The 121,896-nt window shown below is 33.6% G+C and overlaps 4 protein-coding genes and 1 pseudogene across 4 annotated transcripts; 3 read left to right on the top strand and 2 right to left on the bottom strand.

Moving 5' to 3' along the window:
• The first annotated feature begins 202 nt into the window (after positions 1-202).
• On the top strand, positions 203-22,889 carry LOC124359959 (isoleucine--tRNA ligase, mitochondrial). Its single transcript, XM_046813153.1, has 17 exons — positions 203-795; positions 3,846-3,968; positions 4,176-4,329; positions 4,605-4,756; positions 5,243-5,292; positions 5,485-5,783; positions 7,366-7,535; positions 9,095-9,337; positions 10,148-10,305; positions 10,923-11,061; positions 13,985-14,142; positions 14,878-15,021; positions 16,023-16,233; positions 18,904-19,010; positions 20,057-20,199; positions 20,765-20,955; positions 22,647-22,889. The coding sequence occupies exons 1-17, from the start codon at positions 595-597 to the stop codon at positions 22,860-22,862; spliced, it is 2,859 nt and encodes a 952-aa protein (XP_046669109.1). The 5' UTR covers positions 203-594; the 3' UTR covers positions 22,863-22,889.
• Positions 20,241-20,364, top strand: LOC124361636 (annotated as a pseudogene).
• Positions 22,890-24,367: 1,478 nt separating the features above from the next.
• LOC124359958 lies at positions 24,368-36,860 on the bottom strand. The gene is made up of 6 exons (XM_046813152.1): positions 36,403-36,860; positions 34,571-34,701; positions 32,799-32,948; positions 30,729-30,858; positions 29,596-29,824; positions 24,368-28,089 (listed from the first exon to the last, which is right to left on the bottom strand). The coding sequence occupies exons 1-6, from the start codon at positions 36,504-36,506 to the stop codon at positions 27,871-27,873; spliced, it is 963 nt and encodes a 320-aa protein (XP_046669108.1). The 5' UTR covers positions 36,507-36,860; the 3' UTR covers positions 24,368-27,870.
• Positions 36,861-36,876: 16 nt separating this feature from the next.
• Positions 36,877-57,935, bottom strand: LOC124361158. Its single transcript, XM_046815197.1, is given in 12 exon segments — positions 36,877-37,114; positions 37,928-38,627; positions 38,758-39,309; positions 40,403-40,461; positions 42,901-43,048; positions 46,090-46,281; positions 48,152-48,184; positions 48,186-48,396; positions 49,068-49,291; positions 51,218-51,484; positions 53,103-53,369; positions 57,729-57,935. Coding segments are annotated over 12 exon segments (2,766 nt in total). The 5' UTR covers positions 57,807-57,935; the 3' UTR covers positions 36,877-37,079.
• Positions 57,936-59,765: 1,830 nt separating this feature from the next.
• LOC124359957 (exonuclease 1) lies at positions 59,766-76,750 on the top strand. The gene is made up of 10 exons (XM_046813151.1): positions 59,766-59,939; positions 61,805-61,976; positions 63,534-63,653; positions 64,661-64,922; positions 66,344-66,559; positions 69,594-69,875; positions 70,858-71,056; positions 72,979-73,264; positions 74,843-75,434; positions 76,637-76,750. The coding sequence occupies exons 2-10, from the start codon at positions 61,816-61,818 to the stop codon at positions 76,748-76,750; spliced, it is 2,232 nt and encodes a 743-aa protein (XP_046669107.1). The 5' UTR covers positions 59,766-59,939; positions 61,805-61,815.
• Positions 76,751-121,896: the final 45,146 nt, after the last annotated feature.

Here is a 121,896-nt window from a genome sequence, read left to right as displayed (position 1 = left end):
TTCAAATCTATCACAATTTTAATTTTGTCTTTCACGGGATAGTAAGATTTTAGGACTTGAAATCTGGAGTTTCTTTGACTGATAATATTGTTCGAAGAGCCGCTACAACTTTGACTATACCTCACCAACAGAACCTCATTTTGTCCAGTCTATTGTAATGTAACTAATACAAGAGGCTGTGAAATTAAAATTAACAGTTTTGTTACCTTTTTAGTTGTGGGAGGTTATATTGATGTTTTGTAGTTAGGTTAAGTATTGCTAAGTGTGTATTATTGATAAAAAAAAAATCACATATTACTGGAAAGGGTATAATTTTTCACTGCATTTTACTGTAAATATGTGTGTCTTCTCAGTCAAATGCAGAAATGTCAGGGCACAACTTCAAAAATATGTTAGCAGTTTTTAACCATTTTCACATTTCAAAATTAGGTAGAAATAGTGGCTGAAGTTTTATTCCATATCGCTCTAAGTACAATATCAAAACTCGTATTTATTAATAAATATAATATTACTATTCATGTTTGTATAGTATCTACTAAATAAATCTAGCATTAGATAATATAATAAAAAGGAAAATTAAACCATTATTTAAACATGTATTATTCCTCAAAACCAACACCACTATTCAAGATATTGTCTGAGTCATGTAATAAGTGTTTTAAACATACAGCAGCAAAAAAAGTAATCAACAATGAAAAAAAGAAGTACTCGCATACAGTTTTGCTCCCAAAAACAGAATTTCCACTATGGTTAAGCGGTTTCAAAAGAGTAGAACAAGATGAGAAGATTATAAAAGTAAGAAGTGAAATTATGTAAATTATTTGATTACTATACAATAGGATAACAAGTTAACCATGCAAGTGATACTTAATAAATAGCCTACACTCGTTATTCAATTGTTAATATTGAATGATTCAATGTATTATCCAACTTCGACACTATATAATAATTATACAAAAAATAACTATGCTACAATAACAACAAAAATAGCATATTACAATACAAAAATAATTTTAAAATCAAACCAACAAGACCTACATATCAGTGACACTTTACAGTACTCACAGCTTTTCCGAGAGTAGTGAGCAACCGCTTTTATGAAACAGAGGAAAGGAATGTCCCAAGACAGGTTCACTTCGCTGCGTTACCAAATATTACATAGATGGTCTGCTAGAAAGTCTGTCAGTATTCTACTCCTCAACTTCTCAATGACGACGGCTTGCTAATAACTTTCACTCTATTATTAATCACGGTAATTCTGAGCAATTACTTGGTCAACCCCAAACTTTTTCATATTTTACTACGGCCATAAGGATGTTCTCAGAAAGCAAGAAACATATAATTGAAGCCCCACAAGGCCGTCCTATAGGTTGCCGAGTGATAAGAAGGTTCAAAGTCCACGCGATAACAGTGGCTTGCGGGAGATGTGCGGAAGGCCAGTTGTGACAGTACCGTTATGTCTAGTAGTTCCTCCGATAATCCTTTTTTATGTGATGGGTGTGAGAACACGTTACTTAGTTTCACGGTTTCAAGTGAAGGTCAGGAAAAGTTAAAACGTTTTTTGTATGAATACGGCATTTTGCAATGCATCAAAGTTTGCCCTCTAGAATTTGATATTATACTGATAGGTACTAACTCGAGGGATGTTTTTCTTTTGTTGACATCAGCGGGGGGCAGTGCTGCCAAAGCCCGAACTGATGGCCGGAGGCACTCGTCTCAACTCGATAACAACTAATTAATTTGTAGCTCGAAATTAAAGAAAAACATTGTTCATTTGGATAAAAATTCTGCTCATTTCAGTATTATTTTTCGTTTACGTTAACTTTCCGGGGCCTAAATTATGTTTTTTTAATTTCACATACACCTCTAGATTATTGTAGTAAAATATGAAAAAGTTTGGGGTTGACCAAGTAATTGCTCAGAATTACCTTAATCACCATTTTCAAATTTTCCAAAAAGTATTTACTTTGTGCTATTTATTGTTTACATTAAACATTAATATGTTTATTAATAAGTTGAAGTCATGTTAAGTTAAATAAATTGTAGTGGTATCGAATATTTCATTTGATAAAAGCAATTCAAACATTAAAAAAAAAACAACTAACGAGTGTAGGCAACTTATTAAAGTTTATATCTGTCATTATGAAATAACGAACAAGGCTGTGACCATAATACACAAACTTAGCACTTGCAGCGTTATTTTCGTAGGTACTAGATATTTTGTTAGCATGGATTGCAGAATTTCTTATTTAACGAAATGAGTTATCTTAATAAATTTAATTTTTAAGCCTAGTCGTTTTTAATACTTTAAACACTTCGAGTCCATGCCCATAGTGCCATTGAAGCACCAAGTATAGTTGCATGGTATCCAGCACCAAGTACTTTTCCTGTTTTCAGTAGGTTTTAACAAATATATAAATGCATTATTTAAAGCAAATAGTTATCAATTATATGGATAAACATCTTAAACGTAAATTAATGGTTGTTAATATAACAGTTTATTTATGAAACTATTGGGGGAAGCATATATAAAGGAAATATAAAAACTATTTTTTATGCTGAAACTGTGTCTCTATATTTTCTTGCCAGGAGTTGGCGTATGACCTCAAGATGGTTGTTTGCCAATTTTACACATAAATAATGCATGAGCATTGAGCACTACCAAATCCAGAATATGAAAGAATAGTTTTTTGTACCACTTTTGCGTACCTCTAGCTAATTATATTTGACCATCATGTCCATTCTGTTAACAGCGCCCATGGTGTTATTGTACTTATGGTTTTTGTACTTTTCTTTAGTTAGATCATTTAATTTGCCAGTAAATTATAACTCTAATTAACACAACATAATAGCTGATAGCTGTAACAGTGGTTAAAGATTTAAAAATACAGATCAAACAGATTAAAAAGTAATTAGAAAGACTTGGAGGCCCGAGAATTTACAGGATAGAGCATGCTTGGTTTGATATGTATATAATAAATTAGGAACCAGTAGTTTGAAATAGGGGCTTTCAAGTAGATATGTAAAAAGGTTTTGTTAAAAACTGCAGCCAGTACTTTATGGTGTCCCCCAGTGATTCATATTGGATCCTCGTGTTGGTTACCTGGGATGTTATGGGAGCGATGCTGTGTGTACGTGTATGCTGATGAAATAAACACTAATAATGAAAGAAATTCAGGAAAGCATTAAAATGTCATCTTATGGCTTAGCAATGGTTAAACAATGCTATAATAAAAACTGTCTTTATATATTTATAAATTGACATGTAATTTATCACAGCTTTTAAACCAACAAATATAAACTAAATGAGCTCCCTTTTTTAAGAACAAATAATTTTTATCTCCATATGAAACTCGTAACTTTTTAATTCTAAATCCTGAATGATACATTCTCTTTTAAATCATCATGTATGAAATTACAATGTCGATTTTGTGTTTAATGTACGAGTACATATTGTAAATGACAAGTACAATGTTTTTATTGAATATCTCAATTTATTTTTGATACTATTCTTCATACATCAATACAATTATTAGGTACAACTTGACTTATGCTTACAGATAAACTTTTCCATTGTCACCTCCCGGAAAATAGGCTAAATTAATTTTCTATTAATGTTTTGTATACACATTTATAGTTATAAAGATAGGTTGAAATTATTATAATCAATAGGTCTAGAAAAAGGGATAGAAATGTAACAATTAGATATGTTTATATGTTTTTAAACGAATAATTTAGACAGTTACTGTATTATACTTATTACAAAATATTGTGAACAACCATGTTCTCAAAACAACTTGGAAGCATTTATCTTTTTTATTCTCAAAATAAGATTTTTCCAACAGGAATGTGGCTTTGCTGAATTGTACGAGTGGCAGCGTAAACATGTGAGTGGGCCTGAGTTTGTGCTACACGATGGCCCTCCATACGCCAACGGTGTGCCTCATATGGGTCATGCTATAAACAAGGTTTGTCTACTTCAGTCAACTATAATTGACAGATAATATTTTGTAGGCCTTTCCTTAGCGTTTATGATATGAGTATTAGACAATATTAGATACTGTTTATGATTTCCGCTTTTTGATTTTTAAATTTTTACTTGACTTCTAATATACCTACATATAAGTAAACAAAAAATAAGAATTGAACAATGAACTGTTTCCTTTGCTCCTCAGGTCCTGAAGGATATAACTACCAGACACAAACTGCTTCAAGGTCATAAGATACACTACAAGCCTGGGTGGGACTGTCATGGATTGCCGATAGAGTTGAAGGCTATGGCAGGACAAGATGTAATGTCTCTGTCACCTCTCGCTGTACGAGCACAAGGTCAGTTTTTTTATATAAACATCCAGGAAATAAAGAAATTTTGAGAATTTAAGTATAAAAATAATAAAAAGCTTTGGAAGTAATAGACATTAAAACACACAAGTCTCATAAATTTACCATAGTAGTTTTTATAACATTTTTGAAGGAAAATTTCTGAAATAATTATTTAACTATTTAACGTATAAAATTTACAATAATTGTTGGTGGCCATGAATTGTCTTTATTTGTATGACATTTAAATTCTTCAACATAATATCTTTGGCATAATTTCATAGCTCGAAAGTTTGCCAAAGAAGCGATAAGAGACCAGAAAGCTGTGTTCCGCTCTTGGGGCGTGATGGCCGACTGGGAGGATGGCTGCTATTTCACATTTGACAAGGCATATGTGAAAAATCAGCTACAACAGTTTTACAAACTTTATGAACAGGTGAGAATATTAGAGTGTTGAAATCCATCCTAACTTGTTTGTTATGGCTGGGTCCGGGTAAATCATAGCATTATTATTGCATTCATAATGATAAAAAATTTGATTTTTAGATCCTATTAGAGCTACGATAATACTAATATATTTTTGTTCTTACAGAGCTTAGATGACGTCGTTAAAAGTAGTTTGATTATTAACTGTAGTTTATAGAAAATAATGCTGTGTGAATAGTCTCTGGGCAGTGATGTCAATTATACGTGCGTACATCATATGATAATATGATACTTTCTTTGGATAAGGAACAAAAATAATACTGTTGCAATTATTAAACTTATGAGTATAAATTTTGCCCACACTGAATACACCATTGGCTGTTTTTACAACAGTGAATATGTTAATTGCATGCATGGAATTATTTCTTATAATTAGACAAACAATGTAACAACGAAGCATAACATTTGAAGTTTAAGTAATATTTGTTCTTTTCAGGGGCTAATCTACAGAGATGTGAAGCCGGTGTACTGGTCCCCATCTTCCAGGTAAAAATCTTATGACTTATAGTTTTGTTTTGGTCATACTCATAATCAGAAATGAGTTTATTCGAAATAATCTACACATAACGTAGCTATCATAGGAGGGGTTGATTCAATTTGAATGTTCAATTTAGCTGCAGTTCACCTTCCTTCTGTTGTTATTGTTCTACCTACTTCATCTGTAATTTGGGTTGGCAGGACGGCTCTGGCCGAGTCAGAACTAGAGTACAAAGAAGACCACGAGAGTACTTCAGCACATGTCCGCATGCGCGTGGTGGGAGGCCCTGCCACTTGGAGGGATGAGGTGTATGCTCTAGTGTGGACCACCACCCCCTGGACGCTGCCTGCCAACCAGGCTATAGCCTACAGCCCTAACCTAGCCTACTGTCTAGTCACGATGGAAGGGGAGTCGAGCCGCTACATCGTGGCGAGTACCCTGGCTGATCGACTGGCAACCATACTCGGCAAACGCCTCACCACGGTCAGAGAGATCACCGGTAGGTACCTGTTAGATGCAAGTGTAGATATTCAAGTATAGTAGAATTCTGATTTACTACACAATGGAACAATTAGAAATTAAATTAATCAACCTCCATGTGAATTGTCCTCTGCAAATCTTTTGGCACATAGATGTTTGAAAAAGTGTTTGCGACATTTATTTATTTATAAACGATTAACCATTTACAATAGTATCAATAAATAATGTATGTTGGGAACATATGAGTACTTTGTCAAAAAATATACTGAGTTGATTGAAGCAGAATAACAACACTAAACTATGTAATCTAAAACAGTAAATATAACATAACATTAACAAAGACAGCAATAACAAAGTAAGGGATCTTGTTAGATGCATTAGATGTTAGATTACCAGCGTCTTTTCAGTAAAATATGTAGACTGTATGTTCTCTTAAACAATTTTAATTATAACGCACAAGCATCAACACAAAATTGCCATATTTAAAAATGTTAATCAAAGCATGAAGGTTAATTCACCATATAAATTTAGGTCTCATATTAACTGCTAGAGCATACAACATTAATTTAACTCCAAATACTCCTTTTATTCTTCAACTATTTGCTAACAATATGTAGGTGCATTTTTAATGCTTTCTAGTTATCTTTGTTTGTTTTATTTAACATTTTATTACTACACTTTATTGTTAAATATTGTAAATATTGTAACTAAAAAATTCTTGTCTTTTTCCTATCATGAAATAAATAAGTAGATAAGTTTATAGTGACTCCGGAAATTTCCTAACAGGGTATGGTACAGCATAGTAAAGTGAAAACACAAGAAATTTTCTAGGCAGATTTAAGCATATATTGTTTTAATGCATGTCCTTGAATTACAAAATAAGTACAGTTGTCCTCCCACATTTCTTCTTGTACACTATAGTATATACTATCTGTAGTAAACAACATTATATATTTAAGTAAATGAGAACATTTGTTTACTACTTTCAAACAAATGATGGAAACATACATTTTAAGAATGCAATTAGGAAGAATTCTTTAAGAGAGGTAAAATATCTGCTAATCAACTGTCTTAACCTTGATTTTAAACATTCTCAATCAGCTGTAACTCTGTAATCAGCTAAGATTTTCAGAATAAGTGTTCCCTAAACTGGGAATTGAAATGTAATCAAACTAGGAAAATTCAAATTACTATATTTTAAATGACAGAGTGGATTTTGTCCTGAGACAAACCTAAGGTTTGTACCTAAATAAAACATCATCACTTTCAATTAGAGGTGATAGGTTATTATCCTTTCTTCATCATTACCCTCAACAGTTTCCATAATACAGGTATATAGAGTTTTTTGACAGAAAATTCTGCCAATTCCTGTCTTTTCATCTTCTTTCTTCAAGTGTCCTCAGCTAGCCCTTCTTTCTCCACAATTTCTTTCACTTCTTTCATCTAAGTGTCCCTAGATGTCTTCTCATTCTTCTTTCTTCCATTCTCATCTTGTATATCTTCTTTGATAACCCACATTTCTCCAACCTCATCTTCTAGTAACTAGGCCATACCTAAACATAAACAGTAAATACTGTAGCAGTGATGTGAGACTGATGTAGCCAGTGAGCTGTCATCTTTGCGGTATGAACACCCTCTGCGAGATGATGAAACTCTGCCATTCCTGCCTAGTGAGCATGTGACGGCGGACAAGGGCACGGGGTTGGTCCACACAGCTCCAGCCCATGGTCCTGATGACTTCAAACTTGGCAAGATAAACAACTTGCCTGTTGTAAGTTTACTTTTTTAAATATAGTTTTTAATATAGTATACCACTATAGTTTTATTATATTGGCAAAGTTAGGACGTAAAACTCCTTTATGCCACTTAACTTCTAAACACAAGTGTAGAAAATCAAATGTAATCATTCTTATTACAAAATTTATCGGGCATGTAGAACTAAAATTACATCCTAATAATATTATAAATATTATTCATTTGTTTTGCTGTCACGGTTAAATTATTGAACTGATTGTTTTGACATTTTAAATTGACATTCTTAGGGTCCCTGGTACAAATATAGATCTATTATTATTTCAATATCCTGTTTCTTAAATTCTTTGTTTATACAGACTACAATGTTGTGATTAAAGGGGTAACATTAAAGCTAATTGTGAATGTATTTATGTACAAAGGCCAAAACTTTATAAAGAATAAAAATATTGCAAATTCTGTTGAAATATTAAAGTGATTTAGTTTTATAGATAATTTGTTTTCATCAAATAAAAATATTACACATAAAATTAAACCAAAATGCCTTTTTAGGTTTCTAAATTAATTAGAAGTATTCAAAAGAACAATAATTCATATGCACTATAAATTAAAGCTGAATAGTTTACATAGATCAGTAGTATAATACACAGGCATTGTTTGAAAAGTAGTAATAGGCAGCAAATTGTGTTCCTGTTTTTTTACGATTCTTAAGTTATAGTTATTACTATCACATAGCGAAATATGAAGTTAAATCTTATTAAATGGAAAGCAATTAACAACAAAGCAATCTCAACAGGTGTATTCAAACCTAAACCATATGACTGTGTTTTCCAATCCATTTTAGTAATTTTTATTTGGGGAATATTTCTACACTTATTATAAGATAACATTGTAGGTAACTTTTTCAATACCAATGTCTGGATAACTGGACATTTTTGAACATGCATAAAGTGTTAACATCCAGGTGACCAGATAATAATTTACGGTTTTTCGGGCATTCAAAAAATATTGTAAAACGTAATATTTTGAAATGTAGTATTTTTACATATATTTTATATTAGTTTGCATGAAAAATAAATATTTATTGTGTAAAACATTTTACGTAAAGAAAGCTGATCAATCATTAGCAACAATAAAAGTTAATAATCGAAATAGGTGGTTGTCAATTCCTTAAAATTTTGGAAAATTAAAAAAATAAAATTAGATTTGTATTTTTTAATATTTTGTGTCTAAGCTGGTTTTGAGTATAAAAGGTGTTAAACTCACTTGTTTTTTGATAAAATAAAAATAGTTATAAAAATGTACTAATATATAACAAGGTTATGACTTTCGAGTAACCTTGCAGAATTTATAAAAATTGCATGGCATTTTTGGAAATAATACATTTAAAAAATAATTGAAACTTTGGACTATTACTAAACAAAAAATCATTCTAGTTTAATAAAACTATTAAGGTTGCTATACATTTGCAACTAAAACAGTAATCTAGAATAGTTTTTGAATTATTAAATTTAAATTGTTTGCTTATTTTGGAACTGACACAAAGAGGAACAGTGTGGGATTGCTCTGTTCACTTAGACGTGCCTGGTGGACGAGGGAGGAATGTACACGGAGGAAGCAGGACCGAAACTGGCCGGGTTAGCAGTGTTAACGACAGGCTGTGAGCGAGTGTTGCAACTCTGTCGGAACCGCCGTGCGTTGGTACACGTGGACACTCTTAGACACTCATATCCGTACGACTGGCGCAGCGGACTCCCCGTCATCCTGCGAGCCAGCCATCAGTGGTTCCTGGACACTTCCCGCCTCAAGGGACAAGTGCTCGTAAGTCACTGATAGAGTCTCATTTGTCATGCCCCAAGTTTGCAAACTTTTTGTCAGTCATAACAAAATTTGGGTGTAAATAATCTTTCTTCATTTTATTTTACTACCTACAATCGTAATATTGCATCTGAACGAATAAAATCTTAGTATTTTGCGTGATAAAAACTTATATTTCAGTTGTCATTGAAATAAAAGCTTAGTTTCTATTAAAAAATTGATAATATTACAATAAATATTCATAATCACTTGACATATTTATGCAATAGATCTGGGGCTAAACATTAATCAAGTGATAAACATTGAATGCAAAATACTTAATGAATCAAGATTCATATTATGTACTGACATTTTTTCTTGTACAGTATTGTGTGCAAATACAAAATAAAGATAATTATTTTAAGCTTGATAAACTTTTGATTTATCCAAAAACTAATGCTTTTTGTGCCATTTCAAACAATGTATCAAAGGAAACATTAAAAAGTTTGATTTATTGGAACCTTTATATATCTTTTTGAGGAGGAGAAAAATATCCAAAATACTGAATGTACAAAAAAATACATCCCATTGGCGTGAAACTATACCCCAAGTTTAATTTTTCGATCTCTTTTCAAATCTTATCTTGGGAAGTGAACTTTCTCCTATAAATGTGTATGATTTGTTTGATCTTACTTAAAGTCATTTAATAGAGATATGTTCTTACAGTACCAACTTGATTAATACCTTAGTTTTGTTAAATCTTATACCATAAACTATATTTTTTATATTCAATTTTTGTACAAATATTTGTGTTTTACTATACACTCACAACAGGAAGCGCTAAAAGGTGTCAGTATCGTGCCGGATCGTGGAGAGGCCGGTCTCGTGGCCCAGATACAGACAAGACCATTCTGGTGCATCTCCCGACAGCGAGTGTGGGGTGTCCCTGTACCTGTACTATACACTTCCTCCGGCCAGCCTATCATCTCCCAGTGAGTAATCAACCATAGCATAGTCATCAATTGACTCAGATACAGACAAGACCATTCTGGTGCATCTCCCGACAGCGAGTGTGGGGTGTTCCTGTACCTGTACTATACACTTCCTCCGGCCAGCCTATCATCTCCCAAAGAGTAATTTACCATAGAATAGTCATCATTTGAATTTCATGTGAAAAACAATTTTTTTAACTGGAATTTCTGTCAAATCCATTTCCGTTCATTGGATTTAGCCAGTTAACGAACTTATCCAAGATCTAACTTATCCATTTGTGGAACAAGGGAGGTTTGTGCTAAATTTGAACAGAATCAGTCCAAAACTGTGTTATGTAGAGTACGTGCCCATACACATTTATTTATGTATCACACACGCACACATATATTTTTTACATGCAGTCAAAATATTGCAAAATATAAATCTAGTAGCTCCAATTTCTCATATTGTTTTTCCACTGTAACCTTCACTTACAAAATAAAGAGTTTTGAAGTAAAATAGAGTTCTATATTATTCAGACTTTGAGCTATTTTCAGAATTGATAACTTTTTCAAATAGTAAATACTATAATTTATAATTGTTGCAAAAGTCTAATGCCTTGTTATCTGTTGGCCAGAGACCTAATTAACCACTACTGCCAACTGTTGGACTCAGAAGGTGACGATTTCTGGTGGAGCAGTTCTCTTTCGAAGTTAGCTCCAACACATCTTCTTGACAAACAGAATGTTGAGACTACTGGCGTTGAAAGGGGTCAGGTATACATCAATACTTTGATATCATCATAATATTTATATCTATATTCGTGTATTTAAAAATCGTTATGAGTCCATTTACATGTTTTAATGCTTGATATTGTAATAACATGCATTATTTAATCAATGTAATCAGTGCACTTTCAAACAATTAATTACAGAAGTAGTGTGTTACTGATTATGGCTCCTTCCAATAAGTCATTTTGGTTTGACAGAGACAATATTAATTGTACTTAAAACTAGACTGTATTGAATAATATTTAATGATTAACATCACAGCAATTAAATGTTTAGGCAAGTATTTAGAGGATAAGATCTGATATTTCTAATTTGAAATGTGAGTTCTTGCAGTATTAAATTTGATGTAACAAGTTTAGTTATCCTCATGTTTAATAAGGTTTGGTGAGTCAGCAGTTCTGATGGGACTTGTTGAGGAAATACTTTACATGGATGGTTTTTTCAGAGAAGTAATTTTGGAATAGATTCATGTAATACCATTTTGTTCTTTTCCATTCTCTTAAAATAAGAAGCTGAAAAACCACTCATTGAACTTAGTCTTAAAAGGACTTTGTACTGCTTATGGACAGGATATTCAGAATAGGTAAGATTGGAGGTAGAGGCCACTTCCTGTTAAAAGCCATGCATGCCCTTATGTCTAGGCTGGAAACTTGCTTTATCACTTAAGAAGCCCCATTAACTCGAACAGTCCGCAGTAGACAAGATCTATCAATTACCCTTGCACTCCAATATCTGGAGATTTGCAGTTAGTTACATTTCGCTCCAGGACATCCATATGGTTGCCCATAGCGATACATCGGTTTTACATTACCCAGTGTAGGTTCTGGTTCTGGTACTTGAAGGTATAACCCTCCTGGGAATAAGTATTTTACTGTATTGTATATTTGTTATTTTTTAATTGTTAAAACTTTGACAACCCCGTGTGGAGCACTTTTAACTCTTTTTTTTACCAATTATGACGTAACGATCGTTCCGAATTATATAGTGAAAATCACAACAATCGGAACTGTTCTGACATACCCAGCAGGGATCACTTCTGGCTGGTTTATACCTACCAGTTGAACCCACCACTGGGCACAGCAAAAACCGAAGTGCCACTTCAATCTGGGCAACCTTATGGATGTCCAGTAGCGGCTTATCACTAACCGCAAATATTGAGATTCTGGGGTTCATGGGCAATTCAATAGGTCTAGTCTACTGTGGAATATGGCTGTTGGAGTTGGTGGGGTTTGTTCCCTTACCTCAGAGGCTCTTGTTAACCTCAACAAGGGTGTGCCCCCCCTGCCTACTTTGACTGGAGAGGCTGGTTCACAGCTGGCCTCCCTTCTTCCGGGATGACTTTGAGATGTAGTGCCCTAATTCTTCCTCATGGATCTCGATAGGAGGCGGCCCCTACTCCCTAACCTTACCCATCCTGAATATCCTATCACTCCCGGAAGCAGCGCAAAGGTCCTTACAGGACTAAGTGCAATTTATAAGCTTCTTGTCCTAAGAGAGCAAAAAAAAAAAAAAAAAAAAAAAAAAAAAAAAAAAAAAAAAAAAAAAAAAAAAAAAAAAAAAAAAAAAAAAACTGTTCTGACAAGTTATAGTACCATATTTTCATTAATTATACAGTTCCGGGGCTATAGACCAGAATTTTGATTGAGATTATGTTTCAGAATAAGGTATTTTTAGACAACAGTTATAAGGTTGTTCTTGTAGAATAAGGTCGGGTAAAACAAGATTTGTGATGTGGCTGTGTGTAAAGGATTTCCTGGACATCTGGTTGGATAGTCGATTCTCAGTTTTGGATTCCTGAATAGTTGATCGCAACTAAAAGATTAGTTCTGGTAAGATCTGAGCTCTAATGTAACTTGTCTATGCAATATATCTTGGATATCTGATTGGATAGTCGATTCTGTTTTGGATTTCTGAACAGTTGATTGCTACTAAAAGATTAGTTCTGGTAGGATCTGAGCTCTAATGTAACTGTCTATGCAGGATATCTTGGACATCTGGTTGGATAGTCGATTCTCAGTTTTGGATTTCTGAAAAGTTGATCGCTACTAAAAGGTTAGTTCTGGTGGGATCTGAGCTCTAATGTGACTATGCAATATATCTTGGACATCTGGTTGGATAGTCGATTCTCAGATTTGGATTTCTGACCAGTTGATCGCTACTAAAATATTAGTTCTGGTAAGATCTGAGCTCTAATGTGACTTTCTATGTAGGATATTTTGGACATGTGGTTGGATAGTCGATTCTCAGATTTGGATTTCTGAATAGTTGATCGCAACTAAAAGATTAGTTCTGGTAAGATCTGAGCTCTAATGTAACTTGTCTATGCAATATATCTTGGACATCTGATTGGATAGTCGATTCTGTTTTGGATTTCTGAACAGTTGATTGCTACTAAAAGATTAGTTCTGGTAGGATCTGAGCTCTAATGTAACTGTCTATGCAGGATATCTTGGACATCTGGTTGGATAGTCGATTCTCAGTTTTGGATTTCTGAAAAGTTGATCGCTACTAAAAGGTTAGTTCTGGTGGGATCTGAGCTCTAATGTGACTGTCTATGCAATATATTGGACATCTGGTTGGATAGTCGATTCTCAGATTTGGATTTCTGACCAGTTGATCGCTACTAAAATATTAGTTCTGGTAAGATCTGAGCTCTAATGTGACTTTCTATGTAGGATATTTTGGACATGTGGTTGGATAGTCGATTCTCAGATTTGGATTTCTGACCAGTTGATCGCTACTAAAAGATTAGTTCTGGTAAGATCTGAGCTCTAATGTGACTGTCTATGGAATATATCTTGGACATCTGGCTGGATAGTCGATTCTCAGATTTGGATTTCTGACCAGTTGATCGCTACTAAAGTATTAGTTCTGGTAAGATCTGAGCTCTAAATGACTGTCTGTACAGGATATCTTGGACATCTGGCTGGACAGTGGGCTCTCGTGGTCTGGTGTGTTGGACTCCCCTACAGCTGATCTCTACTTGGAGGGAGTTGACCAGTTCAATGGTTGGTTCCAATCTTCCCTCATCACCTCTGTGGCTCTGCAGGGCACATCACCTTACAAGTGAGCAACTTGTTAATAATTGGCTGTGCGACTTATGAGAAATGAAACATGTTTTTATGTGATAAGAAGAACGTTTGCATGATTGATTTAATCAGTACCTTACTGGGTTTAAATTTTCATTATTTATTTACATATTGAACACTTTACACACCACTAATAAATCAATTAACTTTCCAATAACACCATTACAATTAAAACAATTTTATTTTTTTAAGTTTAAAGCTAGTTTTTATTTTAACTAAACTATATAAGGTAAAAGCATAAAAGTATAAACCCTCAGGATTGCAACATTACCGTGAATATCAATCCCGAGTGTGCTCCCTGAACTCACCAACTGAGTAAAAGGCTCAAGACACCAGGTAGTGTTTTAAATTTTTTTTTATTGGTTTCTAAAGTGAAATTAGTTAAAAAAAAACGTAATTAGTAAACAAGACCGAAAGTGAACCTTGAAATATTTACTTATAATAAGTTAGCATTTTGAACCATGTGTACTTGTTTTTAAACCATTTTTTTTTTTAACTTACTCAAAATTATGTATATTATTAATCAAAATTTAAGGTATTAATGGTATGATTTTGCCAAATCTCTGGGCAGTGATAGTATAATAAAGATGAAACAAAGTACGAGGTACCAGAAAAACTTTACCTATGGAGAAGTTTGATTGCCAGTTTGATAATTGTAAATTTGTTACGATTCCGAAAAGATTGAATTGAGATTCGACCCTTGTTTGACCAGGACAGTATTTGTACACGGGTTTGCTGTTGATGGGGATGGAGTGAAGATGTCCAAGTCCCTTGGGAACGTTGTGAACCCCCAGACTATCGTGCGTGGGGGCGCAGACAACAAACAGCAGCCAGCTTACGGAGTCGATACATTAAGGTAGGGAATGGTTTGTCTAGATTTCGACTGGATGCTAGATTTTGGATCTCAAGAGTTCTGTCAGAAAAATGTTTAGGTCTGAGGACTACACTTGTTTTATTTGTTCGTATTACCCCGCTGAATATGTTAATAATTTCTGAATGAACTATATGTTTTAATGTTATGTTCTGTTCAAGTTTTGTAATAATACAAGTGCATTTTAAATTTACATTTGCCTAGAACTGATATATCTTGTTTAAAAATTATTTGTTATGTGTGTGTGTGATTTCCGTATTTGTACTATTAAATAGTCTGCATTATTTTATGAAAACATCCACAAAACTTGATATTTCATGTTTTTATTTTTAATTAATTAATTTTTTTTTTGCTGGTTCAGAACTGTATTATGTTTTTATGTATCAATGGATTTTATGAAGAAAATATAGGAGTGAATCAAATATTCGGAGATACAAAGCCAAATAAAAGATTTCAAATAAAAAAATGTAAAGATATGTTTTTTTTTTACTTTTTGAGTTATATTGTAGTACGTTTTAGTACTATTTCTAATACTGATTTCTTAAAAAAAAATTAAATCTAGTGTCCCTGTGAGTACAACCACACTTGCAGACAGCAAGGCCTCAGTGCAGCGCCTGCGCTCTGTCCTCAGGTTCCTTCTAGGCGGTGCGGAAGGCTGTAATCTTTCCTTCTAGGCTGTAATCTATATTTTATTACACTCACTGTCTGCACAACTTGGAGTCTCAGTTTTTATATGTGATATGTAGGTGGTGGGTGGCTGCTCATGCCACTCAGCAGTCTAGTGTCCCTGTGAGTACAACCACACTTGCAGACAGCAAGGCCTCAGTGCAGCGCCTGCGCTCTGTCCTCAGGTTCCTTCTAGGCGGTGCGGAAGGCTGTAATCTTTCCTTCTAGGCTGTAATCTTTCCTTCTAGGCTGTAATCTATATTTTATTACACTCACTGCCTGCACAACTTGGAGTCTCAGTTTTTATATGTGATATGTAGGTGGTGGGTGGCTGCTCATGCCACTCAGCAGTCTAGTGTCCCTGTGAGTACAACCACACTTGCAGACAGCAAGGCCTCAGTGCAACGCCTGCGCTCTGTCCTCAGGTTCCTTCTAGGGGGTGTACACTCACTGCCCTCTACTGTAGAACCTCCTGTACTATGTCATCTGGACCGATACATGCTACACTGTCTGTACCACTTGGAGTCTCAAGTAAGTCACGTTGTAGAATTTCTTTAGATACATAAATTTAAATTCTGAATTTGATTTTAAAGTTTTAAATTTTTTAGTGGTGTTTTAATTCTGATTTTGTACTATTCTTTTGTGAGTTTGATAGGATTACCTTTGAAGATTGAGTATAAAAATAAAATAAACCCATTTTGTACACTGATTTTATACATTCACCACTCCATGCACTGTGTATTGTTCAGCAACAATGTCTAATTTTGACTTGGATGACTTTGAGAGGAAAGGAGATGACTAATCAAATGTCAACTTTTCTCTGAGAGTTCTAACACTATAAACAACTATACTTGAGTCACCAGTGTTGAGTGACACTTCCTTGATGTGGTGACAGTCCATTTCACAATCAGTAAACAGCAGTGTTGACTCATCTGCTTGAGGCTTTATACTGTTAGTAAACATTTCATCACTGGTATGATGAGTGGATCATTTTAATAAACCCCTGAATAATCGTCAACTTTTACCATCATGCCACAAGTTACTATTTTTTAGAGAGAAGGAGCAAGGTGAAATTGACTGGCTGTAGGCTTGGCACTTCATAATTCTGAGAATTCTAGGAATTTGCATAGTCTAAATAAACTGAATAAACTTTATTCAATAAGTCGTACGTAACAATGTATTTGAATAGAGTTGAGACAAATAAAAATAGGTATGTTAAATTATAGAATTAAAAGCACCAATAATACATGTGATAACAAAACAGTAATTTTGAAATAACTTGTATAGATTCTAACCATTTATCTTTCATAATTTCTTTTGTTGTATTTTTAACATAGAGCATCTTGGGAAATTCTGAAAATGAGTATAGTGCTTTCTTTGTTAAATATTTCTTTAGTTTGTATTTAAATATGTTGTAATTTTTCTCCTTCTTCATTTCATTTTCCAACTGTGTAAAGACATTTTTTACCCATGTAACTAGTTTTATTTTTTGTAAAACTCCAAATTATTTTTATCCAAAATCACATGGTTCTGAGTGTTCTAGCAGTGGTTTGTTTCAAACAGAACTTCATTGTGGTATACTTTGGAATACTTTATTGTTTGAAAGACGTATAAACCGTAAGGTGTTTAAGCTTTGGAAATAAGTGTTTTACAGTAACTAAATTTATTAAACCCAGCATAATTCTTATGGTCTTTTTTTAGTAAGAATTTTATATGTTATACGAGGGTCATCCGGAAAGTAAGGTCTGATTTCATATAAAAAAGATATAACAACATATTTAAAAATACTTTTTTTATTTGATTCCCGACGTCTTTCTTTATTTCAACGTAGTTTCCATTTTAGTTTAAACATTTGTCTTAACGTTCTACAAGCTTTGAATTCCGATGTCGTAGGAGTCTACCGTCTGTGAGGATAACCAATCTTTAACTGCTTCTTTCACCTCATCATCAGAGTGAGGCGTTTACCGCAGAGAAATTCCTTTAGGTAGTGTGAAAGTTAAAGTTGCTCGGTGCCAACTCAGGGCTGTACAGCGGATGGTCAGTCTTCATGAATCTTTTATCAATGACATAGACAAAATCTTCTGTGATCACTGATGGCTGACCAGATCGCGGTTCATCATGGACATTTTCCCTTCCATCTTTGAAAGCTTTCACCTTCTTCCTCACTTTGCTGTCACTCATCGCATTAAGGCCATATACTTCATTTACCTGTCTATGAATATCCGCTGCTAGAACGTACCGGGCTATTAAAAACCGGATAACTGATTTATTTTGCAGTTGGCAGATTGATTAATTTTTAGAACATCTTAAATTCGCACAATAAACAGCACTTTACAATGGTTTCACTGCAAATGGCATCACTTTGTACGCACAGCATGGTGGGAGTCGGCTTGCATGCGCATTGCACTGTATGCTCGCCGCTCGAATAGATACAGCAAAACAAACCTTACTTTCCGGATTACCTCTGTATTTAGAAGTGACTCCATATATACATATTCTGTATGATAAATATGAATGTTTTAAAGAATGAAAATGGATTTTAAAGTGGCCAATTTACATGTATTTGTTTTAGCCCTCTGTACCAGTCAACTTTATAGCTCTTAGATATGTTTGAACATTTTCTTAAATGTAAATTAAACTGATATTATTTACATATATTGTTAGTTCTAATGTTAGATATTAACCGTTATTATTTAATGTTATAGTAATTAATTTATAAAACAGTCACTGCAACTGCAATTAATAAAAAAATAGAAGCAAGTTTTGGAGTAACAATATTATAGAGAATATGTTTCATTGAGTCATTTTGAATTCACATGAATGAAAGTCTTCAGTGAGGATTAAGAACATAGTAAACGAACCTATGGAAATAGTAACAAAATACATCTGGACACTATATTGTTCACCCACTCTCTTTTTGAAGTTGGTGGTGACAATGTGCTGTTTACTCGTTCTTTTTTTGTTTACAAATTATTTACTCGAGTTCAAAGGTTTACCAAAGTTTTACCACGGTACTAAAAACATTATATTACTATTAGAGTACTCTGAGAAGTTTCATTAAAAATGTAAAATAATGCTTGTTGGAAGAAGCTATAAAATAACAAAGCTGTGTTTTGTTAGTGTTGTATGTAATGATTGAACATTGTTGTTGCATGTTATTATGATGTCAGAAGGATTTTAACAAAGCATAACTGTACGCAGGTGAAAGAGCTGTACAACACTTTCCTGTATAACAAGGTCTGCTTCACGCTTAACACATTTGTTGCCAACGAGGTGTCGTCCTTCTACTGCCATCTCACCAAGGATCGGTCAGTACATCATACCAGATGTCAAATAATAGAAATTTCAGTTTCTTAAGATCATATGATGGTATTTTTTACAACAGTATGTGTACAGTAGAGTCTCAACATAACAAATGTCAAGTCTCACAAAAATTCAAGAAATAATGTGTTATATAAGGAAACTCTTAAAAACTATTGTTCTATAGTTTGTTTTATTGAGGTTAAATGTAGGTCAGTATTCATTAAAATAGGATATTGAAGTGAACGAGAACTTCTAATTAATGAGTGCCTGTGTGCCACAACTTTAATTTTTTATATTTGATTTATTATGTTAATTTATTATATCTGGCTATTGTTAAGATTTTATTTGAGTTTGTTACTGATTGGTCTGGGATAATTATTGTTAAAGAGTAGTGTTGTAATGTGTATTTTTATGTATTTATGTTTTTCTATACCTGTATGCAATGGCTTCGATTTATTTTTTGGACAATTAAGGTTTATAATTTTTTTAATGTGTATGTATATTTAACGATTTTATGTGATTTATATTTATTTGATGTGTTTTTGTAAGCGTTTTAATTTTGGTGCATCTCTAAAATTATTCTAGTCGGTCATAGTTGTAATATGAAATGAAGCAATTATGTTGAGAGCCTAATCCTAGTAACCAATTAGAAAACATGAACATTAGTTGAATTAAAATAATTCACATATAATAAAATTTACTTATAAGTAAATAATAATTTAAATTATAATTTAATTATAATTTAAATTATAATTTAATTATAATTTAAATTGTGTACTATATGTTGGAAATTAGATCATCGTTGGATTGGACATCACAGAATGTACTGAGAATGTCAAAACACCTACGATGCGGAACTAAAATGCATTAAAGGTCTAAAATAATAAAAACCTGATCATAAGAATGACTATAGAAATAACTATTATTTAGCAGAGATTCCTTTCAGGACAACCAGTTGCAAAATTATAGATTTCTTAATAATTACATCAACACGATTGATAACATGTCTCAAGTCGTATTTATAACTGTGTTATGGTCTGACTGTGTGCAGACTGTACTGCGATGCTGAGGACTCCAACAACCGCAGAGCTGTCCAGTGGACTCTATACCACACATTGATTACCCTGACCAGGTTGGTGGCGCCTGTTGCACCTGTCTTAGCCGAGGAGGTCTACAGCTATCTTCCTCTTAAAGGTAAATCCTGTTTGTTGTCCAAAGCACTATATTTCAAGTATATCTTTGCGCAGTGGCAATATTGTAACCAATGAAGTTCATTTAAGGTGCAATTATGGATTATTGAATACTTTTCAATTGCAATATTTCTTTAATAAACTGTTATTGTCTAGAGTACCTCTAGTTATTTTTCTGAAGTGTACTGTGGAGGGATGTATTTACTGTAATTTTTAAAGTTAGATCAAACCGGTAATAATACGAAATCTGGTTAAAAAATAAACGCATTAGGTGCACAACTTTTAACATTATCCCCTTTAATATCTCCCCTCCACCATCCTTACACCACTTCTGATGCGTTTTTCACTGGTCAAAGTAGTGTTGAAGTCCTCCTCTGAGATCATAATCATGGCCTCTGTTGTTTTTTCATTCATGGTTTTTTAACTGTCTCTTGATCCTTTCAGAGTTGATTTCACTTTCGGGAAAATAAATAGTCTTACGGATCTAGAACTGGTAAGTAGGATGGATATTTTAATGAATAGTGATGTAATATAAGATGTATATATTAATATTTAACTTTTTGTTCCAGAAAGTGATTATTTGTTCCATAAGACTGGTCCCTGGGCTCGCCCACAGTGGGACAATCCTCCAGTGGCTGCCCTGATACAGCAGGTGCTGGACATCAAGCAACAGGTGGGGAGACTCTCCCCTCTCAACTGTAACAACTGGGAGCTGGCCGCAGTGGTGTCTGCTGCCTCCCCACATTGGGAGCAACTCAAGGTCACTTTGTCAAACATTTCATTAAAGTTACTTAGTGTCAGGTTTACAAAAGATCGAGCTAGGTATTTTAAATACTGTTTGATAATAACTCAGTAGATTATATATATTTTAGAAATTTTTATTTTGTGCTCCTGATACTAAAAATTAATTTTCATACGAAAAGTACATTACGTTTTGCTCTGTAGCCGCTAGGGGCGGACTATCGCGGAGATTTATCACCAGCTCTGTGAAGTTTATGGGAACGATGTGATTACTGAAGGTGGTGCTTCAATGGTATTAGGTTTAAAATGGCTGAACTAAAGTGCATGATGACAAACAAAGTGAACGGCCAAGCATTGTGACCAATAAAATGTCTCTAAAGTTGATGAGAAGATTAAAGAAGACCGCCGATTCACAATAAAATAACTTTCACTTAGTTTTCCTTAAATTTCAAGAAGTTTCTTATACAAAATTGTTATGTAGAAGTTAGGTTACCATAAATTTTGTGCAAGATGGGTACCGAAAATCTTAAAACCATAACTCATAAAAATCAGCATATGGCACTTCATTGACATTTACGAAAAAGATGGTGACTCACTGCTTCATCGCATCATTATAGGACATGAGACTTGAATAAACACGTGAATTGTGACACAGCATTTTCATGACGATATAGAACTGCAGGCGGCACAATTTGATAACGCTGGAATTTCAAAACTAGTTCACCGCTATAATTGCCTGAATTTGTATGGTGACTGTTGAAAATAGTATTTTAGTTTCACTTTCAAATGTATATAATACAATTTTTTCTTGAACATTGTTTATATCAAAACATAATGTGTACTTTCTGGATAGCCCTCGTAAATTCATTATATCTGTCCTAAAAGTACCTAGTTTGTGGTTTTTTGTATACTTTTAGTTAGCTAGTTCAGGGATAGTTTCAAGTGTTGAAATAAAATTGTAGAAAGTATTAAAAAAATATGCATGGTGAGAGATATATTTAAAATTTAGTAACTTAAAAAAATGTCACATGTTCTAAATTATTTTCCACTGTAAAACTAATTTTCCTATTTAAAAGTATAAATATATAATTCAGTTTGGTGTGCCTTTATACAAAAGAAAACAAATTGATAGATTAAATTTTTTAACGTTTGCGGCCTACAGCTTGTGAACCAGAGGCACACATTGGCGTCAATGGTGAGTTTGTGGATTCCCGCAGTCATGTTTTTTATGCAAATGGCTCACACCAATTGACAGCAGTGATGGTTTGCTTGTGCGCTGCAAGTGCGTAGAAACGTACACTTATTGGTTGCGTTAAAATTCTGTCACTAGTTAACATTTGTTGCTTCAAATATAGATGAAAAATGTTATATGCAATGTTTTGTTGGAGTTATCCTGATTTCGTTTGAACTCGCCACTAAAAAAACTGCAATTCATATTACTTTTTATGGCACATGTCTTATTTAGTGTCATTGCTCTTACAAAAATTTTGAGTGCAAAGTAATTTCATCAATTTTTGTCCCTGATATTTGAAATTCTTTTCCCGTACATGTAAAAGAATTAAAATAAAATTACAATTTGTGTTATTAAATATTCAAAAATCAAAAGAAATATTATGATTGGTCTACTACAATTATTCCCATATAGAGTATATATTTTGCACAAACCACATTTAATTAGCAGTTAATTGTAAGTGGTCTTGTTTTGTACAGGTATTGCAGGAACAGGAGGAGAGCTGTGACTCAGAGTTAGCTGAGATACTGCAGGTATCACATGTGACGCTGCACCATGTGGATAGTGGCGAGGGGGTGGAAGTGAAGGTGGGGCTGGCAGGACCCTCACTGTGTGAGCGCTGCCGCAGACACACTGCCCCCGCCCCCGACCAGCCGTGTCCTCGCTGTACTCAAGTGTTGGCCAATCTCCAGTAATTTGTACATATAAACATTTTCAGTTTATTCTGTTTTATTATTTACATCTCTTACCAAAACAGGGTAGAATTCCAAAATTGATATGATTTTTAACTTTAACAGGGTTATCCCTTAATTGATAGGCTAAAATTAGCTTTTTTGTAGTGTTTTACTAGATAATTTGTAGCTTTATTATGTAATATAATAGAAACTTGAAAGTAGTTTTGTTCTTTAGACATTTAAATGGCATATTAGGAAAAAATATAAAAAAGCAAAAAAATTACTTAAAATTTTTTTTTTTGTTTTTATTTATAACAAAATTTTTTTTTTTCTTACTTTGTCAGTAGTAAACTAAAATAATTTTTTGAAATTTCTTATTGACAGTAATTTATTCTAAAAGTACGTATTATTGTCAACAAATCCAGAAAATTTGAAGCATATAAGTTAAAAAATGCATGACTTATTGGTAAAATAATAAAAATTTACTTACGTGAATTTGAGGCAATCTGTTTGGAAATCTGGAGTCAAACACATTGAATGTTGTATATTAATTAAATTTGTTTGTGAATCCTGTCTTAAAAATACACTTTATTGTCAAAACACAACACTAATAAAAAAGTTATTATTTACAATATTTACAGTTTTTTTAGTTTTTATAATTTCAGTGGCAAACATGCTTGCCGAGGCATTCAGCATGTACACCAAGACCACACCTTACACACACTGTCCGAGACCTCCGCTTCTTTCCTTCAGGATGATTGTCACCTGAACAGGTTCGGCACAGTTTTTCCTTCTTCTCAGGTAATTTCCTGAGTCCGAAACCAACTGATGGACCATCACCACCACCCCGGAGATTTTGCGGGATTTGCTTACTTGCAAGCCATTCCGAAGAAAGATCTCCTATCACTTCTTTCATGAAGAATTGCAATTTCGTTAAAGTTTGATGTCGAAACCTAGTATATAATAGGATGATTGTTATTTTTTAAATTAATTAGATATATTTCTCTATCAATTGAAATATAGTAAGATTTATTTGGCAAAGTAATAACGCTGAAATAAATTTATGATGCAACAACGATATATCGTTGTGTATCACTTTTCGGTAAATTCACTCACAACGATATATTGTTGCGTATCAGTCAAAGGGTTAATGTAACATACAACTACAAAATAAGTTATGATATATTTATTTTATCCTAGATTGAACATTCACCTGAAGAGGAGAGTAGATTGCAGAACTCGAAACGTAGTGTCTGATTTTTGTATCACTGAATATTGGCAAATGTCCGATAAAAGTCTGTTTCCTTGATAATTTTAACAAAAATTATAATATAATTATATATGCTTGTTCATAAATTGCCATGCCCTAACACGGATTTCAATTGAGATGATATGATTCTAACCGTGCAGCTTTTAAAATTATTGTAAGGAGTAATGTTGTCAACACTGGACTGCTCCAATCGGTTTACAACCAAACCAAGCCCAACATTGTCAATAAAAGGTGACATGGTAATAAACAACTCTAATTATTTACATCTGTTTATTTATTTAACCTCATGCACTGAACACAAGTGACAAATAGGAACACATTTCACATCACATCCAAAAGTATTAAAATATAATTTCAATAAATAATATAAAAATATTTTATAAAAATGTTTTTGAAAAGCCAGTACATTTTTGGTACAGACTGGTCTTGGTTCGTTTCGATTACAAAAGCTAGACTAGACCTTTGACACTTACGAGGTATAAACCTCGGGCCACTTCCGTTACCCGACCTCAGCTCATACAATACAATCTTAGTTAACTCAAATAATCTAATTGCATTGCTGATTCAATAAATGCATGATAATTAACTATAGCTAACTATTAGAAATAAATAAGCGGTTTTGAGAAATTTATTATGTACGGTACATTTTTTTACAATTTTTGGTAGGTTAAATCTTTTAAAATTTACGGTTAGTTCATTAATTACTTAAGTTCTATAAATATTAATTTTCAAGGAGAAATAATACATTTATAGTGGAATTTGAAAGTAAAATATACTTACACCACATTATATGAACATGACTAAAATTATGAAACAGAAACGTAAGTAACATATTACAGGACTTTATATTTTTACGTACTACAACTGAAAATGGGAAATTATGTTATGACAATGAACTGCAATATCCTATCACCAAGTAGAAAAAGCACCGATCCCCGTTAAGGCTAGCCTCCGACCTTAGATCCATTACAAACAGCAGAAACAAGAAACTTAATCTAAAACTAGTTTATAATTTTCTTAAGTGATTCAGTAGTTAATCAATTTCCGTACAATTTTATACATTTCCAAACTTGAGCTGATTTTGTTATATATAAAATCGTTATGGCATATTTTTCTTAAATGCCTAATATACAAAACGTTAATCCACATGGTGTTTTTCCTTAATCTAACATTTATAAGAAAATTTAGAATTTCACATTAATACATATTTAACTTAATCAATGGTTTAGATTTCTCTTATGCCTAATTTATTTTAAAAGCTTATAAAACAAATTAATGTTAATTTCTACACAAAATGTCACTCAAATATATCTACAAATCGATTATATTTGACTCTGCGTTAAAGTTAAATTTATACTAAGCGAACCAATAATTATTACATGCTCTACTACTGAACACAAATCTATGTAATACTAATAATCTAGTTGGGAAATACACAGATATAACACTGTATAAGAATTTAACATTATTAAATGCACACAAATAGTACGAGCAGGCACAATATTGTGTAAAAAACATTAAAAGAGCACAAAAACAAGTTATACAATAGTTTAATATACAATTTATGTTCACAATATTTTTTTTCCATTTTTCAATTTGCAACAATGTTTTGCTGTAACAATCTTCCACTTAGTAACAATAATTATTTAAAAAATTACTATAAATGTCTTATAAAAATCCTTACGGTATTTTCAGTGCAGGCTTGTGTACTATGAATTTTAAAATGTGCATAAATTTTATAAATTAAACAAAAGTGACTTTTTCATTTAGTTTTGCATCAGACAATCTTATATATAGTCGATGAGCTTACATCAATACAGGCACACTTTCCTATGGGTCTTACTAAAATATAATAATAATAATAATATCAGAAACGTTATAAATTATGTCTGGCTACAGAGTAAATTAGGTTTTTGCGTTATAAATCTTATATACAAAAATAATATCTACACAATATGTACACTGTTATAAAAGAAATGCAACATTTCACACAGATCACAAAATGAAAAGAGAGCGTAATATAGAAAACAATGTAAGTACTTACAGCCCAAACAATATTAACGTACTAGTAGGTAGGTAGGTAGGAGTAAAGCTTACATATTAAATATATTAATAGGAATTATAACTTTCACATAAACTAATAAGACGTATAAATATAAAAAATAAAAATTACATGCAAATACAATTTAATTATTAAGACTTGTAAACGACCACCTATTAATATTTATGCTTAATTTAATACTATTATTTGATAATAAAAATTTAAGAACTATTATGATTTCAACTTGACATTACAAATAAATTATTTAAAATACAGTACAGTCACAGTTTCCAAACTTGCCGAATTTGACAGACATTCCATTTTATTCTGCATGGAACAGTGATACCACTATCTTACGTTAAAGGCCGAAAAAAAACTAAGTTTAAATATATATATTTATAGAAATGTAATTAAAAATACAATGCAATAATTTACCATGTATATTTTACAGTAAAATGTGCATTAATAAAACAAAAATGAGGTAGAAAATGCTCTGTGTGATTCGATGATTCTCTCCATACGCTTGAATTTTAGAAGCTATTTCGATCATGCTAAAACTAACATTTTCATCCTTCTGTCTCTACAAAAGTTCAGATACTTAAGTAATTAGTCAAGTCGCTTGCATCACAAAATGGTGATGAGGTAGATTTCAACCGTATGTGCCGTATTATTATGAGGTAGGTTTAAAGTTACTTCAAAGTACAAAGTTTCACAATGAGAAAGTCACCGTTTCGTATTTCTAAATCATGACCAAAAATAACAAAGACAAAGATAAAGAACAACAACAAACAACAAAGATTTTAGATCCAAAAATGTAAAACAATGTGTGTACTACTGTATAGCCTTTATCTATATTTTTCATAAAACAAAATTTTATATTTACATTAAGATTTTAATTATTACCATCTCACATTTACTTATCTTAAGACTATCCACTCAGTTCGGATACATGCGGCTGTACTGTAATGATACTGATGCAATAATGCACATAGAAGATAAAAGAGGTAAATTACAAATATTTGCTGTATCAGAATATATTTCATGGTATTAAAAGTATAATTTCAATTTACAGCCACTAAACCTCACAACCCTGTCTTATTTTTGAGCACAACCTCAGCAACAGCCGCACTAGCGGGGTCTCTTATTCTTCCTTACCTGAGCATGGTCTCTAGTGCAACTCTACTACAAGAGGTTTGGTTGGAAACTGTCTTACGACACTTTCTGAAAAAATTTAAAAGTTTTGTTCAAACTTTTATAAATATTGTGATGCAAAAAGACGGATTTTTGATTATTTGTAATATCTAAGCACATGTTTTCTTGAAAACAGTAGTTAAACATATAATCACTGTAGTTTTGTTAATTAAAAACAATTTTTTAGTTTAAAAAATAATTGTCTTTAGTACTTTACTCAACACATTTTTCTAATTACCTAAACAGTTTGAATCCCTATTTTTTTCTCTAAAACAGATCAAAACTGAAATTATACTTTTTACATAACAGAGTATTTGTGTGAAAGACGTTTTGTTCTGCACATGAAAGTCAAGTAAAAATTATCCATTATATTCGGTACAAAATTTGCAATTATAAAAGGTTACAATGTAGAATTCTAACGTAATCATCAAACTCTGAAACAATAATCTTATTTTCTCAGCAAACAACGTGTTCTCACTCATAATTTTCAATCTAGATCCGTACAGTAACAAGTGTGTACGCTGGAGTCAGACCTGCGTGACGTCGTCCTGTGGCGCAAGGGTAGCCAGCAACATTCCTGCGGCGCGCGCTACTTCCCACCCTGAGTCGTACAGAGCCGTCAGCTTGGCTACACTGTCAGCACACAGTTCGGGGGGCAGTAGCGCGTCCAGACGACACAGTTTGATGGCACGATGTACGTCCCAGTCCGTGGCGTTGAGTGCAGCCAGCCTGCTCTCCTCCGATACCTGTGGACACATTTAGACCTCTATGTAAGAGATAAACTGCGAAATGCACCATTGCTGTTGCAGTTCGATAGAAGTATCCTAAATGATGAAGTTGTGGGATATACTAGCGGTATTCAATCTTCTGTACATCTTCCGTTCATAGCAAGCAATTGTTCATGAGATGTACTTGCAGTAAAGGTTAGTTACAGTGTCACTGTTTTCCTAAGTATGGATATACTAGAAATATATTTCACTAAAACAAAAAAGGTTCCAAAAATTAAATATGGCAACATTTTAGTGAAGAGTTGTTGCTGTTCTTGCAACACTGTAACAACCAAAAATCCCAAAATCGTTAAATTACAATTTTTGTGAGTATCAACAAAAACTGTAATTGTTTAGTTACAACACTGAAATGTTAGAAACTTTCTTTGTAAAATACTGCACAAAAACTTTGAAACGAGTTAAGTGGATTTCCAAAATATATTCTTTGACTGCTATTAGTAGTTGAAATTGTACAGAATAGTCTGTTTGGCAATTTACAACAAGAAATAAATTGCTTTTACATAAAATTTTATACAAATATAAAATCTGATACAAAAACTACATGATTGTAGTTATATCCTTATACAATATCCTTATCTTTTAACGATTTGATAAATGTTAAAATATTGTTACTAAACCCCCTTGATCATTATTTACTGAAATGCGATCATTATTTACTGATATGCGCAGTTATAATAAATATAAAAATTTAAAAATCTTGTAAAAAATAACATAGATATTTAAACAACCAGGATGTGATGATACAGCCAGTCAACAAAGATGAATAGGTTGACCTATTTTCTGTTCATAATTAAATTTGCATTCAGCTTTAGTTTTATATATATACAACTCCACTTGAATATTTGAAACTGATGTGTACTTTCTATTTTTAACTAAATCAAATACTGGGTTTTTAAATCAATCCAAAACTTTAGTACCTATTCTCCTATAATTATTTGTCACTGTTGCACTATTTCAAATAAACTTTATTTTGTTAATATATTTTTCTAAATCTGAATAATTACTGTGTATTAAATAAAGAAGTGTTTAGAAAAATTTCAGCAATACACATTCATTCATTTGTTGTATTATATTTGACAGCAACGAAACAAGAAAGCAAAAAAAATTAAACAAACAGCACAAAAAATCAAACAATCATGGTATAAAACTTAATCAATCCTGGACCAAAAACAGCAGTGCTCAAAGCAATAATGAATCTTGACTCGTAATGAATGATCAAGGCACAAAAAGAACAATGTCCAAAGCAAAACAACTTTGACTTAAAATGAACTGCTGCATAAAGACACAGCATTAATTATTATGGCACAACCAACAATGCAACTTTTCAATGTTATAGATGATAGCAAAACCAGTAACCGAAGCACAAAATCCTTTGATTTTCAGTTTGTATTTCTTGCTGAAAATAATGAAGAACCAACAAATCATTATAAAAAATACATCGTCAAAGCAGCATTTGTAACTCACTTTACTGCCGAGCACCTTGCCCATAATGCGTACTTCATCACTGTTCACCCCACTGCTCTTGCCTCGGGTACGCCGCGTATTGGGGCCATCACATGCAAACTCCAGCAGGTCCTCGCAGCTAACATGTTCACGGAGGCCACGCCCTTCACCCTCTCCCTCCATCGCGTCCAGGGCCTCCAGCTCGCACGCGATTCTATCCTCGAAACTATCCGGTTCCTGCTTAGAACCCCTGCAGAACACATGCACATCAGTCAGTTAACTTTTACGGACAAAAAGTGATAGTTTCGGTTAATAATAAAGCTGACTCATAAAACCTCTTTCAAAAACATACAATGCAGTTTACATGTGTTTCATAGAGTGCACTTCTGTATACAAGATCAGGGAAATAATATAAAATACTAATAATGAAAAAATTAAAGTTAAAGGCAGGACAAACGTAGCCAGGAAATGCAAGTAAAGACATAATGATTCAGAACATGTAAGAACAAGGAGAATGAGATGGGTTGGAAACATCATTAAGAGGAGAGCAATGTTCACTTTTAAAAGAAAATATGACTTTTGAAAGATGTACAGTTCTTTTTTAGTGGATAACAATACCAGCAAACACATAAAAACACTTCCAAGCAAGCGTTGGGAGACTACGGATATTTCATCTAATTGCGTAAAAGTCTGTACTGAATAGAACACACACGTTGGTAAGTGTTTTTTCCCTCTCCTCCAATAATGCAAACAAACGAGGTTAGAATATTCTTCTGGGCTATGTAGGACTTTTCGTAAACTACATGTTTAATTATTCTGAAACACAAAAATAGTGTGGAAATGGTCAAATAACTAATTCAGCATTTAAACACGCTATTTACTTGCATCTCATTTCATCTCAATCAACTTACAATTCAATCAGTAACTCGTCACACAAATTTTCCCTTTATAATTGTATTACTTTGTAAACTACATTTTATAGTGTCCACAATCAACTATAATTTTACAAAATGACTACTGTATAAATTGTTCCACTGATTTGCACCAGCAGTTTGTTAACATTTGGGAACAATCAGCTCATGTACCGTACATAGTTTGAGCTTGTAAACTAAAACTGTAGAGACAAATTTAAATAGGGCAGTTTGCCAACTCACATGTCCGGGAGTGTCCTGGGCAGTGGGAGGGGTGTGGGGGTAGGTCTCCCCTCCCCCTCACTGTCAGCCTCCTCCTCTCCTGCCATATGGTCCGATGACGGCTCATCCTCCAACCCAAGGTATGTGGGCTCTACAGGGTACATCATACTATCACAACTACAGCACTAGATTAGAGACTACCAAAAAATGAATTTGAAAGACAGGAGTCTATTCTGCATAAACATGTCATGTTCTGCATTCTGCACGTGATGTCAAAACCAGTATCCCTAAGTAAACTCTAGCCGTAGGCTTTAAAATACTTCAAAAATTTCAAAATGTTGTTATTCTTAAACAAATTTTTAGACCTGAAATATTATTTTATGTAAATTAAAGAAATACATCCTTATTACATATTGAGATAAAACAGTTAAAGGATTATTTTATATTTTTAAAATGATACAAATATAGTTCTTAGTATGAAATAGAAAATACAAATCACTTCAATAATATATTGCTTTTTCACGTTAAATTAATGTCTTATTGAACCCTCTCTCGAACTATTACTATAAATCACAATTCTGTGTAGCCAGAAGTCCAATCATCAAGAGTTCCCATGATGTGCTTTACCATCTCTCTAGTTTGTGCTGTCATCATGTACCAGTATTTTGAACTTCTAATGCAAATAATATATAAGTTGTGATTTTGTCCGAGTTTACTCAACGTTCTGCCTTGTGTTGCCAACTATGAGTAATATATAACATTAAATATATCACATTAAGTGTAACAATGTAATTACTGAAATTATTTACAACTTCCTACGACTAACGTTTATTAAAGACGTTATTTTCATAGTTTTACCACTATATTGCTTGTTGCGTTTGCGTACTATGAAGAAGGCAAGTAAAAATTAAAGTTTGCATGATAGTGTAGTGAGATTAAGTATCTAAGTAGTGCTATGATTTGTACATAATAGAGTTAAACAACATTCATACTCCTCCGGTCTCAGTTCTGTTATCTAGGCAAACTTTGAGCCAAGGGTTAACTTATTATACACGGTTTTCACCAAATACAAAAAGGCAGTAAATCCTCTGTTATCAGGTAATGTGGAAATATTCAACTCTTCCGAAACTTGGAGATACACTGCACAGCAAATCAATTGAAATCGTACATTATTATCTGTCATTTGTCATGTGTCTTTAGAAAAGCAATAAGTTCTTCTTTTTAATGCATTTTGTTCTCCAATTCTGAAAACTGTGGTCTGGAATATTTGTATTATTTGTCAACGCTATTATAATAGTTTAAAAAATTATAATTTAAAAAACAAAATGTGACTATTCATTTTTAAAATAAAATTGTAAATTTAACAATCATAAAACAGAATGTTGGTAATTAATATACTGGACCAATGATTAATAGGTTATTTATTTTCTTTGAATATGTTTTCACTGATGGACTGAACATGCTCACCAAACGTCAACCTGCCCAGCGGCCATCACACTATTTTTATAGTTGTATGCAACATATTTATACTGATTTGGAATAACAACTTATCAGTCCATTCTTTGTTTGAAGTTTGTTTTTGACGATGGAAGGATTGTGACGGAAACAGGATTTATTTATTTGTTTATTTTAACCTAGATTTTAATTATGTGTTAGGTTAGTTATTTGCCTGAAGAAGAATGAGATTGCAGCTCTTAAAATGTAACATAACTGATTTTTTTGTATCACTGAACAACCCTGTTTTTTCACTATCATTGTAATGGCAAAGATTATGCTCTAAGGGGATTGAATCACTGAAAATAAAATAAAACGTTAAAAAAAACTCTTTAATAAACTTCGAAGAATTAAATTTTATTTTTATTGTGGGGTTCAAGAACTAGCTGAGCCTAACGCAACCTTGTTTTAATTAAAACCTAAGTTCTTATTTATTTAATCATAGTAATTATTTAAAAGCATAATACTGAAAACTAAAGTTCAACTAATGCTGGTAGTTTTCATCTGATTTCAGTACACTTAAAATTACTCAGCAGGGAATAAGCTGATCAGTTTTGACTAACTTATCCTAAGCTAACTACAACTTGTAATAAGTACCTTGCGTGTGCGTGTTGAGACGTGCCAGGGTGCGAGTGGCGTGGCCAGGGATGATGAGAGGGTGTTTGCGCTGATGTCTGGGCTTGGCGGTGGCAGGAGGCCTGTTCCTGTCTCTAGGTGGCAGTGGCACTGGGTTACCTGATCCAGAGCCTACACACACATGGAGAAGGTTTATCAGAGAAAAATATTAAAAAGAACCATAGTCTGAATCATAACCCAAGAATAGAATTAGTTTCATTGATAAGATATAACTTTGTAGTCACACATTTTCTGTATATATTATATGAAAATATTAAAAATAAATAGGTTATATTTCTTTACTCTCTCTTTTTTATTTGCAAGAAAACCAATATATGCCGGCATTAAAGTTCTCATCACCTAACTCAAGATCTCAGGGAAGAAACTGGTGCTACGTTAAAGAAGAAACTGAAGAATCTCCTAATGGACAATCCAATTTACTCTATGGATGATTTTTTTCAAATCACCTGGACTTAATGTTATACATTTTATTGTGAATTTTATACAACATAATTTTGTACATATGACACTATTCCATTTCTTGAAGACATTGTTAATAAAGAATATTCTGATATAGAAAGTTTTTTAGAACTAATATTTTCTTAATTTAAACAAAAATGTATTTGCACAGACCAATTTTACACATAGGTCCATTTTCATGTGACTGTAAATGAGCACCTGAACACCATGTAAAACTTATAGCAGTGATATCACATGATATTTGTCAAAGGATCTGAATTTTTTTATAGTGTAATGTGACTAAGAAGTGATAAAACTATTTAGCCCAAACCAAAATAAAGATTTTCAAAAGTGAAAGTTTTAATTGTCCTACAACAGTGTTAATTCTATTTCGGGTGAAATAAGCATGGCTGAGTGATAAAATCATGCTCTGTTTAAAAAAAATTCTAAACCAGATGTGACGAATTAAGAGACTTGTTAGAGTAAGAATTTTCTGGTTTCAATCCCCCTCTAGAATTATTTAGCGATCCTAGGCTCCTGATATTGGCAGTGTTCCTTTTGTAGTGAGAAAATTCTGTAAAAAAATTGAAAGTACTACAAAACCCCATTGGTTCCAAAGAAGTAAATCTAGCAAAACACTTCAAAGCAAATATTGCTGAATTGATCTGTTCAAAGAAATTTACCCCCTTGGTTTGTCAAGTCCCTCGAGGTGCTTTGAGGGAACGCCTGGCTCATGCACTGAAACTCATGTGGAACCATTGAGTTCCAAACCAAAACTCTTGAGGAGGCAAATATTTTTCACCTTGCATAAACAGATTACAATACTCAGACTAAAGCTGACACTACGTTGCTTTATGTTCACTTAGGACAAGAAGCTTGAGAAGTAATTGAACCTTTGGACAGAATGGGTAAGGGTAAGTTTGACTGAAGGAACTACTTCTTGTCAAGGTCGTTTGAGTGGTGATAGCGGGCACTACTCAATCATGACATCTTGAAAAAAAGGGAAGGCCAGGTCAGTTCCAACTTATTTCAGTAGAGAACAGTACTCCCTCATATTTAGGCTACCATCAGCCTTTGACACTAAGGGAGTTCGCTCACTCCAACAGTCATCCTCCGCAGTAAACTAGACTTATTGATAAACTCTTTTACCCCAATATCTTGATACTTTTAGTAATGTGCTGCTCCTGAACATCCATGCGGTCAATCTTGCTGTACCCACGGTATTTCAACGGAAGATATAAACCATCCAAAACTGAATCCTCCTGAGGACTGACAGTAAGTCATCTGTTACCTACCTTCTCTTTTGACAGAGCTACAATCATCATCAGTATCGGTGTCAGGTCTGGCACTGCTGGCAGCAGCTGAGACCGGAACTGTGCTATTCTCTGCTAGAGCCTGGTGCTGGTGCGGCAGAGTGTTGCTGTTCCTGCACCACATACACTCGTACAATAATACAATAACACATTTCTTTAAACAAACAATTAATTTCTAAGTTACATGGTTTTCAAATATGGTTTACAAACCAATGCTACGGTTAAATAGATGAATTTATTACACATTTACAATGATGATTACTCAATCAAAAATGTAAAGTGCTGAATGTCACTGCAGTTCAGATTAAATTCTAAAGCAATTTCTCAATTGAATAATTTTTTCTAGCGTTCTATTTTATAACACTGAAAAAAAAAAACTGCTAGAGTGGCATGAAATTTCTAAAATCTCCTAAATTATACTAGGTTATTAACATTATAGTTTAAATGGAAGTTTATTAAGAAAATTAATATTATCAATTAGTAAAAATTAACTGTACATATATGTGGATGGGATGATTTGGCATTCTGTTCTGTACTTGTTTTTGGTATGTCCCTTATTAGTTTACATCTGATTCCTACATTTAAAAAATTTCAAAAATACATGAGAGGAAATATTTTAAACTTGAAATCTTTTGAAACCAAATTTCTGATTGATTTTGTCTATCTGATTGTACTGGATTCAAATGAAAACTTATTCTTAAAATTCATTTCTGACAATTTAATAATATTTAAGTATGAATTAAGCTTCCTTAAAATAATATCACCTCACACGAGAAAAAGAATAATACACAATTGACACATTTTGCTGTACTAGTATTATAGTAATGATTGTTTCCAACTCGACAAACTAAGAATTTAAGTTATTTGAAATTATAAAAGCTACTTCTACCACTTTAAAGTACTATACAGTCAAAGTACTGAAAATGGAGTACACTGTACATTTAGGAGCATTAAATAAATTGCAGTTGACACTAATATTTGACTTTGTAGATGATTTGTTCGATTTGTACAGTTCATTAGCTGTAAATCATTTTCCTCAGTCAGTAACTGTATCACATTAAAATTTAACATTGCTGCTCTCACTAATTAAGCAGTGTTATTTTAATGATTTAATAAAACCAACAATATAAATATTGTCTTAGACAAATATGTGCACCTGAAAGGCAGTATGAAAAGTAGGTACAGAATAAGAAATTGCAAAAAGCCAAGAGCTGAGCCCTGAGCAACCCCCTTATTTGACAGAAATAGAATTAGAGATAAAACTACCATGGCTGAGTGTAACCTTTTGCACTTGATTCAAAATATTGGACAACAGCCACTCACATATGTGATTATTTCATTCACATGAGTTATAACTTGTCATAAAGTTTTGCAAACTGAATACAAGAAAATGTTTTTGAAATACCAACAAATACTGAAACTAAATTTTGTTTGAACTGATTAACAAAAATAGATTAAATTGTTAAAGCCAGTTTGATGAACCCACATTCGGTTGGAACAAAGAATGTGTTGCTTGTCAACAAGTTTTAAGACAATATGTTAGGTTTATTATTTTTTTAAATTTGGGTAAACTATTACGAACAAGTTTATTGTTTGAAATTTAAATTTTAGGACTTTTATTTGTTGTTATATACTTGTTTGACACATGATACACAGTAAAATGTGTCAAGCAGGCTGTATGGAATGCTATTTTATGTACCAGTGATGTTTAACAGATAAAATAAATCTAGTATCTTTCTACCACAGATGTGCACAACAGTATTAAACAATCAGAGAACATGCTTGGCTAATAGTGCTAATCTTAATATAGCTACCTTGCAGCTAAGTCAGAAGACTGTCGTTGTGCAGGGTTGGGCAGCGTGGCAAAATTCTTGTTACCGCGCACCCTGGGGCGAACGAATGGCACGGAACGCAGCATACGCAGAGGGTTGGTGTCCTGTGCGGGCTGCTCAACCAGCACATTGTACGCAGCTTGAGCCTCGGGCGTAACACACTCCTGTATGGAGGGGGATGAAAGGGAGGGGAGGGGGGACAACTCAACATAAAATCACTACATCACACAAACTAACACTAGCAACTAAAAATAAGGAAAAGTGTTAACATGCGGCAAATAGGATACCTATAGTAGAAATCTTGCATGCAACGATATTATAGAAAATCATGCAAAATAGAAATACCAATAAAGTACAGATGTATAGTAAAAAATATTCCTAAATTCTCACACAGGCATCGCGTAATAAAAGTAGAAACATACCAACTCTACAAACTAACTAGCCGAAACTATCAAGAATAGACTAGATCGTAATACTTGACATTGGTCTCCTGTATGTGTGTGCTTAAATCCCCGAGTATGTACACCTAACCTAACCTAAGTGTTGTGTCTGTACCATTCCCAGAGACAAGAGGTGCCTGATATATAGGTTGCCGTTAGTAGAAGATAACACAAGAGTGGAACACGGCAAAAGGCGAGAACGGAAGCAAAAAAAAGCGATCAACAACGGGTTTGGCGAAGACTGGTTAGTGGGACTGTGCAAAGGAGGACAGAGAAATACAAGTTATTGTCAATTAACTGCATAATACATAATCGTAAAGCTAAGCTGTGCTAAAAATACCTTATACTATAATGCTGATGTAGTTTTATATAAGAAAATTATTTCAACTTTTATTCTCAAAGAAAATATTTAATTTATAAAAGTTTAAAATTTTAACATGGTCATTTTGCAGTCATTAGTTTAAAAATATACTAATATTACTTATGCTTAGTTTAAGTATAAAACTATATTTATAGTTTTGTTTTACTGAGTAAATATGCAATATAAAAATAAATTTTAATATTATTATAAAGATTTAAGGCATGACATTTTGACATAAAAATACATCTCATGTAGTATGTACCAGTTCGTAATCCATGTAGATTAAATTTTCACAGGCTTATCTGAGGCCAATATGGATTTATTTAGTTATAAAAAGTTTGAAAATGTTTCCAGTCTTAGTGAATTTTCGGAAGTAAAGTTTACGAAGTATTCTTTAGACTACTGTAGTTACTGTTTGCAAGTATTTACTTTACAGCAATGTTAAATCTACAATATCAATTTCTGAGCTCAATTACACTGACAATAAGTGCAACAATAACACAAAGCACGATGCAAATACGGATTCGATTGTGAAATACTCTAGCCAAGATTGACTGCTAGAATTTTGTTCTGACTTGATGCGAAGAAGACAGAGAGTGGAAGTCTTCGGAGAACTCGGGATAATCAGAGCAGGAAGAGGAGGAGGACGAGGAGGGCCAGTTGCGGGACAGTTTGACACGAGAGGGAGTCCTGGGGCACTTCTGACCTTGGCAGAGGGAAGGAGGGCGGTCAAACTCTGAGTCAGAAGAGCTGGAGTCGTAGTGAGCGGAATAGTTGTATGACTGTCGTCGACTGGGAGGAGGTCGTACTTTTTCCTCAGAGAGAGAATTTGTGCGAGGCCGGAAATAGACCTTAGGTGACGTTATGCTTGGAGAGTTAGGGGAAGATTTTGTGCTCCTTCTTGACGATTCTCCCATCTTAGGCTGTGAGAGTTTTCGCCTGAATACAGGTGTCTGCGGAACAAATTGCTTCCGACCAGAAAAAAGTTCTGTTCTCCTTAATTCTTCCTTTCTACCAATAGGCGAGACTTCATCAAAGGTTGAAATATTCTCAGAACTCCTCCTGTTCAAGTCTAACGAGTCCAAGTGCCTCTCAAGTTGCTTGAAACTGAGCCTAACCACCTGATTGTTTTCTCTAGGGTACTTCTCTGTATATTTCGAGAGTCGCTCAGGAGAATGAGACACTTCCCTCAGACTGGGATAATCACTCCCACCCCGAGAAGAATATCCAAGACTGGTTTTGTCCAATGGTCTAAAACTTTGACCCGGGGAATCGTCCAATTCTGGAAACTTATCGAGAAACCTTGACAAGGGCTTTAGTTCTGCAGAGCATTCTGTTCCATTCTTTAAATTTGGCTCCGAAACTGGGTCCGTAATTCTAAACTCAGCTTCTAGTTTTTTCCAACTCTTCAAAACCATTAGTCGGAAAACTATTTTCTACTTTCTCCAACCCATTCTGCCGGCTTGATTTCAAATTATCATAGCTCTTCGTTAAAGTGTACATATTTTCATAGCTGCTCTTATTCAGATCCGTAACTGTATAGCCACTGATGTTACTACACTCGTTCAGCGAGGAGAGAGACAAGCCTTTCAGCGAGGCCGAGTGTTCATAGCCATTGCAATCTTTCAAGGTTGAGCTCTCGTTGAGGTCGGTTATTGAGGGACAAGCATCCAGTGTCGAGGCAGAATCAGTAGATTGTGACTTAGTTACAGTACCTTCGTTGGACAATGTGCAAGAGTTGGACAACCCGTCATGATTTTTGTACTTCCTCCCAAAATCTTGCAACGGTCTCCTCATTTTCCAATAGTCACTGTTGTTTTTATCGCTGCTTAAACACTTTCTCAAAGGTTCGCTGTGTTTCTGGTGCAAATCCAGTGAAGCGGAGACAGTCTCCTCGGCCTCAGAACTCTCCAGGACCTCGACGGAGGAGTCCAACCGGGGAGGACATCGAGTGAGCAGGTCTCTGGAGCGGGCAAAACAGAACTCCGCACTGGCACGGTCCCACAGAGGCAGACGGAAGGGGGCTCCTCCCCTCAAGGACTCTAAACTAGTGCAGGATGACAGAGAACGCAAACTACTGCACAATGACTGTTCATACCCAGGAATTACCAAAATCAAAATTGAACATCAATATCGACAAAAACGTTATCCGATAAATAAAAATCATGCAGTTTAATTTTAAAAGGGTTGAAAATGGAATGGTGGGGAAGGAGGGAGGAAAAATTAGAGAGCAGATGTTAGTTGTGGGGGGGGGGGGGGGTGGGGGGGGGGGGGGGTGGGGGGGGGGGGGGGTGGGGGGGGGGGGGGGTGGGGGGGGGGGGGGGTGGGGGGGGGGGGGGGTGGGGAATGAGCGGTGGACTGCACTTTTCCTTACTTTCAATCCACTATTAGAAAATATCAACCATATTGATCCCCCCAAAAAAATTTTCCTGGCTATGTTATTGCTCCATATCCTTAAAATTCCCATCTTTCAAGGTCACTTAGAGAACGTTTTTAGTTTGCAAAAGAATGTAAAGTCTCATGTTGGTAGATAAGTCTACTACGGACGGTTTTTTGTAAGTTTTATACAATAAACTTTGCGTTAATGAGATTAATGAGTTTAATACAGTGTTTCTTTTATGTAAAGCCACTCTTTGTTCTACCTTGTTTTCATATGCAATGACTAAAGTTAACCAAACAAGTTCTTCAATATTTTCTAGAATACTTAAAAGACTGTTGAGGTACAGGTACGAATTCTCAGAAGATAATCACTCAAAACCACACAATCCTACCTACATCAAAATGATTCCTTCATTTGAAAGCATAAATCATACTTCAACCCTACTGATTGTATTCCTGTCAGTTTTGTGAATAGGTGGGAAAACGCCATTAAACAAACAAAACCAAAATCCATTGCCACTGCAAAATTTGTTGTTAAAGCTGCTGTTCTTGTTATAGCCACAAAAATGAAGTAATTTTTAAATGTAAATTTCAAAAACTTTATATGTGAATCAAATAGTTCCTTAATTTCAATGTAAATATTAAGTTTAACAGCATTTGTTTTCCTCTAGAACATTTTTCAATGACAGCTAGTCAGTGGAACAAAGGTATAGTGAAGGAATTCTATCAATAAACTAGCCCAGAAGAGGTGCCCACTTTCAGGGAAATGTTGTTACTCCTACATAGAAGAGAGTCAGTGAACCAAGGGGGGCAGGCGGGGCAGGGTGGGGCTGGCGGCTCCGTGTGTCACTCGGCGGGGGGCTAAACACAGGCTTGCTGCCATCAACACAGGCCCTCTAAATCACCCCTCCCCTTCACCACACCTCACATTTGGGCTAATTAAAACACATCCTTCTTCCTTGTAGCCTAACACAATGTCTCTGCTCTGTTCCGCTCCTTTGCATTTGAAATCGTCTGAGGAATTTGATTTTTCAAACATTTTAATTAGAGTCTTAAATTTATAAAAATTTGTTTTTTTAAAATGTCCTCAAGATTATAATGCATAACTGTTAGACTAAAATAAAGTATAACTGGAATTTTTAAGCTTAAAATGAAATATAAATGTGAAATTAATCAAACTTAAAAATAAATAAACTATACCAAGTGCCACTAAAGAAGTTCCTTTGAGTAACAGCCACTTGCAGGGTAGCGCATGGTTGCCACATTTAACAGCTGGTAACTGCTGTCAAAATATGTTATAAACAATTAATTTGAACACAACACACCTCTCACAATAAAAGGCCTCAGTGTTCAACTTAGCTAAGCTCAAACGTTGTTTTGACTGCACATTGAGATCAGTGTGTTCCAATCCTTATATTTTGATCTTGCTAGATAATAAAGGAGTTCAGATATTTATAAACTCAATGAAACATGTAACACTAACAGCTAAGACATACGTTTTCTGGTTTACAAAGCATTAAAGCAACTCAGTTCAAATCTTGACATATTTTAATTGTGTTGGCTATTTCTAAAATTACATGATACTCGTAGTTCTGAGAACGGGTTGTGTACGCCTGAAGTCTTCAATGCTACACTAAACATTAGTGAAGGTTGATTGATAATATCCCTAGTTACAGTTTCATAGTTATTACGCTTTTATATCATACAAAAAATAGGCTATTTTGTTAAAACCACGAGTAATATATAATTCAATTATAACCATAAAATGTATGCAATTATTTATTATTTGAGCATATACTTTAATGGTAAACATTAACTTTATCTACTACTTCTGAACAGATTAAATGAAAAATTATGAGACATGTGTTTTTTTTTCTTTTTAGCCAAAACATATTTCAAACTACTTCATAAGTGCTTTTGTTTATTTTGCTTTCAAGCATAAACTATTTAACCGATTGTAATGAAATTTTACATGGACATTCTAAGAGTCCCTGGGATGAATATAGGCCAATTCTTATTTTGAAAATCCTTCCGTGATACGCCCCCACTAAAGCAATTAAAAATCCCATCTTGTTCTCTAAAGCTGCATAATTTAATTGAGAGACCCTGTTACATGTAATCAACTATTCAATGTAAACATTGTATTATGACAAACAAAAGCATATGTGTAATTAATTTAACCACTATTCTCAATTTGTTTATATTTCTTGAGCGAAAACATCACAAAAGTTACAACACTTCTTACTTCAAGATCGTGGCAACAAGGCAAACCAATCAATTTATTGTAGATTTTATTTAATTAACTCAATTGTGTTCACGTAAGTTATTGAATTTGGTTTCCTTAGACATTGTGGGACGGCATATTTACAGTAGCTGAAGAAACTAAAATACTGGACTTGCACCGTCATCAAAGTTCCTCATACAGAAATGAAGTTTCATGCCCAATTAAAGTCTATAGATCAGTTCGTTTTTGCGATATCGCTTTATGAGAAATTTTTCTACCCCTCTAGTGATAGGCATGTCACCAGTTTTTGTATGGAATATTCTAAACCCTGACAGAGAAATCTAATTAAATTAACTGAGAGAGTAGATCATCTTATATTTTAAACTTCTTGTTGCTTTTATCTTAACATTTATTAAATTGTAATTAAATTAATAGTACTAAGTATTATTAAGTATTAAATTAGTACTAAGATTTGAAGATAAAATATACATATATAGGCCTATATATTCCTTTTAAATTGTAACATAAAATATTCAAGGTTATTTTGAATATGGCGAATCATATGTGTAGATAGTCAATGAATAAATTTCTAAAATTTTGATGAACAATTTCAAACCAATGGTTAGTAATTCTTATTCTTATATATACTGTATATATGCAATACTATATATCTAAAATATTATATAAAAACTTGTGAAACCGCATTTTGTTTTGGAATCAAAAGACCACAAGGGGTGCAGATTTTAACAGGCACATTCATATAAAACTGCCTAAAAGAGCAATTAAAACAAATTGCACTAATTTAAATTTTTGGCGAATTTGTTGAATGTTATAGTATTTTATAAATCAATTATAAAAAGTTTCATGTAATAACAAAAATTACTCAAGAATAAAAATATCGAGTGTAACTCTGAACAGCTAAAGCGTTACACAAGAAAAGTACTCAATTTGTTCGGAATATAAATATTGGAAAGCAGATCAAGTGCAAAAAAATAATTAAAACCTCTAAATAAATTAATACCGTCTTGTTGATTCTTACAGATGTTATCAATTATATTAGCGGACTCATTACTAACCAAGGTCAAACTGTTGCAAATGAATGAGTGAGTGAGAGACATGAATGAATGAATGAGCGGGCAGCAAGCAGGCTGCTGATGTGGGCAGGGGGTGGGGGCGGGGGGTCACCCCCAGCTGGTCCCCCCAGGGGGTCACCTCCTGCCAAATCTATAACCAATAAAACAACCTACAGCCATAAACAACACTGTCAACGCTGTGGCCAGCCCTCACCACTCATGTTTGTTTGCTTTATTTATCACCGCAGCAGCCAAGACGAATGGCCTCCTGAGGAAACCTTGCAAATGAGTGGTTATCGGATGATATTAGGTTGTTAATGCCTCCGTAATCGGATTTGATCAAATGTGTCAATATGTTTTTGCTGACTGCTGAATTAAATTACTACAAAGTGGGAATGATAATAACATCAAAATATATGAATATATAAAAAAATAATTGTATATACTTAATTGAAATAATTTCTCTATTGTAATCAATTTGAGGATTACCTTATTTTTTTTACTCAAGAAGAGTGGCAAATTATGTGTTTCAATTGGTATATTTTTTAATTTAATCAAGTCTCTCAACCAATTAAAAAATTCATAATGCCGATGTTTGTACCTATCTCAAAAAAGTTTTTGTCTTGAATATTTCACTACATACTCCTACAATAAAAATGGTTTCCTTTTTTTTGCAAACGTTGTGCAAGTCTTTTATTTTTAATTTATTTTGTAATAACTTTTAACATAAAAAACTGTCACTGTTCAAATTTTCCTTACAAGTAATACTTAATGCTTTGGATAAGTTTTTTTGGTTAATATTAATCAATAAGATCAAAAACATTTCCACTCCTATTTACACGTACTTTTTATTTCAGCTATGGTTTAACATAGGTGAAAAAAGGAACTGTTGTTACAAACAATAATAAATTTAAAATAACTTTAGTACTTGCAAACTTCTCTTATATCTTTCATGGTTTCAAGATGGTGGCCACTCAAAACATTATTTTAATAATGGCTCTATCTTAGTTATTTGGCATCATTGGCTTTTAGAATTCTTAATAAATTTACAAAAAAAATTTATTCCTACAAGATATACAATATTTCATAAGCCTTTCAAATTACTGCTGTATTTAAATAAAAAGTGTATAATAATATAGATCAATACAAATGAAAACATAAATTCTAACTGATTATAAACCCACCTAAATCCATGTATTTTAAAACCATTTATATACCTATAAATATTTAAATGTTGGTTTAATTTTTTTTTATGATGGAAGTTTCTAAATTTTTAAAAGGTTTTCAAGTATAACATGCACTATCAGTACTACACAGATTAACTAAATAATTAATAACGCATCTCTAGTATGATATTTCAAGAGTTTCACTACATAGTTGTACTGTTGTCTGCTAGATAGCAGCACTAATATGCTGTGAACTCTTCCTAATCTTATCCATCATGTACTTAATTTTTCTGGTTGACATATTGTATAAAATATTATTTTTTTCTTTTATTGCAGCCAGCTCAGGCTTGTTGTTGTCTTGATGATCCCAAAGAGGAAACACACCAATTTTAGTCGGTGCAGTACAAAATCGCATGTTTCCATAGCAGTGAAAGTTAAATATTGTTCGACGATGTCTCTACATAATGAAAATTATACTGTATCTAAAAATATTTATATGAGGTGACACACTATATTTATATATTTTATATGGGACGATACAGTATGTATATACACATATGTATGTTACAGTACACATAATTGCCTCTCTTTTAATTAAAGTATAATTGATGAAGTTTCATAACTGTAACTCCTAAGCAACTTGTAAAACCAGACAAACTAATTTTTATAATTAGATATAAATAGCATATATTTCCTACTTGTAGTATAGAAGGCCTCGAATTTAAAATAAAGACGTGTTGACTTATTGCGTCTTTGTCCAAGAGTTGGCAAGAATGTCTTAGCTGGCACCAGTTCAATTTTATAGGTGGAACGGTTCACCAATGAGAAGTACTGGTTTTAATCACTGATTAATTTTGATATAAATATATATTTAATTTTTAGTTTTTGTTTTTTTTTCAGTAAATAGGTGTTTTTATAATCAATCATTACAAATTAGAATTACTTCTAATAGATATATCTGTTTTGGAACCATTCAATTTTAAAAATAGGTTTTTCTAGAAATTTCTATCCATATGTCTGTATACGTTCTGTACATTCTGTGTGTGAGCATTGGTATAGGCTGAACAATAAATCGATTATTAACAAAATGATTAAACAAGTAAAGCTGGTAAATACCAACAAACTTTCAACGTTTTTTCATTCAGATGTTAAAAATATTTAATCTTAATAATGGATAAATTGAAATTGAAACAAAGACAAAGATCTTTCAGATGATTTGAACTCAGCATATAAATCTGTTATGAATATCTCTAAAGAACTTCTTAATTTTTTTAAAAATTTTAGTTTAATTTTTTGTAATTTGGTAGAAAATTTATGTGAGAGTACTTTACCTATAAGTATTACTATGATTTTATATTGTAAATTTTTTATGAATGTTTTCTAAGCTTTAAAAAGTAGTGTTTAAAAAGTCGATTTCCTCAAAAATAAGATGCTAATCAATAAGGAATAATCAATAGTTGAAAAAAAGAGAGATAAGCTTGAACTTGCTGAAGAATTGTGGAAATATAATACAAGAAGAAGTCGACTAGTTATTAAACAGGAGGATTAAGAGGACATTGATTTAGGTAATGCACAAGAAGAAGATTATTCTAAATCCAAACAAAAAACAAAGCAGGTTGAGGAACTATTTACTAAAGACAGTTCATCAACTGGTAGATTAGTAAACTATCTAAACTAGTTGGTAAACTAAATTATGAATCTTTGTTGTTATGCTGATTTAATATTACATGGTCAATGATTTTAGGTCAGTATCGGGGTTTTCAATTATTTTATAAAGTGTTGGAATGATAGATATTGGTCTGTAATTTGATTTGATTTGGTCTGTTTGATCAACAGGTAAACTTTTTTTTCATTTTTATATCAAATGGACAAAAAAAAGGATGTTACTGACAGAAACGATTGGTATACTAAATCTACACTAGCGAGACAATCATTTACCCATTAATATTTCCTAATTAATAACCTTGGAGCCAATGTGACATTTTGCATTCAATAGGAAACTTTTGTTGACCTTTGATACACTTACCGTACAGAGCAATACGCCCGAGTCGGCAGCCTTGAAGGTCTGAAAGACCTGCGTGCGCTCATGCTGAGTCATGGAGCCATGCAGACGCAGGAACTCAGCAGTGTCAGTCAGCACAGTACTCAGCAGCTCGGTGTGATAGTCCACCATGTCCTGAGTTGCCATGAATACCAGCATCTTGCCTTCTCTTACCACCTAGACATACAGACACAAACCACTTTAGTGACAGCCAAAAGGTTGAAAATTTAAGCCTGGGTTGAAAATAAAGCATCATATCTCACCAACTGCAAAGATTACTTTAACCCTCTTACCTGACAAATAGAAAAAAATTGTTAAAATTAGATAATATCGGTTAAGTAAAACTCTTAACAGCCATGTTGTGGTATCTTTGAAGGTCCATAAATGTTTTGAAAGACAAATTAGATCATATCCCTTTGACAGATTTAAAAATAATTTCTATTACTAGCTGTTGGAGAATCCATTTTATAGCTTCAATGAATTTTAAAATTATGGAATTTTTATGATTATTGCGTTATTTTATTCTGATACAATCACTATTGTGCTGTATAGGATTCATTATTGTTAGTTTTAAGATTTTGACGTGGCTGTAATAATGAGCTGTATTTATGACTTTGTCAATGATGAGCATTTTTGTGGCAAATAAAAGTGATGAAAATGAAATGAAATGACAAATAAAGGATTTCTATCAAGTGAATTATAGCAATTGAAGGATTTCTGCCAAGTGAAAATGTCTTATCTTGTATTTCTTTTACTGTAGTGTAAAATATTAATGTATCTGCATAATTAATATGAGTTAGGAAACATGATAGTGGTTTAAACAGGAAAATGGAAATGAAACTGAAATGAGTTGATTATTTTAGTCAATATAGGTGTCTGTACAGATGAGTAGTAAAATGTCTACTTAATCGGTCAAGCTATTCTGGAGATATAAATTATTTAGTACAATATGGTGGATACCTGTATAAATAAGCAGAAATATTCTTGTAGGATTATGTTTTTATTTTAGGCATTATTTAGTTTCATTAATATTTAACCTTCATTATTTGCTCGGCAATAGTTGGCTCTGTCAACCACTTGCATTCGCAGAGTAAAACCAATCTGCAATGCTGATTCATACATCCCTCATAATTTGAGAGCCTCCCCACCTACAGCACCCTTATATGATGCTATGTGGCACAAAAGTCCTTTGTGGGGTGTACAACAACTAACAGAATCATCAAAATAATGAACACGTGCATTCTTCTAAAGGTATCATGATATGTAACCATGTTATGTATTTTTTCACTTAAAAAAATGTCAGGTTAAATTTATAAATTGGATTATGCAATGTTCAACTAAAGATTTTACCTCTTCCTTTTAAAAGAAGTATGAGTGTTAACTAAATGAATGAAGAGTCTGAACGAGATATTTGTTAAAACATGATGATTAAAAATGATTTGCCCTATAATTATCACAATAACAATATATAATAAAATCATATACAGGGTGTCCGACGAGTAACCCGACAAACTACTCAGGTGGTTTCCTATCATCAAAATAATGAAGAAACTTCATATAAATATAAGTCAGGAAACGCTTTGTTAGCGAGCTATGGCTAGTGAAAGATTTCACCAGATTTTCTAGGAAAGGACGGAAATAAAGCTACACTGATGTTATCATGACATAAAGATAATTGTTAAATGTACTGGATTTTATGTTAAATAAACTGAAAATTTAATATGTCCCAGACCTGTAATACCACCCAATACAGAGATTTCAGACAAAATATGCAAAATTCGGTCTTGAAAAAACATGCTTTGTTTAGATTTGAAGTATCTACATTAACTTCATTAAATAAGTAATAAACACACAAACATTTTAACCGTAACTTTTAGAGAAGAAAGCGTTTCCGGACATATGTTTATATGAACTTTTATTTTGTTTTATTTTGATGAGAGGAAACCACCTGATAAGTTTGTCTGGTTACTCATGGGACATTCTGCATAATAAAAATGGAGGGTGGCCAATGCGTAATCCAGATAGTACAATACATCATCTTCCATACCTGACATTTCCAGTGTATGAAGGCAGCCAAGGAGGACCAGTCGCAGCTTGGCCGGTGTAACAATGTAGTGTTGAGACAACGACTGTGGGATCACCAGCTCCGAGTCGCGGGCCTGTGACGCATCCAGTCGCACAGGAGCGGTCAGAGCCAGACCGGCCAACTGCTCCACTCGTGCTGTCAACGTCGCGGAGAGTAGCACAGTCTGGCGCCTCTCCTGTGACTGCTCGTCAAGCTGCTTTACAAGACTGCCAACAAAACAACAATCACTCATGTTTCTTTCCATAAAGTTTATTATTGAAGGCAGTTAATTTGAAAGAAAATCATAATTTCAGAAATTTGCCATTGTTACGTGTTTGCCATTGCTACTCTCTCTTCTTTCGAAGCAAAGACTTAGTACGGTTAAGTAAGTAGAAATCAATACCTGAAAAAGAGGGTAGATTTTCAATCTTCGAAATGTAGTGTTCTAGCCTTGTAAGAAATAACAATGACAAATCACTCGGCTACAGACCACATAATATATTTTCCTGCCATTTCAAAACATCATAACAACTTATTACTTACTATACTTTTATTTATAGTAAATCTTCACTCTCTAAGCCTTTAGAATAATGTTATAAAAGCATTTTGATCCAGGAATTAAACATGAACTGATTATGTAGATTGAGCTTAACATGTACAACAATATCACATAATATTAAGTATTTTATCAATATTATTCTCCTTTTGGTATTTTAATTTATGTACATGTAAAAAAATACAATGATAGATTGGAAGACCCATATAAACGTTCTATAAATTAGAAGTTAAAATATCTGGTAGCTTGTCACAAACAGAATTCATTCAATCCTGAACACAAGTTACGGTATTTCATTTCTTTGTCTGACCTACTTTTAATGGATTTTCCCGTTTTACCGACCTGGTGATCTCTCGCTCATAGCCCAGATCCAGCAGTCTGTCCGCTTCATCCAGAACCAACCACTGCACACAATCCAGCTTTAGGGCTTGTGTGTGGCTCACGTGGTCGTTGATGCGCCCAGGAGTCCCCACTAGAATGTTGATACCCTTCCGCAACCTGGCCTTCTCTGACTTGCGCTTCTCTCCTCCCCCCACCACCAGCCCCGGCACCAACCACTTGAATGACTACAACATAACATACTTTCTCTGAGAACGATCACACAAAAATGTTATAATAATGGTAATAATAAATACCTTAAATGCCTTTTTTTATAAATTTGACAAAGTTAGAAGTCAGATTTCTACAAGGTAACAATTAATTTTAGTCTATATTTAACTTATGCTAACGATTATTACAGTAATAAATCATATAAAATGTAATAAACAAATGAATTTTTAAGACTAGACAATTTTAAAAATTATCAATAGAATTAAAAATATACTGTGTATGTGTAGCTTTATAATATATGCATATTAATCAAATATCTGAGAATATTAATTTTAATATCACAATTAATCAACCAATTGAAATTGAGAGAATATATTTTGATGTGTTCATAGTTTGCTTAACTCGTAATAACGCAATTTATAGAAACTGTGCTACTATTCTATTTCTTGAAATGCAAGAGAAAAATTTTAGCTACATTTGTCTGTCTAGCAACAAACACTGAGTGAGTATATAGCCACAAAGGTAGGCTGAACAGCTTTTGAAAATGAATAATGTGCATCCTCATCCTCTATTTCCCCCCCCCCCACTTTTTCTTTTCGATTGCATAAGCATACTTATAATTTTTTTGTTTCAAAATTGTAGTTTTTGTTAGCATTTATTCTCTAATGAGTAACTTTTCTTTAGATAAGATGTACAGCTGAGCGACTTCTTACGGTGGACCCTGACTCTCCCACTCAGCTGTGACCAATACATCGGCGAAAACCTTGTTCACTGTAATCAATAAGTCAATATGATTTATACTACATGAATTAGTTATGTTATAGACCCAATTATATTTGCTATAGTAATAGCAAACTATATAACTACAGCTATACTTTAACCCATTGCGGATCACTGACGAGCTGGGCTCGTCACGCAGCGACCGGACCTAAGCTCAGGTCGCAAAAGCGGTCTGCTTTTAAATTTCCCTCCAAATAGTTCTGTTAATGTCTGATAGATCGGGCGACCGTCTTCACTTGTCTACTAAGAGTGTTTAACAACGGTCTACGTTTAGAGTTTTCAAAAGTTTTATAAATATCCTACAGATCGCAGTTGTATGACGAAGTTGAAAAATCATTCATATGAGTTTACTCTCTCTGCTTTTTAGCACTTCTGATTGGGTGTTTTCCTCAGTTGTTATTATAATACTTTTGAGGATAGTGACACAACTAAACGACGCAGACGTTCATGTTGGTGGGTTTAGTCTAGACAATGGCCCAGATGGCAATCGATTCGCCCAAGCCGCTTTATTTAGACTATGATTCAGACATCATCCGTGCCACGCCGTAACCTTGCTCGCGTGTTATCGTTCCTACATCACGGATACACCAGCAGGCCCATGTTTCCATCTGAACGAATACCTTCGCAGCTGAATTAATTATCTAGTATACAATAGCGAGCGAAACGATGTGGCGCACCATTGCTGTTCGTGAATTAATTCGCGCCCGCTGGTGCCCGCGCGCCAAAACAATACGATCCGCAATGGGTTAATGTCGGCTTTGAAACACTTAGGTATTGCACATTGATACTTTTCAATCCTCATATTATCAGACAATTATAGTTTATTATAATCACCAAGGCCCACTTCAACCTGTATGTTGTTATGTATATAATAAAGACATTTATGTAAACTGCCACAACTGCATGTTTGAAAAATGCCTAAATGATAGATAGTGTATTTAGTTTCTTAACATCACACAGATTTGACAAATACTGTGGATGAGAGCCAAAGATACTTAAAAAAACGCATCCAAACATTTGACTCCTATTGATTTGTGCATCATGAGCAAACAAATGCCATTTTCTAACACTACGTCTTCAACTTTACTACCATTCTCCCCACTGTTTCCAAATTCCATATCTATTTGGGATCTGGCTAAGAGGCACCCCTGGTTGGTCCTTACCTTGACCAGCAGCTCAAAGCACTGATAAGTCTGCAGTGCAAGCTCTCTGGTGGGCAGCACCACCACAGCTTTGATGCCATCAGTTCTGGTCAGCTTGGGTCGCACACGATGTAGGGCCTCTACGATTGGTACAGCATACGCCAGAGTCTTTCCGCTGCCAGTCTGGGAGCGTACTAGCGCGTCCTTCCCAGACATCAGCACGGGTAACGCCAGCTGCTGTACCACTGTCGCCTTCGTCACTCCAAAACTTTCCTCCAATGTTTTAATCTTCAAATTACAAACAAAGCATTTTTTTTAAACACTTACAATTTTTTTGAAATACAGATGGTTTAATAAAACTACTTAATCTTTTAAAGATGAACTTATAAAAAGGATACTATACACAACTTTGATTTATAACTAACATTTAAATATTGTAGTAAGACTACTAGTCTTCTGTGATGAGCCAGATAAGACCGACATAGATAACATACTGAGATGGTTTCCCTGCAGTAATTGATTTTCACATACTCACATAGCCCACTTGTAATATTCAACTGTGCTATTAATGGATTCACGAATTGAGTTTTTTCTGTTTTGAGTAGTTTCTATACTTCTATACAATGGCAAACTGTGGTGTGTGTGCATGAAAGCAATTAGTCCTGTGTGTGCCAAACAGGTTAAGATGGATTGCACCAATTGTAAGCAATCATTTCATGCAACTGACTTTAAAAATAATAAAAACAGATGTGGATTACATAATGGTGGATGGTATGCCATTGCGACACGTGGCTATGAAGAGAAAAGCTTAATTTTGATGTCCAGGAAGGTAAATTTACCGTTGAAGATATAATGGTAAAACTTTTAGAAATAGCAGAAATTCAGAAAACCCATTAAGGCAACTTAAATAAATCACATGAAGCTATCTATATGTGAGTTTGGATGAAAATATTAAGGTTATCAAGGAGCAGAGTGATTCTTTGGATAAGTGTCTAAAAATAATTGAAAGTTTGGTAAAAGAAAGCAACGTTCTCACCAAAAGAATGTCAGAGTTGGAGCAATGGCTGCAAAACAAGAAGGAGAATTCTAGAGTCAATTCTTGGAATTCTTGGAGATCCATGGAATTCCAGAGGAAAAGAATAAGGATGTGGTCAGTATGATAAAAGAGGTGGGGCAAGACTCTGGACACACTTACAGAACTTAACAGAATCGACAATATATGCTCGTCAACGGTTGTTCTTATTCTATTTACCTGATTTTTTTCCATGAACATTTACTATATTTTAAAAGAACTGCTATTTGGGGCAGAGACAAATCCAACAAATCAGATGATTATAATTGGTACAGTCATTATTTAGTTATAAACAGTGTAACTACCCCTGTTTTGTTTTATCTATATAGCACATCTAAGAATATAAAAATAAATAAGGCTCATATTAGCTTAATTTAAGTTTTTTTTTATTGGTTTTATATATTATTATAATGTTAACCATTGTTAAAATTCAGTCAAAATATCTTTGCATTTTATTCTTATTTTTTTTCAATGCACTATATTTGTACTTTTATCTGAAACCAATTTTTAAAAATGAATTAGCTTTACCTGATTGCTGTAAGCAGTTACATGCTAACCCAGCTATACCATAGCCCTAAATTCTTTTTTTTCTTTAGTTAAAAATGTGTCTAGAAGTACCCAAATTTAGATGTAATTAAAAAAAATTGGTTAAAAGTGACGGGTTACTAGTGGCTTTTTATTTCTGTAAAAATGTATAAGCTTTGAAATGTAAATATATTCTATTCTGTTCTATTCTTAAAATTACATTTAAAAAGAAAGAAGAGAAGTAATTAAGAAAATAAATATCCTGAATCAATGAAGACTTATTCTAAATAAAACCAAAGCCTTACTTACTGTAAACGCATGCACATTGCTGAACTCCTTGAAAGTATCATTTGAGAAAACCTCTTCGCAGACTGGGCTTACATCTTTTGACTCCAGAGAAGGTATTTCTGGATTGTGTCCGAACAGGGATGACACGTACTGAGTTTGTTTTGATTTATCATTGCTTATTTTCAATTTCTTATATGTCTCGTAATCACTTTCAGAATCTTCATCATTTGTAATTTTTCTTTTGGCTTTTGACTGGCCCTTCTTCTTTGGAAGTTTTCTTTTGTTTTTCTTAAAAATAAAAAATATATATTAATATAACTAAACCTATTCTATACTATTAAAGTCAGCTCATTGTAAAACTTAGAAAATGTATTTTTAAATAAGCTTCTTGTTGGTTTTCTAGTACAATCCCTAAGAACAAAGATCAGTCTAGAACTAGAATTTTGTAACTCATTCTTGAAATTGGTGCAACTACTGCTGTGTTTCACATTAAAAGAAATCCTTCCATCAGAATACTACACTACCAATTGATGATTTAAGATTGCCCTATGCCTCTGAAACAAATATAGAGTTGCAAACCATTAACGGTCTTATAATTGACAGATATTGTCGACTACCATTACTATGGTCACACTTTTTGTGACAGGCCTACTCATTAATTTTATGAAAAGCTATAATTTTTCCATCTAATTTAATTTTCATGTGGACTTACAAAAAAAGACCTACTGAAGACATAACGAACTCTTGAATTGGCAACTACCTGTTTTCATGTGGCCACATTGTCAAACATATTACATCCTGTTCGAAAACAGTCAGCAAGTAAATTGTCTGAAAAATGCTCTAAACACAAATTATACACTTATACGCAGCAGATAGCTTACTGAAGATACTTAGGTACTAAGAAGAGAAATGTACTAACAATTAAGGTTTTAAGATAAACGATTGCCATATTATGATCAGTCGCTGATAATGTTGGCATATCAATTGGCTCATTTCACGAACATTTTTCAAATGTTTTAGATATGAATAGGCAATATTAGATGTGTAATAGCAAAATTAGCTCCAAAATTGTTGAATTTTGAAAAAAATAGCAGCAAATGGATGCTGTCCAAAAGTAAAAAAATTATGTCAATGACAGTTCAAAACTATTGAAACTTGTTATAAAAGGTAACGAAATATAGGTTTATGGATATGACTTATTAACTAAGACTCAATCATCCCAGTGAAGACATTCTGGTTCGCACAGTTCGAAAAAGGTTAACAAGGTTTGAACGTGAGGGTTATACTCACTGTGTTCTTTGATTTTCATAGCATAGTGCATCATGAATTCTTGCCACAAGGTCAAACGGTCAGTAAGAAATACTGGTACTTTGGGATTATACCGACCACACCCAGACATGAATCGTTATTTGACATTTTGCTTCTACTGATTACTAGATTAGCGTAGAACAATATTTCGTCAATATAAAACAGGAATTGTCTTATCGCAAACCCCTCCCCACCCTCAGACAGAGGTCAAAGTCGAGCGGTCTAGTAGATAACGTGATTGCAGAGTCTCGCCGCCCGTTCAGCTGGTGCGTCGCTTTGTTGTACTTCCGTGTTTTACCTCTTCATTTCTCCAAACACAAAAATTCAACAAAAACAAACATCACCAAACTAAAACTAAACTCTTTATTGAAAAAACACTCAAAACTTGTTTTTATTCTTGATCACACTCCGCCACCCAAAATGCGAGTGCCTCCGGCCATCAGCAGCACCTTTGGTGCTGCCCCGCGCTGATGTCGACAAAAGAAAAACATCCCTCGAGATAGTACCTATCAGTAAAATATCAAATTCTAGAGGGGCTGATCAGAAATATAAATTGAATTGTAATGGAAAGGCAATTATGTACCGTGCAAATCATGTGATGCCGCGCCCTGCCCTAATCGGGATTATCGAGAAAGATAAGATAACAGCGACAACAATACCGATCACAATACCTGGAAATGCTTGTAATTATGTAATTAAACAGTTGTTTTTTCATTCCATCATGTTTGTTTCTATAAATTTATATTTTTGTGTTCTTCATACTGGTGTGGTCGGTATAATCCCAAAGTACCGAAATACTACCTACAAAGTCAACACAGTTTGCATGAACCAATCCAAAACAAAACACCTGGTTTTGTGGCAAAACAATACATGGCTTTTGCATCATGTTCACACTCACGCTTCATTGCTTGTTTATGAATTTTTTGTCAAAAACAGTACTGTAACGATGCCTCAGCCTTAGTACTCTCCAGACATGGCTCTGTGTGGCTCTTTAATTTTATACTTTTTTATGCTGTCATTTTACAAGCATAGATGACATTACCAAAGATTGAGTTTGAGAAGTATTTGAGCATTGGAAGAAGCACTGGCACAAGTGTATAATATATAATGGGAACTATTTTTAAGATGGCAACATTAATGTAGATGAATACATTTTCTTTAAAAAAAATGAAAATTCCCTTTAGTTTTTGAACATAGCCTACCTTGTATTTACGAGTGTTTATTATATACAGTATACACTTTATATTATAGAATTATTTCCCAGTTCTGAGCTACCCAGTTCCTACTTTCACTATTGTAATTGTTACAGAGTCTCATGGAATTTGTTCTGTTCATTCTCATTGACTTAAAATATAAATATCAAGTTGTGTACAACTTCTAAATGTATTATTGAAAACACCTACTAAGAATAAGGTACAGGAAAATTTCACGTGATTAACTTTCACAATATGTAGGCCTACTCTATTTACTAATTTGTTTCTTCTACGTTTTTCTCATTGCCATCATGGTTAACTGTATGATCAATGTAACCAGAGTAACTTCTTGACTGACATATATTAAGATTTCAATGGACTGATGTCCAAGTTAGAGAAATTAGAGGTAGAGTTTCACCCTGAATTTCAACCCTTTAGGTAACCTCATTGGACTGCTATAATGCATAAAGAAAGATAGAAATTGGATTTCACTCACAAGCAACTGGTGTGAGAGGCTTCACCAAACCCTCAACTTAAAAGTCAATTTGGACGTATTTGAACGATCTTACTTCTATTTAGACAACAAAACCCAGTAAAATATGAGTTCCCGCAAAAATCTCGTAACACACATTTATATGAGTTTGTTTTAGCAACCTATATTAAATTGAGCTACAATGCACTTTTATTGATTGATTAATAATAATTTGGAGGAGACTTTGATTAGGGAGAATTGAATAAGTGGCCTACACTCGTTATTCAATTGTTTTTATCGGACATCTTGATATGTAAAAATCGAATACAGTAAGAGTTATAATAAATTACTATAACAAAAAGAATCTCGTACATTACAATTTTAAAAACGTAAATTTAACACTAACATTACAAAACAACAAAACCAACTTTGGTTTAGAGTTAGATATAAAAGAAACTTGGGCAGAGTACGATAAGCGGACCCGGTTAGTATCTCGCTTTTAATACAATCATTGATAGTTTATATATTGAATAACAGAACTATCAATCGATATCAATGTATCTATAATACTAAATTAAAGTCACATGTTTCAAATTAATGAAATAGTTTAAACAATTACGTGATGTTATAAATACTAAAGGAACTATAACCATTAATCAAATGATAAAATCAAGACAGGTGACAGGTGACAGGAAAAATGTCATTATAAAAATAAACAAAATATGACAACAAAACAAACATCTTGAAACCGAGAAAGACGTAAATCATATTTAAGTGTTATTTTGTTTTGTTTTCTAAAGTTAACTATCTTATTTTATTTTATAAAGTTACTTATAGATAAAAATTGTGTTTAGAATATGAAAATGTGTAGGTATACAGTTGGTACCCATTTTTTATTTATTGTTCAGATTAATTACTATTGTCTGATTATATCAATGTGTATAATAATTCAATATCATTTGATAATTTCTATATAAAAACCGGGTCCGCTTATCGTACTTTACCCAGAAACTTTACAATATTTATAATTTGCCCAGCTTTATACCAATGAGTAACCACTTTTGTGAAATGGAGGAAAGAATTCTCCCTATGGGTTACCAGGAGCCAAACGCACATGTTGAAGCCACAAATCTCGTCACTTGTGAGAAACATTTCACATATTTTCCTCATATTTATCGCAATTTTAAAAGTCTAAAACTGCTACTTCTAGCTATTTATTGTTTACAATAAAATTAATAACTAATAAGTTGAAATCATATGCTAAGTTAAATAAAGTGTAATATCAAATTATTCCTTCGAAAACTAGAACCATTCAATAAAAAAAACCGAACGAGTGTTAGGCCGCTTATTAAAGTCTACCCATAATTTTTTATTTCATGTTTATAATACGCTATCAAAATGGAGTAAGCTTATCCTACTCTGCCTGCTCACATGAAAGCTTAGTCATCTTTTACACTAATTTAACATAATCTTGAATGCTGGAAGGACCAAAAAGTGTTCCTTAATAATTGAGCTGGGTACAAATAGTAAAGATTGGCCTTATAATTTGTGTCAGTGTTTATCACAACTTAGAACAGTTGAACTACAATAATTTTTGTAGAAAACGTTTTAGAGAGCAATAGGCTTGCCTCATGTGGATAGAAAAACACATTTTTGTGAGGAAACAACTCTTACCTCCGACTGCTCACGTCTAATATTACTTGATGTATCAACACCTATATTTAATGTAAAGGAGTCTTTTTCCTGTGCCATATTTTTATGACTTTTTAAAGATATTGTAATCTAAAAACATCAGCATATTACTAAACAAATGACGTAAACATAACCTACAACCAAAACAAAACGAGACACGCACGACACCATCAGAGTCCATGCGCTTAAATGACATATTCCAAGGACGGTAGAAGTAGATTGAAGCATAGAGTATTGGAACAAGGTAGAATCGTAGACAACAGATCGGTGTATACGTTATGTTTATAACGGTCGATGCTGTCTGGATTCTGTGGATTTTAGCCTTCTTCAAAATGGTTCTTTGCAAGCTGATCACGTACTATTTGGAATGTTCAAATGTACCTCAAGCACCTTTCAATAAAGAGAAGATATGTGATAATTTGACACTCCATTGAGAGTCGTTGAATGGAGTTTATGTTCGGGTTAGAGAATCTTAATGTAAGAAAATGTTGTATGAATCTTCTTGTATAAATTTATGAGTAACTCGTTGTGTTATTCTTAGAGCAGCACATACCAAAATAGTCCTGCGGTGGCTGTTGCATTTGAATACTCACTTTACACACTCCGCGCCTAACACTATTATCAGTGTTACATTACTGTTACAGTATTACATTAGGAAACAACTGGTGGTCAACTGTGATATGGCAATACCAGCTCAAACGTTACCGGACCACTTTGGTGCGGGCTGCTCTGATTGCTGGACTGTAATGGTGTCACTGCATTAAAATGCACTACTTTAAAGGCAATTTGAAAAGAAAATTGCTTGAGAGTTTTTCTTTAACTTTGATAAGGATAAATACTAGGAAATGCTCAAGAGTACTCTTTAACCGCTCTTCGAGAACAACCATTTTTATTGTGCTCTCTAAGGTTCCACGTTGGTTCGCATTTGTACGGATCGTTATTTGGCAATCATCCTTTCATCTAATCTCTGTTCTGAAGAACATATAAACGCTAAGGGTATTCAATTTCTAGGATTCCTGGTCAGTACGGCCAGACGTGGCCTAATGCATCATGCCTAGAAACTACGGGGCTTCCTTCCTTCCCCAAGTCGGAGATGTGGATTGTCCAAATCTGCTTGGCCTATTGACCTCAAGGTAACTGGCCAAACGCGATTGACTGACCTTTTCTGTCTACCAATCTACGTCCAATTTCACGCCTTCACATCAGGGTCTGCTTATTAGAAGCTCTTCTACATAACTTTTTTGTGACAGCAGTCAACATTTAACAATAATCTTGTTTGTTACTGACTAATACAGATAGTTAATATATTATGATCCACGGATGTATTGTTTCATATTATAATATATTTAATTATTTACTTTCCTTTATAATATGACATTTTTACCTCATTATTATGTTTATTTTCGCTAACTGTTAAATAATTAACTGTCGTACTATCATATTGTGTATGTTGTTACGTTAATGCTCGATTTATGTTTTTTGTTCAAAAATTATCTGAATTCATTCTTGTTTTAATTCTCAAATATTGTTGTTATATTGAAAAGTTGTAACAAGTAAATTAGCGTGTGCAATAAAGATTAAATTTCATCATTAAAACACTGTAAGCCACTTAAATCGCCAAAAACATGACAAGTATAATAGGTCGCTGTAAACAAAAAGTAATAACATGTCCAACAACTTAATAACGGGAATCTATAAATACTTAATGTGAAAGACAATGTTAATATCAAAACAACAACTGTAAAAAATGATCTGTTTAATCAAAAGAACATGACTCACATCAAATTGTAAATGATAAAAAAGAAAACAAATCTCACACCATATTAGCATGTTTGAAACTGGAACCATTTGATTTTAAAGGAAACGGCAATAGACTAAAATACAAATATCCAGTACTCATGATTATTTCTTGTATAATTTAAATCTCTTTGTATACAATTCTGGTACACAACTTGCAAAGTTTTAGTTACCGAATTGACCGGTTGTTTGCTATTATTCATTGATCCCTGTCTCTTGAAGTTCAGCTAGCGCGGGTTAGCGGGAAAAGTGTTACGTCTACGGATTTGTTGTGTAGTTTGTTTTTGGTTTTTTGATTGTGAATTGTTACCTTTAGAAAAATGCCTTCAATACAGTTAAGGCACTGTGTTATACTTTTATTAATATGAACTATTGTGACTATTCATAAGTAACAAGGTAAGTTTTTACTTGACTATTCCATAATGTCTTTGTTTACACAAAGGACTTAGTCTAGGTTAGTCCACTATACAATCTCACTTCAAACATTTTATTCATAATTTTATAGCGACCAAGTATAGTAATAATTCGCGTTTTTATTTTTACGGTGATGCCTTTAAAACATACCTCTTACAGTAACTTATTCACCAGTTTTATGGCCATTCTATTGAATTCTAGGCTAGCAGTCAATATGATTATTAATTATTGATTTAGATTCGAGATTTCTCCCTTTGTTGGTTAATATACAACACCTTTATTAAGTAATTAAGTAAATGCATGCTGGTGAAAAACTCTCCCATTTGCTCAAAATTATTAAGTTCTAATAATTTCTTGTATCTCATTATTGAATGCATGACTGCAGTCTAGTATGGTCACACTGGATCTAGGGAGTGAAAAGGACCCCACACCACTATTGAATAGTCTCTAACCAGAACTAGGTTTAAAATCAAAGTATACACACCAATACAAATTATATAAGTACATTGTATACTTGTTTGTTGTATGATAGGTATGACATGAATAATTAAAGCTGTACAAAATATGGTTCCAAAACTTTTAGTTCTTTAAACTAGTTTAGTACATTTTATTAGGTGCGGTAAGCTTTGAATCTTAAAGAAAAAAATCGTGTATAACATGTTGATTTTGGGTGAGAGAAAACAGGAAACTAGATCCAGCTTTCTGTTTCATTATGGATCAAGTATCACATGGATCCACTTACAGGCTACAGGGTATTCAATTAATTTGAAACAGATCATTGTTTAGCATCGGGAAGTTGTGTAGTGTATCGAATTGATATATTATTTGCAAGACAGTTATTGATAGCCTGCCTTTTTCTATACATCAACACAAGAACTATTGTGTTACTCCTCATTCCTCTCCCATCTCTAACCAACTGATGATAAAGTGATCTGTTTAAATTAGCACAAGTTAGCACTTCTCCATCCTGTGATCAGTTCGATACAGCATGCCTTTCCTCCGAGAATATCTACTGTGACAAACCTTGTATGCTATTAAAGCTTTCATTATTGAAGCTTTAGCTGAGAGAGCACAAGTTGATGCAATTGATTTGGATTACTCTAAAGCCTTTGACAAAGTAGGTTATGCCCAAGTTTTGAAGAAATTGTAGGGATATGGAATTAAGGGCATTCTACTGTAGAGATTAGCAAGTTACTTTACCGTGATGATTGAATTGAACACTCTCCAAAACAGGCAGAGTGTTCAGGCCCGGGTTTTCCAGTACAAGCTACTGAATACTTCACTGATTGTCCTGTTCTTATTGCAGTGATCAATCTCAGAATCCCTAGTGGTGGTACACCGAGGTTGATAATTGCAATAAGAGCAGGACAATCCTATATGTAAGCATTTTCAACTTCAAGCTGAGCAGCTTTAAGATGGCTGTATGCCTTCAATTCAACCGGTAGTGGCATATTTATTAATTTTATATAAATTATAAATTTTAACACTTTCCGGCACTTAATTTTTGTGATGATAATTAAGTTATATCCCAAATGTTATTACTCTGATATATGTGCGGTCTATCATTTAAATTTGCAGATGTCGCTGACTGAAAGTTAAGAATTGGGTTAAAACAAAAACTGCTTCCTTTTATCTTTGTTCTATCTTGTTCATTATTACATTTCCATTCATCTGACAATCAATTTATTGTAACTATAGGTCGTCTCAAACAATAAGCATTGTTTTTTTTTCCAAAATTATAAAAATGCTGTTTGAAGAAAAATTATGAATATTTGCAAACATAGCATAAATAACACTTCTATTTATGGGGATGAAGAAAATTCACCTAGACCAATTTGTTGTTACAGACAAACAAGCCATGGGTATTCAAGGTCTTATCCCATTCTTAGAGAAAGCTTCAAGGAAAGTAAATGTTGGCCAGTACTCAGGCTGTACGGTTGCCTTAGATGCCTACTGCTGGCTGCACAAGGGTACCTTCAGCTGTGCAGACAAGCTTGCCCGGGGAGACAAAACTGATGCGTAAGTATACCAGAATATATAACAATGTTGCTTCCCAATATTGGAAATAGTTGTGTGGATATATGGCGAATTTGTTTATGCACGAAATGCAAGTGCACAAAAAAACTTCTCAATATTATAGAAAGGGTTTCGTAACATCCATTCATAAAGTTTATTTTTATAAATTATAAGAGGGTATTTTTCAATCAGATGTTTCAATTTGTTATGCACTTTTAAGGCAATTACAACATGACTATTCAAAGATTTGGTCAGTTGACAATAGTCAATTAAAATGTTATCTCTGTTTCTTGTGTTGTAATTATGTGTTTATGTAGTCCTTATTATTTAAAATGTAAACAGATAAGTCAAACAAATATAAATTAACTATTGTAAGAATTCCTTGGTTAATGAAAACAGGTTTACAATGATCGAGATATTCAGCTTTACCAATAATTCTAACAGCTTTCTTTTGAAGTACCAGTATTTCCTGAACTCTAGCAAAGTTCCCCACAGTATTAATCCATATCTCAAAATTGACTGAAAGTGGCCAAAATATGCAGTTCGAATATAATTTTCACTTATGCAGCAAGATAAATGTCTCAATAAAAAAATAATTCTAGATAATTTAGTAGACAGAAAATCAATTTGAGGTCCCCATGAAAGATTATTATCAATATGAATTCCTAAAATTTTGATTACACTACTTGATTCAAGGTTAAAACTATTTTCAGGAGTTGATTTTAAAGTAAACAAAATGTTTTGAGTTTTAGTTTCATTCATTAAAAAACCATTTTCTTTAAGCCATATTGATGCTTTGTTTATTGTGGTGCCGGTTAGTTTCTTTAGTTCATTCAGGTTATTACAACTATTGAAAAAGTTGTGTCATCAGCATAGAGAAGCGTATTAGCATTAACAGCCAATGTTATGTCACTGATATATATGATAAAAAGTAAGGGTCCAAGTACTGATCCCTGAGAGATACTGTACTCTACTTTGACTTCCTGTGACCATTTTCCTTTGATATTATAATTTTTGTGTTCCATTGATGAGGTATGATTTTATAAAATCAAGGGCACATCCATGAATTCCATAATGCTTCAATTTGGCTAAAAGAGTATTGTGTTCTACACAATCAAAGGCCTTACTCATGTCACATAAAGTGGCCTGAGCAAAGGCCTTATTTTCAAAAGTTGACAGTATATTTCGTGTTAGCTTGTCAATGGCATCAATAGTGGATTTACCTCTTCTGAAAACAAATTGTGATGGACTTAAAATTTTATTTTCTTCTAAATGATTACTTATTAGAAAATCACTTAGTAGAACAAGATATGACACAACAAGAGTCTGTCTTTTATAACCATGTTGTTGTTTCAAAAAAAAAAAAAAAAAAAAAAAAAAAAAAAAAAAAAAAAAAAAAAAAAAAAAAAACAGGACACAAAATAGTCTCACAATACAGGACATGCCTAAAGATAGAATATTCATAAACATTTAAATGTCTTAGTTTCCCCAATTCATGTGTTAAAGCAACAATTAATAAAGTAATGTTAATGATCTTTACAATTTGCATTATGTTTGCAGGTATGTAACTTATTGTATGAAGTATGTAAACATGTTGCTTTCCCACAACATCAAACCAATCTTGGTCTTCGACGGACGTCACCTCCCAGCAAAAGCAGACACAGAGAAAAAAAGAAGACAGTGAGTATTTGACTTTACTTAAGTAGAAAGTTAAATATTACTTGTGCTCTATACATAAATTAATATAAAAGAAAATAGGTTTTCTTTTCATCAACTTATGTTAAAAATCAATAATGTTTTCTGTGTTTAAATCTACAATACCAATAAAGTGACTTAAAATGTATATGATTAATGAATCTCTGGGATAATACTACTTGAATTTGGCATGGATAAGTACTAGTCATATAAAACCTCTAAACCATTTCTTTAGTTTTGGATTTTTTTAAACTGTTCAAACTTTTTATCTAAAAGCCATTTAATTCTGTGTAAAATGAAAATGTTTTCACTATTTACGGTTACAATTACCTGATGAAATTTCCATTAATCTTTACAAAATGTCACAAAATCCAAATTACTGTGGGTTCTTGTTTCAAAGCTGTAAAAGGTTGTATTTTAATTTTAGAATGGAACATAATAAAAATATACAAGTCAATTTTAATGTTATTGAATACATTGTATATGCTCTGGTATTATTTAAGTATTAAAAAAAATTATTACACCCAGCAAAATGTGATAAGAATTGGCTTATAGAAATGACACATTTAACCCAAACATTTTATTTCCTGTTACTTTTGTTTTATAATGCAAATATTTTATAAAGAGAACATTCCAACTTTGATTTTACTATATCCATTACACTGTAGATCCAAGACATGGCAAAAATAGAAACTCCATCAACTTGTCATTTACAACAACTTTAATAGATTAATTTGATATTGCATTATAATTTAATTGAAACATTAACTGTTAGTGGGAACTGTGAAATACAATGTGCACTACAAAATAGAAAAATGGTTTTGCAACATTTTGATAGTATAAATGTTTTATAGTATGGAAATTTACCAACTAGCCAATATAGTTCTGTAGACTATATAAGTATGTCTTAGCTGCAATATCATTAGTAACCTATCACTTCAATAGTTTAGTTATAATTTCATAAAAAACAAATTTAAATGAATGCTTTTCAGGAACCGTGAGATGAACAAGCGGCGAGCAGCCGAGCTGCTACGTCAGGACAAGCCTAACGAGGCCCGCACATTCCTCCAGCGCTGTGTCGATGTAACTCACACAATGGCCGTAGAACTGATGCGAGAATGTCGCGCACGTAATGTGGACTGCATCACTGCACCATACGAGGCTGATGCGCAGCTCGCTTACCTCAACCTTGCAGGGATCGCTCACATCATTATCACTGAGGACTCGGACCTGCTGCTCTTCGGCTGTACTAAGGTGTCAAATTTAGAACTTGTACATAATGTACTTGTAGAAAAGCATATTTAATTTAAAATAAGACTTTTACCATACAACCTGAAACGTTTTGAATTGTAACTAAAATTGAAATATTTCATAGATGCGCATTAGTTCTGAATTTCGAAAAAATTCCTAGTATTATTAATTTCTTTAAAGGTAGTTTTTGACAGTTAAAGTATTATGAAGGTAACAGGTTTTTTTCAGACATTTGTCATTGTTTAGTGATGACAAGAAATCAGTAACTTTATAACAGGATTTCGGACATTGTCGATCGTTATATGTTAAAAAAGGTAAAAAACAATGTTTTGATGATTGGAATGCATCGTCTTCATCAGGTGGGGGGGAGGTATTAATGCAATAAAAAATAAAGAACAGAAAGAAGAAAAAAAGGAAATAAAAGGGTTCAAACCAAACAGTTGCTTGGAGTCTAGTCCAGGCATTATCACTGCACAAAATGCAAGTCCCAAATCCTCAAAACGTTGTGTTATACCGTTTGCAACATATAACGATGGCAAATGTCCGAAATCCTGTTATCCTTTCAAACCTTCCATGGTCAATAACAAACATTAAACAAAGAAGAGTAACACTATGTTTTGAGATATGGAATCTGATGTCTTTCTCAGGTAGATAACTAACCTAACACATAAGTTCAAATAAACAAATAATTTCAGGAGCATTGTGACTCACGTCAGGAATAGATCGTATAACCAACCACAAAACTTTTTATATTTGTGTACTTTCAATCTCAATTTTATAGTTCCTTTTGACAAATGTGAACATGTTTCCTGTTTTTTGACTATACCTCATGCATGTAAATCTGTGCCTTATGGGTAATAAAGACTGATTCTTGATTCTTTTCTTGATTCTTGATAACAGACTTTGGAACGTAATGTTACTGGTCTTGTACCATTGAATATTGGCAAATGTCCAAAAAACCTGTTATCTAAGATTTTAACTAATCCACGTGGGTGTTATTGTATGTATATTGAAAATAAAAAGGATAAAACATTTAAATTTTGAAGTAATCAATCAAAGCCATATTTTTAAAAATTTTATTTATTTATGGTAAGAATCACAATAGAAGATTCTCTTGGATCGGAGTAGAGAAAAACTTTTCATTTTAAAAATTGTTAAAGACCAAGTGTATTATATTTTAGTCCAAAGTTTTTCCAATATTAAAAGATGAAAAGTCTTGTTTTAAATATACTTTATTTTGAACCAAAATAGCACCAGACAACCTCATTAAACTTTCTAGAATCTTTTGGTTGTTTGGAAATACTACTTTATGTAAAGTTAGAATGTTTGTGCCATATTTTTTATCACTATTTTAAACTAACTACAATTTTTATTGTTTTAATGTAAGAATTGTGCCTAATTCAACTGTTCTCGTTGGTTAATAGGTAATATTCAAGTTGGACCTAAGCGGTAACGGCCTGCTGGTAGAACAGGAGAGACTACACCTGGCGATGGGCATCAGTCCAAGCAGTTTCAGTCTGGACAGGTTCCGGCACATGTGTATCCTCTCCGGATGTGACTATCTGCCTTCTCTACCCAAAATTGGTTTGGGCAAGGCTTGCCGCTTCATCAAGAGCACAGTTGACCCCGACATACACAGGGTATGTCAATACCACAGATAAACCCAGATCATCTGAAATGGGTCAGGATCTCTGTTTGTATAGAGGGCATTTTTCCAGAAATTATCAGCAACCTTAGAAAGTCACAAAAGTCAGAAGTTATTGATTTCTTTAAAGAAATGGTTTAACATTGTTGCAAAATCTCTAGATAGTAATCTGATTCTTCAGTATCAAATAAAATTTCTCTAAACAATATACGAGGGTTGTTCAATAAATAAAGACAGACTGTGTCTATAAAACATTTATTATTTAATTCTGATCTACATCAAATTTTTCACCTTCAAAGTATTCCCCATTAAGTGAAATGCACTTGTCCCAGTGCCTTTGCCATGCCTGGAAAACGTTAGAGAAGCCATCCTTTGACATGTTCTTCAGGATCACCTCCAAAGCCTTTACTGCTTCCTGTTCCTAATCAAAACGACGTCCCTTTAATTCCTTTTTTGCAGTAGGAAACAAAAAAAGTCACAGGGCGCAAGGTCAGGACTATAAGGTGGGTGGGGCACGACCTTAATGTTTCGTTTGGCCAAATATTCTGTCACAACGTGTGCAATGTGAGGCCGCGCATTGTCGTGATGAAGTTTCCAGTTTCCTCGAAGTTCTGGACGCTTTTGAGAAATGTGATCATTCATTAATGTAGCCAAAACTTGTTTGTAATAGTCTCCATTGATTGTCTGTCCACGTGGAACTGAATGAGTGTACACCATTCCTTTATAGTCAAAAAAAGTAATGACCATTGCTTTGTTTGCAGATTTGGTTGCCCTAGCTTTCTTCGGGCGACCTTCATTTTTTTCTACCCACTCAGTGCTTTGGATTTTCATTGCAGGGTCATACTGATAAACCCAGGACTCATCAGCAGTGATTACACTCTTCCACCAATCCCTATCTTCTTCAACGAACCGCTTCCACTCAAGGCAAACATCGACACGGTTTTGTTTTTGTTCAGGTGTGAGTAAACGAGGAATCCAACGAGCACACACTCTAGACATGTTAAGATTGTCTTTTAAAATTGTGTGAGCACTACCTACCGATATGTCAAGGAGTTCAGCAATCTGTCTGACGGTCAGACGTCAGTCGGTTTTGATCATTGCCGCTGCTGTATTGATGATTTCCTCAGTGAGAGCAGTAACTGGGGCACCATCTCCTCCCTGCAACTCTGGGTCCTCTCTTCCCTCCTTAAAATCTTTGAACCAGCAAAAACAGGAAGCACGAGACATTGCGTCATCCCCAAAAGCTTGCTTTATGTCTTCATAAGTGTTAGTCGCAGTTTTGTTGAGTCTAACACAAAACTTAATCGCATATCGTTGTTCACGCAAACTGGACATGATAAAACGTTGGAGGCGGCACTTACCAAGCTGATGTTCAAATGAGCACTGATGGCTTTGTGATAGAGATAAAGCAATTCAATGTCTGTTGGTAAACAATAGGGTCCAAAGGTATTGGAAAAACCTGGCATCATGTCTTATCAGAGCAGTATGGGGAAATCCCGGGCCCAGTCTCAGTCTTTATTGAACAACCCTCGTAAATAATCTAAAGTCAGATTTGTATTGAAAATGTATAAACTCATTATCACTAAACTGAACTTTTTCTTTCTAATTATCTTTTTGCTTCCTCTATTTTGCATTCTGACTTATTTTCAACCAAAAAGTAAATGTTTTAAAACTAACCCTATGTTGCAAAGTATTAGTCTATTTTAATTTTCTTTTTGTTTAGGGTTTGTATGTGAAGTATTCTGTTTGTCCATGATTTTATCTACTAGTTTATTTGTATTTTTTTATAGCACAATAAAAAAAGACTACTTACACTTAACCAGTACACACACATAGTCTATATTAGACGATGTCAATGATCATACATTGAAAAACACATGTTTACACCATAAATATAAAGTAGCATAGATTATATGCATAAATGACCTAAAACGGCCATATAAAAATAATCAAATACTTATGATAATTGTAAAATAACTCCACATGACGAGACAAATGGGAACAAATTCCATAATCTGATCAGCTGATGACATGATCAGTTATGAAACAGATTATTTATAGCATATTATGATGCAATCGGTTTTTATTTATTTGATTTTTAAGAGAAACTGATTTCCTTTTTAGCCTTATTCTCCTGTTCCTCATCGGCTACTGGCTTGTATGAGGATGTTATCATACAGAATAAGGGGAAGAGTCGGTACAGTACGAGGTTGACTATATTGATACAAGTTTTACAAAGACACAATTTGAACTTGTGCTACCTCTAACTCAAATCCAAAACCTGACAGACCATGTTCCTACAGGTCCTCCCAACATAGTTCTAATTTTTGACAATAGAGTACTACACTAAACAGGGGCTTGGAAGTGTTAATTACCAATATTCTCACCTGATACGAAAGGCTGAACCGGTTGTGACATTTGATTGTTAGAATAGAAAGGCTTACCATTCAGGGAAAGAGTGAAGGGTTTGGTAGCGTTACGTAGTAGTAGGTTTTAATGCACATACTGTACAAATATAAAGTAAAGCAAGTTCTTTTAATATCAGAGTTTAAGAAATGTAATATGCAATTATTTTTCAGCCACCGAGAGAACAATAGCTTCCTTTATTCACTACTTTGGATTATAAACTTTTATTCTCTCTGAACTGTTTTAAGTGGCAATTTAAATATACGAGGAAGAATTTACCATGACTGTATTGTACTTATATGTATTAAAAGTAGCTATCTGTTTGTCATGACTCATTGAGACTCAAACCATAAACACTTTTTTGGTTTGATAAATGTGTTTGAATGCAGGTTATTTTTTTACAGGATAGGGTTAATCTTCTTTCTTTTGAGTCATAGAACATACTGTTTTATTGTTCACTGTGATCTCTTATCATTCTGTTTTTGAGAATTGTTTCCACAATTGTTGGCCAAGTGATAGCCCCAATTGTAAAAACCACATTTCTCTGTGCTGTCTGAGACGGATTCTTGTGGTTTCAGTAGACAATTTTAGATTATACTTGTACTGACGTGTACATATTTCAGGCTCTGTCACGTCTGGGAGGCCACTTGAACATGAATATTGTGGTACCACTGGAGTACAGAGATAAGTTCATGGAGGCCGATGCAATGTTCCGTCACCAGCCTGTGTTCGACCCCCTGCGGAAGAAGCTTGTTCCACTGACCCCTCCGGCACCAGGAGCTCCCCCACCTCCCCTGCTCTCCCAGGAGCCACTAGATGAAACGCAACTGCTACAGCTCGCATTGGGTAATCTCGACCCCTTCACTCTGACTAAAGTCGATGACTGGAGCCCTGACAAACCCATGGTATGTAATAGTAGAAGCAAGATACCATTATTTTTACTGAATAAGAGATAACATAATAATAATAAACAGTTTACTTTGTAGCAAATTATGTAAAAATAAACATGAATAACATGGTTTTGATGGTTGGTAGAACTGACTAATAAAATGAATGTATTCATTAATCCTAGAGCTGGCAGTGGCCAAATACCTTTTCAGGCCATTCTTCAAATCCGTCAATGGATATCTTTTGTTCTCTCCCACATTATGTAATGTTAGTGTTGAAGTAGTTAATTAATTATTTGGTTGCAATAAAATTCATATACTTGCAAAGATAAAGAATCATACTTCTCAGTAATATTTAATTTTGTTAGGTGTTCTTTTATTTTTAGTTTCTTTTACAGGTGTTGTATCAGCAAAAACTAAATTTGTAGATGTCATATATTTATTTAGTAAAGATTTTGTTTGTGTAGCAGGAAATGATTATATTGGGATTTACCATTAAATTACTTATTTCTTAGAAACAGCATAAACTTTTAATAAAAATAAAACAATTTATTGTTTTATATTGTTAAAAAATTATGTATAACATATTAGTTTGGAAAATGTTCCAAACAATTGGTTGAGCTTTTAAAATAAATCTTGATAAAATTATGTATGGTTAGCTTATACAATTTGCTACAAAGATTACACAAAACTGTGTCAATAAATAATTTAAAGCTATCTAAAAACTAATTTAGGCAAACACCATGTAACTAAATAAAACTATTTGTCCAAAAAAGATTTTTTCAATTTATGCTTAAAACTGACTAGATATGCTACAAATAATTTATTATTCATTGAGGTTGATATATGTACTTTATGGCACTTTTCTTGAAGCTTTCTCTCAAATTTCAGACGTGGTTTTAATTATTTCTAAATAGAATTGTTTCTGAATTAGGAAACATGTGTTGATGAGTTAAAACCAATTACTAGAAGACTTAAAATATGAACATTGTATGAGCAGAAGGCCGAGGGCCGCAGCAATGGCTGGAACGCGAGGCTGATCGCCCCGCACAAGAGTATCTGGTCGGCAGACTACAAGCCTCAGCCAGTGGTGACCCAGCAGCCTGACCCTTGTCAGGTCACGAGGTCATCCACCTCTGGGAGGATCGTGGAGAAGAGTGTGGAGATCCCAAAGTTGTCGGCTAAGCGTCCATCTCAGAGTAAGTTTGTTTTATATATAGGTCATCATGGCATTGGTTGTGGTACCACTTTCAAATGTTAGATCTCTTCTATAATAACATGTTTGCTGCAGAAAAAATTCCCATTACAAACATGCTACAAAACTAAAATTCACCATTTTCGTTCAGTTGGTGCTATTCTGGTTTATCGTGCTATAAAATCATCTTATTAGATGATTTTAAGTTCTTACGCGTAAGTAACCGAGTGGACTGTCCAGACAGTAGGCCGCATTTTTAGCAAAAGCGTATTTTAAAAATATACATATAAATTCATAATAACTTGCTAGTTCTAATTAGCAATATCCTAAAGGACCAGAATTGTTTCGGGTGACCTTGTTGATTTTCATATGGTTCTGTCTCTAAGCTAAGTAACTGTCCAGAGAGTGATCCCGCACATAGTGTATAATGTGTAATAGTACGGTGCAGGCTGCAGCTCAACATACAGTCCCACGTTATGTATAGAAAGTACCTATACTGTAGAACAAGTCTGAAAGCTTTCAGGGATCTGCAGAAAGATTGCAGCATGTGACAGGCAAAAAAACAAAGAGCTGAGGTGTTGGTAGCACAACTGTCTCGACAGCCCTCCGAAGTTTTGGTGAAAGACACGCTAATGTCCAGACAGTAACCTGCAGCGAACATATTCTTCCTTGTAATACAAAAGAAATTATTATTGAATCAGAATGACACAGTTTTAAATTACTTTCCAAAAATGTAATTTTATTCTGTGGTTCAAATATGTTGAATACTAGCAGTTACCTGAGGTTTCGCACACAATTTAGGCTTTGCACATGTATGGACACATTCACAGGTCTGAGAAGCCTACTTCTATCAAAAGACAACTACAATGAATTTAAAAGAATTTATAGTAAAAGTTAGACAGTAACTTTGTCATTGATATCAGCACTACAGTACCAACCAGACACTGCATACTTAATATTAGCTCAAATGTAAAGTTAAAAGCTTTGTTTTACTAAAACTTTTGTTTTTGTCATTTTGATATTTTATTACTCTGTGCCCAACAACGGTTGCAGAAAAGGTCTTAATAAGAAGTGTTGTTACTATCAAGCTTACTCTATGCTTTTAAGACTATAAATGTAAACAAATTGAAAATAATTGTTTAATTAATTAAACATTGGTCATCCTGTCATAAAACAATGCTTACACAGAACAGTTTATAAAAATTTAACAGGCTCTTTCAATTAATAACAATTGTAGGTTGTAATGCACCTTTAGAGACCAAAATGTAATTTTTCACTACCTTTAGAATCCAGTGAGACATAGCACAGAGGAATGTTTAAAATTAGGAATAGGCCTATATGTTAACCAGGGACTCTAAGAATGTCCATGTAAAATTTTAGTACAAGTGGTCCAGTAGTTTTAAGTAATTAAGTAAAACACATACACATAGATATTATTATATTTTTATATTATGGTACAGACTTACTAGACAATGTAAACTAGAGCATAAAATATAAAAACTTTAAAATTTAAGCAAAAATTGTTATATTTACTGGAGGAAATTCATTAGAAAGTGTTTGTAGGTTAATCTCTTTTGTAAAGATGCATTGTATAATTTATGTACTTTCTTTAATTCGTTTACATATCAGCTTGGTTTGATATTTTATATTTTTGACTTTATATAATAGTGTAATGTGTTTTGTGTAATATTAACTAAAAAATGTTTGAATTGAAAGTTGTAGTATAAGTACACATAGTTCTCTTGAGTAAAGCAAGCAAACATTTCAAAGTAGATTGAAACTTCCAAATCATTATTCAGCTTGTTTGTAATCCAGTGTTATCCTACAAATGCATTTGTCGGATTTATTTTCCATTCTTTGAGTACTTAGGAGGTATTTGTACCAGAACAGGCTGTAAATTTATTAACTTTGATTGAAATTTTGTAGCTACAGAAGAAGAGTTGAACTCAATACGCTCCCAATTTGGGATTTCTCCTCAACCGACCAAGAAGCCTCGCCAAAATGCCGAAGATATCCTGGATCTCTTGGACAAGACGGACCACACACCTCCAAGGTCAGATGAGACTCAATCCCAGCTGTTGGAATCACCAAGGAAGACAAACCCGAATCCATTCACTAAGACAACACCCTCTAGTGCCAATAAGTTCAGCGGATTGTCAAAACTAGCTCAGTTCAGGCGGACTCCTGTCAGTGGATCAAATGTACAGAGCAGGTATCGTATTTATTTTTATGTTATAATAGATCATATAGAAGATTTTTCATGTTGATTACTTATTTTTGAGCTGATACAACTGAATTGAATTCAGAATGTGTTGTACAAGAACTGACCAGAAAGTAATAAATATTTCCAACTATATTCCAACTACAATACATTATAATACCTTGTGTGTCATTTAATGATACATTAACCCTTTCCGCTCGGATGGGCAGCAGTGCTGACCAAATATGGCTTCTCGTAGGCTCGTATTATTTTAGCGCGTACTGTCCACTCAGATCGGATGGGCAGCGGTGCTGTCCACTATGGCGCCCGCGTGCACACAGCAGCCATGTCATTGTTGCGTCCCCACCAGCTCGGATTTATTTTCGCCGCGTCATTGATACTGTGCCTTTTAAAAAGTTAAATGGATTTAAAGGTCCAAAGGTAAATAATAATGTAGTCGAAAAGTATTACAATGGAAATGTTATATTTTTATAAACTAACATAAGTTACAATGAGTATTAATAATGTGACAGTAAATAATTATAACATGATAAAAAATAAAAAATAAAATTGAACTGCTTATTATTGTTACGAATACAAATTTAACTGCAGGCTAGTTGTCATCTTGTTGAAATATCTGAGATGAATGGTACTTTTCAAAACAAACAACCGAAGTGAAGACCGGGCTCATTATCACAAGTTTTACAATAAAACTCCACTCTTTTCCTGGTGCCACCTTGTGCTCTGCTGCTACACACGACGCAATCCTTCACTTTTCTACCTTCAAGAGGATATGGTAGATGAAGTTTCCCATTTAGTCAGGAAATGTCTTGCAATTGGGATGGTCTTCCTTTTTTATTTGTGTTCCTTACATCGCCAACAAGCTCTAATACCATTAATTAATAATAATACCACTAAAACCAGATATTAATACTGATATATTTACACTCTTATTTACAGTCATATTTACACTGATATCTACAATACTTCATTTACACTAATATTTAATAAAATTGCACAATATTAAGAATAATAAACAATCCGTTCTAATAATGCATACGTAGGTTAACTCACTAGTGACAATGTGGTTAAAAGCGTGCTAAAACGAAAGCCTAGAACGCAATATTGACCAGATGATCAATTTCCAAGCTTTGTAAAGAAACAGCTGATTGATCTTAATGCGTTGTATTATAAAAAAATACGTCCGAATAAAAAAAAAGAGTTTATAACCTGTGGTCAACGCTGCTGTCCATCCGAGCGCTAGTAGGATTATTCAACCTACAGCACAGCTGACCATCCGATCTCTGAGGACGGCAACTCTAAAAATAAATGTGCGCGCTAGAGGAAATGGCGCGGGTGGCCAACACTGCTGCCCATCCGATCTCTGTGGACATTCTAACATTACCGCTCCGAGCGGAAAGGGTTAAAACATAGTCAAGTTGTAAAAATATACCCAGAATATAGTTGGTTTAATGAAATTCTTTTAAATGTAAGATATGGAATATTCAAAACGCCAATTGGTGTTTCCCACATCGTTAATTCAATAATTATTTAATTGGTTATTAATTTTTAAAACAATTTTGCTTTCAGATATTTTAATAGTCAGCCTGTCAAAAATATTAATGAAAATGAATCCAAGACAAACACCCTTAAAGATCTCAGTAACGTTTTAGAGAATCAGGTGCCAGAAACTGGCAAAATGCATATTGCGAACCATGTAGAAAAACTTTCTGATGGAAAAATCAGTTCCTTGATTGAAGACTCGAGCGAAGATATCAAGGAGGAAAGAAGTGATTTAGGCCAAACAGATGGAAAAGAGAACTGCTCAGAGGCTGTGAAGCCCAGGCGTGAAAACACTTTTAAATGGAAGCCTTCTCTAGCTGACATGTTTGGGTTTAAGAGCAAATCTTTGCCTTCATCTCCGTCAGTGCAGAAGAGTTTCGTGAACCCTTCAAAAGATGAATCAGATGCTCAAGAGGAATCTGATTGCTCTCAGAATACTCAGTCAAGCGTAAAGGACACCAAACCTACAAGTCGAAACCCGTTTGCTAAAGTGAAGAAATTGGATGACTGTACAAAAGTGGAAGAGGAGAATGATCGTTCAAGTAGTTTGGGGTCTCAGGGATTCTCCTTAAGTCCAGACTCTCAGTCGGACGTGTTAACACCGGACACCTTTAGTGAGGTAAGTCTCAAGATTCTTAATTCACAATTGTTTCTTCTTTACAAATTTAATGTTTAATATAGTAATATAAATGGTGTCATGTTTTTAAAGATTGGAATAAATCTGAAATGAAATTAAATATGCCTTTATTTAAGAGGCGGAAAATACAGGCCAAATCTCACCAAATATAGGATACAAATAGTAAATGCTAGAAATATTTTCCCCAGTTTTTGAAAAATTATGTTTTTTATTTTGTAAAGAGTGAGCATATTATAAAAAACCAGATAAGACAATGTTGATACAATTTTTATAACTATAGTGCATTGACCAAAACAAAAAGTTTCAAATTTCTCTACGAATTATTACTCAAAAGTTATAGCAAAATTTAATAATTTAAAAATAAATCCTGTATTAAAATTATGATAGAAATCATACTGATTAACTGTCTCTGTACGAAATTACTCATTATTTAAATTAAATTTTATAAATTTGTAAAATGATCAATAAAAAATAATTTTTAATATTTTCATAAAATCTATTCTTAATTTGTTATGATATATGATATTTATATGATAGTTTATATTAGTTTTACTTTAATAACAGTTTTTTGGTCAAAAATTCAGATCTAAAAAGGTTTAATTTTGATGTCAAGAAATGTAGAGGACCCAAAAGACGATGTCTCATTCATTATATGATCACGTGTTTGTGTATATTTTGTCTATTCTATTTTTACTGTTCTGGCATACACAAAACCCAACCAGTGCTTGATTTAAAGAACAATTTAAGATATTTTAATTATAAATATCAATGAAAATCAAAATACAACTTTTCAGTTTTCATTAAATACTTTCACTTTGGATTATGACTCAACTTTCGCTTCCGTGTAAAATCGTAATTGTACTTATTCAAACTATTAAGGTACATCTTGTTATGAAATTCATTTGCGTTTTTTATGTTTTAAAACTTGTGATCTCAAAAATTAGTTATCTTTTGTTTGGGTATTACATGCCTGAAACTATGTAGGTTGCTGTCAGATGAATTCAGAATCAGAAACGACCGAGCTAAAGTACGTAAACTATTTCTGTAATTAACAGCGATATGGATTTAATTGTTCTGAAATTATTCATTACACATTTGAATAAGTAAGAATTAATTGTTGCTATTTTCTTTGTCTAATATATAATATTTAAATAAAAACTATGATGAGCGCCGACATATTGCAGGAGTCTACAGCAAGTATCACACCTCGACGTCAAGTGAAGGTGGGCCTAAGCAAGCGACAGAGCACTGGTTGCCAGAAAAGTCTGCTGTCCATGTTCGCCTTCAAACCTAGGTAAGCGGTGCTTATAGTGATTTTTAAATTGCACACTAAACATTGAATGGGGGGTGGGGGGGGGGGGGGGTGGGGGGGGGGGGGGGTGGGGGGGGGGGGGGGTGGGGGGGGGGGGGGGTGGGGGGGGGGGGGGGTGGGGGGGGGGGGGTTACGTTTATTGTTCCAAAAACGGTATTAGTACTCTGTAAAGATTCTCTTCTTAAAAGTCCAATATTAGCTGCCACCACCAACTAAACCTCCTCTTGTCATGTTCGAGGCCTTGGTATTATTAGCCCAGCTTACTTGGTGTTTATTACACAGCGCAATATTTACGTTTATTGTCCAAAAAACCGGTATTAGTTATCTGTAAAGATTCTCTTCATAAAGTCCAATATAAGCTGCCACACACCACTACCTCTTGTCATGTTCGGGGTACCTAGGTATCTATTATAGCCCGGCTGTCCTGGTGTTATTACACATGCGCGACTATTTACGTTTATTGTCCAAAAAACGGGTAATTAGTACTCTTGTAAAGATTTCTTTCATATAAGTTCCAATATTGCTGCCACCACACTACTCCTTGTCATGTTCGGCGCCTTTGGGGGGTATTTTTAGCCAGCTACCTGGTGTTATTACCACAGCTGGCAATATTTAGCTAGTTTATTTATGTCCACAAAATACTGGGTTTTAGTTACTCTGTGCGCAAGCCGGAAAGATTCTCTTCACTTAAAGTCCAATAGTAGCTGCCACACCACTACTACCTCAATGGGGAGAGGGGGGGGGGGGGGTATATTAGCCCAAGCTACCTGGGGTATTACACCAGGGGAAACTTTACGTTTATTGTCCATAAACCGGTATTTGTACTCTGTAAAGATTCTCTCCCATTAAGACCAATTTAACTGCCACCACCACTTCCGTCCTTGTCATGTTTTCGGGCGGCCTTGGCTTTATTCATTAGAACCCCAAGCTGCCTGGTGTTAATTACACCTGCAGAAATATTTAACGTTTATTAGTCCAAAAATATTGGTGATTAAGTATTCTCTTGTACACAAGGATTCTCTCCATTTAACAGTCCAATATAGTCTTCCCAAACACCCACAACCTCCTTGATCATGTTCGGGTCTTGGTATTATTAGCCCAGCTGCCTGGTGTTATTACACTGGGGAGATGGGGGGGGGGGGGGGGGGGGGGGGGGGGTGGGGGGTGGGGGGGGGGGGGGGGGGGGGGGGGGGGGGGAGGGGGGGGTGGGGTTGAAGTTTTATTGTCTAATAAACGGTATTAGTACTCTGTATCAAGAATTTCTTTCCATAAAGTCCAATATAAGCTGCCCAACACACACTAACCATCCTTGTCATGGTTCGGGGCCTTCGGTATTATATTAGCCCAGTGCTACCTTGGTGTCTATTACACTGCGACAATCTTGTACGTTTTATTGTCCAAAAAAACTCGGTATTAGTACAGCTGTCTGTAAAAGATTCTCCTCCATAAAGCATCCAATATAGGCTGACCAGACCACCCACTAGCCCTCCTTGTCATGTTCGGCGGCCATAGGTATTATTAAGACCCAAACAGCTACCTTGTTAGTTAGTTATAGCACCTGCGCATAGCTTAGTGATATAACGTTTATTGTCCAAAAACGGTAAATTAAGATGATTCTGTAAAAAATTCTCTTACATAAAGTCCAATATCGACTTCCGACGCACCACTAGCATACCATACGTCCATGTTCGGTCTTGGTTTTCTCGGACTAAGCTACATTCAGGGTGATACACAGCACAATATTTACGTTTATTGTTCCAAAAACGGTTTTAGTACTCTTAAAGATTCTCTTCATAAAGTCCATTATAGCTGCCAACACCACTACCTCCTTGTCTGTTCGGTCCTCGAGGTATATTTAGCCGACGGCTTGCCTGGTGTATATTACAACAGCGCAATAATTTACCGTGTTATTCGTCCAACAAAACGGGTATTAGTTACTTTGCTGAGTAAAGATTACTCATCCATAAAGTCCAATATACGCTGCCACCAAATCAAACCACTACCACCCTCCTTGTCATGTTCGGGCCTTGGTATTATTAGCCCTGCAGCTACTGGTGTTATTACACTGGCGAAATATTTTGGTAACGTTTTGATTGTCACAAAACATGGTATTGAAGTATTCCAGTACAACGATTCTAATCCATAATAGTCCAATAATTAGCTTCCCAAACACGTAATCATCCTTGTATGTTCGGTCCATGGTATTATTAGCCCAGCTACCTGGTGTTATTAACACAGAGTATCTTTCACGTTTCTTGTCCTAAAACTCGGTATAGTACTCTGTAAAGATTCTCTTCATTAAGTCCAATATAGCATGCCACCACCAATCTCACGCTTGTCATGTTCGGCGTCTTCGGTATTATTAGCCCAGCTACCTGGTGTTATTACACAGCGCTAGACTTCTTTACGTTTATTGTCCAAAAGAAACGGTATTAGTACTCTGTAAAGATTCTTTACGCAATAAAGTCCAATATAGCTGCCACCACCTACATACCTCCCTTGTCTAATGTTCGGTCCTTGGTATTATTAGCCCAGCTACTTGGTGTTATTACACAGCGCAATATTTACGTTTATTGTCCAAAAACGGTATTAGTACTCTGTAAAGATTCTCTTCATAAAGTCCAATATAGCTGCCACCACCACTACCCTCCTTGTCATGTTCGGGCCTAGGTATTATTAGCCCGGCTGCCTGGTGTTATTACACAGCGCAATATTTACGTTTATTGTCCAAAAACGGTATTAGTTACTCTGTAAAAGATTCTCTCCATAAAGTCCAATATAGCTGCCACCACCACTACCTCCTTGTCATGTTCGGGCCTTGGTATTATTAGCCCAGCTACCTGGTGTTATTACACTGCGAAATATTTACGTTTATTGTCCAAAAATGGTATTAGTATTCTGTAAAGATTTCTCTCCATAAAGGTCCAATATAGCTTCCCAACCACCACTAACCCTTCCTTGTCATGTTCGGTCTTGGTATTATTAGCCCAGCTGCCTGGTGTTATTACACTGCGCAATCTTTACGTTTATTGTCCAAAAACGGTTATTCAGTACTCTGTAAAGATTCTTTCCATAAAGTCCAATATAGCTGCCACCACCACTACCTCCTTGTCATGTTCGGGTCTTGGTATTATTAGCCCAGGTGCCTGGTGTTATTACACTGCGCAATATTTACGTTTATTGTCCAAAAAACGGTATTAGTTACTCTGTAAAGATTTCTTTCCATAAAGTCCAATATAGCTGCCACCACCACTACCCTCCTTGTCATGTTCGGGCCTTGGTATTATTAGCCCAGCTACCTGGTGTTATTGCACAGCGCTATCTTTACGGTTATCTTTCAACAAAATTATTGCGAATTTTCAATTTAGCTCCATTTACTTTCTTCTTAAGTGCATCATCTGAATTGTGATGCTGTTGCAGACTTGACTCCCAAACACCTGACAAAAAACAGTCTGCAGCGAAGAAGCTTAAAACGCACCGCCCCGCATAGTTTCAACATCAGTGACATCCAGATTTCAAAAGTTAGTGCAATTCAGATTTTAGTAGTCAAGTCTGCAACAGCATCAGATATCAGATGCATGTAAGAGGAAGGTGAACTGGAGCTGCGTTGATGTAAAGAATATTAATTAGTTCTTCTCCTCCCAGATAATATACATCGAACACTAAAATCACTGTTCTGCTAAAAAGTTTAAAATGGTAGTGTGTTTAAAACGTTAGTAACTAAATACGACACAATCTTAACCCTAAACAAATATTAAATGATTTAGAAAACATATTATGCTAAAAATCAGTAGTATTTGAACATGGAATTTGCTAAAAAATATAACATATTGTGATATTTTCATTTAGTAAATTACATCTTAAATAAACCTTGAGTAGTAAATCTTATTCTAATTTAACTATCAAAGTACGTGAAAAGTTTTGCAATCAATATAAAATTACATTAGGTCTACATATTCTCTATTGTTTCAAATAACGTTAATTGTACACCTTTACCCAGTAAAGATGCATGCTTACATTCTGCTGGTCGTTGCCTACACTAATTGAGAAAATAAAATTACACTACTTAATTAAAAAGCAGTATTTTAATAACTCTCAGCCTACTCTTGTCCGATTAAACAAATAAATAAAACTACCAAAAATAAACATGCTAATGATGAATGGGCACATATTTAAGGAATATTTAACTTCCTTCATGTGACTGTTTTAATGCCGCAGGGTATCATGTTACAATACTGTTATATGAATCTATTAATTTGTACATAATAAGAAAGCGATTCTTATATTCAATATTTTAATTGTTTGTTAACTGTTTTAATAGAATATAAAATTTACAACTATGTTACCTATAAACTGATAGAAAAGGAGACCTACAACGGTAAAAAAGTTGTAATAGGATGTGAAGTTTTGAAAGTATCTTGACAAAAATGTGTACAAAACGGTAATTTAAACTTGATTGTGAATCAGATAAATCATTGAAGGAGTTATAGAGAGTTACAGATTCAAATAATGTCAAGTTGTTTCAAGATAGATGACTGGGAGATCAACAAGGAAACAACCGCCATGTTTGTACGACAGACGCTGAGACATCGCAACACCACTCCTCATCGTGTGCACTGAAGCAGCGGGAATAGATAGTGGGCGGAGTGGTGGGGTTGCTTTTTCATCAATTTTCCTTAATATTTTAGAAATATAACTACAATAAATCAAGTCAGATAACTTATGGTCCCTTGAATCAGTGATATATTTCTACAGCAAACAAATTGAGTAGTAAAAAAAACAATTACAAATATAAAATGTTTTCCAAGATAAAAAAATTGAAGGTCTTGGAGTTTTAGGTCATTTTATGTATAATTGAAATTAGTTAAAAAAAATGTAGGATTATCTATCCTACAGATCGTAGACAAGCTGAGGCAAATAAGTAAGTAACAGATATAACAAAATATAAAAAGTCAATGAAAAAATCATTTTTGTTTTTTTTGTTGAACCGTAATGCTATTCGATTTACAATAACTTTTGATACATTTGAGACAAAATTAAAATGTTTGAAGTATTTTTCAAAGTGTATTTAAAATTAATAATAATGGTAACAAAAATAATATCAATAATTACAGACTTATATCAACTACATTGAAAAGGGAAAGCGTTTAAGAAATTGTAAGAGCAAGAAATATGGTAGACATCAGTACAACTATCTGGCAGCAAACCAAAGCCGGAAATGGCGACAGGCGTGTGGAGAACCGACAACGGAAGCAGGCCTGTCAACCCTCTGTTGTAAATTTTACCAGCCCAGACTGTTTGTCTGGAGTGCTTTTGTGACGAGTGAGATTATACAGTATCATCACTAAATTGTTGTGTGAACAACAGAAACTGTAATATGCGGCTTATAAAAATTCTTAAAAAAATACATTTTACAAACAAGTCTTACTTGTAAAGCTCATCACAGCTAGAATGTGCGTATATTACTCTGGACATAGTTGAGGTCAATTCCAATAACAATAGTTGAGTATTAATGGTGTAATAAGCGAATGGTTTCACTAGTCAATGAACCATTCGGTTGTTTTCATACATTATTTTCTATCTCGACGTTTTCCAATGTTTTCATATGGATTAACCTAACGCGTGACTTACTTGGGTTAACATCCTGGATCAGTCATTCTCTGAAATAAATACGTTGAATTTTTTCAAGAGCATTTGATGCTTAGTTATTTCCTAAGAAATGCGGTTCTTTTAATAAGTAAAATCTCCAGAACAATATAATACAGGTTGACGCCAGCGTACTAAATACTAATATTAATGACACTCGGAGAGGTCATTTATAGAAATTTTATTAAGTAAAATAATAATCATTGTTGTGAAATCGCAAATCTAAAATTAAAAAGGAATAAAAAATTGGCTGAGTTTTAGCTTAAAAGTTACTTCGTACTTTTAACCCTAATTCAAGAATTGAGGTTCTTCTCTGAAAGATTCAGAAATAAACAATAATAATTTCTACAAAACCACGTTTGTTTTTAGAAGCTAATTTTACTTCAACCAGTAAAATATAACTTGTGAGAATCCTGTCTCGTATACAGAGACTATTTCTGCATAAATGTTTGTAAACCCGCCTGACAAACTGATAATTCACACCCTGACGAATCGTTTCTCCAGACATATACTCTTACGCAAAAATATTGACATCTCCAAAGATAAACTGTAATGAATGACCTATAGTAAAGTCTTTGAAAATATTAGTGCATGATAATAGTTCATTCAAATATTTATGTTTGGATTAGGTAAAATTATTAAAGAGAGCATAAATTAAATACTTCGAACTAGTTTATCGCATAGTCAGTAATATGAGTGCGAATTTTTAGTCAATCTCTTCAAATTGGTCTGCGAGTGTGGCAGGCTTGGACCATTGCCTTGTCTTTTTCAAGAAAGGTGCTGAAAAAACTGAGAACCAAGCACTAAGGATTATGTGCCATCGGTGTTTCTCAGTCCCATATACAGTCACATTATGGCGCTTGTGAGGATTTGAATAACAGTATCTGGACGTTTCCGATTAATTCCGCAACAAAAGACAAAGAGAATGGTTGAAATATTAAAGCCTCTATGTGGGAGCCATTTTTTCATTAGAACGAAACGTTCAACAGAATTATTCATAACAATAATTAACTACTGTTTTAGAATTCATTTGAATAAGTATAACTAACTACCCGTACAGTAGGTTATATTTTACAAGATGTATGAAATATTGAATGATATATATGCAAGTAAAATTGTAATTACTGTTAGTCGATGAATAATCTTTGTATGTTTCATTATTACGGTCATAAATTATCATATATATCTGAGAGGCAATCAAGCGAAAAAGTTTGAATAATTTAGTTCATTGTTGCTAAAAAAGAAATAAGAATCCAGTATAGAAATATATTCTAATGCAAGATTACACGATTCATGTGTACTGAACCATTACATACTGATTATAGCTCTTTGTATGTATGTGTAGCCTACCGCAATATTTCTATTTACTGTCCAAATTACGTATGTGCCAAATATCATTTATCTTGATACAAAAACAGTTGGAGAGATAGTGAGGGAATAGTCACTTTTGTTTATAGAGATTGATGGTGTAGAAAGAGCCCTTGAGAGATGCTTTCATGTATGTGCACTCACGTGAAAATATGAAGTTTAATCAACATTTATATCACATAATTTATTTGATCTGTGTTAAAAATTTCAATAGAAGTATATTTAGTAGGAATAAAGATTTAGACCTTTCTCAAATAGCTATTTAAAATTATTAATTATTCAACCAGTATTAACAATTTAAAAAGTCGCTTCGAAACGATGTATTCAAAAAGGTGTTGAATAATTTACGTAGACTATTAAAATATTTAAGCTCTGAGATAATAATAATAAGAAATATCTTGAGTGCCATAACCACCAAATTGGCAGACAACCAAACTCGGAAATGGCGCCACGCGTATAGAGAACCGGTAGCGGAAACAGACCTGCCAACCTTCCGTTGTATATTTTATCAGATATTTAGTACTATATTTTATGTTAGTGCGGCTAGTCAGAAATATCATCGATTAGTTGTAGAATAGATCCATTAAACTGTTTAAACAAATATATTTCTGTAAAAATGTATGGACAGTGGGTTTTACATGCAAATGTACACAATATTAAGCGACTTTTAAAATTGACGAACTGTAAATTCCATCAAGCAGACAATTTAGCGATTTGAATATATTTTACGATATAAATATTACTAAATTTTATTGGAAAGTAGATGATTGATAATTAAAACATTAGCATTTCATACAAGAACGAATTTAAAGCACATAGGATACGCTAATTACGAATGTGAAAGTGGATTCAGATTTGAAATATATATTTACTTTTATTCTTATAGTACATAACATAATATGTAGGTGTTTGTGTTCATAATTCCAAGCTACATTTTAAAGAATGAATTGAATGAAAGTTGAAAACTTTTATAATTTTTGATGTGAAACTTTAAAACCCAGATGTAGTTAAAGTCCCTTGAGTTTAGCCGGTAAGATCATTGTTAAACCTCATGCACTTTTACGCCCTTTGTTTTTATCGTAGTGACATGTGAGATGTCACTGATAAAACATATCCAAACCCATTTTAGTTTTTTGTAAAGTATAGACCGACTCTTCTAATATTCAAACGGTGAAGTATCAAAAAAGATTGAGATTTCTCCTTAATAACCTATACAAATATTGTAAAACCCATTAAACGTGTAGATGTGGATTACTTATATTACAGATTATTTATATCTGTAAAATGAGACATTCTTTATATTTCTGTGACTAAATCTACCTTATATAGTGCATGAAGTTTAACTCAGTTTTTATAAGCATAGTACTTACAACTATGATTTATTAGCATATGATACTAATTTCATTTCCTAGATTACTTTAGTTTATACTTGTGTTCTCTATCTGATAGTTTGATAAACAGGGTCAAGTGTGCACTGTGGACCAGGACGTGGATTCAGCTAATTGCTCCTCATTGGCTAATAAAATTTAATTCGAGATCACCTAAGATCACGTGTTGACTGATAGTTTCTCCGAGCGTCTCCAGTCGTTGAATGTAACTCCATGAGCGGTCTCTCTTCTTTCTTGTAGAAGTCGTTTAAAATTTGTATAGTCTCGTAATTTTCTTTTAATCTCAACAATTTTTCAAGACAAGGTTATCTCGATTTGCCTCCTTGTCGACCCATCGGAGCCCCTCAGGAGGATGTAACGCGAGTGACGAGTGGTATCGTTCCATAAAACTCTCTTCTGTTAAACCTTCCAACCCACGCCTGCCTGTATTTTTATTTTGTGTTATCTCTCTAGTATCACACTATCATAAAGATGGCCGCCAATATACCTGGCATTAAGGACTTTAGTAATGGTATAGTTGAACGAGATAACCAAGTTTTACGTTTGTATACCTTTCTTTCCGTTTCTTATTTACATTTTAACGTTGACATTCTGAATATGTTCGTAATGTTAAGGTGGAATGAATAATATATATATTTATAATATATATACAGGGTGATACAAAACTAAACGGCAATCTCTCGGGAGCTTATTCTATAGCTAAAAACAAGTAAAAAAAGTTCATATAACCATATGCCCGGAAACGCTTCGTTAGCGAGTTACGCCTAGCGAAAGATTTCGCCCGGATTTCAGAACCCTTGGTGAAGTCAGGCCGTATAAAAATGGTAAAGGTAGTTACAAAGATACAAATACGATTGTTTTTTATGTTTTTATATCTGACAAATTTATTAAAATTCGTCCCAGAGCTGTAAATGCAATACTTTCAGAGATATCTTACGTAAAACACAAGAATTGGTGCAAAGAAATAACACATTTTTGTGTTTAATGTAAGATTACTTCCATAAATGTTAAATAAAGGTCATTTTTTTCTTAAACAGATTTGTAGAACATTTAATTCTGAAAAGATTCATGTGAATTACTTAGGAAAAAATTAATAATAGGTATTGAAATTTAGCTTTATTTAAAAATAAAACAGACACACAAAAATGCATATTCTTATCTGCATAAAATATTAACTAATGTTTAGGTTGTGAGTAACAGCTGATCATTTATTCTAGACTGAACATTAACATAAAATGTATTTACCTTTATAAAACTGTAATAATCACCTATAATAGTTGCTCAAAGTGTCCTCCGTTGTTAGCAATGCACGTTTTCGCACGACGAATCCACTTTTTTCTAGCGCGTTTCATAACGTTTGGAGCATTCTTGATAGTTTTCTGCCTCCTCTGTAATGCGATTACGTAACTCCTCTATGGTGTTAATCCGTTTTGAATAAACAATTGACTTCATCCAACTCCATAAGAAAAAGTCTGCTGGCGTGAGGTCAGGAGAACGTGGTGGCCATTTTACTGGTCCATTTCGACCAATCCATTGTCTACCGTATGTATCATTTAAATAGTTTTTCACATCATTAGAAAAATGTGGAGGTGCTCCGTCGTGCATAAACCATGCATTTATTCTGGTTTGAACAGGAATATCTTCCAAGAGGGTAGGCAGGTTTGTTCTTAAAAAATTTAAGTACGCTACTCCATTAAGTCGATTAGGGAGGAAAAAATGGACCAATCAAATTATCACCCAGAACACCAAGCCATACATTGACTGGAAAATGTATGTTGAAAATGCCTCGTCGCAGTTTCATGTGGGTTGTCGTACGCCCAAGTATGGGTATTACGAAAATTTACAATTCCATTTCTAGTAAAACAGGATTCATCAGTAACGAGAATACGCCGAAGAAAATACTGATGTCGTAAACAATTTCTTCTTAACCAGCGGCAGAAAATCTTCCGTTTATTAAGATCTTGCGGTAATAAGTCTTGAACACGTGTTATATGGAATGGGTACAACTGTGCTTCATGAAGTGTCCGCCATACGCTTGACTGGCAAATATTTAACTGACGTGATAATCGTCTGGTGCTTGTGGTTGGTGATAATTCTACAGCATTTATTATTGCTTGTTCATTATTATAGTTCCTTGCGCTACGTTGACGACCAGTATCTATTCGCTTCGGTTTAAAGCTACCAGTTTCTCTAAGTCGTCTCTCCAAAGCTTCAAATGTTTTGCGATCAGGTGTTCTTCGATGTGGAAAAGTATCACGATATTCCTGAACTGCAGCTAAACCATTCTTGTTAACTTTGCCGTAAATCAGTATAATGTCCGTATACTCTTCAAACGAATACATACCATTTACATTATTTGCCATTATTTACTAAGATAATTACATACACTTTTATAAAAATATTTAATAAAATATTTTTAAAAATAAATATTTAATAACATATTTTATACACTTGTATAAAATATTTCCAAATAATCACAGGATCTCACAAAATACAATCTTCACACCCCACAATACAAAAACCTCCATAAAGGTTATTCAAATATTACTTCATGAACTTAATTGTTGATCAGCTGATATTGCCAACCTTTGCAAAGAAAATATGACGATAAAAAGTGTTGAATAAATGATCAGCTGTTACTCACAACCTAAACATTAGTTAATATTTTATGCAGATAAGAATATGCATTTTTGTGCGTCTGTTTTATTTTTAAATAAAGCTAAATTTCAATACCTATTATTAATTTTTTTCCTAAGTAATTCACATGAATCTTTTCAGAATTAAATGTTCTACATATCTGTTTAAGAAAAAAATGACCTTTATTTAACATTTATGGAAGTAATCTTACGTTAAACACAAAAATGTGTTATTTCTTTGCACCAATTCTTGTGTTTTACGTAAGATATCTCTGAAAGTATTGCATTTTACAGCTCTGGGACGAATTTTAATAAATTTGTCAGATATAAAAAAATAAAAAACAATCGTATTTGTATCTTTGTAACTACCTTTACCATTTTTATACGGCCTGACTTCACCAAGGGTTCTGAAATCCGGGCGAAATCTTTCGCTAGGCGTAACTCGCTAACGAAGCGTTTCCGGGCATATGGTTATATGAACTTTTTACTTGTTTTTAGCTATAGAATAAGCTCTCGAGAGATTGCCGTTTAGTTTTGAATCACCCTGTATATAGTATGTAGTAATATATTCTAGTAGTTAAATATTTTTCATTAGTGCAGAGACGCAGAGTGAAGAAATTCTCTGGAGATAATGAAGTAATTACCTTGTGCAATACAGATATTATTTGTGTATTGCGACTTCTCTGTGGTTATAAGATCTGAGAGAATGTGGTGACACAGATTTAAATCTGTGCAGTCACAACACAAACAATTCCTCGCCTCCGTGTTTGTGACGGCAGCCTTTATAGGGAGAGACAGAAACAGAGAGAGACAGACACAACTTGTATTTCTCCCTCTGCCAGTCTGACCGAGTATTTTCCGGGCCAGCTGTTCAATATAGGTAATCTCAACATTCTGTCAATCCTTGCCCTTTTTACTGCAACAGGTTATCTGTTGGTATATCAAGATAAGTAATATTCTACCATAGTTCTGGCACAGCTGTTATTAATTAAGTGGAAGCTACCCGTTATACAGAGGGATTTTAATAAGTTAATAAGTTAATTACACTGTATCAAACACAAGTATTTTGTAAATATACAATGTACACATTTTCTGAAGCCACGCAATTTTGTCAACCACTTTTGTGAAATTACAGTAAATATATATGGTATAATGGTTATTATGATGTATTAAGTAAGCAGAATACCACAAAATATTTTCAATGGCAATCATATCGTGATTTTAGCACGTTCTACCTGCACTGTATTGGTACCACAGATAATACCATACTGTATTGAATGAGAAACAATTGACAGTGGAGATACTTAGATTTGACCGTGTTTATACCTTTAGGTAAAGAAGTAAAAAGGAAAGTTAAAGATAAAAAGTCCATGAAAATATACGATCACCTGATATGTTATCCCCACCTAATCTCACGGAAAACGGAAACTGATAGTTTTCAGCACCTAATACGTGTCTCTATATCGTGTTTATATGACAATTATGAACTCTATATCAATATGTTGATTCGACGAAAATATTAATATCATGCAGCAATGAGGTAGGTAGCGTCATGTATTGCGAAGGTTTTTGACGCAGACCACATTATGTTGTTAAATTTAGTTTATTATATGTCAAGTTCATTGCCATATTTTTCAGTTTGAAGTTCTTGTGCATTTCTAACTATATATATGAGGCTTATCGACGGTGTTATAGTTTAATATCTCAAACATTGGTTAGCCTATGTTACGGTACCTCTTCATATTAGTAGAGCAGTCACTATCAAAAAATTTTAAAGTATTGAACTTGTAATTACTTTTGGTTTAAGTGAATAACAAAAATATAATTTATCTGTAGTTAAAAATTTTGTTATTTCACTATTTTGTTTAGATGTAATGTAGATTTATTTGATAAAATGGAAAAACTTTTTCCATAATCGTGTAAAACGTCAAGAGTTTCAAACTAAAATGTTATTTAAGTATACCTTCCTGCTCAAGTGGAAGAAAGATATATAACTCTCCAAGTTGGATATAATGAGTAATAACTGATATGTAACCATTCCTCTTCCAAACTTTGAATAGCTGCCCACTTGAAACCTTAAGAGAAATCGAAAAAAGTACAAGATAAAAATTGTTTATAATCAGATAATATCTTGAAACTATGTTGGGCATTAGTTTATTTAACATTTTTGCTCGAATGCAAATGGCCTCCATTTTGAAAGTTGTTATTGCTTAAAATTCAATAACGAATTCAAGCCATCTGTAAGTACTGCTTTTGTCCAATATGGATGTTTTAAAAATTACAGCAATTATCGTTGGATTCTGGTGGTCATGGTCTCAGAAAATGCAAAAATCCTCTCGAAATTCCGTCATGGGCGCGATTTCATTCGGCAGATTGATATAAAATAAACTTTAAAAAAAATTCGTTACTTAGTATGCTTAAATGTATATTTTATTGTTACTAAATATTTATTGGACATATTTCCGTTATTAAGAAATCTTTAAAATCACATATGTTTACTGTATTACACCATCACGTATACTAGTAATTGACCTTTATTTTAAGAATAATGTAAATAAAGAATATTTTATGAAATTTAAAAAAAGGTTTTATAACCACTTATAACATTTATTTTATCAATTAAAATTCCATTAGCTTACAAAGAACTCATTAAAGAGTAGGCACATTGTTTTAATCGACTAACTATGTCACTGTGTAGTGGAAGCAGAGTTACTATAGTGGACGTTTTATCATAAGGGTCTGAGATTTATAAAATTGGACTATTTAGTTAGACTTATATTATTATTATGACTCGTAACTATCACTGTTTCTAAAGTTGAGAATTACAAAAAGATACTTTGAAAACTTGTGATTTACTATTTCTTTCTACATATAGGGACATATACATCATTAGGAAAATGATCATTCGGTTTATTCATTTTTAAACAAGCCTGTCATTCGAGGGCTGTAACAAATTTCCTTTCTATTTGTATATAAGCCTGTCTGTCCGCACACTATCTCAAGAACGAACCGGTTTATAGATTTATTTATTATTTTGATCAAGTTCAATAATTTTACATGGCCCTCAATGGGATCTGGATGAGCGTTAGCGAACATTGGTCTCATGGTTAAGCATGATGGCACGAGTAAGTAAATAAATGTGTGAACAAAAGATTACGATCAAATGACATTTTCACAAGTGACAGAACACTCCTAGATAAACTATCACGATTAAATAAGATACAAACATGATATATTTCATGCACTCTCAGTGAAGCATGTTACGCAAAAAAGTACATAAACTTATGTCACTAACACTAAAATCGATTTAAAATGTATTGTAATATTAATAAAACCGAACGGAATTTTGTATAACGTGTTGTTGCTAATAGCATTCCTTTGTAATGACGTCATAGTTCATCCATAAGGCCTTACTACCAAGGTGGTGTTGGTATCCCTCCGCTCTGAAAGTATCTGATGCCACATATGTCAACAATCACAGCGGAACCAGAATCCCACGTGCTCTGCCGTGACGATGCACAAATGGATCCCAGTTAAATTGTTCCCAATCAGAAAGTTTACTGAACTAAATTTGTAAACGTGTATATTTTTTGTCAACAAAAGCGGCTGGGGGCTTTAAGCTGGATGTATCATGGTGTACTGAATTCATATTTGTGTGGGTTTTCTATAATCTTTGTTGATATAAATACAGTTTGGTAATGGAGTCTACGGAATCCTGAACTTTCCCTCTCGGTGTATGAAGAATATACGTGATTAGTATTTGAATAAGGACTGGAGCATGAATAAGATATGTAACCCAATTCAAAAAATATATACACTGAAACAACAATAAATTAATCAAAAATGTATTCTTTCTTGTTAAGAGCATACTGCAGTAGAACAGCCTTTAGTTTTATTCCATTTACCATACGAACTCAATTGCACAACTACCAACAATTCTGAAATAACGCCATAATAATATTTTAAGTTTAAAACTGTTCTTATGGATTTAAAATAAAGATGGCAGCCAGTGCCACCGTATAAATAAGTACGGTCCAGTCAGTGATTACATAGTGCCACTATTATCTGAAATATTCGCTGAATAAACACAATTTTTGTATTCTTTCTACATTTTCTCTATTCCATTTACTTCATGAAACATTGTTAAATGATAATGAAGCGTTAAAATAACTGTCTCACTGAACATGTTGTGATTTAATAGTATTTTATTGCAAATTTGTAAGGTTATTTCGTGGTGTTTTACAGATACATCAAGGATAATACATGTTTTTCAAACACCATCATTATTATTAAAATCATTTCAAATTATTCAATGTAGTTATAGAATATCAACAATCGTATATGAAAAGAGCTGATGTATAACCACTTAAGTATGAGTTTAAGATGTCCACAATTCAGAAATTTTACAAAGAATGTAATTTATTAATGTATGATACGGGAAACATATTACGAATATTCCTGAACTAAACCGCTTAGAGAATAAACTTTTAAAATATTTTTATACCTGAGGGATGTGTAAAAATAATAAGGGAAGCTCGATTGTAAAGAGAATCAGTAGTTTATCGATCTCAGTTCGAGAACTCCCCAAACTGACCTGTTTAACCTTGACCTTATTATGGAGGATACAACACTGCACATTGTTACGGGGTAGTTGGCGCTATTAATACTGTAACCCGAGTCCTACTGCTGTGTCCTCTCTGTCCCTTGTTTAACCTTGGCCTTATCATGGAGGGTAAAAGATTCCACATTGTTACGGGGTGGTTTGCGCTAGTTATCCTGTAATCCTACTCCTGCCAGTTAGCTCTCAGTCCCAATCGGAGAGAAAATATACAACATATTCGTTGACGTCAAATACGGAAGTTAATAACTGGATAAATATACTGAGAGTTTTAATAAAGTAAAACACACTGCTAAATTTCATAGATGCATACAATTTTAACATTAAAATAGTGTTATAGTACATTTGTATACTTATAGCTTGTTATAATACAATTTGTATATTTTTGAAACTACTATTTGTTTTTAAATATATATTTAATACGGCATATTTTAATATGTAATAGAATGTGATGTATTCATAATATGTACAGGACCAGGGGGATGAAAAACTTAAGCTTGATGAAAGTTATGATGAAAGTTTCACCACTAGACCATTCAAACTGTTGTGTCCGTATACACTTCCGTATATTCCAGAGAGCAATACAGTGTTTAAGTTTCTGAATGCATCCCAATAGACCTATTTCAGCCAAGTTTGAAATTACTGAACCCCTCACCCTGTCATTCTGTTGTCGTGGCCTTCACTCTAAAATGTTCAGCGAAACTAGATATGAAACTACGAGTATATTCATGTCTAGTAGATTGAAAGTGGTAAACCTATATATCGTTATTATCACTCATATGAGTCTGTACACACGCGAAGGATACGTTAGTGTAGATTGTATAATGTGGTAAGATTGACAGTAATTTATACTAATGACGTCTAAGGTGTAGCCATATTTGTGATTCATGAAGCTAATTAACACTGTTGAATATAGATTTCTTTACATTAGTTGCTATTCAAAATTCCAAACTGTTCCCCATCCTCATATTTCAGGAAAGGAGACAGAATAAATACAGTTAAAAATGAACTTGTAACATAATACAGATTTCGAAGAAGCTTTGTATTTTCACTAAAGAAGACTGTCACATGTTAGAATATATCTCTGATCCGGATAAAGAATGTTAGTCTCCTTCACAAACGCTATTATAAGCACCCGAAGTTACAACTTCGCTGACAGTGACGTTGCATGGATACTTCTCGCTAACACATACAAGCCTCCACATAGTTGATAATAATAGTATTGTTGTATTTATTGTATAATAAAAACTTACTATACTGCTATGTAGTTTGGTTCGATAAAATTTCTGATAAAAATAAAGAAAAACTATATTATACTTAAAAGCAGCCTATATGCAATTTGTTTGGTTATTATGATGCACATAACACACCAATCGTACATGAGGCGCAGTAAAGATCTAAGACTCCAGATATATGGAAATTGTATTTTTTTAAATGCCAGGGGCTAGTATGTCTCGTTATCGTGTTGCATGTGTCAAATACGTCTGCACACCTTTTGGTAACACGAAAAGTCGTATATGACTGTAGGTTATTCGACGTTGAATAGTGACTTTGAAACTTAATAACTAGAGTTTTCCAATATACCCAGGACCGGAATATCCAAGTCTCAGTCTCAATGTACACCAATAAGAAAATCGTGTAGGCTACGCTTGACTTCTGTCCAATTTCAACATCGGAATATTGCGAATAATTAAGTTGTCTTCTGGGAAACAGTGTCCAATTATAAACATCGATCAAGGCAACGGATGTTTCGAGATCAGGCCCATACACTGGTGATCATAGTCAAGCTGCTGTAAGTTAAACAAAATCAAAGTTCGTAACAAGAATGGTTTCAAAGTTATAAAGAGTAAATACAGTAAGGGTAGTTATCTCGCAGCTCAGAGCAAAGTGTTACTGAGCCCGAGCGTGCTTCACATTTCTCTACAGAGCTTTGCAAATACGGTAACTTCTCCGAGATCAACTTGTAAACTTGTCTGTTTGTCAGATACATCTGGAATGTATATCTGAAGATGATGTGTTTAAGCATTGTTTACAAGATCGTATTATCAAAAATAGCTCTGCCAAAAACAATAACATCCTCAGTTCAAGCGTTACTACGTTTACACAGCTGATGTGGCTGATCGTTTTAATTAAAAAAAAGGTGATAAAAGGTGTTTTAATTAGGTTTTATAATTAAAAAAAAACCATACAGACTCCATTGCTTAAAGTTAAATTTGATTATAATCTTACGATGTAAATGTATGTTATTTGTTTTTGTTTCCCAATTATAAACAAAAACTGATTGGGATACTTGTTATATAATTATCAGAATATTCCTTCGTTTCCAGTATTTGTTATTTAGTGATTGTGATTTTCATAATTATAGTTATAAAAATATTAAAAATAATAACCGACTAACTTGTTGAACATGCAGAATTACTAAAGTGATGAGTAAGGTGTAACACACAGCGAGTTCAATACTCGGGGTAGCTCTAGGGCACGTCTCTCATCCCTCCCCCATCCCCCTCCAGTAACATAACATCGATCTCGGGGGATGAAATTTATGGGGATGTTAATCCGCAGTCAGTAATGATCTGTCGCGGTCCCTGTTTGCTCAAAACCTAATGACAACAGCTCGGGAATATTCGTGACACATCGGAACTTCTCTTTAAAATGTGTGAATGTGATTACAGTTTTACCTAATTGTCACGTTTGTCCTGCAACTAATTCTTCCCCTCCAGCTGGCAGACGTGTTAAACTGATTATAAACTGTCTCAGTCGGTAATTAAGCGTGTGGTTTGGCACGCACTGATAATTCCTAGAGTAAATTAAGCACTACTTTTTATAATAGTTGTAGCTTTTCATATATCGGATATAATTATAAATTTCATTAGCTTTTGTTTCAAGTTAAAAAAAGGAATATATATATATATATATATATATATATATACATAATTAATATATTTTCTTCAAACGTTTCATATATACAAATGTACAAGGAACGTATTTAAAATAAAACCATCCTCGTATCGTTTTGTTTCAGAATTTCATATTACACAAGTATCAATTTTTACTAGTATTGTAAAATGTTGATTGTGCGGATCATGTTTGTATACATTTTACAGGGTGGTCTAAATGTTGTGCAGACTGAAGAGATCTTGGAAACTATAAGAGATACAGCAAAGATTAAATTACATAAAAAATCCCTTTTAACACAAACTAAAGGTAATATGTTGTTACAGCTGATCCTAACACTACATGCACTGCACATTATTAGGGTTACCAGGTTTACCAATTATCCGACTAGCAGAATACAAAATTATCCTTATAAAGGACCGTACTAAACTGGTTTCCATGATTAATTCGTCGATCCTAGTAAGGCAAGTATGACATATATGGTACTTTTGAAATCAGAAAAAACTGGTTTATTGTAAAAAAAATCAACTCAGCCCTAGCCCTCCTACTTTGTTGTCTCAAAACTGTCTTTGTAATATTTAAGAACTAAGCAAAATTTTATATATGTTGCATGTACAAAAGAAATATACGTAATTGTAGGTACTAATAATACAGCTGTGACAGTTTTAAATTCTTTACCAAAAACAGCTATTTCAGAACAGCGAGTAAACGATGCAACCAATAAAACTTACCGACATCGATTTTGTTGGTCTTTGTAATGTACAACTTTGTCAATTAATATTTGCCTTATCTCTTATTGTTTCCAAGATATTTCCATTCAGTATGCATAATACGCACCAGTATAATACGTTTTAGTCGTTATAAGCATGTGACTGTACATTAAAATATATGTAGAACAGATTGCTTGTACTGTTGATACAATCATGAAGGAGATAATTCTTATCCAACTAACTTATGAAGAAAGAGTTAATGGCAGAGGGTGGTGAAGTTTGCCACTCTCCGACAATAAGAAAACTACCCTTTGTAGCCCAATTGTCAAAGTTACAAACTTTTCTTACACACGGGGAACAGCTTGCAGATATAGATCAAGATTAAATTGTTAGTTTCAGCTCTCATGAAGGCAAAATGGTAATATATTGTTATGTATTGAATGATATTAGTGATAATATCCCTTAGTTTTCTGAGTCATAGTGGTATCGAGACTTCTGGATTGGCTGTCTTCATTGTTACATTTACACCTTCGTATGCGCTTTAGCAAACGAACTTTCCCTAATTCTAGGTAAGAGCATAATTTTTTGTTCCCTGCTGGCACAAATTAAGAAGACGGCTCCTACATATTTGGATCTTTGTAAAGGTACTTTTATTTTCCAGGCCTACTTTCAAGCAGTGTCAGTTTTAAGACGTTGCACTAAGCGGAAGGTGAAATGAACTTTACATCCGTATACGATCCAATTGCTGTCACTTTTGACTCCAATGCATATAGAATGGGTGGATATTGGCACAGTGGTGGTGCCTCCATGGTGGTGTTATCCAATATTCTGTACAGGAAAACTGTATTTTCAAGGAGGTTTCACATAATATTCCTTTATTTGTATTCCTTTATATCTGGGTTAACAACAACTCTCAACACGTAGGAAGCTCCATCAACTCCTATAGTAGAATAGATATATCGATTTAGGAAGTTTTCAATTTACATCCAAATATTTCGACATTTGCAGTTAGTGATATGCCCACTACTGGACATCCATAAGGTTGCCCAGATTTGAGACACATTGGTTTTTGCTGCACCAAGTGTAGGTTTAACTGGAAGGTATAAACCAGCCAGAAGTGAAGCCAATGGGTTAGTTGTCTTACTTTCCTATTTAATACATAAGGGAATGGTACAAAATTCATCACATTTTTATTTGTATCTAAAACATGTTACTTCGATTATTGGAAACATGCCTATCAGACTACTAACAGTTTTGATTCTAATATGAATTGGATTTTAGGGCAGCACTCAAATAGAAAATTCATTTAAATATTTTTGTTAAGTGAATTGAACTAAACAACACATCATAGTGGCACCCTCCGCTTATAAAAATTATACTAAATCAAATGAATTTTTTTACTCTTTTAGCTCCACACCTGTTGTGACCACAGGGTAAAGAATAAATACATTGGTAGAAATTAACGAGTATTAGCTTAGCAAATACAGGTGTGTAAACGTGATATTCATGAACATTGTAGAGGAAGTAGCCAAACTGCTCGGACAAAGTATTTACACAGGGATAAATCAACAGAAACAGACTTTTGCTGTCTACTGTGGGAAATACACTTAGTGACCTTTGAGTGTCAACTTTGTTTATGCTGTATTTCGGGTTGTGATATCACTTTGAACTAATCGTAAAGACGTTGTAGACACACAACATGTATCTTTTTATATCTGAATCTTCAAATTTGTTTGAAAATTTCGAAAAGGGAAAAAATGCAAATCCTTTGTTTGAGAATAATGGTGGAAAGAATGAGTGTGGGTTAGTGAACACACACAGTGGTGTAGTCTTGTTTCTAAGGTCTGCGATAGTTGGAAATCCAGTTTACAAGAGAAACTAAGTAATGTATAGTTTAATTTGAGATCCGAACCTCTTTGGAACTGGAGTGCTAGAAAACTGATACATTTGATGCTCAATTCTTATTCTGTCTGTATTTAAAAAATGCCCTAGACTATCCAGCCACAACCGATTTATCTAGTGGAGATCAGAGGGAGTCGAAATACTGTAGTCAGATTGTCTCAAAGTTTTGAGTAGACATATTACTGTACTGTTTTACAAGCCATAGCCTTAGTTGATTTTTAATATATATATAAATAAAACGATCATAAATATATTATAAATCATTATATTTGATCATAATTCTATTGATCATGTGCTACAAAGAGTTACATACCCAATTGTTGTATCCCGTACGCTTGTATTTGTGTTACATTATCTGTTCACATTAGACACAGTCCCAGTTAAAATGTCCCATTTTTAATAAAAAGAAATGGCGGATCCGAGTCTTATAGTCTTGTTCTGTTCAACGTCATGAACCGTTTCTGCCAGGATCTTATAACAACAGAATAGACCCAAACAGCGTTGTAACGAAGGACCCAAAACACTGTAACGAAAGCGTTATTACACAGACGGACAATCATACTAATAGACTTACCTTTAACCTTTAGCCCCTAAAGTCAATAGGGTTCTTCCTTGGATTAGTCGAGTTACAAAGGTGTCTAAGACCATTCTCTTATGAGTTGTTGCACATACGGACAATCATACTAATAGACTTACCTTTAACCTTTAGCCCCTAAAGTCAATAGGGTTCTTCCTTGGATTAGTCGAGTTACAAAGGTGTCTAAGACCATTCTCTTATGAGTTGTTGCACATACGGACAATCATACTAATAGACTTACCTTTAAACTTTAGCCCCTAAAGTCAATAGGGTTCTTCCTTGGATTAGTCGAGTTACAAAGGTGTCTAAGACCATTCTCTTATGAGTTGTTGCACATACGGACAATCATACTAATAGACTTACCTTTAAACTTTAGCCCCTAAAGTCAATAGGGTTCTTCCTTGGATTAGTCGAGTTACAAAGATGTCTAAGACCATTCTCTTATGAGTTGTTGCACATACGGACAATCATACTAATAGACTTACCTTTAACCTTTAGCCCCTAAAGTCAATAGGGTTCTTCCTTGGATTAGTCGAGTTACAAAGGTGTCTAAGACCATTCTCTTATGAGTTATTGCACATACGGACAATCATACTAATAGACTTACCTTTAACCTTTAGCCCCTAAAGTCAATAGGGTTCTTCCTTGGATTAGTCGAGTTACAAAGGTGTCTAAGACCATTCTCTTATGAGTTGTTTCACATACGGACAATCATACTAATAGACTTACCTTTAACCTTTAGCCCCTAAAGTCAATAGGGTTCTTCCTTGGATTAGTCGAGTTACAAAGGTGTCTAAGACCATTCTCTTATGAGTTGTTGCACATACGGACATGGAGCAGACAAAGAGACAGAATCACTACTTTTTACGAGTACACTTTTGACTCTAAAAACAATAGCGATCTATGTACCAAGGTCCATATGTTCCAGACCTAGGAATCATGTACCAATGTTCAAGACTCAATTCTATCAAGATTTATCAGACACGAGTTTAAGAAGGTCTTGTCTGGTTCTTGTGTCGGTACAGTATTGATAAAAGGTACTTAGGTTAAGACAGTCAAACACACATATCAAAGTGCGCTATCTCTAACTCGTATCCAATGTCCGGCGTCTTCGGTCGTGCGGCAACCGTATTTTGTAGAAAATTAATATTTTCGTTTGACACAGTATCTTTTTGAAGTAATGCTTTCACTAGTTCCAATACATCGCCAAAACAAGTTGAAACCATTATTTCTAAGAAACACATTGAACTAAATTATTTGAATATTTACTAGGAATCGGATAACAGTGTGTATTTTGGGGGGAGAGCAGGTTAGGAGGGAGAAATGAAGTGCAGCACCTTAGGGTCACATTTAAACCTGCTTAGATAATGTCACATTTACACTACAAGATTCACATAGTAAGTAGAATGTTAGCTTCCATAAATCGTACTGTGCTTATTTCAGAATTTTCCATCAACAAAAGGAACATAAAGTACAGAATTTATACGATACTGAGCGAGTAAATTGTTAAAATACGAACGTCCATACAGCCCCCGTTTTTATAAATCATACCTCTCGACTTAACGCCATCACTGAACATTTTACCGTAAAGTGTCCATATATTAAGCAAATCTAGGTCAGTGGGACAATGTGCTGTTCCAGCCGCGTAGTTAAGCTCACAATTTATTGCCTGACGAAACTCTTCATATCTTCAAATAGGTAGCAGTAAGTTGTAATTACAATGTGAGACGTATTACTTTAAATAAGATTTTAATCCCATGTGACATAACATAATACATGAAAAAAAAACAATATTATTGTTTTTATCGCACAGACGGAAAAACAAACAGACGTATTTTAATCCCAAAATCAGTATAATTCTTCCTTAGACAGACTTACAGATAACGAAATGATTTTAAGAAGGCTTGGCTCTAAATACAAATTTCTTGTATATTACTTATATTATAAAATATAAGAAACATTTCGAAGGGTAATCTTCCCAGACTCGAGGGCTTATTAGGGTTGTAGATTGAAACATAATGTCAAAGTATGCCTCAGGGTAGATGAATACGCTCATTTAGAAAACAATGGAATTGTGAAGGACGTAACACAAAAAGTGAGATAATGAAGATAAGTTTGCCTTTAATACTTCATGAGCCGCTCTTGAGATTCTCACAATGGAAACAATACCTCATTACCTTACCACTTGCAATTGTGTCGCTCTCACTCTCACACTCAACTCCACTGAGTAGGTGAGTTACACAGGTCGGCTTTAGTACTTTATGAGCCGCTCTTGAGATTCTCACAATGGAAGCAATATCTCATTACCTTACCACTTGCAATTGTGTCGCTCTCACTCTCACACTCAACTAAACTGAGCAGGCGAGTTACACAGGTCGGCCTTAATACTTCATGAGCCGCTCTCGAGATGGTGACGTTGCATGCAAAATGTCGAATCTGTAGCTCATTTCACTCTTAAAATGTCTTGCGGACAAACAGGTAGATAAAAAATCATAAGAAAAAGATTTGTTTGCATTTATAAGCCTATGTTCATTAGGCATTCTAATGACTCTCTATAATATCCCTCCGATGGACATGCATGAGCATCTTAGAACTCATTTTTGTCTATGTAAAAATAAAATTTCTTGCAAAATTTAAAGTCTACATTTGAAGATTTTTAAGATTATGGTTGCCATCAAATTTATTTACAAAGCCAATGTAAACATGTTCACTAACGCTCAGCCATCATTGAACTTGATGTTTTCTATATAGAAATACAAAATGAAAAGGTTCACGTCTATACGTCAGTTCTTTTTTAAGATATTGTGTGGGAAGGCAAACAGACAGACGGTCAGACAGAAATACATTATTTCAGCCCCTCGATTATTTCCGAAAGAAATGAAAAGTACATGAAACAACGGATATTTGACTAAACCTATGTTTTAATATATTCTGAATACATGTGTAGTATTACACCAGATTATCATATATTATTACATTAAAGTTAAAAGTAATGAATGTATTCGAAGTCCGTCCAATTTACAATATGTAGGATTGACCCAGTATGTGAGATTCTCGTTGCACAAGATCTTTGTAATGCCATCCTTTCCACTGTCAAAGTTCTCCTTTATTTAGACTCTTCAGCACGATACTGTGACTAATTTAAAACTGCATTTGTATTGCCACGAACGTTATTCGCAAACGGGACGCAATACTCATAAAAGCTAATGGCCTGCACAGCGTCGGTGGACAAATGGTAGTGCTGTGGTGTGAGTTAAATTAGACACAATGTTTTTTATGTTCCTTATTAATAGATTTTAATAATTTGTGTTTAATTGAATTACATAGTCTTTAAAGATGTAGTTCGGTTGGGCTAATTTTTCACATTTTTATTGACAGGCCATTGAGGTCACAGGTAATAAATTTTCCAAGAGTGTTTACTTCTGGCTGGTTTATACCTACCTGCGTACAGCAAAACCAATGTTGTTCTTTACACTTAAATATGGGCTACCTCAAGGATTTTCAGGAGTGGAACAACACTAATTAAAATGTCGAGATAGGGGGTGGAAAGGTGGAATGATAGTCTATTCCACTGCGGAGGATGACTATTGGTCCATTACACGCTTTAACTAGAAGAGGCTGGAGCAGAACTTCTCCTTCTATCAAGATGACATGACTAAGATATAGCTTGCTATCTCTCCTCACGGATCTCAACAGGTAATCTACTCACAATACCCATCTATATATATATATATATATATATATATATATATATATATATATACATATTATATATATATATATATATATATATTTAATGGTATATATATATATATATATATATATAATGGTTGTATACGTTTTTCGTAAGCTGAAATGATATAATTTTTATAACATTAAAACAAATTATGGTTGCCTGTAAAGTCCCCCCCCCCAAGGTTTTTGTTTCGGGCGAAGATTTTTGACTGTTTTACGTGACAACTTCTTTTTGTTTCGGTAGAATTATTTATTGATATGAATATTATTAAATTGCACAATAGGAACAAGGAATTGAATGAAAATAAGAATTGCACAAATTTTAAACTACTTCGGAAATATATTTTGTTGTACTAAAACATTCTACATAATTTGAAATTAATTAAAAATTTGTTATTGTAAATCATGGTAAAGATGAATAAATCATTTACTATAAAATTGGAATTTTGAAATTCTTGCTAAACACAGTTACAATTCTAACTCCGCGCGTGGTGATTGGTCGGTTTAGTTCGTTTGTTTGGTCGCACTGTTATGACAGGTTAGAGGTTATTAATTTGTTATTTTAAATGTTTGACTAGCAATACGCGCTGTTTCTTCTCAATCGACTGAATTACGATTGATTACTTGTAGAGTGATTTAAAACTAATAATTTACGTTTAACACTATCAACATTTGTTTCAATAGTATGACCATAACCCTATAAACTCAGTTTCTCAACTTTTGTGTCAATCTAACAATTAATTCAATCAATCATCAGTTTACGATAATGAAATATCAGTGTACAGATTATTACCTTTATTGTTGTAGTTGTTGTAAATGACGATCTAAGTACTCCACATTTTCACGAATACACATAGTTATCTTGCTTTATCCCGTGCCCGTTTGCGGCGGACCACAGTGGATCTGGCTTTATCCCCGTGCGGATCCCGTGCGGCGGACCCACTGGCGGGCATCGTAACGTTACCGGGCGTTACACTTTTTCATGAGTGACTCCGAGCCGCAAACCTATTTAAGACGTTGTCACGTCTCAAAAAATGTAGCCTTTTTGGTCTTATTTCCGTAAATTTAAAATTTTGTCCGCTAAACAGTGTGATAAAGTTAGTAAAACTCAAAACACCTTGAGGTCTAAGATCCTTGAGGTCCCAGCTTCCCTGGGAGTGGTGATTTGTCAGGGCGTGTTCGCTGAGACAACTGGTGAATTTGGTAGGAATACAGATGTTAAATAATTTATTGTTGGGTTGAATGCTTATTAAAAATACACTGAATCTTTTTGTCTCTCATGTGAAATCAAAGTCACTTGATGTGGGACAATGAAATATTGTTTTTTATAGAACTTGTTTAATTTTGTTAATTAATTTGACCAACTGTACTATTAATACAAGTTTTGAGTAATTTTATAAATATACACGTCATCACAGAGTTCAAATGTAAATAAGACTCATCCTGGACTACTCTGCCCGGGTAATGTATGTACATATAGAAGGTTGTTTTGACACTGGAGGAGGAAAACGCAACTTTACACAAAGACCAACTTTACTCACCTAACCACAAAGTGTGAAGTCCTGAAAGTTCAGCATAAACAAGTTTGCTCTCACAGTAACTATACTCATACCATACTATAATGTTTGTTTAATAAAACATTATCTAGTCTTATGAATTTTTGTACGTGTTCAACCAATAGCTTCCTCAGGGTCGGTTTCACTATTTATTGCAAGTTCTCACTTCAATAATTAGAAAGGAATCTGCCACAGAACGTGATCGGCCTATTACCAATCTATTCTGCTTTCTTATATAAATGTCTGAAATTCTCGAAACTCAAATATCATTGATGCCAATAAATTAAACCTGAACAGGATCCGACTAAGTTCAAAATAACCCCGTTCAAACCTTTATTTTTTAGTGTACTACAACCCGAAAAAGTATGATGTGTCATCCTGGAGTGCTGAGATCTGCCAGTAGGCTGCTAGATCAAGTAGACCAATAGACTATATTCTTTATTTATAATCTTTGAGATTAGAATGGTGTCGTTACATTGGGATTTAAATAAAAAAGAAACAAAAATAGAGAAAGTTATTGTGGTTGAAGATATATAGATCACCATTGGTCCTCCAGTTCAAAACTTCTTCTGTGAAGTAGAACAGTCGGAGATCAAGCCAGGACATCGTGATCCTGGTAGGTAGTGGGTAGGAAACACGTGTATAGAGCTTATGTTAAACATATTTTATTCTAAACATAAGAAACATTTGCAACACTAGCACCAATTAAAACATAAATGTTTGAGAAAAGTCATGAGATTTTGGTCAGAGGCTTCTGAGATTTTTAGTACAGTATCATAAATTTATAAATCCGTTGAGTGGAGCCAATTGTTTTCTTCTAAATTAAAAAAATACGCATTCTAAAGGACGTACTGTAAATTTTAAAGAATGAAGGAAATGTAATATTAGCAACAATGTAGTCTACGTGTCCGGGGTGTTCTAAAAGTCCTACTTTTCATTTAAATAAGTGATAAATATTCAAATCTCCTTTGCAGATTATAGGAGAACCTTTTTGATGGACTTCAAAAGTACTCCATTATTCTGTAAAATTGGGAATGAGAGGGCAACTCAAGTTATAAATGGAATAGACTTTGAGTAAATACCTTAAAAACCAAATTTCTTATCGAGAAATCCAGACACTCCAACAAAAACTTTTACAGTTTTAAAAGTGAAAGTTTAATTTAAATTCTACAATACTTTGGATAGAATCAAACTAGACCCCATTACTGTTCAAACCCAATGAACACAAATGTTTATGGAGTGAAAATGTTGTACAATCAGGCGCACCACCGTGTTTAGTGTATGTGTTCACATACTCCAGGAGATATTACCCGTCTTGTTTTACCGAAGTTAGAAAGTTGGCTACTATTTCATGAATTCGTAGGAAATAAAAAAAATGAATTCTTCCTTGACCTATTTTAATAAAAATATATGCAAATATAAAATACAGTAATGGTTTTATCTATATCGCTTTTCATATGTAGGAATTTTTTACAATACTTAAAATACCGGAGAACCCTACTTGTTTATTTTCAATTTATTAAGTGCTAGAAATTACACAAATACATGTTTAAGTCTTGTATATAAGGTGAATAATTAACAACTCTTCTGAAGTACAAAGCTGCAGAAATGTTGCATTATTAGTTTTACAGCAGAACAAACTAAAGATAAAATAGTGTTACAATCTGTCGCACATAAAACAAATTAAGGTCCAATTCAACATTTATTGAAGTGAAACAATCATTTGAGGACTTTAAGAACTCGTTTGACAATTACCAACTCAATTGTCTACTTTATAAAGAATGGCTCTTGATTTATCCTTCATTTCATATCCCTGAACTTAGTTTGTCAACGTTTGTCAAGAATGTTTTACTAGTAAAGATCTACAATAATTTCTGAGAAGTGATAAACAGCAATTTATGAAATAAATCATATTATTCCTACCTGATTTGGTGGATAAATACACACAACGGATGCATTTATACTATTCTGTTTGCGTTTGTCGAAAATATGTGTAACATTTCTTTTCGAACGTTATATGGTTGAAGAATGAAAATCACGTAACCCCAAGTAATTTACGGCGTATAAGAATTAAATTAAGGTTCTAGTTATATGTCCTATATTTAAAGTAAATAAATTCATATGTTCAATTCCTGTGTAATTTCTTTATAGTAAATTTAAACATGTTTACGGTTAATAGTTACTGTTCAATTTTTTTCTTTTGTTGAAATATTTTGTGAATAATGTTTCATGCAAGTCATAAAAACAATACGTCTTTTGGGATTAGGAAAAACCAAAAAGAATTGTATAGACATACGTATCTGCCAAAGACGTTAAGTTTATAAGTGGGCTGTACGAAAATATTACATTCAATTTTCTTTTAAAGGATCTTCTCATTTTTTAAAATTAAGATTATTTATTGAAAGATTGATTCATTCATTAGGGCCCGTTAAATTTAACAATATCCATGATTTTTTAAAAGACAAATAATTTTAAAATTATGGATACCCAATAAAAAGATATAACGTTAACCACCATTCAAGAACCATTCAAAATTTAAAATCTTTTAAAAATATATACCTTGCAATTACTGTTTTCACTTAATTATATTAAATTACAAATTGAAATACATCCTTAAATTTAATATTTACTGGATCTGAGTGATTTAATTATCTCTGTTTTCAACTCAAACAACTTCGTATATTTCATTGAAGGAGGAGCTCTTCTTATTGGGAAAAACAATTTTCTATTATTTTATAAAAGAAAACATAAATATCCAATAATTTTTTATACAAGATATTTGTGAATTTTCTTTTATAAAATAATAGAAAACTTTATATAGTTTATATGACAGAACAAGTTAGTAACTAAAATATTTATTGCGTAAATTTATCATATACTCACATCCATACCCGTTAACAATCAACATACTGCGTGTATACGAAATAAATGGTAAAAGTTAATTGTTTTCTCAAATCATATTGTTTAGCCCAACACACTTAAAACCAATCGCCAGACTCGTAAATGAAACGTAAATCAATCACTGCCAGCTAACCATATTGTGAAGACCAACTATTTGACTAAAAATTGCGAGTTTCGCTCTTTATTTCGTGTTTGCAAAGATTTGCGTGCCACATCTTGTTTTACATACTGTAATATAAAAGAGAAATTGCTATGTTTTATTCGTATATGGCTGGACGAAAGTTGCCAAACCATTCATACCTGTCCCGGCTGTTGCCATACCCTAACATTTATTTGTGTCATAAACCAGTTAACGGTATAAACTATTTTATACAGGGAACGGTCCAATAATTTTTAATGGTTATATTTTAACGGAAATCAATGATGTGCGCAATGTTTTAGCTCCACATTGCTTTTAAAAGGAAACTTATTTTATAGCATTCGTAGAAATTGATTTAAATCTTTCATACAAAACACAGTAATAAGCTATGTTATATTTCTCAAGTAGCTTGCAAATAAATGAACTCAAAATAAATTTCATATAAAGAGAGCTATACTTATCACAAGTGGATTTAAAAAATACATTTATACCTTCCGAACACCCAAAAAGGGTGCGAAAGAAGTTTGGACATTGAGAGATCAACGTAACGAAGTTCATACAATTTAATTTGTACGACTAATACATTTCAAATGATTAATTAAAAAGTCTAAAACAACCACAGTTTTTTCATAAGAGCCCAATTTTATTTTTCGACGATCCACCTATCCTTCGATGTTAGATTTTGGAGGACAAAAAGACCAGCATAACCTGAAAACCACGTCCAAAATAAATAATTTTTAACTTAATTTAAACAGCCGGTTTAATTATAATCAGTCTGTTGCCATTACTTGAGACATATGGAAATAGCAGCATAGGAAAGTTGGGATTGGTGAAGCCAGAGAGCCAAGGACTTTAAAGTGATATCACGTCCACAGGATTGTAAATATTATGATTCTACAAGTAACGAACGTTGCCTACACAAGGAACCTGTGCTTTGTAAATATATCCCTACCAAGAATACCCCGCCTTGCACTACCAGCCAGGCTGGTTAGAGGAATACCTTGAATAGGGACTTTCAGTAACCACAATTCCTTCCGCATCACATGCTTATAAACACTACAACTGAACAAAAACAAATCATAATTATTGGTTATATTCGTTCATAAAATTTCAGCTGAGAAATTGCACTTATTTATAAAAGGATCTTTGCACTGCTTCTGGAGTGACATAATATTTTAAATGAATAAGGCGGGGAATAGGGGCTGCCTCCTGTCATGAGAAAGGATTGTGGGCACTACTCTGTAATGTCTCCTAGGAAGAAGGGGAGTCCAGATCTGTAACAGTACTGCTGAAATATGAATAAAAATGTATTACAAGGTATAAGTTCACCATGGCCTGTTGCGTAACAGACTTCACTATGGTTGTATATTTTTCATGCAACTATATATCTTACATGTCGTCTATATCTCATTTCATTAGACTAAATGTATTCCTGAATGTCACTTATTAATATCACATGATTGTACTCAGTATTTTTAAAATTTATTTATCGTCCTATTTTTCGTTGTCCCCACGGTTACTATCAGAACAATGTAAAAATGTTCAAACGCTATGCCAAATCTCATGGAGTGATATGCACAATTATCGAACCCGATCTTACTTCCTATACAAGTGAAGCCTTATGACAACTTTAATCACTTCTTCTTCAGGTCAAATTATTTCTCAGGATAATTACCTTCTAACCTGAAGAGATTCAATCCGCGAAACGTTATGTTATATATTTTGTAACAGTATAACGATGGCAAATTTCCGAAATCCTGTTATCCTTTACATGTGATTTTGATAGGACTGCAGAATATTACAGAAATTTGTTTGTTAATCTTCACTGATTTAAAAAAAATCCAAGATCAGATTAAACCAGAACAGATGATTCACAAATACAATTTCAGCATTTGGAACAGTTACCTATAGATTCATGACGCTTAGAGTTATGAACGCTTTAAATATAAACATACAGGACCTGTTTGGACAAACACCAAAATCGAGGTTTTACCAAACAAACAAGAACAAATCCAAGTGTTATGTTTACGCTGTGCTTAAACATGAATGTCCGTGGCGAGATCCACACAGTTTCAATTTATTACGTTTTTATCGTAAAGCAAAAGCAATTTTAACTGTTCAATATTTGACAAACTTGACAGTTTCAACATATTTGTGAAACAAAAGACATTTTAACCTCTCTGCCGTACATTTTAATCAGTTAAGTGTGGTCATAAAATAACCCAAGCATAAACATTAGCGTGACAAATTAACTATTGCTACTGATTTCGTACCAGAAATAATTACTAAATTCTATAAAGCTATATTATTCTATACATAGGGGTGTCCTGACTGTATAGAATACTACTGGGTGATTCCTGCCTGTTTAGCCTCTTATCCTTCCATCCTTCCATAGGTCTGAATATTCGGGATCTGCCAAGAGCAGTATGTTTATTCGTTACACTGCAGTAAAGGTCAAATCCTTTATTAGATTACGTCCAAAATTCTGAACTTCGTTACAGCCTGAACTGGCTGAAAATGTCCGTAAACATTTTTAATCAGTTGTTGTCTACAAGCAAATAAACTGTAACGTCATACATCACATTGCTGTGTGGATTGCTTAGCTTTTCATCAAATATCATGAAGGAGAATTTATAACGACATTTTAAGTTAACTTTGCTAAAATACTTAACATTAATAAATAAAATTTCTGTTGGGTTCAAAAGGAGATGAGATAATAATTATAACGCCCGTATCAAAAATATTTGACATCATGCTTCGTATATACCATACAGGCCTAAGTGTCATTTTGAACTCCAAGAAATAAATATACAAGGTCTTTCTATGCTTTCCTCGGTATGGTTTACTTAGTATAAGCTATATAATTCCGTATTATTTAAGCTTATATACACAAAAGTCCTAAACAATATTTTTTCACAAATTTTTTGATAAAATTACAATGTAGCAGTACGGCACACCTGGGTATCACGTGACAGGCTTCGCTGACATTGTCTAAAGGTTTTGAAGTCTATAGCTGATTTTATGCATGTGTTATTATATGACATTTTAAAATGGCATAATTTATTACACATTTATGTATTTTGCGATTTTCACGTTCCCTTTATAGTTGATTACCCATAAGATCAATGTAATAAGTTTTGCTAATGCTCAGCCCGATCCGATCCTATAGACTGGCGGCCACCACCATCACTATTGAAGTTATTTATTTAGAAATAAGCTTCATGCAAAATTTCAAGTTTATAGATTAGTTGGTTATCAAGCTATTGTGCTGAGAGAGACAAAGAGCGATAGAGTGATAGGCTTCCATACCTAAGCCAATAAAAATTGAAAGATCAAATAAAAATATTTTGACTTTTAAATAAAAAAAAATAAAATCTAAATAATAAATAAATTTTACACCTATTCAATATCAAATAGTAAGAGCTAAAAATTAGGAACCAAAACAAATTAATAAAAAACTTATTAACAATGTCGTGGTTAATATTTTGTCTGTAGTAATAAATACTCCCAGATAAAAATATTGAAATAATTTAGAGGTTAGAACCTTGCCAAATTTTGATTTATACTTTTTATTCATGCGTAAGTATTAAGTTACTACTTTGGTAGAAGTGATATTATGTTGATGAATAGTTTAAGGGGACTTGTTGATTTTGTATATTGGCCATAACCGTAAATTATGCAATTTAAATTGGAAAGAAAAACGTTCAAATGCAATTTAAAAACATTTGTCTACACTTTCGAAACTCAAACTTTATACTGATTTTGTAATGTACCACGCATAATTTAGACTGAATTTGTGAGCAATTATAATAAGATTTTTATAATTGAATACATATCAATACTATATAACTATAGACATTTATTAAAAATATCGAAGACGAACAGTTCTAGGATAAAAAAAACCGGCTATATTTGCTCTACCTCCCCAACGTGCTTCCAACAAACTTTGTTCATTAACAGCTGGACCATGACCAATAGCTTGTTTCACCAGGCAAGTCATAATACTGGTGTGTTTTATTGCCTCTATAGATTAATAAATAATACTGCAGTATTATTGATTCAAAATATATCTACATTATGATTTTAAAGTTTAAATTAAATAAAAAAGTACCAGATACTTTTATAATTCTAATTATGTTTGTATTTAATTTAGCATTAAAATAAACAACGATTATAGAAGAATTCTTTATATGCTTTGTGTAGGAAAATATGTAATAAGGGTAATTGCAGCCAGACTCAATCAAGGGGATGAGGTACGTTTGTATGGAATAAAACAAATTTTTTAGATACTGTACTCATTATGTGTTAAGGCCTCAAGATGGAAAATTCGTACATATACAGTGAATTTGAGATACAGGACCAAAACGTAAAGGATTACAATATGTTTTTAGGCATCTCTAACAAAGAGAATCAGCATTTACACAATTTTAATTCCAAGGTAATGTAGTGGAATCTATTTTTATATGTTTTATATATACCCGAAATACCAAATTTATACACATATTTATACAACTCTAAAACAATTGTGATAGGGTGAAATTATTAGAACATTTTCTTTAAACAAATATGGCAGGTACATTTAAATTTTAGCGATTTATTCTGTTATTATTTTCACAATTGCTAGCACATTTACATATTTTAAATTTAACATTTTATGCCTACAGCAAAGGTATTTAGTTTTTAATACATATTGTTTATTGTGGCAAATAGTTTAAATAGAAAGTGGGAAATATTGTTTTGGATGTTTTGTACATTTTTACTACTGATATATTTTCCAAACATGCATACGCCTTTGAAAATTTTCTAAAATTTCCATAAATGAATGGAAACTGACCTTATCTATATATCGTGATTTTTAGTCTAGAATCCATACTTTTATTGGTGCAATTATAAATAAAATATCGGTTTAGCCACTAAACATTCTTAAATGTGTTGAAATGAAAGTATTTTAGCTAACTTCCCAACGGTCTAGTATATTTATGAAGATTAATGAGAATGTATTCACTATAAAAGTTTTAATTATAACTTCAACAACATAGAAAAAAGAAGAGTCAAGTGTGTTTCTACCAAAGATCGTGTGTCATGCGTAATCTGGCTGTCTTTGTGAACGCGTACAATCCGCCATATTGATTTCGGATTACTTTGATCTTTGTAGGGATCAAAAACTCTGATTATACATTAATATCGTTCTTCTCTTTCTTTATACTCTGTGAGATTAGCTTTGCTTGTATTCTTTTTGAACAACATCATAAAAGGGTGCATTCGTTCATTGTTGGAATCTAAAATCTACGCGAATGGGGCCGTAATAAAAAATTAATGAGCTTACTGCGTGCTTTGATAATGGTTCCGGTTTAGTAGCGATACTAAGCGTCTTTTATTTTACAACTGAACTGTGGAATAGAGTTTGAAATTACAACAAATAATTACTTATTGTAATTTGATCAATGCGAGGCAGTAATGGCCCTGGGGCCGATTTTTTGTATGTACGACTTTGAGCGCCCAAATTTATAAATTTTAAATCCACAAAGTAAACATATAGCTTACACAGATACCAAGAGAATTTGAAAAACGAGTTTATTTGAAATCCACAAATATGATTGTTTAAAATTTGGTACTTATGCTCGAGGGTTTAAAGGCCAATAGGATTTGGGACATTTTCCATCTTTATATGTTACAAAAAGTATGACAACGTTTCGAGGATTGGAATCTATCCTCATCGTCAAGTGCGACGCACAAATCGAAGCTTTCGATATGTCAGGAAAAAATAAATTATGTCTTGAGGGTAAAAATTAAATTTTGAATATGAACAGCTAGTACTGGATTTTGAAAGATATATAAACATCTATTTAGTGTCCAAAACCCACTGAAATAAGAAGAGGAAGGATTGAAGTACGTGTAAAATCAACACAATTCAGACCTCACTCAATTCAAATTTTTAAACCATCCCTATAATTTAGGATCTTGCTATAGATGAAGTAAGGTTACAGCAAACATGTTCGTAAAGCAATTTGTCGAGAATAAATGGTTATTTTACAACTTTTATTATTTAGTTTTTCCTCACATTCTTAATCATTATAATATATTAAAAGATTTCTTAGTTATTAAATCTACTCTATCTATTTGTTTTATATGAATTAATACTTTATTTACTACACAATGTGTCTTGTTATTTTTATAATTTTGAACTAAGAATGTTTTTAAAACTGTTATGCACATGATAGTGTTGAAAATTATGTATTATTTTTTAAATGTTTATAAAATTAAGTTTATTTTTTGAAAAGAACATTTATTTGAAATGGGCAATCTTAGAGCAATGTTGCATTTTGTAACACCTGAAAAGTTTCTTTTTTTTCTAAATTTCTTTTTTATTTTGTGTTTTTTACTATATTTTTCGTGCATGCACATCTAATTTTTATTTAGTTAGACACTGACATTGTGTGCTACGAACAACATGTGATCGCTAGAGCTTGAGAGTAAAATTTTGATTGCATTGAATAATTGTTGTATGTAGTCTTTCTGTTTTACAAAACTTCAGGTTTTTGCAAAAAGTAGCAAAAAGACCTCTGGCTACAGGAACATCAACAGTTAATAGAAAACAGTAGAAGAATTTATTGAATGTAAACTAAATATAACAAAACAACAAACAGTTTTGTTTTCCTGCGTGTTGAATGTCTGATAACAGAGCAGGTGATTATCTTCTATTTATACGATAGAAACATTGGCACTTTGGATTGTACTGTATATACATAAGAACATCTGATAGAACACTTTAGCAAACATAATACACTGGCGTTTATTGCTTGGTTTACAGTTTACCTAACACCAGGAAGCGTCTGTTTAAACTTATGGAGATTAAAACACCGATAGAACATTCCCCCAGGACTTTAATCAACATAAATAATTTTATTATTTTGGGATATGTTTAATATTCATCTCCTACCGTTATGTTGTAGATATGTAATTAATTAATAAGCTTATTAATTGATGTCACTTAACAAGGTTCATTACTTGAGGTGACTGGCGGTGGTTTGCCAACTCTCCTCCCTTATCAGTAAACACTACGTCTTATTTCTTGTTTAGACCAGCTCATACCAGAATAGTCCATCGAGGCGGTGTTGCCAGATCGCTGCTGACTAACACCTGTTTCCGCTTTGACGTTCTATATCCACTATTGTCTGTTTGGTTTACATGTTGTCTGCAAACACATCAATTAAAACAAACGTTCCTATATTTATTTACTGTAACGTCTGATGATGTCTATTTATTGCAATTTTTCATGCATGTAAAAACTGGCAATGGGGGGGGTGGGGGGGGGGGGGAAATATACCCAGGACCGTAAATATCCAAGTCTCAGTCTCTATGTACAACCAATATAGAAAAAATATCGTTTGTAGGCATACGGCTTTGATCTTTTCCGTCGGTCAATTCTCAACCATCGGAATATTTGGAAATAATTAAGTTGTATTCTGGGAAACATGTTGTTCCAATTATAAACTGTCGTGATCAAGAGCCACGGATGCTTTCGTAGATCAGGCCCTTACACTGGTGATCTATAGTCAAGCTGATTTTTATTACTGGAAAGTTTTAAGTCACATATAACCCAAATATTTAAACACGATAAGTTCGAAAATCGAACAAATGAAGAATAGATTAATACTAAGAAAGTAAAACTTGATACTTAGCCACATACAACATGGGTTGTACTTCCATGGACTTATGTGTGTTATAACGCTCTGGTATTATTTTTTAAATTTTAACCTACTTTGTAGTTGTGAGTTGCGTTTTTAAACTGAGGAAAGATAAGATTTCAGATCTCGAAACGTAGTGTTACTGATTGTTTTGGATCACTGAACGATGAAAAATGTCCGGATAAATTATATTTCCTTCATACGTACTATTATTTTATTACTTGTTTATGCAGAGTTTTTTGTATGTCCTTTTTTAGTTTTATATTTTTTCCAAATAGGTAGCTTTGTTTAAGTTTTTAAATTCAAAGACAATACTTGACACTCTCGGAGTTTAAATTTTGTAATCGAGTTACTTTAAGTAAATTGCAGTTTTGGTTTAAAAGTAATTTAGAATTGTTGAGGTTTTGAATATTATACCAAAATGTAAACGCGATAAGTTTTAAATCTAACAAATATGCAGAATAAATTCATACATTAAGGATGTACAACTTTATTTTGTGACGTGGACCTGTGCCCACGTCAATGAAGCAAGAAGTTGACGTTTAAAAACTACGAGACCATGTTGAAGTAGAGGGGGAGGAACCTTTGATTATTTCCAATTCTGCATTTCAGTGAAGTGCAGGGAAGTCGGATTTCAAATTGTTGGGAACACAGTCAAGCTGCTGTAAGTTAAACAAAATCAAGGTTCGTAACAAGAATGGTTTCAAAGTTATAAAGAGGGGAGTAAAATACAGTAAGGGTAGTTATCTCGCAGCTCACAGTGTTACTGAGCCCGAGCGTGCTTCACATTTCTCTACAGAGGCTTTGCAAATACTGTAACTTCTCCGAGATCAACTTGCAAACTCGTCTGTTTGTCAGATACATCTGGAATGTATATCTGAAGATGATGTGTTTAAGCATTGTTTACAAGATCGTATTATCACAAATAGCTCTGCCAAAAACAATAACATCCTCAGTTCAAGCGTTACTACGTTTACACAACTGATTTGGCTGATTGTTTTAATTTTTGTCGATAAAAAGGTGTTTTAATTTCAAGGTTTTATAATTTAAAAAAACCATACATACTCCATTGTTTAAAGTTAAATTTGATTATAATCTTACGATGTAAATGTGTATTATTTGCTTATGTTTCCCAATTATAAAAAAACACTGATTGGAATACTTTTTATACAATTGTCAGATTATTCCTTAATTTCCAGTATTTGTTATTAATGATTGTGACTTTCATAATGATAGTTATAAAAATATTAAAAACAAAAACCGACTAACTTGTAGAACATGCAGAATGATTAAAGTGCATGAGTAAGGTGTAACACACAGCGAGTTCAATACTCGGGGTAGCTCTAGGGCACGTCTCTCATCCCTCCCCCATCCCCCTCCAGTAACATAACATCGATCTCGGGGGATGACATTTATGGGGATGTTAATCCGCAGTCAGTAATGATCTGTCGCGGTCCCTGTTTGCTCAAAACCTAATGGCAACAGCTCGGGAATATTCGTGACACATCGGAACTTCTCTTTAAAATGTGTGAATGTGATTACAGTTTTACCTAATTGTCACGTTTGTCCTGCAACTAATTCTTCCCTCCATCTGGCAGACGTGTTAAATGGATTATAAACTGTCTCAGTCGGTAATTAAGCGTGTGGTTTGGCACTCACTGATAATTCATAGAGTAAATTAAGCACTATTTTTTATAATAGTTGTAGCTTTTCGTATATCGGATATAATTAGCTTTTGTTTCAAGTGAAAAAAGGGAGAAATATATAAAATTAAATATTTTCTAGAAGCGTTTCATATATACAAATCTTATACAAGGAAGTTAATTAAAATCAAACCATCCTCAAACCATATTGTTTTTATTACAGAATGTTATATTACACAAGTATCAATTTATACTAGTATTGTAAAAAGTTTGATTGTATTAATCATGTTTGTATACATTTTACAGGGTGGTTCCAAAATGCTGTGCACACTGGAGAGATCTTATATTAATAGCAGAGATTAAATTATATTAAAAATCCCTTTTAACACAAACTAAAGGTAATATTTTGTTACAGCTGATCCTAACACTACATACACTGCACATTATTTGGGTTATTAGGTTTACCAACTATCCGACCAGCAGAATAAAAATTATCCTCAAAGGACCGTACTAAACGCCTTTCCATGATTTATTCGACGAAATCAGTAAGGAAAGTTTAAAATATATGGTACATCTGAAACCAGAAAAAACTAGTTTCTTGTAAGAAAGGATAGGCCGTTGCATAAAAACTTAACTTAACCCCTAGCCCTCCTACTTTGTAGTCTCAAAAATATAATTGTAATATTTAAGAACTAAAAACTAAACAAAACTTTTATACATGTTGCATATAAAAAAAGATACGCAATAGACACTAATAATACAGCTGTGACAGTTTTAAATTCTTGACCAAAAACAGTTATTTCAGCGCAACGAAGGTGAACAATGCAACCAATAAAACTTACCGACATCGATTTACTGGTCTTTGTAAATGCACAACTTTGACAATTTAATATATTTGTTTTATCTCTTATAGAGTCCAAGGTCTTTCCCTTCAGTATGCATAATACGTAAGCAGTATAAATATGTTTTAGTCGTTATAAGTATGTGACTGTACATTACAATATATGTAGAACAGTTGTACTGTTTGATACAATTATGAGGGAGATAATTCTCATCCAACGAACTTATGAAGAAAGAGTTAATGGCAGATGGTGGTGAAGTTTGCCATTGTCCGACAATAATAGAAACTGCCGTTTGTGGCCCAATTGTCAAAGTTACAAACTTTTCTTACACATGGGGAACAGCTTGCAGACATAAATCAAGATTAAATTGTTAGTTTTCAGCTCTCATGAAGGAAAAATGGTAATATATTGTTATATATTGAGTGATAATATCCCTTAGTTTTTCTGAGTTATAGTGGTATCGAGACTTCTGGATTGGCTGTCTTCATTGTTACATTATTACACCTTCGTATGCGCTTTAGCAAACGTTTTTTTCTTTAATTTTAGCTAAGAGCATTATTTTTTGTTCCTTGCTGGCAAAAATTAAGTAGACGGCTCCTACATCTTTGGATCTTTGTAAGGGTACTTCTATTTTAATGTTGAGTCAGGGCAGACGAATGTGATTTGAGAACTTAATAATAGTGTCCTGGCCCTTGAGCTTTGTGCCTTTTAGTCCTGACTGTGGAGAACAGTCACTTATAAAGGATCATCGGAAAAAGTTCAGGGTTTAAAATTTGAAACATACTGTCTCCTCTTGAACTCTATGGGGTGGACTCCGTTTCCATTTGAACCCAATAGAATTACATTAGTTTCTTCATAGTCTAATATTCAGATTCCCAGAAGGATGTCCACGTCAAAATGAAAGGTGACATGTGTATGTACAGTACCGGATGGAAAACGGAGAAAGAACAAGAATGGAAAGCTAAGAAAAATGAGATAATGTGACCATAATGTGATAATAGACTTGGGAAAGTGATTAAAAGTAGTTGGAAACCGAAACTATTTGGAGCAAAAGTACGTATGAAAGGTAGACAAATTTATCCTCACTCTTGCTTCCTGAGACCAATTGGCAGCCTCCGTGATGTTTCTTCACATCAGTCCAAGAGGTTTGATGAAGGGCTTAAATGGTGCAATACCCTATATCGTAGCATTTTGGAAGTTGATGGGCAACTGAAGAGTTGTTGTCTACCTATTCATGTCTTATTGGTGTCAGTTCTTTGAAAAAAGGGCGATGGCTTGTACTGATGTGCTCAATTTTAGAAGCTCAATTGTGGCATCTGATAAGACAATTGTGAACACCTCTTCATCAAGACTATTTATCGTAATCTAGGGGTCTCATATGTCGAAACGAAGCAAAGATTTAGTTTTTGAAGCAAAGACGTTTCTGGACCTCTTCAGACGAACTTTGATTCCAGATTCCAGGAGTCTGTGACAGTGACAGGTTTAAGACGTTGCACTAAGCAGAAGGTGAAATGAAGCTTAGCTCTACATCCGTATAAGGTCCTGAGGTGTCACTTTTGACTCCAATGAATATAGAATGGGTGGATATTGGCACAACATGAGGTGGTGCTATCCAATATTCTGTACAGGAGATCTGTAGTTTCAAGGAGGTTCAAATACTATTGAATATGTTTCGGAAATTTGCGTGACATTTAAACTGTGTGGGGTAAAATAAAACTTTACCTCAAGCTAATTAATGTCTTATTTTGTTGCCTTACGACATGCATGCTGAGAAATTGCGATTAGACTTAACATAAGCTTTGTAATGATTCCGGAGAGACAAGGTATTCTGGATGGGTAAGGTTGGAGGTATAAGCCGCAACCTGTCAAGATCCATGAGGAATGGGCATTCATCTAAGCCATGTCTCCATGGGAGAAGGAGAAGATGGCTCTGTACCAACCTCTCTAGTCAAAGCAGGCAGAAGTGACATCCCTTATGTCTAGGCTAGCAACAAATATTAACACAGAAAGCTCCACCAACTCTCTCGCAGTAGATTAGATCTTTCGATTTACACTTGCATCCACATATTTCGACATTTGCGGTTAGTGATGTGCCTATCCTAGGCATCCATAAGGTTAACCAGATTTAAGTGACACAGCGGTTTTGCTGCACCCGGTGTAGGTTTAACTGGAAGGTATAAACCGATCAGAAGTGAAACACTCTTGGGGGATTAGGTGTTTTACATTCCTTTCATTCATAAGGGAATGGTTACGAAATTAATCATAGTTTGTAATTGTATTCAAAACATGTTACCTCGATTATTTGAGACCCACTAGAAATTGAAATAACACATGTCTATGAAAACATGCCTATTATACCACTTAAAGTTTTGATTCTAATTTGAATGGGATTTTAGGTCTGCACTCCGATGGGGAATTCATTTCGATATTTTTGTTAAGTGAATTGAATTAAAACACACATATCACAGCGGTTCTCTCTGTGTATAAAAATCATATTAAAACAAATGAAAACTTTTTAGACTCCACAGTCCACACCTGTTGTGACCACAGAAAAAAAGAAATATGTTGCTAGAAATTAACAAGTATTAGCTTAGCAAATACAGGTGTGTAAACATGATATTCATGAACATTGTAGAGGAAGTAGCCAAACTGCTCGGACAAAGTATTTACACAGGGATAAATCAACAGAAACAGACTTTTCCTGTCTACTGTGAAAAATACACTTAGTGACCATTGAGTGTACCCTTTGAGCTGTGTTTCGGGTTGTGATATCTTTTCACTTTAAACTTATCCTAAAGATGTTGCAGACCCATAACTTGTATCTTTTATCTTTTATTTGACTCGAAGGAAACAATGCAAATCCATTGTTTGTATAGAATGAGTGTCAGTTCACTGTGTAGTCATGTTTTTAAGGTCTGTGATAGTTGGAAATCGAGCTGACAAGGGAAACTAAGGAATGTATAGTTTAACTTGAGATCCGAACCTCTGTGGAATTTTCCTGATATTGCTAGAAAACTGATAAGGCTGACGCTTAGTTATTTTACTCTATGCAGTTCGAAAAATGTCTTAAACTCTTCAGCTACAACCGATGTATGTAGTTGAAACCAGAGAACGTCTAGCTAACTACGGAATACTGTAGTCAGATTGTCTCAAATGTCCGAGAAGACGGATTACTGTACTGTCTCACATCTTAGTTGATTTCTGTAAATATACATAATGATCCTAAATATATTTTAAATGATGATATTTGATCATACTTCTATTGATCGTGTGCTACAAAGAGTTTTATAACAAAATTTTGCATCTCGTACGCTTGTACGAGTATTTGTGTTACATTATCTGTCCACATTAGGACACAGTCCCAGTTAAAATGTACTATTTTTAATAAAAAGAAAAGGCGGATTCCAGTCATTTAGTCTTGTTCTGTTCAACGTCATGAACCGTTTCTGCCAGGATCTTATAACAACAGAATAGACCCAATACAGTACAGCGTTGTAACGAAGGACCCAAAACACTGTAACGAAAGCGTTATTACACAGACGGACAATCATACTAATAGACTTACCTTTTAACCTTTAGCCCCTAAAGTCAATAGGGTTCTTCCTTGGATTAGTCCGAGTTACAAAGGTGTCTAAGACCATTCTCTTATGAGTTGTTGCACATACGGACAATCATACTAATAGACTTACCTTTAACCTTTAGCCCCTAAAGTCAATAGGGTTCTTCCTTGGATTAGTCGAGTTACAAAGGTGTCTAAGACCATTCTCTTATGAGTTGTTTTGCACATACGGACAATCATACTAATAGACTTACCTTTAACCTTTAGCCCCTAAAGTCAATAGGGTTCTTCCTTGGATTAGTCGAGTTACAAAGGTGTCTAAGACCATTCTCTTATGAGTTGTTGCACATACGGACAATCATACTAATAGACTTACCTTTAACCTTTAGCCCCTAAAGTCAATAGGGTTCTTCCTTGGATTAGTCGAGTTACAAAGGTGTGTCTTAAGACCATTTCTCTTATGAGTTGTTGCACATACGGACAATCATACTAATAGACTTACCTTTAACCTTTAGCCCCTAAAGTCAATAGGGTTCTTCCTTGGATTAGTCGAGTTACAAAGGTGTCTAAGACCATTCTCTTATGAGTTGTTGCACATACGGACAATCATACTAATAGACTTACCTTTAACCTTTAGCCCCTAAAAGTCAATAGGGTTCTTCCTTGGATTAGTCGAGTTACAAAGGTGTCTAAGACCATTCTCTTATGATTTGTTGCACATACGGACAGGGAGCAGAACAAAAAGACAGAATCACTACTTTTTACGAGTACACTTTTGACTCTGAAAACAATAGGGATGTATGTACCAAGGTCCATATATTCCAGACCTAGGAATCATTTACCAATGTTCAAGACTCAATTCTATCAAGATTTATCAGACACGAGTTTAAGAAAGGTCTTGTCTGGTTCTTGTGTCGGTACAGTATTGATAAAATGGTACTTAGGTTTATGACAGTCAATACACACATATCAAAGTGCGCTATCTCTAACTCGTATCCAATGTCCGGCGTCTTCGGTCGTGCGGCAACCGTATTTTGTATAAAATTAATATTTTCGTTTGACACAGTATCTTTTTGAAGTAATGCTTTCACTAGTTCCAATGCATCGCCAAAACAAGTTGAAACCATTATTTCTAAGAAACACATTGAACTAAATTATTTGATCATTTACTAGGAATCGGATAACCAGTCTGTATTTGGGGGAGAACAGGTTGGGAGAGGTTAAGGAAGTGCACTACCTTAGGGTCACATTTAAACCTGCTTAGATAATGTCACATTTACACTACAAGAATTCACATAGTAAGTAGAATGTTAGCTTCCATAAATCGTA

Source organism: Homalodisca vitripennis, chromosome 4, assembly GCF_021130785.1.
Source record: "Homalodisca vitripennis isolate AUS2020 chromosome 4, UT_GWSS_2.1, whole genome shotgun sequence".
Lineage (NCBI taxonomy): Eukaryota > Metazoa > Arthropoda > Insecta > Hemiptera > Cicadellidae > Homalodisca > Homalodisca vitripennis.
The sequence above is the reverse complement of the archived record's forward strand: the minus strand, read 5'-3'. Positions and strand labels throughout refer to the sequence as shown.

What these genes read in the sequence shown, in the direction of transcription:
- LOC124359959 (XM_046813153.1), top strand. Translation starts at nt 595, where the DNA reads ATGTATTATTCCTCAAAACCAACACCACTATTCAAGATATTGTCTGAG. An exon ending in GGCCAGCCTATCATCTCCCA is followed by an intron (nt 10,306 to 10,922) that starts GTGAGTAATCAA and finishes TCTGTTGGCCAG; the next exon opens with AGACCTAATTAACCACTACT. An exon ending in CAGGGCACATCACCTTACAA is followed by an intron (nt 14,143 to 14,877) that starts GTGAGCAACTTG and finishes TTGTTTGACCAG; the next exon opens with GACAGTATTTGTACACGGGT.
- LOC124359958 (XM_046813152.1), bottom strand. Translation starts at nt 36,506, where the DNA reads ATGCTGCGTTCCGTGCCATTCGTTCGCCCCAGGGTGCGCGGTAACAAG. An exon ending in TAGCTCTGTCAAAAGAGAAG is followed by an intron (nt 32,949 to 34,570) that starts GTAGGTAACAGA and finishes ATGTGTGTGTAG; the next exon opens with GCTCTGGATCAGGTAACCCA. An exon ending in GCAAGGTGCTCGGCAGTAAA is followed by an intron (nt 28,090 to 29,595) that starts GTGAGTTACAAA and finishes ATGTGTCCACAG; the next exon opens with GTATCGGAGGAGAGCAGGCT.
- LOC124359957 (XM_046813151.1), top strand. Translation starts at nt 61,816, where the DNA reads ATGGGTATTCAAGGTCTTATCCCATTCTTAGAGAAAGCTTCAAGGAAA. An exon ending in ACAGAGAAAAAAAGAAGACA is followed by an intron (nt 63,654 to 64,660) that starts GTGAGTATTTGA and finishes AATGCTTTTCAG; the next exon opens with GAACCGTGAGATGAACAAGC. An exon ending in TGCTCTTCGGCTGTACTAAG is followed by an intron (nt 64,923 to 66,343) that starts GTGTCAAATTTA and finishes GTTGGTTAATAG; the next exon opens with GTAATATTCAAGTTGGACCT.